Source organism: Euprymna scolopes, chromosome 1 (genome assembly GCF_053919585.1).
Source record: "Euprymna scolopes isolate OS-2025 chromosome 1, ASM5391958v1, whole genome shotgun sequence".
Taxonomy (NCBI): Eukaryota; Metazoa; Mollusca; class Cephalopoda; order Sepiida; family Sepiolidae; genus Euprymna; species Euprymna scolopes.
Genome location: NC_136482.1, coordinates 27,224,561 through 27,368,739, shown reverse-complemented (window position 1 = coordinate 27,368,739; position 144,179 = coordinate 27,224,561). Strand labels below are relative to the sequence as shown.

At 33.7% G+C, this 144,179-nt stretch overlaps 3 protein-coding genes across 3 annotated transcripts in view; 1 reads left to right on the top strand and 2 right to left on the bottom strand.

The window, feature by feature from the left end:
* Nucleotides 1–10,045: 10,045 nt before the first annotated feature.
* On the bottom strand, nt 10,046–31,943 carry LOC145289517 (complement component 1 Q subcomponent-binding protein, mitochondrial-like). The gene is made up of 6 exons (XM_080136421.1): nt 31,445–31,943; nt 23,899–24,049; nt 19,407–19,494; nt 16,248–16,374; nt 14,848–14,936; nt 10,046–10,361 (listed from the first exon to the last, which is right to left on the bottom strand). The coding sequence occupies exons 1-6, from the start codon at nt 31,845–31,847 to the stop codon at nt 10,212–10,214; spliced, it is 1,008 nt and encodes a 335-aa protein (XP_079992547.1). The 5' UTR covers nt 31,848–31,943; the 3' UTR covers nt 10,046–10,211.
* A 10,693-nt stretch (nt 31,944–42,636) lies between these two features.
* On the top strand, nt 42,637–101,751 carry LOC145289360 (chromatin assembly factor 1 subunit B-like). The gene is made up of 13 exons (XM_080136410.1): nt 42,637–42,774; nt 56,015–56,137; nt 58,622–58,727; nt 61,466–61,492; nt 65,916–66,033; nt 68,345–68,448; nt 70,813–70,909; nt 75,878–76,135; nt 80,235–80,341; nt 84,532–84,583; nt 89,463–89,588; nt 91,887–92,238; nt 101,357–101,751. Exons 2-13 carry the CDS (start codon nt 56,015–56,017, stop codon nt 101,657–101,659), a joined length of 1,773 nt encoding a protein of 590 aa, XP_079992536.1. The 5' UTR covers nt 42,637–42,774; the 3' UTR covers nt 101,660–101,751.
* A 37,021-nt stretch (nt 101,752–138,772) lies between these two features.
* LOC145289155 (uncharacterized) overlaps nt 138,773–144,179 on the bottom strand; it is a 76,530-nt gene continuing 71,123 nt past the window's right edge. The window contains exon 2 of the transcript XR_013869305.1: nt 138,773–138,920. The gene's annotated coding sequence lies outside the window, so the exon portion shown is untranslated. The remainder of the gene's footprint in view (nt 138,921–144,179) is intronic.

Here is a 144,179-nt window from a genome sequence, read left to right as displayed (position 1 = left end):
AAACCTTGACGGGATAGGAATGCTGAGTCTCTTAACTGTATCCTCAGTAATCTTAATTAGTAATACAGTTGTCATCTCATCACGTTTTGGCCAACTAAGCCTCTGACCGGTTTTGGATAGGATTGAAACTGCCATCTTCAGATTATGCTTACCCGGAACCATAGAGACTCAATGTCCCCATCCACTGCGCCACAGGCTCCGAAAAGTGATGAAGGTTGGATTTTTGGTCTTATATATCCAAGTTTTTTCGTTCTAATCTGGTCTTCCATCATTGTGTCCGTACCAAATGGTATATTATTTTTATTATTGGAATCCTTTTGAGATGAATCTATTCATTTCACACTTATTGTTGGCTGTTTTTTTTTTTTTGTTTTTTGACCCTGAAGTATAATTTTGTTCTTTTTAGCTTCTTACATCAAGAGGCTTCAAACATTCATATTTCACCGTTATCTTCAAGTGATTTTGACAAGCGCTGGCACCTTAGTTTAAAAAAAAAAAAAAAAAAAAAGATAAATAAGGCACATTTTTTATACAGACTAATGACTTGTCTCTCGTCTACAAACCAAGAAAAACATTTTAACTGTGTAAACTTACACACATAAAATGATCATTTCACACGTATAATCTTTCATGCATCATAAATATATAAATATGTAGTGTTTAGTTCTGTGTTTACACCTTTTTTCACATACTTTGTTTTTATCTTAACTTGTTAGCGTTAACCAGGTGAGAATGCCAAATAGGTGAGAATTTCCGATTCTGAAGGCTGATTAGTTAATCAGCTCAGGTAATACTGTTAACTAATCAATAAGAATCTCTTTAACTTTAATCAAATCAACCAGTCTGGAGCCGCCTGATAAATATATAAATTGATCAAGCCTGACTCGATGATCGACATTGTGGGTTGCGTTATCATAAAACAGAAAATGAGCATGAGATGTAAATCGATTAAGCTGTGTGTGCGCATGCATATATGTGTGCATGCGCATACGTGCGTGTGCATCACCATATAGCATGCTGCCACATCTGGGCAGGAACTGCTAAAAACAGCCTATCCTGCCTTGACAGAATACAAAATAGACTTCGTGGCTTAGTGGGGGATGCCCTTTTCTCTTCTCTGCAACCTTTCTCTCACAGAAGAGACTTTGTGAGCCTGTCTTTGTTTTATCGTTATTTCCATGGCAAGTGCTCGTCTGAGCTCCAATCTCTGGTCCCCCTCCCGCCAATCTTTCACGATATACACCCGTCTAGCTGAAACCACTGTTAAAAATTTTCCCCACTCTTTATCTGTGCCTAAATCAAAATGTAGATTCCATGAACAAAGCTTTCTTAGACATGCACGCCTGTGGAACTCTCTTTCGTTTGCCTGTTTCCCACCTAGCTACAACTTGGACATCTTCAAGTCCAACATAAACAAATTCCTGATGAACCGGCCCCTTAAAACACTTTATCAAATCTCCAATACTAACAATTACTACGATACTATCGCACTGATTACTGTACACGCAATAACCATTATCCCCGAGTGACTTCCAGGCCTTGATAAGTGCTGACTACCATGTAAAAAAAATAAAAAAGGGGAATTCCGAACATTGATCTGTCACTAGATATCTGGTTGCATTAGTCCCCAGTCATTTTCTTCTCAGCATGATCTATTCTCATCTGGCTTTCTCCAATCCTTCTTGGGAGGACCTTTGAGTCAGCAATTGTTCCAAACTAAAAACTGTCCTTAACTATCACAAACTCAAGACTGTCCGTAAATTATGAACTGGTGTAAAACTCACTCCCACCTTAAAAACTGTTCTTAAACCAATTCTAAACATACTGACTTTTCTGGTCTTTTGCCAGCACACCTTGATTAACCATCCTATTTCAGACGGTGTTTTGCATGCCTTCGTGAATAATTTCCTCTCCATTGTCTTTCTAATAAGCATGTAACGCCTCCGTGCAGCTCAGCCCAGGTGCATAGGCTCGTGATTGAAATGCACCCGTAGCCGATACATGTGGCGTTACCCGTGGTTTCGTCTAGTGGTCGAATTCGTCTTCGGGTTGTTGTCGGTCTCTCCTTCCGGTTCTGCTTTCAAATCAGCTTCCAAACGTCATCTGGGCTATCGGAGAATATATTGCATTCACAACGGCGTTCCAATCAAAGAAAAGAAAGTCAAAACTTAATTGGTTAACACAGAATTGATTATTGTCTTTGACTTTACAATATAATAGTTACACACTGCCTGGTCATGCAACTTAGGGGGCTGGCAGTTTTGTTTCTTTTACCAAGTTCTCCGTTCTTCATCTACCGTCTGTCCACAGGAAGAGATCAGCGAAAACAGACCCCAATTAGCTAAGTGTCTTGTTTTTATCAAAACAGTAATTCCTCCGTCCACCTTTTTGGAGTTATTCTTTCTTCCTTTCCTTTCCTCTCCCTCTCTTTTTTTATCGTATCAATTTGTACTCCCTTTTCCTTTTTCCTCTCCCTCTCTCTGTTTCCCTAATTTCTACTCCTTCTCTCGGCTTTTATCTATACCAATTTTTAACCCTCATTGCACTGAGGTGTTACTTATCATGTCACATCCAGGTCGACCATGTCACTCAACAGGGTTTTAAAACAACCTCTTCGTTGTTAACAGATTTTTAAAAGCCATTATATCGGAACATATTCTCGTTTGCCTTTCTCTTAAAGACCCCACCCCGGCCTTGATGTGATAAGCGACAACTATTTATCTCCATGAGTCAAACATTTTCGGCTGGCGACCCTGTATTGCTTTTTCTGCCAACTCGAGAATCTCGTTATCATTTATTTATTTATTTATTTCTCATCAAAATATTCACTATTTCTTCTCTCATAAACATCTGTTTTTCCTTGACCAAGTGTCAGTATGTCCCCCCCCATACCTCATCCTCTATTTGAAAAGCAAGATCATCTGGTGTCGCCAGGGATCTCGTCATATCCGCCCCCTCCTTTCACTTGTCAATTAGTCATAATTGGCATATATGCGACCTGCACCAGAAGCCTGATCCTAACCAGCAATTCTACAATCCCATTTACCATGCAAAAATGTTCTTGGATCAGTTGTCTCTGGTGTGAGGGGGAGGGTGACATAGCGAGAGAGAGAAAAAACAGTAATAAAACAACCAAAAATCACAATCTGCCAGCCAGCCCCCATACTCTAAAAGAAAAAAAAGAATCGAATGAGAATTAAAAAAAAAAACAAAAAAACAACAAAAAAGGATAATTGTTCACTCTAAAGTCCAAGAGTCTTCATATGGATGTCAACCAAACACGCACCCATGCAATTTCAAGCTTCAACAGCTCGCGAGTCAGAGATTTTATATTCGCCTACACATGCATCTATTTTTTTTCTTTTTTTTTTTTTTTTGATTCCCAAACTCCCATTTTTTTTCACTTTACTAGTCCTTTAAAGATGACTAAACCATGTACATGCAAACCAGTTTCTTTTTTTTTCTTTCTTTTTTTTCTTTCAGTCTTCTCTACCTTGTCTGTGTTTGTTGATGTGCAATGCATGTGTATTTTAGATCAGGTGACGGGAGAAATGACAATTCGATTTAGGGACTAATCATGCAATGAAAATGTCTTTCAGTTCCTACAAAAATGAGGTTCCTCCCACCTCTTACATTTACGCGTCATTCTCCTCGTCTCTCTGTTACGTCCCTTTTTCTTCTCTCTTTTTTTTTTTTGACAATGTCTAACCTTACAGCAGGTGCCATTGTTTCAGCTACCATCTCGGATATCTCTTTTGCAGGTGGCGTTCCAACCTAGGCCTCGGTCTCCTCTATCGGAGGCTGCAGCTCTTGTACTTTGTCTTGATCTAGACATGGTGCACTCATTGGCATCCCCTTTTCACTCAGGTGCTCGTATTGTCCGTGTCTTAGTTTTACCCCACCTTTTTCTATGTTTTATCCCAGGCCACTATGTTAACCATATCCTCACCCCCTCTTGGGTTCTGTTCACCTACAGTGTGACGCACCCCCAGTGCAACATAGCACTTCAGTACCTGTCTAGCGAGGTCCACAGGCAACCTTAAACCAACCTGTATTTTCAATAATATGTCTCTCAACCTTCCCGGGGCCACTATGCTGGGGTGACAGGTTTCCCAATGACAACACATCTAACTGCGCACATACATGTTCCGAGATTAATATCAGCGACTGTCCCGCCGGCCACAGCCATCAATTTAAAATATGTCTACACCAGATAGTCCAGTTCTTACAGTCCTGTCATTATGACGTCAATTATATTGGCCACTTCTCCTCTAAATATCTGCACCTGGAAAAATAATCCTCATCTGGCCCTGAACGCGGTCACCTCCACCCTGGTGACATTTGGCACAGACTCACTATTTTCGCCAACGGTGCCAGCACTTTCGGATCGCTCTCTATCGTTTCTAATTTCTCCGCTGAGGAGATTTCTCATCCTTAGTTATCTCCTCGCCTGCTCGGTCCAACCACATGTCACCAGACCAACTTGGCAGTTAACGCCTCGCTATCGCACGAGAAACTCTATCCTTTTCCTTCAATTAATCTCTCCAGGTGCGAACATCACGCACCTGATTTACTCGCAATGGAAAAATCCATCTAAAAAATAATACATCACCTTTTGTGCACAATTGAATGTACCACACTTCACTCAGTGATGCTAATAATTATTTCCATTTTCATTCAGTCTTGCGGTCTCTTTGGCCCTTATTTCGGAATCTCAACTCTCGGAAATTTATATCTCCATTTTTTCTCGCTGCATACACAAAACACAACTCTGCACAGTTTAATTCTCACAACAGCGTTCAACATCGCTACATAAAAATACAGCCGATATCCAGCTAAGATGTTTCGTCAAAGTTCACGAACTGCTCAATTACTTAAGCCTACTCTCAAAAGTAAGTGCCGATAACATCATGTGGTTCTCTTGACAGTCCAAAACTGCTTCCCCACGATTTAATTATTAGTTTTCTTTCAACTGGGAAAATCTCAGGTCAAGCCTTTTTTTTCGACAGTTTAAATTCCCCCAAGACACTCTCGCTCAATGCACGACTTCCTCGTGCTAAATTACTCTCTCCGTTTGCCAATTTAATCACTGCGAGATACTTCTAAATTACTTATTGCGCTTTTCTGCTATTCAAGGCCCCCCCCCCCTGGAGCTTTCCGTTTTAGTCCTTAGCTACCTCCATGGTCAGTCCGCGACACAATCTGCCAACAGTGCGAACACATGGGGGCCCTCCATGCATCCACAGAGAAAATAATTGCACCACATTTCAACCAGGGGATGTCACTCCAAGCTCCCGTCTCTGTCCTACTAACCCCCACTGGCCCTTGGTGGAAGGACGTCACACTACTCCTAGGACAGGGAGTACCTTGCTCCCCTCAATGGCAGCCTCGGTTCACCTCTCCCCATATTCTGGAGCCAGGAGATAGGTATTGGACACTCTTCATCCCATTCGCTCAACTCCTCAGCTGACTCTGCGGTGAACTGCCATTCAACTCTCTTTTCTTCACGAGTCGCGACTACTCTTCGTGACCTCCTATAGCTGGCGGAGTGGAACCCTGCAATTTCCCGTTCCAACTTTCCGCCCGTCTCTATATTTCTAGACTCTATAGAGGTCGTCTCTCTTGTCTTAAACCGTCGCTCGGTGTCGTCCCTATAGTCATCCGGAACTCTGTCCTCATCTCGCGTTTGACTACCCCCGGGATTCTTTATCTTTTTACTCGTCTCCTTCATCCAAACTTGGTCACCCTGTCTTAACTGTATAGTAAATGCTGCCTTTTTTTTCTTCTTGACCTTCCTGGTCCTATTCGTCCTATCGGCCGTCGCCTTAGGGACCGTCCCTGATTCTCGGATCACCGGATCTGTAAGAGTTACTCCCTCCTTATTTACCTTATACCTCACTACCCGGTTGATTTGGGACAATTTTCCTCCCTGTTCCTTGGTGCTATCCACCTTGCCCATACAGGACCCGACTGTTCTTGGGGGAAGCTTCCTGTTGTTGTCAGCTCCCACAGGAAGAGGGACAGACCTCGCATCACCTAGGGGTATCTCCACCCCTCTCACCGTTAGCATGTCTGGATTAAAACTCAGAGTGGCTCCTCTCGCTCGGAGCCAATCCTCTCCCAGAATCATTTCGTTGCATAGCCTGGATACCACATACAGGGGGAAATTCTCTTTCTTTCCGGCCGCTCGTACGGGTAGCTATACCTTCCCTGCCACCGACATCCAGCTACCGTCCGCCTGACTGAGCTTCACATCCGACGGGTATAACCTTCTCCTCCCTGCTACCGTCCGACAGACGTCCACGTCTATTAAGGATATTCGCGCTCCAGTGTCAACCAGCGACAACTATTTATCTCCATGAGTCAAACATTTTTGGCTGGCGACCCTGTATTGCTTTTTCTGCCAACTCGAGAATCTCATTATCATTTATTTATTTATTTCCCATCAAAATATTCACTATTTCTTCTCTCATAAACATCTGTTTTTCCTTGACCAAGTGTCAGTATGTCCCCCCCCCCCCACCTCATCCTCTATTTGAAAAGCAAGATCATCTGGTGTCGCCAGGGATCTCGTCATAAGCATAAACTTATTTCCTAACACTAGGGATAGGGGAACGTCAATAGTATCACAAAGCAATTTGGACAGAGAAGACAACCAATAAACACAAAGTAGTCACAAATAAGAATTTAAAAGATGACTTTATTTACAGGAAAATATACAAATGTAAACATATGCCAAGCAGCATGGTTTGCCGGTACATATCGATGACAGACGTACAGTTGTTGGATGCTTGAACAAAGGAAGAGGGGGGACACAGAGAACTGAAAACATCTCTGGATAGAGTCAGACCACCCAAGAGATATTCTCTTTGTTTGCAATCCCTCATTGAGTGAGAAGAGTGTTGTTGAGATCAGCTTTGTGAAAAGAACAATGCCCAGAATCATCTCCAGGTGAGCCAGGAATGGAGACTGTTTAGATGCCATTTTCAGGGGATATCTCCAGCTGCCAACCTCTGTTAGCGTGTGCATTTTTTCTATATGTCTGGCAAAGGCTTTTTTATGGGGCACGTACGGTGGGGTCACTCATTCTTAAAACTTTTTATATACTGTCTAAATTATAATATCTACAAGTTATGAAGGGAGATTGTGTCTATCTTTAATTTGGGCGACTTTTACACGCTATTTTCAAGATTTTTTTCACTCGCCACGTCTTTGTTTTGTTTTTCAGTATAAAAAAGCGAAACCGAATCCATAACTACCTGGCACTCGTGGCAGGGGCATCCAGAAAAGCAATAACGTTTGATCAATGCGGGAGAAACCACTTATATCAGACAATTGCTATTCATTGGGACTAGGGAGCTGAGCCCTTAAAACTATTTTAACTGGCTAAAGACCCATAAAAGAACAGTCCATAAAAAATCCAATCATTTGAGGCCCCTAATGCCACTCTGTGACTTCATAAGATGACATTGTGATCCATTATTATAAGAAGCAACGTCAGCACGACAATTTAAGCTGTGAAGTAATAGCATGTATTTTTTGGACCATGGTTCTCATCTTGAGTGTTAGTCTCACAATGTTTTGTTTGATATCTTCAGGTGCATCTTGTCAAACTCCGGAATTTTTCAAACTCCGGAATCTGAATGAAACCTCTTATTAAATCTTGAATGAAACCTCTTATTAAATCTATGGAAATAACATGCTCTCCTATCAGCCATGACTAGACTGAAGTCTAAAGTAATTTGTAGTCATATGCTTAGTATTGCCTGCACTAAGGATCGAATAATCAATCACCAGAAGAGTGTCCCTTAAATAAAGTACTAAGTAAAATTCCGTTCTATTATACCACAGGTCCTTGCGAACAATTCTAGTACACCTTTTATAACTCTGTCATGGCTGATGGAATGAGAACATGCTACTCCCATGGATTAGATAAAAGGCACTGTTCGAAATTCCTTATAGATTTTCAGATTCAACAGAAGATTCCCCGGGTTCAACAAGATACACCCGAAGAAGATTGAAGATTACAATCAACCAAAATATGAGAATAACACTTAAGATGAGAACAAATAACCCCAATTATTAATCCTTATCAAGAAAAGTGAGAAGAGTTAAATCAAGTAATTCACAATTTTATTACTAGTATTGCTCACACTGCTGATTGAACCACCAGAAGAATTTCATTTAGATCTAAAATGTTATCAAGTACTTTATCCATTACATCATGGGTCCTTGAGAATTGTGGCTGTCAGAATCATACGTTACCGACCACCACTTTAAAATGCCAGAAAACTGGTTCAAAGCTTCACCCGTGTATCTTTTCTTCTTTTTTAACATGGAAATCACTACTTATCAGGCCCGGAAGCCACTTGGGGATAAGGGTTATTGTGTGTACAGTAATCAATGGGACAATATCGTAGTAATCGTTAGTAATAGATGTCTGATAAAGTGTCTTACTTAAGGGGGCAGTTTATCAGGAACTTGTTTATGTTGGACTTGAAGACATTCAAGTTGTAGTCAGGTGGGAAACAGGCAAACAGAAGAGAGTTCCACAGGCGTGCACTTCTAAGAAAGAAGCTTTGTTCATAGAATCTACATTTTGATTTAGGCACAGATAAAGAGTGGGAAAAATTACTGACAGTGGTTTCAGCTTGGGAAACAGATATTTGTTTGGGGTTCGTTTTTAAAAAATGAACTTTAACATGTAAGCTTTCACATCGTGCCATGTTCATTTCAACAATGATAGCTGTGATTTTGAGAATGGTGACAACGAAATGCATTATTATTGCCTGTAAACACAGTAATAAAATCTAATAAAATAAAGAAACAAAACAAAGTTTACTGCACTTACATTGCTTCTTAGTCATTCTGTGTTGGTGTTAAAATAATCCATGAATGCATTGTGATCATTAGATTCTTCACTGACAACCACAGTTGCCTGTGAGGTTGAGTTAATTTCCATGTCTTGACAAAGAGCTTTTTCTTCATCTGTTGCCAAGGTCATTGAAAAATGATTGCATCATTTTATCATTCCGGATGCAATCCTCTCGCTGTATAAGAGTTAAATACATCCTAAAATAAGAGTACTATTGTCACATCTGAAGGGAAGCTGCTCAAAGCACTCTTTCCTGCCTTGACAAGGTACAAAACTGACTGAAATCTAATAGGTGATATCCTTTTCTCCTTACAACCTTTTTCATACAGAAGAGATGTTGCTAGTTTATCTTCGTTCTATTGGTATTTTCATGGCAAATATTTGACTGAGCGTCAATCTATGCTCCGACCAGCATTTTGTATAGAAAATAATTTGAGGAGTGGTATACATAACTCATTTTTGTGATACATGGCACTTAGAATTGTATGATTTTTTTTTTTTTGGTGGTGGTGGTGGTGGTGGTGGGGGGGGGGGTCAATTTTTTTAACCCAGTCACTGTTGATAGAATGAGAATGTTATTCTATAAAATAAAAATACAAATTATCAACCTTGATCAAAAAAAATTCAGAAATACAAAGTGATAGGTTTTTAAGTTTTGTGAATCATGAAATTCACTTAAATAATAAAGAACTTCTAAGCGAAAAATAAATACTTGTACAGTTTAATCAAGACATTAAAAAAAATGAAAATATCGAAAAAAAAGTTTATATTGTATGTATCCGTTATGGAATGAAGTTCTCCGAAAAAAATTTCACTTAATTTCATCAAGTAGTTTTTGTTTTACAGCTAAAAAACAATTTGTTACGCTACCAAACAAACGGTTTGATTTTTAGAAAAAGCTAGCATTAAAGATGGGGAGGGAGTGTCGGCACTTTAAACTGTTATCTCCCCGTGGCGTTTCTAAAATCCAAACAACCGCTGTAAAAAAAAACAAAAAAACCCCAAAAAACACTACTAGATCAAATTAAGTGAAATTTTTTTTTCTGGAGATCTTCAGCTCAAAACATACGTACAATATAACTTTTTTTTCGATATTTTCATTTTTTTAATGTCTTGATTAAACTGTACAAGTGCTGAAAAATAAACAAAAGAATAAGAAACAAGAATGCATTGATTTTATTTTATTTTATTGTTTTTGTGAGTATCGTTTGTTTTTTTGTTTTTTGTTTTGGTAAATGCCAATCGTATGGCTACATTTCGGAGAAACCGACAACACACGCAGAATTACAAGATGGAGGAAAAAAAAAAAAAAAAAAAAAATCCAAAATTTTCTGAATTATTTTTTATCCACAAATTTTTTTATACCATCCAAGAAGGTCAAATATCTTTTATGTTCATAAACTGTTGAGAAATCCATCAGCTGGTTGATGAACTCGTCGTTAATCCCTCGTTCGTCTAACATGTCCATCAATAAATCATAAAGATTCTGGAAAAAAAAAAAAAAAAAATTAAAGAATTATTGCATTTTGATGACATTTATCTCGGTTTTAAATATTAACAGAATTATCTTAACTTATTTATACTATTATGTTTCAAATTGAAAAGATTTACCAGGAATTAAACAATTTTAAACAAAACATTAACGTGCATTTAAATAAAATACTAGGTAAAAATTAATATGTAGTTTTCAGTTATTTTGGAATTCAGGTGAAGATATTGAAAGGTTGTGAGTTATGGAACTGTAGTCAGTAAATTTTAAAATAAACATCTGCAAATTAGTGTTTCAACAAAGACAGTGGGAAAAGACAATTTTTGATAAATACAGTCAAAAGTAAAAACAAGATTTAAATAATTAGGGGGCGGGGGATAGAATATTGTATACTAGCGTACCCGGCGTTGCCCGAGTGTTTGTTTTTCATGGGGGGGAGTTTTAAAAAATGTTATGGTAGGTAAGTAGGAAGGATCAAACCCGGAGTCATGAGTAAAAGTAGGAAAATAAAGTGTGAAAAAAACATCTGCAACGTTAACAGTTCGGCCACCAAGAAAAGTCCATTCCAGTTGTTTAGGAAAAAAAAAAAAAAAAAAAAAAAAAAAAAAAAAACGACTACGGTAGGTCGGCGCGAACGTGAAAATATAATGTGAATTGTCCAGCACGCTAACTACTACGCCACAGAGCACTGCAGCTTAGTTTAGTGATTTTAAATAACTTCACATGAAAGAACTACGAAGCCAAACCGGTGTTCTCTTCTTAACTGTTCCTTGTGAACGATCCCCAAACGGTGTTAAGTGGTGGCAGGGGGAGGAGGAATTTATTAGAGAGAAAATATTTTACCACTTCCATTGATCTTAACCGCTTTTGGCCGTGACTTCTCAGCAGAAAAAGTATAGAAATCTAAGATTATCGAGGAATTTGAGAAATAATAAGTCTATAACACACCTCAGATATTGTTCTGCCGTTTGTGCATATTATATTTGCATGAAATATCTTGATTTTTAATCCTATTAATGTCAAAATCAGACGGGAAAAAATGAGTTCATTTTATTTATATAGAGATGTAAGAAAATGAGAGTTAGATAATGCAGTAGTCTTTAAAAAATAACGGGACCTCATTCCAGTGTTTTCTATATAAATCCGTATTAATTTAACTAATAAAAATGTGTTAGGTTTGATACTATTTAAAAAGACTGTCGGTAAAAGTAATTTTCATCAACTAAATATTCTTTAAATAAAAAACGAATATATATGGTACTATCGCTTCCCCGGGAGGGTTACTTGATTGAGAAACGTTCTGGAAATGCAACCAGCTCCCCGGGTGTTAGACACAATATCCGACGATATCCAAACGATAGGCACATGTTGGAAACATCAACAAAAACGGGTCGATATGTCGTCGGCTATAACTCTCTGGCATGGGTTGCTTCTTGTGTGTTCATTGCGTCGTAACAGACAGCTTTCTGTCGTCGTATTAATGGGAGAAACCACAGGCTGAAATCGAACACTTGTACAAAAATAGCGAACAAATGCATTTTTATAAAAAAATATATAATTTATTTAACAGTTAAGTAAGAAGCATATTTAGTCGACCCATTGCGTGCACACCAAACTATATCCCGCACGTACAGGGTGCAAGCTTCAACTGTTTAAAACAATGAAATTATATTTAATTCTATCTTCATCTTCATTGAAAGAGCGAGGAGGGGGGAGTGAAAGAGCGAGGAGGGGGGAGTGAAAGAGCGAGGAGGGGGGAGTGAAAGAGCGAGGAGGGGGGAGTGAAAGAGCGAGGAGGGGGGAGTGAAAGAGCGAGGAGGGGGGAGTGAAAGAGCGAGGAGGGGGGAGTGAAAGAGCGAGGAGGGGGGAGTGAAAGAGCGAGGAGGGGGGAGTGAAAGAGCGAGGAGGGGGGAGTGAAAGAGCGAGGAGGGGGGAGTGAAAGAGCGAGGAGGGGGGAGTGAAAGAGCGAGGAGGGGGGAGTGAAAGAGCGAGGAGGGGGGAGTGAAAGAGCGAGGAGGGGGGAGTGAAAGAGCGAGGAGGGGGAGTGAAAGAGCGAGGAGGGGGAGTGAAAGAGCGAGGAGAGGAGTGAAAGAGCGAGGAGAGGAGTGAAAGAGAGAGGAGAGGAGTGAAAGAGAGAGGAGAGGAGTGAAAGAGAGAGGAGGCATTCATAGAAAACATTTAAACATGGTTTTGTTCTTTCTGGTTTGACCTTTCAAATTCTAAGGTCTTATATCGTTTTGCCTTGGTTCAATATTATAAACAAGCTGTCATTGTTGGCTTGAGTAATAGCAGAACGTTTTCAAAATCACAAACACCTGCTTACACATCTGCACTTCACAAGTACAGACCAAGTTAGGCACAAAGTTTATTAATGTAGAAGCCCCCAGCACCCTCAAAAGAGGCTATGCCATTGTGCCACATATATGTGACATAATCCTTTAATTAGATTATGTATTTAAAGAAAATTTCTAAATTTAGTTTTAAGCCAACGAAAAATGTATCTTTTTGTTTTTTTAATTTTGTCGTCGATGCAAAATGAATATGGAAGAAAAAGAGTATAGGACAAAGAGAGCGAGAGAGAGAGGGTATAGGACAGAGAGAGAGAGAGAGAGGGTATAGGACAGAGAGAGAGAGAGAGGGTATAGGACAGAGAGAGAGGGTATAGGACAGAGAGAGAGGGTATAGGGAAAAAAGAGAGGGTATAGGGAAAAAAGAGAGGGTATAGGGAAAAAAGAGAGGGTATAGGGAAAAAAGAGAGGGTATAGGGAAAAAAGAGAGGGTATAGGGAAAAAAGAGAGGGTATAGGGAAAAAAGAGAGGGTATAGGGAAAAAAGAGAGGGTATAGGGAAAAAAGAGAGGGTATAGGGAAAAAAGAGAGGGTATAGGGAAAAAAGAGAGGGTATAGGGAAAAAAGAGAGGGTATAGGGAAAAAAGAGAGGGTATAGGGAAAAAAGAGAGGGTATAGGGAAAAAAGAGAGGGTATAGGGAAAAAAGAGAGGGTATAGGGAAAAAAGAGAGGGTATAGGGAAAAAAGAGAGGGTATAGGGAAAAAAGAGAGGGTATAGGGAAAAAAGAGAGGGTATAGGGAAAAAAGAGAGGGTATAGGGAAAAAAGAGAGGGTATAGGGAAAAAAGAGAGGGTATAGGGAAAAAAGAGAGGGTATAGGGAAAAAAGAGAGGGTATAGGGAAAAAAGAGAGGGTATAGGGAAAAAAGAGAGGGTATAGGGAAAAAAGAGAAGGTATAGGGAAAAAAGAGAGGGTATAGGGAAAAAAGAGAGGGTATAGGGCAAAAAGAGAGGGTATAGGGCAAAAAGAGAGGGTATAGGGCAAAAAGAGAGGGTATAGGGCAAAGAGAGAGAGTATAGGACAAAGAGAGAGAGTATAGGACAAAGAGAGAGAGTATAGGACAAAGAGAGAGAGTATAGGACAAAGAGAGAGAGTATAGGACAAAGAGAGGTGAGAAAAATGTTCAGCAGATGAGAGCGAGTTGACAGGGTTACCTGGTTAGCGACACGCTTTCTAACCCCTGTTAGTTACTAAGCGAAAAAGAAAGAAAAGAGAAGGATAAAAAAACTACTGACAAGAGAGAGAGAGAGAGAGAGAAAAGGAGACATTTTGGGACAGACACCCCGCCGAGCCGGACAGATTGAAAGAATTCCCATCCTGACAAACCAGAGAAAGGAGAACGGACCAACATCGTTGAAATATAGAATGTCGACTCTACGAACACAAGGAACATGGCGCACCAAAAAGACACACAGCAAAGAATAACTGAAACCAAAGAGATAATGCCGACCATAAAATGACGAGGAAATGGCGAACTTTACAAATATGTTTTCAAATTATGGACTAACGGAGAGACAGATATCGAAAACATTTTAATCAACCGTCTGAAGAAGAAAAAAACAAAACAAAAAAAAACTAAGTCCTCTCTCTGCATACCTCTCTCGCATATTAAGGTAGCAAAGTTCATTTTGCCATTGTTTTGTTTGTATTTATGTATTTTTCTTGTATCGATATATTTCTTGTCTGCATTTTCAGATAGTAAATTAAGATACCCCTTCCACATCCTTGTAATTTGTTTTTATTTTATTTAATCCCCTCTACTGTAGTTTATTTCTATAATAAAATTAACTTGAAACTTTATCACTGGCATTCGTACTTCATCCTTTCTTGCATTCCATTGTGTTCGAACCCTTGTGTCTTATTTTTACTCTTGTCACATGTGTGATAAATATTTGCTTTTCGTAAATTTTGTTTTATCTACCCCCACCTTTTATCACGTGTTACAATATATATATATATTTGCCTTACACAAACTTATGAAATTTTTCTGAAACATACGAAAGAACGATAAACATTGTGTATTAAATACGATGATCTTCCAGCATTATATTTGAAAGAACGGATGCTACCTAGGAAATGTTTATTTAAAAGCTGTATGAGAATTAAGACAAAGAGGAGCAAAACAAAACCAACTTACTCCATCCATTGTTTCAGCTCCGAGGCTGTACATCTTTTCACTCCACTCTCCTTCATGAATTGTCACTTCATCGATTTGGAATAAATCCGCTGTAAAAAATTAAAAAATGCTCTTATAAGTTACTACCAAGAAAGCAATTTTAATTAAATTTTTTTTCATCTTCGCGTAAATCTAGTTCTACCTTAAAGAAAATTTGTATTCCAAGAAATTAATAGCTAAAAAGACTATTAAAAAAAAATTAATAGCTAAAAAGACTATTAAAAAAAAAATTAATAGCTAAAAAGACTATTAAAAAAAAAATTAATAGCTAAAAAGACTATTAAAAAAAAAATTAATAGCTAAAAAGACTATTAAAAAAAAAATTAATAGCTAAAAAGACTATAAAAAAAAAATTAATAGCTAAAAAGACTATAAAAAAGAAATTAATAGCTAAAAAGACTATAAAAAAGAAATTAATAGCTAAAAAGACTATAAAAAAGAAATTAATAGCTAAAAAGACTATAAAAAAGAAATTAATAGCTAAAAAGACTATAAAAAAGAAATTAATAGCTAAAAAGACTATAAAAAAAAAATTAATAGCTAAAAAGACTATAAAAAAAAAATAAATAAAAAAAAAACTTAAAATCATACATAAAAAAAGATTATGTTATAATCAAGATTGCTTTTTCTTTTTTTTGCTTCTGGTTTCTGCTTCACAGATGGGACAACGGTGACAAGCAAGATGTGGCACCTTCCGATTAATGATTCTCTTCCTCTCAGATACCCCCTTCCCCCCATGTTAAGAATGGCTTTCTTGTTCGCTTGACCATGTCCAATTATCCCGCCAACAGAAACTGGTTGTCAAAAAGAGCAGATAATCTCTTCCTGGAAAAAAACAATCCTGTCTCTCAGAGATCCCTATCAGATGGAGGGGGGGGGGATATTTCATGGATATCCTCTGTACTTAGTAACATAATGAAAAAGAATGGAAATCTGCTGAAGGAAAGCAAAGTAAAATCATGATAATGGAATTGGTTTTAGAGTTAGGATTTTGATAAAAAAAAAAAAAAAAAAAAAAAAAAAAAGAAAAGAAAAAATCATATTTGGCATTCAAAAGCAATTTTATCTTTTAATGCACAATTTACCACGATTAAATTTCTAATTAATATTGTCTGCGCTTTTTGACTTCAGGTTTCTGCTTGGCAGATGGGACAATAATGACAAGCAAGATATGGTCCCTTCTGATTAATCAGTATCTTCCTCTTAATATCGTGAAAGCTCCCCTCTGTTTTCATGTTAAGAATGACTTTCTTGTCCACCTGGCCATGTCTATCCAGCCAAATAGATGGCAGAAACCAGGAGTCAAAAAAGAGCAAACAATCTTGACCAATCAAGATTTATAAAAATAAAGTTTTCCTCACTCATATTTTCTTCTTCATGAGCCGATGGATCTTCATCGAATTCAGCCGATGGGAAGGAGCACTGAAGGGCAAACACTTCTTTCTCACCCTGGTTGATCTCGACTGTAAATGGCGGCCGAGAAACCATCTAAAAGAAAGTTAAAAAAAAAAAAAATAAATAAATAAATAAAAAGGTACAATTCAATGTGCACATCTATATAAATAAAAAAAAAGGTATAGGTGTCGTTGTGTAAATATTTAACTGAGAAACTACTTGTCACATAACACCGAAATTAACAGGAAATAATAATCATACACCAAGGATGGTTTATAAGAAATAAAATCTTTGTTTGGATGGATGAATAACATACAGACGTCAGCAAGGTGAAATGTAAAATGTCCATTTCAACTTGCCGACATTTTTTTTTTTTTCTTTCTTTCTTTCTTGGTTGTTATGTTTTGCATCGAACTGGGGAACCGTTTGTTAGGAGTCTCGAACCTAACCCTTTATTATTATTATTATTACTACGGGGGTACCGTGTTCGGACACCTGATTAAGGCTGGAGGGCAAAATGGCCGAAACGTTGTGACTATAAAAACCAAGATGAGGAAGTCAGTCTGACAATCTCAATAAATGAAAACACCTCATCTCAAAAATACAGACAATTACTGTTTTTTTTTTCAAGTAAAAATATTTTGTTAATATAAGCCTTAAATTTGGAAGTGATACTTTAAAACTAAGAAATGCTCTTAATGTTGTAATGCCTCATTGCACACATTTTGTAAGACTACAACAAAATCGGAGCGAAATTCCAACAGAGTTTTCAGATTCAATATATGCCATATATATGGTGCATTAAAATGTTTTCTATTTTAGCAGGAAATCCCAGTTTTAAGGGTTCGGTAAAAATATTACGAATAGTTTCGTAGAGGTAAAAATATGCCAATCTATAAGATTTCATTAAGAATCGATAGAATAGCATTTTCTTTGAGAAACAGGATTTGCAATTAATCTTTATTTTAGCTTTCGTGGGTCTGAAGCAATGTAATAGTTATTTTTATATAAAGTGCAACTTCAATCTTGATTTAAGAAAATATGCTGACGAAAAGACAAAGAAATAGTGGTGCGCATAAGTTTTGAATGAAAAAAAAAAATAGAATAGCCTTTAAAGGAATTCTTTTTAAGTCGTCATGAATTCATCTTGTGAACAGTTTAGGTGGTGCTGGTGACAGCTTTGGCTACAGTGGAGTAGCAGATTTGTCCATGGCGGCTTTCTTAGCAACTTCAAGTTTAGGACCTATTTTAAATTGCTACCACAAGAATTCACAATAGTCAATATAAAGATTGCCAAATTAAAGAATGTGCATTTGTTAAGGAAGGTTCCTTTCCAATAATTAACTTTGGATACCTCATAGTCAATGGTTCCTAGTTGTTTTTTTATTCTTTTGAAGGGGAGGAGGCTCGTTTTTTTTGTTGCTTCCTCGTTATTTAGCAGTTCAAACCAAATGATCAATGTCATTTTTTTGTTTGTTTTGTTTCAAATTTTTTTTTTGCTGTAAAATGACTTGTGTATGCTCTTTTTTTTTTTTTGTTGAACCGTTTTGGAAAATGTTAAAAATTTTCTTGAGTTAATTATTTCTAACACTTTTTTATAGAAAAAAAAAAAAAAACAATCTTTTGTAGCAGAATAAACTTATGTTTTTTTGAACCAATGCAATTAAGAACCAATAAGTTATTGCATTCAAAAAGAAATTATATTCAATTATAATTACAAATACAATAAAGGGTAATAGTCATGTTAGTTTGAAGTCTGGTAGTTTCCAAAACGGTTGTTCTGGAGAATGTTCGTTTTTGTTGAAAATAAGGTAACACAGGTAAGGAGAAGCATTTTCATTTCTTTCAGTAAATTATTTTCGAGCTCCTCGCATCCTTTTTGGTAATTTTTTTTTTTTTTTTTTTTTAAACTCTGCTTGTCGAAAGTTCTTTTTTTAGTGTTTATATATAGCCTCTCCTCAAGTAATAGTGGGTAATTTGCATAAAGTCACTTATGCAAATTGACCTAAAAGTTTTAATATTTATAACAGATGAAGCATATTAAAGAATTTTGATCGGCATGTTTAATAAAGAGGGACACAGTTCAAACTATAGATTAAAATTGGCTTTATAATAGACACCTATTAATAATAATAAAAAAAAATTTTCTTGGTTAAAAAAGTACTTGATCAATTTGTGATTTTTGGAATACAAAATCATTGTGATGAATATGTACATCATAAAAATATTTTTGTATTTATTTTTTTTTAAAAAGTGTAAGTCTGCCAAGCTTACACAGCAAAAAAACAAAAAAAAACACCAGCTACAACCACTATCAACAACTTCCCTTATTCTCTCTTTGTGCCTAAATCTAAACACAGATTCTATGAACTAAGCTTCTTTCTTAGAACTGCCTGCCTATGGAATTGTTCTGCTGGTCTGCTTTCCAGCTGACTACAATATCATTATCTTCAAGGCCAATGTAAACAAGTTCTTGCTGAACCAACCCCTTAAATAATCAAATCACACCAAATTTCTATGACTAACGATTACTACACTTATCCTGATAACTACTGTACACCCATTAACCCTTATCTTTAAATGGCCTTTGGCCTTGATAAGTGGTCACTTGCCTGCTTTTAAAAAAGCAACGGAATATGTTAGAAACTCAAAAAGGATTTGAGGAATAAACCCTTGATGCTTCAGATCAAACGTAGGTTGTACAATAATATTGTGGGGTCTGAATTTACATCAGATGTCTATAAAATGAAAATACTTTGAAGGACAGCAGCAATATACAGGAGATGAAGGATACAACTATGGAAACTTCATACTCGTTGACATAATCCTTCGGGCCAAGATCAAAGTGTAGTATCCATTCTTCAGATGCTACACTTCAATTTCATTTTCTCTCAGTGGAAGAGAAATCTTTCACGCCCGAGACAGTTATTTTTGTTCCTTTTCTCCACGTTAAAACTGACCCTGGTGCCTAACTGACCCGTGGGGAGGCATTGTAAATAGGAACATAATCCCTTGAAAATGGCTCATCAGAAGTTGTGATAAAAAAGAAAAAAGAAACTTATTACAGCAGATTTCAAAATAGTTAGACACAATTGTCAACTCCGTTTTGCCTTTCCATGACTCACCTGTGTAGCATCATCATCTTTTTGGTCACTTATCACTTCATTTTCATCAGCATCAACGGAATGATTAATATTCAAGTTGACAGTAATTCTGAAAAGAATCAGAAAAATATTAAAGACAACAAACTTAACAGAAAACAATTGAATTTTGTTTTTCTTTTAGATGAGAAAAAATGAATTCAAGAAAAAAAAAAAAAAAAAAAAAAAATCTAATTTAACAATTTAAGAAAATTTAGTTTCAATAAATATAAAATAGACCTGCCTTCAACAAAACGATTGATTGTAGGTCGTATAGTATGTTAAAAATGTGCATCTTGTAAACAGAAGTACTTTTGTTTTGTATATAGTCTTCAAATGATAGGAGGAACCTTGACAAGTCAGAATACTCCTGGGAGCAATATAGTAACTCAAAAGCAACTCTCGAACACTCCCAAAATGAGGAGTCATTAGGACCATCATCCAAAAGAATAATCTTTGGTGATTTTTCAAATTGGTAGACAAATAGCTCAAGCAAAGTATCTTGAGAAGGAATTTGAATTAACTGAAGATATTTAGAGTTTCAAAAAAACCAAGGATCAGTTGAGATTTATTTTTTGATTAAGATACACAAAATTTTGAAAAAAAAAAAAAAAAAAAAAAAAAAAATTATTAAAAATGTGGAGCATGTTATGTAAAAGGAGTTGGAATTCATCTTCTATTGGAATTAATTTGTATTGATCTTGTCTTTCATATATAAAATTGAATAATATTTAACAAAATGTAAAAAGTGTGTCCAAGTTATTTTTCCAAAATTTAGATTAACTTAAAAAAAAAAAAAAAAAAAAAAAGTTAGGATTGTGTGGTTATTTGAATAATACATCCAGAAACTATAACTTAAAATTTAAAGGGACTTTTTTTTTTTTTAAGATGTTCTAGCATTGATAACTTTCTATAAAAGTAAAGCACAAGCGTTTTTATTTATTTTTATATATATATATATATATATATATATATAAAAAACTATTTTAAATATTTTATCCAAATATAGACAAATATTTAATCCCACCCCCAAATGCTCTATCTAAAAATCCTAAGAATCTTAAATTTCCAAAGCTCAAAAGCATACAAAGGTTTCTACTTTTTTTTCTTTTTGCAAGGAGCTACAAGTTGGAGACCAATTGTTCTAAAATCTGGAAGACTTAGTGTAACGAGAGAAAATGTGGCTTGCTATTTTTAATACTTCTAAAACCAAACTTTGGTTTCAGGTTTAAGTGAATGGTTCTCCTTTTGAAGAAGCTCCTTGTTTTGATATACTGTTGAGGCAAGAAAGAGTCCTCTGGGATGAGGCCACAGTACTCCATCTCGAACCGAACGTGACTTGGGTATAGGATTGCATTGGCAGTAAAATGATCCAAACATTTTTCCAGCAATCTAACGGATTGGACATTCAATTCTAGGAGCCAGGGTCAGGATTTGAGAAAGTTTAAGAGACCTTGTATCTTCAAACTCCACAACCCTGTTCTCTATGGTCACAGAAGAAATGTTAGTTTTGTACACACTTTCAATATTTTCATAAGTTCTAGACTGAGTTGGATTCCTCCTCAAAAAATTTTGTTTTCCTACCACAACTGCAGAAAACTTTACTTCCTTCCGGTGTGGTAGATATCAAACTGAATTTCTTAAAACTGTTTGAGTAGATGGCATCATCCTTTTGTGATGTTATAAATAATCTTGCCTGGTTTCTTTCAACTTCATTTAGTGATAACATCCATTGTGCACGGAAACAAACACAAAAAACGTCCACAGTGTTAGTGGTCAAAAACCAAAAGATGGAATTAATTAATTCAAATATTTTAGATTTAATAATTTTTCTTTTATGCAAATGTCTGAATTTTCATTAAATTACATCTTGCACGCCTTTCGTTAAATACTGAAAGATTACTAAACAACTCTTCAAAAACAAATGGACGTTCCTCAGGTTTTTTAGGGAACATCCATTCATCTCTGAAGAGTTGGTTAGTGATCTTTCACTATTCAACAAAATAGGTGTAAGACATAATAAAATGGAAAAAAAAAAGAAAAAAAATCTAATAAAAATTTATAAGTGAATTAATTTGAATTTTGGGAATGATCAATAGTAAACATGCTCCCAAGGTGAAAATTCACTTTCATTAAGACACACACACACACACACACACACACACACACACACACACACACACACACACACACACACACACACACACACACAGGGTGTCAGAATGTGATGGAAAGAAATCAAATAAAGTGCTTGATCGCAAATGCGAGAGCTAAATACAAAAGGAGGAGGAAAAAAAGAAAAGAAAAAAGTCATTATTATTATCATTATTAATAGATTTCTGACATTACCCTTTCAAGGTCAGAATAAGCAGTCTCCATGTTTCAAATTTTCTGCATATTCTTCCTTTGTCAAGTCCCACTTTAATTACTGCTGTTTCTTGATCTTTCAAGCAACAATTACACTTCTATGATTCATTAGAAATTTTCAAAGCAAATTCTTAATATTCACCGTTCCTAACATTTGAATTCGCCCATAAAATTTTTAATGCCATAATCGTGATTGGTGTTCGACTCGATGTGTTTTGTAATTAGGATTTTATCAGAAAAACAAAATGGAGTGTCAATTTCAGAATGCAAAATTTGAATTTTTTTTCATTCTATGCAACATTTTGGTGCTTATTTAGAATTGCACTTATTTAAGAAAACAAAAATAAAGAAAACCCTTTATACAGTACCTACTTGTCATGGCATGAAGATGTTATATTTCAAAAGTCACAAAAAAAAAAAATTATAAATTTCTTTTTTTCTTTTCAAGAAAATCAAATTTTTTGATTACTGATTAAAGTATTTTAGTATTAGATTGTTAAGTGGGGGGCGGGGGGGGTAACAGTGATCAATTTTGAATTCAATCAAGTATGACGACTGATTTGCTGTATCAAGTCATAAAATTTGATTTTTTTTAAAGATAAAAATAAAGAAAACTACCTGATCAAATTATGATTTTTGGAATATATCAGGTTTGTTCCATGACAGGTATGTAGATTAAAGATTTTTCTACATATTTTTACTTAAATTTTTCATTATATAAGCAAATCTAAATAAACACCCCATTTATTTTTTATAGATGCCAATCCCACTTGCTGATGCAATTTCACATCTCAACATGCAATTATTGCATCATCTTAATGCTGCTGCAATTGTTGCATCATTACATTATTATTAAAACATTTTACATTCAATAGTCAGGCTGAATATTCCCAAATAAAGAAATTAGGACCTAAACCACAAAATAGAAATTATGAGTTTTTTCACGTAAATAATTAAATGATTCTAACACATATCCAACTAAGCCATTCCACAGTAATGTAACAATCTGAGTGTTAAAGTTTTAAACCAAATTATTAGCACACAGGGTTATAATTACAACATCTTTAGGATTTGAACTATTCAAACTATTGTCCGAATCTTGAGTATCATTTCTACATTTTCAGATGATGTAATCTCTGATCATCTTCACATGTATCTTGTCGAACTCTGGAATCTGCGTGGAATTTCGAATGGAGTCCTTTAATCCACAGGGATAGCACACTGTTGTTCCATGAGTCATGACTAGATAAAAGTCCGAAATAATTTGCAATTGAATTTTACTGTTGCCTTACAACTGAATTTTATAAGAACTCATGGCATAGTCGATAAAGTAGTTGGTAAAAAAATTCAGTTGTAAGTTACACTCTTCTAGAGATTAAAGGTTTAATTCCAGGTGTGGACAAGACTCAAAATACAATTACGAATTACTTCGAACTTTCACCCAGTCATGGCTGACAGAATGAAAGCGTGCTGCCCCATGAATTAAATAAAGGATTCCGTTCAAAATTCTGTGTTAATTACTTAGTTTGACAAAACACTTATGGTTGAAGGTTACATCGACTAAAACTTGAAAATAACACTCAAGATGAGAACGGTAGTCCAAATAATACAAAGATCTCAGCCAACTGAATTTTCTTTAAAAATGAAAGTGTCATGCAAGTCACAGTAATAAAGAAATAAGTGTGAAAAAAAGTTTTAAAAAACGTATCGAATGTAACTTGACTATTGTTTATTAAAAATTTGTATCATGGATGCAAAAATAGAAATTGCAGATTTATCTTCACTTACAGCATCGCACAAAAGAATGAACGTTAAACACATCGACTGAACTGTTTAACTGGAAAGTGAATGCACAAACCATTAAATCAGGACAATATTTGAGCAGATGTCAAGTTATATTTGCCCCATTGTTTTGTTAAAAGTAAAACAAAGCTAGGAAAAAGACAAAGCAGGCTCAAAACTAAGTCAACAATAATGATGTTACAGATGGATTATGCAAAAAATGTCATACGTAGAGCACAGGACAAACTTCAGTCTGTGCACTGGGATCAAACCTAAGTTACTAATGTCATCATCGTATATATTAAAAAATATAGTTATTCCTACTTACGTCTCATTACCCAAATTCTTAGTAAGGGTCACTTTGGCATGATCAGTAACAATGTCAAATCCGTGAATGACTGGCAACTTTGATGGATATTTCTTGGTATTTTCTCCAAGTTTTATTTCTTTATCCAAGAATCTAGAGAGCTCGGCATCAACTATGGAGAAAAATAAAGCACAATCAAATCTTAACATTTACAGGTATCAAGTTTTTTCAAAAGTGCTAAGAAAAAGAAAATAGAGAGGAGGTGTAGGGGGGGTAATGAAACTTGGAGTTTTCTTTTTTACAATAGCCAACAAAAACAAAAAGGGTGAAAAAAAAAAAAAAAAATGTTAAAAGATAAGTTAATTTTCTTAGATAAGTTTTGTTTCAACTTATTTTAACGCATATATTTACTTTGAAAGAAAAGCAGTATCAAGTCTTGAGTTAGAAAAAAAAGATTAAAAAAATGGCAGTTTTTGTTATAGCCATTTGGATCCTTGATAATCGCTCAAAAATCAAAAAACAACACGACTAGAATATTACATTTTCTCAAGATTGGTGACATTTATTGGATGGGTTTGTCTCTCTCATAATATATATTTCATGTAGCTGCATAAAATTTTATATATCAATTTTCAGTACTTCAAGAGTGCTTAATACGCAAGTAGAGCTAGGTAGTAAGTTATGAATATATGCATGGCAATTAAGCTTACACAAAATTTTCTACATTTCATCCTCCTGACGCATTAGTCTTACGAATTCCCATGAGGGTGAAATTCGGAAAATTCTATATAATTTAATTGCCATATAACAATTATACCAAATTTTCTACTATTAACGATTACTACATTGTTGTCTCGATGACAATAAAGATGAAGATAAAAGTTAATGGATGTACAGTAGTACATCCATTAACTTTTATCTTCAAGTGGCCTTCAGGCTTTGATAAATGGTCACTCTCCTGTTAAAAAAAAAAGTAACGGAATATGTTAAAAACTCAAAAAAAGATGTGAAGCCACTTAATATAAGGAGCAGTTAAGCATGAAAGACAAGAGGAGCCTACTTTCCTTAGTCTGAAGACCAAGGTTTGGTAAGAAGAAAACAATCAGCAGAAGAGTTCCACAACCGTGCAGTTCTTAGAAAGAATACAGAGATGTATTACAATCAGGTGTCAACAACGAATTGATGAAGACCACTAGACCGAGTTAAACAAGCTGAACAAAAGCAGAATAGATCAGACAATTCTGAAGGACACTTGCCATAATAGTATGTATAGAAAAGACTGAGACTAGCAACATCATATCCGTGAGAGAGAGAGGTTGTAGTGAAGAAGAAATAGGTCAACCAAATTACAGAAACTTTTCTGCAATTTCTCAATAACCCGCAAATGGAACAGAGATCACCATCCCAAATATGACAACAGTACTCCATATACAGTTTGATAGATTTGTAGAGATAGAGAATAGCCTTAAGTGCGAGAAAGTTTGGAGTGATAGAGAACAGAATTTACAAGAAGCAGAAAAAGCAAGGGATCGAGTATATAAACTTCAGCAAAGATTTGATGAGAAAGAAAGACCAAGAAGTTTTAGAGTCGATTTCTCATCAAGAACAAAGCTATCCATGAAAATCTCAGGAAGAAAAGGGTAACACCTATGATCGAAAGACATAAGGATCAAACTTAACCATTTCGTATCCTAATCTACAACTGAATCCAGGTCAACTTCTAGATTAGCTGCACATTTCTAATTCGAAGGAGATGAGTGAGAAACATCAAAATAAAGTATTGTTAACATAGATGTTCAGTGTTATGGGGAAATAAGGTAAAGTTTTTTTTTCCTTGAGTACAAGTCTAACTTTCTCAGACTAACTGCTAATATATTGAATCTGTGAAAGTGACTATTATAAAACGTCTCATTCCAATGACAACCATTTTGAACACTAGTTGTCCAGTTGCAAAGCTTTCTGTACTTATCCAATTTATGATCCACAATCCGACAACTACATGTCACCAGTAGGTTACGCAAGTAGTCAGAAGATCCTAAGCGAAGACTGTCAGATGATTAATTTACAATGTGGCACCTCGTCTTCACGTTAAGAATGGCTTTCTATTTAGAAAGACTCTTAACATGGAGGAGGGGGGGATTTTCAATGACATGGTGTTAAAATTCATTTTTAAAAAAATATTTTCGATTTAATGAATTTCACGCTTTCATTAAAACTTGTATTCTGACAGCTGATTGGATAATCACTTCGACATCTAACGGTTTAATCTGCTGGAAGATGCTGATGCAAAATTGCTGGAGATTGGGTTTTGAACTGGATAAATACCCAACTTTCATAATAAATGTAGGTTTTCACTTAAGTTGTTAAATTCATAAATTTTACTTTTATTTTTACATCTTTGGAGGTATGCACTCTACTGGATGCTGATAGTATAAGACAAAATAGAATCGATAGGTTGGTAGTTGGATTTTATGGCACCTAAACCCTTAGATCGTTTTATGATGGAACCGCCAAACTGTAACTTTATCTTGGCAGTGGTATTGAAAAGAAAAAAAAAAGTCTGCAAACAATTTTTTATTTTATTTTATTTTACGTAGGTTTTGCCATTTTATTTTAGAAATTAATATTTCTGGAGTCTTTTTTTCTTTTTGCAGTTGTTTTTTTTTTTGTAAGTTAGGAATTCTGTATTCTCATAATATGTGCATTGTTGCAAGCTGAATATTAATTTAATGTCAATTTAGTTTAATATCAGTTGCATAGAGGGAAATGATAGGAGAATGATATGATCAAAGTTTTGCGGTGTGGTCCCTGGCCTTGGTAGTCTGGTCTTATTTCGGCATTCACTTTAGAGCGGTTAGACCGACTCCGTTCAGAGAATTTACTGAATCCCGAACGACAGCTGATCAAGGTAAGACAGTCCATGGCAGAAGCAGATACGAGAGTTAGTCAATTGTAGTTCCAGTGGCGAACTCTATAAGGGCGAGGTCCATTGATCAGCTCAGTATCCCATTTCACCATCCTAAGCTACATTTTCAGTTGGCCTCTGCAATGTTTTTTCCAACTGATGAGGAGCTAGATCGATTTATGGATGAATAACAATGAAAAGTGTGACCAAACCAACAAAGATGTCTTGTGAGAAGAGTTTGTTGTAGAAAGGATACATTACAGCAACAATAAACAGCAGCATTTGAGATGAACTGTTGCCAGCAAACAAAGGATGTTGCATAAAGAGCAGTGATCGAACACTTCAAATTTTCATCAGTAGGTTGATCTTATCGGCCAGGTTTCAGAGCCGTGAGAGCTGGATAGATGCAGATTCAGTACCAAGTTTGATTTCAGGTCTGGACCACAGCCAAGATTGACGACGGCAAAAAGCGAAACAAGCACTACTGATGCAGTTGTTAAAAAAAACAGCAAACGAAAACTGGTATACCTAGGCATAGTCGTGGGGTGGCACCTACTGACCTACAAAATAGTCCATCTGAACATGGGCAACCATGATTACAAAAAATCCTTCCACATCAATTACCACCTTCTTTGGGAACCTTAACAAGATCACCACTGATAGTCAAACCTCCAATTCCCCGGGTTCTCCCCCCCAATACTGATTTTTCAAAGTGGGTGGGTGTGAAAATGAATGCTCAGTGCTTTCAAACAGAGTCAGCCATTTCTCCTGCCACGAGATATACATGCAGGTTCAGGAACAACTTGTGAATGACATTCCGTCGTTATTCCAAACATGCCAAATACAAATCACTGGCCTTTTCATCTAGCATTTTTGACAATAGCGTCTTTAGGTATTGCCAAGAACCACATCAACAAACAATATAAATTAGGCATAAATATTTTAGTAAAAGAAAATAAAGTATATTAAACAGGCATGCATATGAAAATAAAAATATGTAAAAGGTAGCTGTGTGTTTGTAAGGCAAGGGTTGCGCAATCTCCAACCACAACTCTTCTGGATCAGCACTACTCGAGTCCAGTGGCAAGAAGTCCAAGACAACTAGAAACAATGCTGAGATAAGTGGAGGGCACATACAGCACCTGGAAGCCCCAAATGGTCACCCATTTTAGACTTAATGTTGCTTAACTTCAGTGATCTAACCGAACCCGGTGTGTCAACGTGACTATACGTAAGTCATATACTTATGTGAGCATGTGGCATTGTATATAAGTGTGTGTTGGTTTATCTTGTTTTTGTTAGTGCATAGGAGTGGGTAGCAATTTTTTCTGTTTGTCTGATTCTTACTAGTGTATAAGAATGTAGGTGCGAAGAGTCTTCTTTTTTTACAACTTGCCTCCGTCGGTCCAAAAGCATGAGGGAATGTTGAGTGGACGTTCTAGAGTCGTTCCTTATTTTACGACTTTGCCAGTCGGACTTAATTTCAATAGTGTATAAAAAAAAGAAGAAAAAAAAGAAAAAAAAAAGCCAAGTTGAAATTCTGTAGAAGTACCAAAAATTTAGTAACTATCCCTAAAACAGTAGAATGGCTTAAGAAGGACGAATTAATTTACGTTAAATTATGTACGAAACTCATCTGACACTATAAATTCCAATATTTTCCCTTCTTTCCGACAAGTTTTTCAGGGTATTTCCACGTAAAAAGATAGAATCTTATCGTTTTTTTTAAGGGAGGGGGTAGCTGAAATCGTTAATCTACAAATTTACCCAAAATTCCATATCTCTAAAGTTTACGGATCGTACTGAAATAACATTTAGAAATCCATTTTTAACGCGGAGAGAGGGGAGGGGTTTGTGAATTATTCTGTACTTTTACCAAACAACTTAAGATACTGTAAAATTGAATTTAACTTAAAAATCCTGCATAAGTACCCAACAATTCTTACATAGTAAACTGAACGTACATGCTGCAAAAAAATTCAAATAAGGAAATTAATTTTTTTTTTAAATTTTATTTGATACGTAATCGATATTCACGATAGAAAAATCAAAGTTCCAGATGAAGAGGGCGTAAATTAATTCGCCAAAGTTCAAACCTTACCCCCCCCCCAAGAAAACGATTTTTTATTTTTTAATGATGGTAAGTTTATAAACCAGATATCAGTAGATAGGTTCCAGATGTATATTATTTCACATTTTTTTTTAAAATTTTGATCATGATCGACTATATAAAAAAATTAATTTTATTCTTACCCACGCTCGATCATTTTCTAACCTTCAATCCGACCCTCCGAAAAGGGGAAGGTCATGAAATTCGAGGTCACACATAACACTAGTTTCTGTACACTGAGAATAAAACGTTTTTTTTTTATTAGAAGACCCGCCCCGCGCCCCTCCTAGCACACGCAAATAACCAAACACTTATTTAAAAGAGTTTCATTTAATAAGTTTCTCAAACATTTTTTTTTTCTAAATAATCTACTCCAACTTATAATGATGAAACAAATTGGTCATTTCCTTTTCAGGTTGAGATCAACATTCGAACCGGATTTTTTTGACGATTTTAAAAAAATTTTCATTTAATTTTCAATTTCGGCTTACTACAAAAAAAAAAAAAAAAAAAAAAAGTTGGCCAGGACAACGTAAAGATGCATAAGTTAAACGAAAAATAAAAACTTGATTTTCTTGTTAATTATTTAAAACAAGAATTTTGGTCAATTTTTACGACGTGCCCCCACTGCCCCAGCGTATTATAAGCACCCCAACCTCCCCATGTTAAGAACGGCTTTCGGAATACTCCCCAACCTCGAAAGCCGTTCTTGGTACTAGTGCAAAGAGTGATCCGGACGTAAATAATAACGTTATTTAAAAAGCCATTCTTAACATGGGGAGGCGAGGGCGTTTTGTACATACTTCAACCTTACAATTGAATAAAAAAACAAAAAACAAAAAAAAAAACTTTAATTAAACTTGGAAATACGATTTAAAAAATAGCGCGGATCAGTAAGTGCACTAGCACCCCGTTCTTAACATGGGGGAGGTTAGGGTGTTTATAATACACTGGGCACGTCGTAAAAATCGACCCAAATCTGAATTAAAACTGAAATCTTAAAACTTTTCAAGCACAACAATTTCGCCTTTATTTTCGTGTCCGCGTTTTCAAAAACTACCTGGCAAATATACTTGGTGAACCAAGTGCAAGAGATTAAAATAATTGCATTTAAAAAGACGATTAGAATCTAAAAAGATCTCTCGGTTGGAATATGTGAGATAGCGGGTGAATGTCTAGCATCCGGTAGGATGGCCTATTCGCATCTTGAAGAAAAAAAAAAAATCTTAAGAATTTTGGCGATAATCGGAAGGAATTCAGTTTATAGTTCTTTATCCGGGATTCTACTTTTATCTGCCTCCCTTCCCGACCCGAAATCTTCCAAGTTAAATTTAATATCATTTGATCATCGAATCATTAATTGAAACAAATTTTTATGACTAATTTTGGTTGAAACAATACTGTTTGAACCTTGATTTATAAATTGTATGTAAAAAAGGAAAAAGAAAAAAAAAGCACGAAAACTTTCAATTTGCTAAGAAATTTAAAGATACTTAAAATGACTAATTCTTTCCAAATTTCGAAGGGTCACTAAATTTGTCATTCTTTTTTCCTCGATTATTAAAACATTAAAATGAAAACATCGAAACGGCGTTTCGACGAAACGCATTCTGGTAAAATTAATTTCGTAATATTTGTTTTTAATGTTTTCATAATTCACTTTTGCAATTTTGATCTCAATATTTAATAATAAAAACAATTCAATGCGTACTTTAAACGCGCGAAATTGCTTTGGTACTTATGCACTTATGTATTGTGCTAAAATAATATTTAGAAAGCCGTTCTTAATATGGGGAGGGTGTTTTGTAACTATTCTGTACTTTCACATAATTTAATTAAAGATATTGTAAAACTTGAAAATACTATAAAAAAAACTCGAGCAGTACAAAACATGCATCGGTATTTTTAGAGACTCCATTTAGTATATATATTTGTAGTTCCGGGGGGGGGGCAAACTTTTGCACAATATTATATTTAGTACTTATGTATTTTTGGTACCGTGCTGAAATAAATATTTTGAAAGCCATTCTTAACATGGGGAGGGTGTTTTGTAACTTTTGTGCTTCAGCCTTACAATTAAAAAAAAAAAAAGCGTAAAACTTGACTTTAACCAGAAAAATATATTTACAAATAGCGCGATACCAAAAATGCATAAAATATAATCTTCCTTAAAAATAAAAACTGACCACGTGATGAGTTTTTTTTTTAAAAACATTTCCCGTCCTTTAATAAATCCTTGTTACGTTTAATAGACGTTTAAAATGTAAAACAAAGTTTAGAAAGGTAAAGTCAATTTAATCATTTTAATTTAATAATTACATAATCCAAACTTACAAGGTTTTAAAATATTAAAAATAAGACAAATGAAAAGAGAACGAGGACTTGTTTAAAATACGAAAACAAAGGTGAAAATTATATTAACAAATCTGAAATATCTTGAAGGTGAATTAGGGTTAGGTTTTGGGTTTGAAATTTAAAAAAAGAAAATAGGGGGAAAGGAAATACATTTTTAAAAATCGAAATGGGATAACGAGAGAAAGTTTTTAACTTACCCTCTGTGTGTAAAGAACTGCTGAAAGGGGTGACATTGAAAAGTCGGGATGATTGTTTATTCGAGGTATTCGTCCAGAGTTGCAATGTAGACGTCCAAGATGAAAACCTGGCACAACTGGGGGCAAAGAAAAGGCCACGGGATGAGAGATTCGCCTTAGAAAAGAGTGAAGAAGCCAAACGAGGTTTTGATGAAATGATGGAAGAAGGCGTAGTAGTCACCGAAAACTCGGCAGAATTATGTAAAAGGGTCGGTCTTGTTTTGGTTGTAAAATAACGTCCACCGCCGGCATATTGGACGCTCAACCGGTTTATAGGGCTATTTGTGCCTTGTAGAAGAATTGAGCTTGTCAAATGTCGCAATCGGGGCATCATTTTACTGGAAGTTAACGAGAAGGAAGTCATCTTGAAGGAGAGAAGCGATTATTCTCGAAGAGAACAACGTGGTTGCCTTCTACGCATGTGCTTACCTCACCAAGGCCGGTAACTCTTCTATCTTTTTCTCTAATCTCTTGAGTCTTTCTCCAAAAATAACCTGAAATTTCCTCTTTACTATCCATATTTTTTTTGTTGAAATAAATCTATTACTAATAGAGATTTAGTATCCGTCTGTATAAAGTCGAGACTATACTATTAATTCTATTAACTTAATATTATAAATATGTTTTAATGTTCAATTTAGTTTTAAAGCATTTATTAAAATAGCCAAGAAAAAAAAAAGGGGGGAGGAGTGTGAAAAAAATAAATATACAACAAATAAATATTACCAAAGGCAAGCTAAGCTCCCCCTCCTTTACCTACCTAGGTACAGTCATAATGGTGTTTTAACTTATTTTAAAGTATTTTTTTTTTACTTTAAAATTAAAGTAGTGTAAAACCTGTCAAGTTAGAATTAAAAAAAAAAAAAAATGGTGGTCTTGTTAAAGCCTTAAAAATTGCTTAAAATTCGCAAATTAAACAAAATATTGTTAGAACATTACATTTTCGCATGATTGGTGACATTTATTGGATGTGTTTCTACCAGTATTTTGTCTAATTTTCGATTTGTTTTGTTGGTTATTACAATAAATGCCCAATTTTATTATTTTAGACTAATACTCTACCTTTTATACCTTATTCAGTGTGATGGATAGTGTAGTATCTGTTGTGCTGTCATAGGATTATCCTCCCAGGATAATTATTTTCTCTTTTGGGAAGAGGTAGTGTAATATCTATTCTGTGGTCATGTTACCACCCTTGCAAATGTTACCTCCTTTTTTGTGTGTGGAGAGGGTGGCAGTATAGTATTTGATGATTATTATACCATTGTCCTGGGTATTACCTATATATAGTAACATTTGGTTGGTGTACAGGGTAGAATAATAAATTTGTCACCCTAAAGAAAACACAACTACAGCTTCACTTTAAAACTTTTATTGAAAAAATCAATACAGGTAACTTGATTATGTAACAGAGCTATCTATTCAATGTAGCTGCCTTCAGCCTCAATCACTGCCTTGATACTCGAAGCATGCCTTTTCCACAAGCACTGGTGGTAGCTCAGCAGATGGTGGCAATCAGGTTGGCTTTGGTGTTGTGGAAGGTGATATTCTTGACGTATGACCAAACGAAGTAGTCCAGCAAGTTCAGGCCAGGAAAGGAAGGGTCTAGTGAGGAAAGGGTACAAAATCATAGCACTCTTTCTGAAGCCAAGCCTGGGTGTCTTTGGACTTGTGGGCTGACACCAAGTCCTGCTGCCACACCCAAAGTCTGCCAGCAGCCACCTGATTGCACCAGAGGATCACCATACTCTTCAGCACATCCAGGTACACTTTAGTGTTATTGTTACATAGAGTTATCATTGAAGTTATCACTAGGGTTATCATAGAGGGGCACCAAATTGTCGTTTGGTGTATAACATAAAAGGGGAGGACCATAATTGTATTTGTTGTCATGGAATGATTATTATTAGAATGAAAGGAGATTATGCATGTCATAAAAGAATTCCGTGTGTGTATGATCGTCTAGTTTCATATGCGGTTGTGTGTGTTCATATCTAATTGTTCATATGCTTTTGTGGGTGTGTGTTACATGCATTTTCTTCGACATACCTTACTTCATGTGTCGTCGATGTTGATCCATCTGGAATTTATCTTCTCTTGGAGGGAGACTGGTACCTGTTAGACGAAGATTTATCACTCCAAGACGATGAATTGGTTTTATAGTTTTTTATTTTCCTTCCAGATGTCGACACAGAATATGGAAGTGAATCTTGCTTGCTTTGAACACGTCAGCGTCCCCCACCCCCAGTGAAGGGGAGAGAACAGCTATTAAGCCGTCCGTCTTCTTCAAAGCCCAAATCCAGTCTCACTGATCTAGCCAACCTGACCACGTCACTCATACGTAATCTGGTCAGCTGACCCTCGGTTCTGGTAAACGTGTCTACACTCCACGTTTACTCACCTCTCTCTCTCTCTCTCTCTCTCTCTCTCTCTCTCAATCCATTCTGTAACATTATTAACTTTCACGCCAACTTCAAAGATATGAGGTGGCATGATGTGGCCCTCATCTGAAACCACACCAAAGATCATAACTGTGACCAGAAACTTCATTGAGCTATGTCTTCAAGCTTTGAACCATCTGGATTTGCATTTTGAGGGTGCTGGCAATGGTCCTGTTGTCATAACTTGAATTGATAGAGAGCGTGAGTTGTACAGCAGCACATCTCCGATCTCACTTGTTGAACATTATGTCACTTTGAGACATGTTAGAAGGCTCCTATCAGTCTTGGATTTGTACCCAACTGGCCAACTAGTAGAAAACCGTTTTTCATCAAATGAAAATAGCACTATGTCGTCTTTTCTAGGGAGGCAATTTTCTCATTCCACCCTGTATGTAGGGGAAATATTGGGCTTGTTATTTTAGAGATGTGAGATGTATTAATAGTAAATGAAAATGTAGCATGGAAGGAAAAATAAAAACTCTTTTAAAACAACAAAAGGGCTTATTTCAGTGTGAGAAAGTTGGACAATGTTCAAGTGAGGAAAAGAAAGAAGTAAAAGTTATTGCGCTGTTGAAGATCAGCCAGCAGTTATCTTTAGGCAAAGATAGCCAATGTTAGAGCATCCAGTGGACAGGGATAATACTAGAATTTTTGCCCCCTCTCACTTCTTTGTCACAGTTTCAACCAACAAAAAAACACTCATCAAAAAAAGAGTACAATTCCCACTCGGATACATCCATGACTTTATCAGCTTCAATTTGATACAAACAAGTAAACATAACTCCAGACAGATGACTCCCTACAGCATGTTAAAACATGAAAACAAACACAAATCAAAAATGAAAATGACGATTAATGCCAGGAGCCACTTGTTTACAGCTATGTCTGCCAGATGAGTATAAATACAGCGGGCTTTTCAACAAGCATCAGAAATGGTTTGATTGCTGAGTGGTGAGGTTCATCTCATCAGCAGTTTAACCCAATGCAGCAGCAGCAGTAGCCATGCCACCACAGAATGGGTAAGACCACCCCCCTCCTCCGACAGCAACCTAACCCAGTAGCAGTAGCAGCCACCTACTGCCAACTCACTTGATACTAGAGTTTGGAGAGAACTGGAGCTACTTCGGCTGATCACTTTTTTAATAGTACAGCTGGGATGAGATCGGGTCCACATGCTTTTGAAGTGTCAAGGTTTTTATGATAGCATGCACCTGAGCAGGGGTGATTTTTAGATCGTTTAGCATGGCGTCTGTCCACAAAGGAAAGTCAGGCAGGGGGTGGTTGGAAGGGTCCAGTGTGGAGTTTGAGGCAAACCGACTGGCAAGCATATTAGCCTTGTCGGTTGCTGAGCAAGCAACCTCAGGATTGTTGGTTAGTGGGGGAATTGTTGATTGCCCATTATTTACTACACTGTTGTAGATTTTCCAGAAGTCACGAGTTCCTAATTTTTGTGCTTTGATGCGTTTTTTAGTGGTTTCAGTAAATTCTCTCTTAGCTGTCACTATTTCCTTCTTAACGTTACTTCTAGCTTCTATATACTTCTGTCTGTTTGAACTGGACTTATGTCAGCTAAATCTGCGGTATGCATGCTGCCTTTGAGCAATGGCAGTTGCGCAAGTAGAAGTAAACCATTGGGGATAGTAGGGCTTGCTATAAAATTTCCGCATGGGAACATGTGCTTCAATTGCTGTTTTGAACCATTCAGTGGTCTCATTTGCGCACTGTTCAGCAGGAAGAGAAAAAATATTTCCCCATGGGGCATCTCTGATAAGATCTCTGATGGCTTCCCAGTCAGCCTTTTTATAATATCTTGTTGTTTTGAGCACTGGCTCTTCAGTTTTGGGTTTAGAGTTAAGGGCGATTTTGACCATTATCACTGCATGATCAGCGTTCCCGAGTGGTCTGTTAGCATTTGTTATTCCTTGGCCTTCGGGACAAGATCAAAGTGTAGTATCTGTTCCGGCAGATGCTGCACTTAAGATAATTTGTACCAGTCAATGGAGGGGAAACCCTCTATACTGGGACAATTATTATTTTTGGTAACCAGAGTGCCCCCTTTTTGCCTACTTTTAGGGGAGCTGGTTTTTACCTCACATTAAAAACGGCCTTGTGCCTAATTTGCTCAGTGGGGGAGCAAATAAATACCATCTGTTCTTCAGATGCTGCACTTCAATGTCTTGTTCTCTTTCAGTGGAGGAGAAATCCTTCACGACTGAGCCAATTTTTATTTTTGTACCTTTTCTCCACGTTAAAAAACGACCCTGGTGTCTAACTCTGTCCCGTGGGGAGGCATAGTAAATAGGTACAATCATCAGGAACTGTGGTCAGAAACAGATCTAGAAGTGATGCGTGTTGTTCTTGCTGGTCAGGGAAACGGGGTGGAAACATAACAATTTGTGTGATAGGGAGTAAGATATAGCAAAGCTATGAGTTGTGCTGCCCACTGCATCTGTGTGAGTAGAGAATCCAAGCCAGTTTTTGTGGTGGACATTAAAGTCACCAAATACATGTACTTGTGCGCTAGTGTCGAGGGAGAGTGCTGTGTCTATGCTGTCAGAGACTTTGTTAATTATGGTGCAGTCTTGGGTCGAGAGAGAGCGGTAGAGAAAATAAAAGTAGCTAATGTTATGTTGTATGTTTAGTCTAAAGCACATAAAGGTTTGATTGTCTGATTCTAGGTTTGTTTCTCTAGTCAAGTGGAGGGTGTTACGAATGTAGACTCCAAGTCCGTGCATATGTCTACCAGAGTCCTTATGGCAGAGTGGGAGATAGCCAGTAGTTTCTTCCCCAGCACCGCTAGACTCTGGAATTCCATTCCAGGTCCCTGCTTCCTCAACTGTACTGGCATGCAGAAGTTCAAGTATAACATGAACCGACATCTTGCTGCCCAAATCCCAACATAGTACCCCAGTAGTTGTTGCCCCTGATAGGAGCTCCCTACACAAAAGTGGCAATGTGCCTTGTTTGGGGTGAAAATGTAATAAAAATTTTTTTTTTAAATACTAGCAGCTCAACATCGCAGCAGCTGCCAACTACCTTTCTCCACTGAAAAGCCATTATCTATCTTTGCAAATCGACTCTTCCTCCTGCCATTCCCAGTACCTTCTTGCAACTTGTATGGCACCTTTCTGCAGTTTCAAGCCCCATTCTATAACAAGCCCACACCTTTCTGCAGTTTCCAGCAATGACTGTTCGAACACAAGCAACAACCTAAGATTTTCGACTTCCTTTATTTGTTTTTCAGAAAATAAACGGGTGGATTTATGTTGGTTCATGATTGTATCAACTGCATTTGACATCTCTTTTTCTTGCCTGCATCATCTTTTAGTTGTAGGATTGATTGCCACTAACATTCGGCCCTGTAACAAGTGGTGACCCCGATGTGATTTTAGATACAGGCAAGCAGCTGGCAGAGAAGATGGCAGAAACCTCAACTGAAAAGGAGATCAATACATCAGCTCTCCTCATTCAGTTGCCCTTGTTCAACATGACAAACACCCGGATCTGGTTCATACAACTGGAGGCTATATTCGCTTCCAGGAAAATTAGTCGACAAGCTGCCAAATACACATCAGTAGTACAAACCCTGCTAGCATTCATCATGGAAGAGATAGAAGATGTACTCCTGTACACTCTGAACATACAACCATACAACTGCCTTAAGGAAGTTATCCTTAAGCAAACTGGACATTCCGATGAGGACCTCATAATAGGGACCTGTTCAACAATGTGGCCCTTGGTGAGAGAACTCAGCTCCTTTGCTTGATGAAGAGCCATTTGGGAAGTAATATAATGGGGAAACCCATACTCTGAGATCTATGGATTTACTGCTTACCCCTGAACATAGCGCAAATCCTTGCAGCAACACCAGCAAACACACTCCTGGATGATTTGGCAGACTTGGCTGAAAAGATAAACTCTCGGTTGGATCAACAGACCTATCAAGTTGAGGATCATGGAGGAAAGCACTTACGACACCTGGAAGATGAAATGACACGGATGCAACAAGAATTGAGAGAATTTACTCACCCTGCATAAGAGACAAAAAAGCTATACAACGCATGGATGCAATTGGAGCCCTACTCGCAGCCCTGGTCGTGATCGGAAAGATGACCCAGACGAGTGTTGGTACCACCAGTTTTGGCAAATGGGCTCATAAATGCAGACCGCTTTGCAAACATAACACGGCTCTGGGAAATGAATAAACTGGCAGCAATGATAAGCCCAATCAGTCATGGTTCCTAAAATGCAAAGAGGACTGAGACCACGATAAAGCTTATTGCTACCTGAATTCTAATGAAAATCCATGGTCGCTGCCAGCAAGAAATCAATGGTAAACGGCTGTTGTAATAACACAGATTAACTTGCAAAGGTTATTGTATTGGGTGGTGAGTACTGAAAATCTGGGGAGACTTGATGTCACTCAAACTCCAGGGAACACCACAGGTTGTTCTCAAAGAGAAATCTTTGATGGCCTGTGTGAAAACTCCTAGTGAATCAATAATAAAAAACTTATGCTAATCTGACTGGCAATCACTTTAGACTTCGGTTTATGGTTTTGCTACCCCACTTTTTTTTTAAATATTTTTTAAAGCTACAAGAAACCTTCTCAACCACTGATGGCCATAGCTAATGATAAATTATTTGAAAGTACTTCTTTCAAGCTCCTCGGCTTAATGTTCACAGGGAACATGTTATATTGAGGGCAGTGACAAAGCTGCTGCAAAGAAGGTGGGCTCTCTCTCTACCATGCTAGAAAATTACTTATGCCTGAGAGTATCCTGTACAGAGGTACAGGATACTCTCAGGCATAAGTAATTTTCTCTACAAAGAGTAATTTTTCTCTACAAAGCCACCATTCACCCATGTATGGAGTATTGTTGCCACATTTGGGCTGGTGCATCTGCCGCTAGTCTCTCACTCTTAGACAGGGTTCAAAAGAGAGTTGCTAACCTAATAGGTCATGCCCTATCAGCTAGGCTTCTACCGTTGTCCCATCGATGAAATGTTGCATCCCTCTACCTGTTTTACAGGTATTGTAATGGTGGATACTCCGACGAACTACAAGCCCTTGTACCCCCTCGACGTAAATACCTTCAACAAACCTGACAAGCAGCAAAATCTCCAGATGTAAGAAAGCCCTTTTTTTCTTTTTTTTTTTACATAGGCATCACCACATTATAAAGGCCCAGAGGCCACTCAAGGATAAGGGTTAAAGAGTGTACAGTAGAAATTGGACAATATAGTAATCATTAGTAATGAAAATTTGGTAAATTTGATAACTTATATGGAACGGCTCATCAAGAACTTATTTACTTTAGACTTGAACACAACCATATTGTAGTCAGCCGGAAAGCAGGAAAACGGAAGACAATTCCACAGGCGTGCAGTTCTAAGAAAGAAGCTTTGTTCATGGAATCTACGTTTAGGTTTAGGCACAGATAAAGAGTGGGGGAAATTATTGATAGTGTTTACAGCTAGACGAGTGTTTCTTGTGAAAGTTTGGCGAGGGGGGACCATAGATTGAAGCTCAGTCGAACACTTTCCATGAAAATAACGATACATCAGAGACAAACTCGCAACATCTCTTCTGTGAGATAGAGGTTGCAAGGAGGAGAAAAGGACATCTCCTACGAGGCTACGAAGTCTATTTTGAATTCTATCAAGGCAGGACAAGTCCTTTCTAGCAGCTCCTGCCCAGATGTGGCAACAGTATTCCATCCTTGGACGTACCTGGCTCTTATATAGATAGAGAATAGCATCAGCAGTGAGATATCTACCGGATCGATAGAAAGATCCCACCATTTTTCCAGCAGCCTTGGCAACAGATTTGATGTACGTGTTCCATTTAAGATCAGGAGTAATGGTCAAGCCCAGAAGCTTGTCAAAACTTGAGGCCTCCTGAAGACGAGAGCCATTCATTTGAATTGATGCCAAATGTGGATTAGAATGTTGATGATGTAAAGAGAGAAGGTTTTAGATGCATTAAAAGTAACCAGCCACTCCTTTCCCCATTGTACTACGTGCTCAAGATCAGAGGAGAGAGAATTGGAGAGAACTTGGTCGTTTACTGTCTTAGATGTGGTACCATAAATGGTAGTGTCGTCAGCATAAATGTCTACAAATGATGTAAGGATGTGATTTGGAAGATCATTAATGTAGATCAGGAAAAGAGTTGGGCCCAGGATGGATCCCTGAGGGACACCGGCCTTAATACTGTGAGCTTCTGATTTTTGCCCCTCAACTACTACTCTTATGAACCTATCAGAAAGAAATGATTTAATAATTGAGAAGACTTTTCCATAGCTAGCGATCTTATGAAGTAAACCTTTATGCCATACCCTATCAAAGGCTTTAGATATGTCAAGAGCAATTGCCCTAGAAAGATTGCCACCGTCGAGAGATTTGCTAATCCTATGCGATATAACTGTAAGCACATCTGCTGTAGATCTAGCAGAACGGAAACCATATTGAGTGTCACTAAGAAGGTTATTTTTGTTGAGATGGTTGATTACTTCTGTATTTAACACAGATTCTAGCAACTTACTCATGACGCACAGGAGACTTATTGGCCTGTACTGAGAGGGGGATGAGCGATCACCTGAATTCTTAAATTCTTCTACTCTAATAGTTTTTTCCCTATGACTGCTAGACTTTGGAATTCCTTTCCAGGTTCCTGCTTCCCTGACTGTATTGACATGTGTAAGTTCAAGTGTAATGTAAACAGACATCTTGCTGCTCAACTCCCTACATAGTATCCCTGCAATTTATGTCCCAGGTAGTAGCTCTCTACATCAAAGTGTGCCTTGTTTGGGGTGAAAATGTAATAATAAAAAAAAACTATCTTGTAAGCCTAATATTAACAAACAATTTTGTGGTTTGAAAATCATTAATTTGAATATAAATAAATGAGCTGCGTTAAGAAGAACGAATTTGGGAAACGAAAGTGTTGAATGTTTGGCAGCAGAGGGAACAAGCCAAATTCAAGAAGTTGTGTGAGTGCTGTCAATTCTTGTATTTTCTTATTAGATTTTATTAGATTACAAACATTTTTTTTTTCAACACACACCTCCAAACACCTGGGCAATTCCGGGCACCCAGGCTAATCTTGGAATATGAGTTAAATGGCAGAATAAAAGTAACGACCATAAATTTTAAGATAATAAATCTTACAATGATTATCCACATATGAAACTTATAAAGGTAAAGAAAAAAGTAAATTTTCTTGCATTTGGTAAAAGTTATATGTTGTCTATTTGTTTTTTTATTCAACACCTTTTTTTTTGTTGACTATGCGGCACTTTTTGACTGGGGCAGTTATTTTTATGATAGTTTCTGTTTGTGGAGGAGTTGAATATCCGTTACATTGAAAATTGACTTTGTATCTAATTGTGACCTCACAGGAGGCAAATAAATAGGGACAATTTCTTTAAAATATATACGCCCACAAAAAGAAAAATTATGAATCTACAAACCAAACGTATATAAGATTTCGAGTTCAACATAAAATAACTCAACATGCCATAAAATCAACTTTTTTAAAATCTATATATAAATAAAACAGTAGATGAGTCTATGTGAAAATATTTAATTGATAAACTTTTAAAGTGTTTAATTGATAAACTCTTAAAATATTAAATTGATAAACTTTTATAATGTTTAATTGATAAACTCTTAAAATATTAAATTTATAAACTCTTAAAATATTTAATTGATAAACTCTTAAAATATTTAATTGATAAAATCTTAAAATATTTAATTGATAAACTCTTAAAATATTTAATTAATAAACTCTTAAAATATTTAATTGATAAAATCTTAAAATGTTTAATTAATAAACTCTTAAAATATTTAATTGATAAACTCTTAAAACATTTATTGATAAACTCTTAAAATATTTAATTAATAAACTCTTAAAATGTTTAATTGATAAAATCTTAAAATGTTTAATTAATAAACTCTTAAAATATTTAATTGATAAGTCCTTAAGATGTTTAATTGATGAAGTCTTAAAACATTTAATTGATAAACTCTTAAAATGTTTAATTGATAAAATCTTAAAATGTTTAATTGATAAAATCTTAAAATTGATAAACTCTTAAAATATTTAATTGATAAAGTCTTAAAATATTTAATTGATAAGCTCTTAAATTGTTTAATGGATAAACTCTTAAATGTTTAATTGATAAACCCTTAAGCTACTGATCACATAACACTGAAATTAACAGGAAATAGTAATCATACACCAAGGATGGTTTTTAACAAGTTAAATATTTTTTTTGGATGGATGAATATTATGTACAAAAATATGTCAGCAAGTTGGAATGCAAAATGTTCATTTCATCTTGCTGACATATTTCTATTGCTTTTGCTCATTGCTGTAAGTGGTTTCATTTTAAATCTTTCTTATCTATCTTTCGATAGCTCAAACGGTAGGGTTGAGCGTAAACGTTTTAGTTTCGATTCTAGCTGATGGCACCTACGTCATTTAAAAAAAAAAATTTTTGATATAATATACAATTTAGGTACAATATAATATTCAATAAAAAATTTCCTCTGTAATAATAAATACGAAATCTGCATGAATTAAAATGTATTAAAACATATTTTACGACTAGGCAAGGCTAGACGAGTTCGCTTGTAATAAAATACTGTTTCGTTTACGTTCCGTTTTTTCCATTCCTTTTTTTCGAGGCCAGAAACACTAATGCATTATGGGCAATTTTGCGCGCCAAATCTCAGTTCGTCTTCTTCTTTTCTCCGATACCGCATTTTACTTTAATTTCCACGACTTCATCTGTTTTTATTTCCGTATTGAATAAATACCAAAAACCTCGCCGTCCAATTAAGGTGAGAATATCGTTTCATTTATTATTTCGCTTCTACCATTTAACAAATGACCGACTTTTCAAAGTTTATTTGAACTTTCTTTCGTAGAAATTGTTTTAATGTTTACTTTTATTAGAGAGAGAGATAGTTTTAGTTAAAACTTTTGATGTTTAATTTTACTGAACTCTATCAACAAACTCCAAATGGACTAATTATTATCTTTGTATTAATAAAATCGTTTTTTTTTCTTTTATGAGAGTATCCACCGTAGTATAAACACCCTCAACCCCCATGTTAAGAACTGCTTTCCAATTTTCGTGTTTATTCCGAAAGCCGTTCGTAACACCTGGAGGTAGGACGTGTTTATACTACGCTGTGTACTCTCATTAAAAAAAAAAAAAATACTGTGCTTGTGCACTTTTACAACCGTGCTTTTTAAAATATTTTTTCAGTTTAAATTCAAGTTCCACGATATATATTTTTTGTAATGAAATTGTTAGTTGAAAGCACAGATTAGTTACAAAACACCCTCCCAATGTTATGAATGGCTTTCAAAATATTTCAGCACGGTGGCAAAAGTGCGCAAGTACCAAAAATACCAATAAAATGGTTTTAACATGTGTCTGTGTTTACCGTTTCTCGTCTCTGTATTTATATTTTAAATTTTCATTTACTTTTAATCGAACAGGGGTGTGGGAATTAGTACGAAATTAAATCCACTAGAATTTCATTTTTTTTCTGGTGAGGGAACAAACATTGGTTAACGTGTACAAGCCGTCCTCCTTATCTTTGTTTTGTCTTTTTTTGGGTTTGTATTACTGTACACATAGATTCGAAAAAGTTGTCAAAAAACAAATATATAACAAATGTTATCAAAGGCAAGATAAATTACTTTTCTACCAAACTGGATATAATTTTCGTGTTTTTTCAATTTAACATGTTCATTCAGCTCAAAAAGCATACAGTGTTTATGTATTGGAAAATTCAAAATGGTGGCCGACTCTCTTTAACACGGTAAGTTCGGGAAAAGGTGTTATAAATAATAAACTAGACAAAATACTATTAAAAAAACACCGAATATATGTCAAGTTATGTCACGGTAACATATACTGAGCAAATTTCTAACAGTATTTTGTCTAGTTTATTATTTATTACACCTTTTTCCGAACTTACCGTGTTAAAGAGAGAGTCGGCCGCCATTTTAAATTTTCCAATACATCGGTAAACACTGTATGCTTTTCGAGCTGAATAAACATGTTAAATTGAATAAAAACACGAAAATGATATCCAGTTTGGTAGAAAAGTAATTTATATAACAAATAAATGTTATCAAAGGCAAGATAAGTTACTTTTCTACCAAACTGGATATATTTTTCGTGTTTTTATTCAATGTAACATGTTTATTCAGCTCGAAAAACATAGTGTTTAACGAGGTATAGGAAAATTCAAAATGGCGCCCGAACACGGTAAGTTTGGGAAAAGGTGTTATAAATAATAAACTAAACAAAATACTGTTAGAAATTCACTCAATATATGTTACCATGACACAAGTGGACATATTCGGTGTTTTATTAATAGTATTTTATCTAGTTTATTATTTATAACACCTTTTTCCAAACTTACCATATTAAAGAGAATGTCGGGCGCGGGCGCCATTTGGAATTTTCCAATACATCGGTAAACACTGCATGTTTTTCGAGCTGAATAAACATGTTACATTGAATAAAAACACAAAAAATGTATCCTGTTTGGTAGAAAAGTAACTTATCTTGCCTTTGATAATATTTATTTGTTATATTGTTTTTTGACAACTTTTTCGAATCTATGTGTACAGTAATACAAACCCCTTTTTCGAAACTGTATAGTAATACAAACCCTTTATTTAAAATGACGACTTTCATAGGTTTTCGACTATACTGAATAAGAAAATCTCAGTTAAATTTTGCGGAGCAAGTTGTTTTCGAGATATAAATACCTACATTATACACTAATTCACTGGCGGCCATGTTGTATGCGCGCGATAAACAAATATGTCCACCTCCACAATTTTCTTTAAAAATGTTAAGAACAACTTTCAAAATAAATACCTCCAAAATTTTGGAGGTGGAACTAATGTAAAAATTTACCAAAAAAAAAAAAAAAAAAAGAAAATGAAAAAAATACTTAATTTGTAGAGGTGCTCAGTTGGGTTTGTGTTACTATACAAAAGTGGTCAAAAAACAAATGTATAACAAATAAATGTTATCAAAGACAAGATAAGTTACTCCTCTACCTATCTGCAAAAGTTTTAATTGTTTAACTCAATTTAGAACATGTAATCTTTCGAAAATCATACAATGTTTATCAATATATTTGAAAAAGAAAAATGGCGGCGTGCTTGCTGTTGAATAGGGTACAAAACACTGTTAGAAATCCATCAAATATATGTCTGCCTGTGTCACGGTAACATATTTATCGACCTGTGATTTCCACAAAGTCACTTGGTATGCCCAACAGATGGCGGGAATAACCGAAACAGCTGAGTGAGCCTTATTACATAAAACCCACACACGAATTGTTACACTCTCTCCCCATGTTAAGAATGGTGACGACCATTGAAATTCATTAAGTAATGCATTGGAAAAAAAAATGTCTTAATATCTAGAAAACTACTTAGTGACCGTTTCCTGTCTCTTCCTGTCATCTGCTTGGCACACCCGAATAACTTCATGGAAATAAATGGCATTTATCATTATGCATTCAAATGCAAAAGTACCAAGAATTTTTCATTTATTAATCTAAGGTCAATGTGCGCTAGTGTACCAACTAAAGACTTACTGATACTTAAGATACTATCGACAGATCGATTTTTTTGGTACTAAATGCAGAGAGTGATCCGGACGTAAATAATAACGTTATTATTTAAAAAGCCATTTTTAACATGGGGAGGGAAGGGTGTTTTGTGCCTATTCTATACTTCAACCTTACAATTGAATAAAAAACAAAACTTTAAACTTGGAAATACGATTTAAAAAATAGCGCGGATCACTCTCTGCACTAGCACCGATTTTTTTAATTTTTTTTATTTTTTTTAATATATCGTTTCAAGCAAAAACAATAGTATGTACTTGATTGTCATAGTAATATATCCAAAAATTACGAAAAATCGAGTAGAAAATTATTTATAGTTAAAAGTACTTTTTACGGAAAATTGGGTAAGATATCATTTTTCTTATAGTGTGAGATATTTTATCTCCCCTGCTTTTTGCTCCATGACAGTAGCAAAATAAGACAAACACAACAAGGCTTATCTTAAAATTCAATACAAATGTTATTAGATCCTCTGCTGCAAAAAGGAATGCCCGTTGTGCCTCTGAAAAGAGCTGTCAACAACCTCAAAGTGATAGTTTTTCATCTTCAACAGGAACTGGAAGCAGGTTCATCTGTCTTGAGAAAATCTGAGTTTACAGCCATTTGAAGGGGGTCGATATGATGCCTTCTGGTGTAAAAAGATTCAATTCTCGCATTGAGATGATATTACAGAAGTTCATAATTAATGTTCATAGAAGGAAAGGTCCTTAATAATAGGTCGACAATTCAGACCTAAAAGTTTCAGTGAGACTCGAAATAATTATTGAGCCTAATTATTTAGGCTTAAAATAAGTTTCAAGTTGACACACAATGTAATAACTTTGCCTATTCATTTAGGCTTAAATAAAAGTCTCAAATGAACAAACAGGAAGAGGTGTGCAATGTTCCTCATTCAGTTGGAGTTTGTCTTTCATCGTTCGCTGCATCTGTGGAACTAAAAAAGGAGAGGCACATATGCGAAAAGCCTGCCAAGGTGAACCACGCAGCAAATATAATCAACTGATTGGTCCAAAACAAATACAATGGGAGGCATGATGTAATTGTCAAATTTCTAACAATAATAGATAGTAGGAGTATTCATGCAGGGGATATAAGTCAGAAACAAATATTTTAGATTACTTGTTCATGGCTGTAATATTTGTCTATAGCAATAAACTTTTTTCTTTTTTACTAAAAACACAAAATAGCAGTTATGCTACTCGATGAATTTTCATAATCTTTGGATATATTACTATTTTCAACATGACAATTAAGTATGTAAGATTGTTTTTGCATAAAACGATATATTTAAGAAAAAAAAAATTGATTTGTCGACTATATCTTAACAAGTACTGACTTCCTTTTAAGAAGTTGATTTTTAGGGATATTCAAGTCTGTATTCCGTATTGTTTTGACTTGTCGCCATGTTTTTGCATGTGCAACTTCACCCCTAAAATCAACTTTTTAAATCAAAATTCCCAAAAGGCCAAACTGCTTAAAAAAAGTCTAAATTCATGTAATTTGGCCTGAAAATGTTTAGTGCTTCTAAAATCGATTTAGTAGAACATTGCCTTAGAAATTGAACCCTTCTAATCAAATGGAGATTGATGAATGGCTAAAGGCTAGTCAATTGCTGAAAAAGAATGAACAAAAAAATAAAAAGAAAGCAGAGCATATTGTTCAACTTCTTTCTCCCACTCCAGAACAGTCCATGTGGATTCATTCAAATCGTTCATTTTTTCAAACCGGGGTTGTGGAAACGGTAGGAAGTTTCTCAATGTTTGGCTCATCTTCTTCCCCACATATAATAGTATCCGTGATGGAGTTGGGCAAAGGATGTTGGCCAAGTAGATCAGGCTGAGATATATAATCAAGTGCCGAATCATCGGACACTGTGGTATCATTATTAAGTATGTTAGAAGGGGAAGCATCAACAGGTATAGGAGCATGAGTGAGTGGAGAAACAAGCAGTACTGGGGTTGTCAGCTGATGGCATGATTTGATGACCAGTAACTGCATTTAGTGACATCAACCTCAGAAAATGCCTGTTGTGGAGTGTGACTTGGCCAGAGTGGAACATTTTTGCTCTGTACTGACAATTGGGTAATACTTCCACAATGCGACCACCAAGAATCACTTTTGGTCTTTATCTTGTAAAAGAACATTTGACCATAACAAGTAATGGCTGAAGCTCGTGCACTTTTGAATTATACCGCTTCAACAACTCTTCATTGCGCTTTCCAAAGGATGCCTCCCTATCCTCTGCAGAATTAACCCTCTTTGTGCAACTGATAGTATTTGGGATGAGACGGAATTCCATCACGAATCTGCTCATATAATAGAATTTGAGCAATTAACTTCAAATAAGGCATAGGTGTGTTTTGGTGTTGGAATATAGCACAAGCAACATTGATACCAATGGCAGTTCAAACTGCCATTGGTATCAACACTTGTGTACAATCCTTTTGGCTGTCTTGACTCCTAACTTAGCTCTGCCATTGGACTGAGAATATGCCACTGATGAGTCGGTGCATTACACCGCAAACAAAAGTTTGGAACTCTGCGCTCATATATTTTGAATCACCATCAGAGCTCAATTCTTCAGAAACACCTTATGAAACAAATAAGTTCTGAAAGATTTTAACAAGGATGTTTCTATTGACCTCATGAACCCTCAAGGCATAGATGAAGATCCACCCACTAAATCTGTCAACAATGGTTGGCTATGCATGTGAGCCAATTTCAAAATAGTCACTGCAAATCTGCTAGAATGGGTATTCTGGAGATTTAGTCAAGATTAATGGCTGAGGTGGATATGATGGTGAATGTTTTGCACAATCAAGACAATTGTCTTTGTAGTTGCATTGATCAAGACTGGGCGAATAAACACAGTGATTTGCTTGGAATTTTGTGCCTGAGACACCCTGATTGACAGCTTGGAGGTTATCCAGAACAACCTTCCTCAAGACCTGTGGGATAACCAGCCTCTTATCTAAGAATACAATTCCATTGAATGTGGAGAGACGGTGCTGCACTGCCCAATACGATAGGATGACCTGTTATACCATTACGCTTATTAGGAAAGCCAGTTTGGATGATTGAGATTAGATTTTGGCATTTGGGATCCTCCCGTACTGCTTTAGAGATATTATCAAGGGTGATACTGCTTAGCTTGCTCATGGCTGAGACAATTGCCATCATCAATGCATCTCTAAAGATGTCAGTCTGATCAAGTGTGTCATGGTCACTGAGAGGCAATAAAATTGCTGTGATTGAATCTGGATTACGTGACAAAGTATCTGCCCAAGCAATGGACTGGTAAACTTCCATGGTAGGGTTAATTCTTTGAGATTTTGTATTCTCGGATTGCTTATTCTTGGTCATTGAAGATGCCCAACAATGGTTTCTGGTCTGATGTAACAATGAGGTCCTCACAGCCAAGGGAGAGACAAGAATGTTACAATACTCACGATACTGCTAAGACTTCGCCTTCTGTGGGTGAGTAGTTTTGCTCAGCCTCTTTCGTGAAGCGTGACCCTACAAATATCAATTTCCAGCCTTCAGAACAGCACAAGGGGTTTATATCCGTGCATTCACAGTTCTTTTGCAGTAAGAAGTACCCGACTCCTTCTTTACACCAATCAGACTAAACACAAGTACTCCTTTTCAAATTAAACGACTTAAAACCTTTCTTGACCAGTTCTACGATTGCGACTGAATTTTTTGAAGGCAATAGCAAGAAGTTCATCCCAGTACAATTTATGGATTGGTTTTATTAGATCACAGAATGGAGCCATAACTGGATCAAGAGCATACACCCAAGCAACTCTGATGAATTTCTCAAGTTTAACCACATTTTCAGGAATTGGTGCCAATGGTAGGTATGCTGATTTGGCTGGTGGTGGTTTAGGGTTAGTGATGGGAGACGATCTAGCTGGACTGCTTGAGCAACAGGATGAATGCATTTGATGAGGATAACTATTTGGTAGTATGTTAACTCTTATAAATCTTTTCCTGCTAAAGTAGAGGCGATCAACTTTGTCACAGAAGAGAGGCTGTGTAGTGAGATGACCCTCAACATTGAACTCGGCATTGATCCAACCTTTGCATATGAGAGTGGAGCTACCAACTGCTAATACCTTTTTGAAGCAAGGAAGCAACTGAGTCATTCAGTCCTAACTGCCTCAGCTGCTTGGGTTCTGCCAAACAGATATTTGCTCCACTATCAGGGAAAATGTCCAAGATAAGTTGCTGCCACATTTGTGTTTATCATCCTTCTTTGCTATTGCGGTTACCTCTTTGCCTTATATTTACTTTATTACGGTCAAGTGGCACCTTCACACTGCCTTTCGCAACCCCCTCTTCGCTATTAGCATCAAAATCTTATCTTTTAACCAAATTCTAGTTGTATAACAATTTGGTTTAATTAATAATTTAATGACAAAACAATATCCTAATAATATAACCATAATTATTACAATATTATTTGACTATTATCTAAACCAAATTGTTATAAAACTAGAATTAATTTGGGTTTGAATTTTTGAGATGACAATGAGTATTTGGATTATTCGAAATACTTTTGAATGTCTGCAAGACCCGTGGTGTAATGGATAAAGTATTAAGTTCAGTTCTAATTGACTCTTTTCAGAGATAAGGTAAAATTTCAATTCTTAATGCAAGTGATAATAATACAATTGCGAATTACTTAAGACATGGCTAACGAAATGAGAAGATGCTAACATATAACCCAGGAACCGCAAGTTCCTTTGCCCTTGTACCCAAAAGTTCCAGTCGCAGCTGCAGAATCCCCAAATGAATCAGAAGCCACTACTGTTACCAATCCTACAGACTCAGCAGAAAACATTCCAGCCCCAATGAGCCAGTTGTTGATCCATTCGACCAACTACCTTAATAAAAGATGTCCCAACGAGAAGTAATCTATCCGGAGCACTAAAGAGGTTGGAATAACACAGGTCTCAATGAAATTTAACTGCCTCGTACATGGAATCTTCTTTGGCAGGAGAGATGTAACAAAACAGTTTTAACCAACATGCCTGAACGGTTTCATTCTGAATGCTTACTCCTGTTGGCAGGAGAGATTCACCCAGGATCAGTTGAGCTGACTCCTCTTGTAGAATACAGTGTCCTGGATAAATTCAGACCATGCACTATGGTTTGTATCAGACAAGATAGTGATGAGAGCCAATCTTGAGACCAGCGCTGAAACTATGGATTGCCACTAGGTTTGACATCTGTTTTAATGTTGTGTAAACACATCTTTAGCTGACCACTGGGGCGCCATCAACTACTGCTTTGTGAATAAACTTTCTTGGGTTCCGGTGACTGAACCATCAAAGTTTACTCTTTAAAAGAGATTGATTGTGGCGGATGATCTTGCAGCATGTTCCAACTTAGGTATTGGAGAAAAAATTGTACCAGCAAATCCAGAATTCAGCAGATGTATTGATTGAACACTTCTAGCCTTTTGTTTAGGTTTCATAGCTGTAGAAAAACATTGTCCGAACAAGCGCTTGATAGATTTGGACTTTCGTGTCTTGTGATCTCATGTTAAGACCACAGGCAGAATTGTAGGTGACTGAAAGCTTAAATGAATTCTCCAAGCTGTACTATCCTAGATGCGTCACTAATACTTCTTTAGTAATGTGATGATTCCAAAATTTTTGCCGAATCTGATACAATTACCAATTCCAATTCTTTAAAAATTTCTAAACATTAGGGATTTTATACTTTTTAAAATCTTCACATGACAGTAAACTGTTATGTAAAGTCTGCATATATTTTGCAAAACATTAAAAATACACTAGGGAAGGGGGGGGGACTATATTACAAGAGTAGATCTTAAATACTTTTTCTTGTGTTTTTCTTGTAGTTGATTTTCATAAACAAAAAGTTTGATTTGTGTCTAAAATAAAAAAAAAATGAAAAAAAGTGTAGGAACAGAATTGTAAACAAAGTCGGTACCCGTGTCAAGAATGAGTTTCTACATAAAAATGTTAAGTAGAAAACCATTCTTTAAATTGGGAGGGGTCTCTGTTAACAATTCTCCACTTTCCCTTTATGGAAGAATTTTTATATTTTTTCCTAATTATAAAGATTTGGTTGTTATTAATTTATTTTACTATAAAAAGAAAAGCAAAATAATAGCAATTTTGGAGATTAACATCTTTGGCTAAGCCATTCCTCTAAAATGAGATTGCATCTGTTTTTTTAGGCGCAAAAAAAAAAAAAGAAAAAAATGAGAATTTTCAGTAAGAAATCAGTTTTGCATATAAATTTAACTTAAAATGATCTTCATTTTCAGCCCATTCTAACTTTTTATGGATATTTACGAATTTTTTACCACTAATCTAATCCAATTGCTCAAAAATTGAAAATCAAACAAATTACTGATAGAAAGTTCCATTTTTGAAGGGTTATTGACATTTATTTGATGTATCAGCATTTTTAATTTTCGGTTTTGAGTAGTTATCAAGGATCCTCATGCAGGACTTATGGACAGCCATTTTTTGTTCTAACTTTTTTTTTTTTTTTTTTTTTACAAAGGCATCACCACATTATCAGGGCCCAGAGGCCACTCAAGGATAAGGGTTAAGAGTGTACAGTAGAAGTTGGTCAATATAGTAATCATTAGTAATGAAAATTTGGTAAATTTAATAACTTATATGGAACGGCTCATCAAGAACTTATTTACCTTAGACTTGAACACAACCATATTGTAGTCAGCCGGAAAGCAGGAAAACGGAAGACAATTCCACAGGCGTGCAGTTCTAAGAAAGAAGCTTTGTTCATGGAATCTATGTTTAGGTTTAGGCACAGATAAAGAGTGGGGGAAATTATTGATAGTGTTTACAGCTAGACGAGTGTTTCTTGTGAAAGTTTGGCGAGGGGGGACCATAGATTGAAGCTCAGTTGAACACTTTCCATGAAAATAACGATACATCAGAGACAAACTCGCAACATCTCTTCTGTGAGATAGAGGTAGTAAGGAGGAGAAAAGGACATCTCCTACGAGGCTACGAAGTCTATTTTGAACTCTATCAAGGCAGGACAAGTCCTTTCTAGCAGCTCCTGCCCAGATGTGGCAACAGTATTCCATCCTTGGACGTACCTGGCTCTTATATAGATAGAGAATAGCATCAGCAGTGAGATATCTACTGGATCGATAGAAAGATCCCACCATTTTTCCAGCGGCCTTGGCAACAGATTTGATATACGTGCTCCATTTAAGATCAGGAGTAATGGTCAAGCCCAGAAGCTTGTCAAAACTTGAGGCCTCCTGAAGACGAGAGCCATTCATTTCAATTGATGACGAATGTGGATTAAAATGTTGATGATGTAAAGAGAGAAGCTTGGTTTTAGATGCATTAAAAGTAACCAGCCACTCCTTTCCCCATTGTACTACATGCTCAAGATCAGAGGAGAGAGAATTGGAGAGTACTTGCTCGTTTACTGTCTTAGATGTGGTACCATAAATGGTAGTGTCGTCAGCATAAATGTCTACAAATGATGTAAGGATATGATTTGGAAGATCATTAATGTAGATCAGGAAAAGAGTTGGGCCCAGGATGGATCCCTGAGGGACACCGGCATTAATACTGTGAGCTTCTGATTTTTGCCCCTCAACTACTACTCTTATGAACCTATCAGAAAGAAATGATTTAATAATTGAGAAGACTTTTCCAGCTATACCATAGCTAGCGATCTTATGAAGTAAACCTTTATGCCATACCCTATCAAAGGCTTTAGATATGTCAAGAGCAATTGCCCTAGAAAGATTGCCACCGTCGAGAGATTTGCTAATCCTATGCGATATAACTGTAAGGACATCTGCTGTAGATCTAGCAGAACGGAAACCATATTGAGTGTCACTAAGAAGGTTATTTTTGTTGAGATGTTTAATTACTTCTGTATTTAACACAGATTCTAGCAACTTACTCATGACGCACAGGAGACTTATTGGCCTGTACTGAGAGGGGGATGAGCGATCACCTGAATTCTTAAATACAGGGCATACTGATGAGATTTTCCAGGGAGATGGGAAACTATTCTCCTTAAGACAACGTTTAAACAGTTTTGTAAGTATGGGCGCTAGTTCAGGTTGAAGTTTTTTGAGTACTATAATTGGAATACCATCAGGGCCAGTTGCTTTACTGGAATCAAGGTTTTTGATTAGCTTGGCAACATCACGTACAGATATACGTATATCACATAGCGTGTTTTCTGATACAGGAGGAAATATTGGGGGTTGGCGGTCTTGGTCGCAAAGGGTAGAATTAGCTGCAAAGTTCTTGACAAAGAGTTTGGCTTTGTCTGATGCTGACGAGATTACCTCAGGTCCATTGATAATAGTTGGGATGGAGCACACGCTTCTGTTCAGGATTCTGTTTGCTATTTGCCAAAACTGGTGGGAACCAAGCCGCTGCTCAGCTACTTTGGACTTAACAGATTGAGCATACAACTCTCTGTGCTCCTTATTACTTTCTTACAATGGTTGCTGGCAGTCCTGAAAACGGCTTTAGTTTCCATACATCTATTACGTTTGAAGCAGTGGAAAAAGTGATTTCTGTGCGCAATGGCAGCAGCACATTCTGGAGAGAACCATGGCTGGCTGTTAGGTTTTTGCTGAAACTTTTTAGAGGGTATGAAATGGTCAATACCTACAATTAACCATTCAGTTAGGTCTAATACTATAGAGGACACATCCTTTTTAAACATAATTTAAACAAATAAAATTAAACATAATTAAAAATAAAAAAAAATTCAAAAGGAATTCCTGTACTTGTACAGGATTCAACCTAATTAAAAAAGCAAAAATATAGAAAAATCTCTCTCTATATATATAGCCATCATGGACTAAGGTCATATTCCAAAAATCATGTAAACTGATCAAGTAGTTTTTATATACTTGTACAGGATTCAACCTAATTAAAAAAGCAAAAATATAGAAAAATCTCTCTCTATATATATAGCCATCATGGACTAAGGTCATATTCCAAAAATCATGTAAACTGATCAAGTAGTTTTTATATAGGAAATCATTTTTTATGAGTATTCATAGTATACTTGTAGACATTATAAAGCTGATTTTAAAACCTCGATAATTTGAATTGCGTTTCCTCCCTTTATTAAACACGGCAGACCTTAACACAATCTCTTACTTTCTCATAAAATTTGATTCTTTGTTAGTTCCTTTTTTTTTTTTTTTTTTTTAACTATTTGATTAATTTCTATGATTATGACTTAACAAAGTGGACACTGTTTTGAACTAAAAAAAAAAAAAAGCTTTTAAACACAAATAAACCAAAGATAGGTAGAAGAGTAACTTATCTTGGATTTAGTAACATATTTGGTTTTCATTCCTTGAAGTTTTAGTCGTTACAGGAACAAATATTCACATCTCATTCTTCTTTTTGGGAGAAAGGAGCAAATTTAAATTTGATTCAACAAATTTTCCCTTTAGACTTCAGACTATCTTTTGTAAGATTATTGACAGATTAAAAAACATTTTTTGATCTATCCCCCCCCCCCCCCAAGCTATCACAAGTTGAAATTAAAAGGAATTCCTGTACTTGTACAGGATTCAACCTAATTAAAAAAGCAAAAATATAGAAAAATCTCTCTCTATATATATAGCCATCATGGACTAAGGTCATATTCCAAAAATCATGTAAACTGATCAAGTAGTTTTTATATAGGAAATCATTTTTTATGAGTATTCATAGTATACTTGTAGACATTATAAAGCTGATTTTAAAACCTCGATAATTTGAATTGCGTTTCCTCCCTTTATTAAACACGGCAGACCTTAACACAATCTCTTACTTTCTCATAAAATTTGATTCTTTGTTAGTTCCTTTTTTTTTTTTTTTTTTTAACTATTTGATTAATTTCTATGATTTTTGGAATAAGACATTCGTTCCGAGATAAGTACGTAAATCATATAGATTTTTTTCTGTACTTTTGTATTTTTTTCTGGACAAGAACCGGAATTTCATTCATTTTTGCTCACTAACCCACCTGGTTTGTGGTACGTACATCTTGTAGAGGATGCTCCCATGATTGAAGCCATATTTAGTCTAAAAACTGAGTTATGTCTCATGTACACTTTCCCATCCAGAAATTTTCACTTTAGATATTGTGAATACACAATTGAAGAGATATAAAAAAAAATAGGTGCCATGTCAATTTAAACTATTTTGAATCCATTTGTAATCAAAAAAATGGCTGACTTTTACTATCGTGACACTTTGAAATTAAAAAGTAATTTTGAAACCATTGAACTTTTGATTAGATGTTAAATCTTGTGATTTTTCATATTAATCTACTTTGCATGTAAAATAATAAAACGAAAGGACTGGATTTTATTTTAATTTACTTTTTTTTTTTTTTTTTTTTTTTGTTTTTTCAGATGAAAGTTGTTACACCTGAAATCTCCTGGCATGAACGTGATCCGATTTATGCTGTTGACTTCCAGCCTGGAAATAGGCCAATCCAACGGCTAGCCACATCTGGAGTTGACAAATTTGTCAGAGTATGTTTTTCTTTGCTGTCAATTTTCTGTTATATAAATCTCAATTGTCTAGTGTGTGTGTGTCCAACTAAAAGTCAAAAACTACAAAACGGACTACTATGAGTATGGTATTTCAGATCCTTCAGACGTGTAATATCGAAAATTCAGAAAAAAAAAAAAAAAATTTTCTGCCTTAACGACCGCAGAATCTGATGGGGAGGGGCATGTAAAATCATCTCTTTTTCTAAACGATTCAACGTGTTCGCATGTGTGAACTGTTCATATCTCAGATACCTTAAATACATAAATTTGCAACATCACGTTATGACCATCACTGTAGCTGAGTGGGTTAGAGGGTTCTCTCATCACTATTAGTTTTTGCGTTTGCGTCCGCCATAAGGCGGATGTTTTGTTTTTTATTTTTAATATTTTTGAAAATGTTTATTTTGGTAAGCTTTTGCATTAAAATAGGTTTAAAAGACTTTTTTATATATTTTTTGTTTTGTACTTTGTAGTATTTACTTGGCATTTTTTTTATCGGCGGTTGATTTAACTGAGGGTTGATTTAAAGATCAGATTACTATTAAATGCATGATCATTACGTACCTAAATCACAAATATTTTCCGAATTCGTAGCAGTGGGCCGACATCAGTCGATTCTTTTTCAAACAGATATAGATTATTGCATAGTAAAACTAATTAAATTAAAACCAAAATCATTTAACAAATGTATGCATATGTGAATGCTGTTCATTTAAAAACAAATTTGCAACGTCATAATGTTATTGTGATGTTGGCCTAATTGGCATAATGCCGTTGCGATGTTGACCTAATTTCTGCTTATGGGGGTTGGGTTTTTAGTCATTTTTGTTTTTCTTTTTATAACAATATATTTTATTTTTAAAATTGAATTTCAGTTTGCTTTATTTTTAAGTTTTTTTTTCCTATCTTTAAAAAAGACAAAAAAATTTTGAAGTTTACGGAATGTGCTGAGATAACCACCCACAAAGTAACCTGGTCATTGCAATGGACCGTAAAGAGAAATCTTTCTAGACGGGGGCAGCATTTAAGAAATTCGCTTAAAGTGGTATATAGTCATGGGAGGTGGTCAGGTACTTTCTTTTTTTTTTTTTTTTTTTTTTTTAAGAGAAATTGCATTTTTGTGTTTTTATAAAATTTGAATTTTTTAAAGCTTTTATAGTTTCAATTATTTGACTTTGCTCATTTATTAAAAAAAAATAAAGGTTGAAAAGACATTTTTCACTCAGTAATGAACTTTGGAAGATTATTGGCGAAAAAAAAAACAATCGAAAGTTTTATTATTTCTAGTCGCGACTGGGAAAAATCACTCACAAATTCAACTGTTTCGCTCACAACTTTCCTATACATTTCAGATTGACAGAATAACATTACATTGGATTAACACAATGACCCGACTCTTTGTTAAAAGTAGATTTGATGACTTAATTTTTAATGTTTATTTTATTTTTTATGCATTTCATGTTAGCCTTCTCAAAACCTTAAGATTTATGTTAACATAAATTAAAAAAAATGTTGGTTCTTATCAATAATTATTCTTAACTTAAGATAAAGAATAATCTCTATGGTTGTATACACCTGTGACAAAATGAAAATATCATATTCCAAAAATCATGTAAATTGATTAATTAGTTTTATTTTTATAAAGAAAATAAGTTATTGATTGATTAAAATTCATTGAAATTACAACAAACATCTTGCAAGTATAAACCATTCTTAAGTTATCTCCCTTTCTTGAGATTATTTTTAAGATAGCGCGGTGAGAGTTTACTCATAATTTTTTATTTTCTTATTTAAAAATCTGTTTAATTTAGTGATTTTTGGAATATGATATTTTCATTTCTTCATGGGCATGTAATATTATTTCAATCAATTTTTATTTTTTTCATTTACCACTTGCAGGAAGTCCTTGTGACCACTGCATAAATACAATTTCATTCACAAATTTCATAAAACAGATTAGTATTACTGACATTGTTTTAAAACAAATACACTTCATCAGATTTGTGATCTGTTTAACACTATTTTCAATCCATTACAATTTTTTTTTTTTTTTTTGCAATCTTCTGTATTCAATAATCCATAATAATGTGATTCACTTTTAGTGTTTATTTACCCTCTGGCATGTAGTTTGTGTGGCAAAAAATTTGTGACTTATTTGTTTTCCTTTTCTCTTTTTTCTTTTTTGTATTTCTTTTTACTTTTCTTTTTCTTTTTCAGTTTTCATTTTTTTTTGTACTGAAACTTTTTAAACAACGCGTTTTTTTCAACTATTTTCCACCACCTGATATATTTTTTGACTTGAGAAATGTTTTGAAACTTGAAAAATGCACATCATTGACATTTTATGTCTGTTATCATGATTAATAACCAAATTCCATTTTTCTTATTTCAGTGATATGTTATTAAAAAGAAAAAAGAAACTCAAAATTGTGAATGAATCTTTTTTTTTCTTTTTTACTTAAGATTTGGCAGTTCAAAGTGGATGAATCTGGAAAAGGCACGGTTGAATTTTTATCCAATTTAAAAAGACACACAAAAGCTGTGAATGTTGTTCGATTTTCTCCTGATGGTTAGTCGAGTTTTATTTCATTTTTTCTAACACTCTCTTATCTGTTTATATTAATATTATAATTCAATTTATAAATCAATCTTGGCTCTGTACTAACTTTATTCATTGTCCTAAAAAGTAAATTTTCAATGAAATAAAAAATATAATTTATGGTACTTCTCTAATTTACAACCCAATCTCTGGCAACTTTGTGTCAGCATCTTCCGACACTTTACGTAAGAAGCCAGATTTTAAAATGCAGTGTGTCCTCCTCCCCATGTTTCTGTTTAGAAAGCCATTCTTAACATAGGGGAAGGTGGGGACTTAAACATATAGTGTTGAAAATCATTTTTTGTTTAAAAAAAAACTTTTCTCGATTTAATGAATTTCATGCTTTTGTCTTCTGGCAGCAGATTGGTTAATTACTTCAGTGTTTTTCAACTGCTTCGGTAACCTGTCAGAAGATGCTGATGCGAAGTTGCATGTTATTAGGTTGTAAATTGGATAAGCACTATTTTTTGTGTTCTCGTTTATGATATAAAGCAGAGTTATAGATTGTGTACATGGGTGAGTCAAGTTTAATCATAAACTAAATAAAAATACACTTACAAAATTTATATTTTCTCATTTAGTTTGAATGAGTGACTTAATAAATTAAAAAAAAAATTAGAATTTAAAAATATAATCAAGCCATTTTTGCATCATCACCATATTTGGGTTAATGTCCATTTTATATGCTGGCATGTGTTTTTTTTTTTTTTTTGCTAGTTTGATGTAGAGGGCTACTATCACGGACATAAGCTACAGGGGTACTATGTGGTGAGTTGGGCAGTAAGATGTCGGTTCACGTTACACTTGAACTTCTGCATGTCAGTACAGTTGGAGAAGCAGGAACCTGGAAGGGAATTCCAAAGTCTAGCGGTTCTGGGAAGAAACAACTGGAGTAGAATGCTCTCTTACATCTAGGTATCTCAACTGTGAAGGGGTGGGATTTTGTTGCTCATCGGGTTTGTTGGGGGTATTTACGTCGAGGGGGGGGGTACAAGTGCTTGCAGTTCGTCAGAGTATTCACCGTTAAAGTACTTGTAGAACAGGCAGAGGGATGCTACATTTCGTCGATGGGACAGAGGCTGAAGCTTAGATGACAGTTCAGGACCTATCAAGTTGGCGACTCTCTTTTGAACCTTGTCTAGGAGTGAGAGACTAGTAGCAGATGCACCAACCCAAATATGACAACAATACTCCATACATGGGCGAATGGTGGCCTTATAGAGGTACAGGATACTTTCAAGCGTTAGTAGCTTTCTAGTACGGTAGAGAGAACCTACCTTTTTCGCGGCGGTTCTGGCAATGCTCTCAATGTAATTTTTCCAACTCCTGTTTTCTGTGAACGTTAGGCCGAGGAGTTTAAAAGATGTACTTTCAGATAGTCTTTGGCCATTGCTATTGGTGGTAGAGAAGGTTTCTTGTAGTTAGTGAAGGAAACAAGTTTGATGGCTTTAATAATCTGACTTTGAAACTAACCTATTTCTAGTTAGGTCTTATAACAATAAATGATTGTTCATTTTAAAATGGTTTCATTGTTTAAATTTCTATATGCACACAATGGTTCATTTCTTAATACTTTTAGATGATGATAATAGCAATGACATTTTTATAAATCAATTTGATGATGATAAAGCGTGTTAACTCAGTCTTAATACAATTTAATTACATGAAACATGACTTCAAACCTAATATTTTTCTTTTATATGAGTTTTTATTAAAAAAGTTCTAGGATAAATAACTGAGTTTTAAGAGAATATTTTAAAATTCAACTTTATAAATTTTAATATTAAAAATTTGGGAAAAATTGATTAATAAAAATGCCATTACTATTATAAAAACTTAACCAGAGATAGACTAGTTTGGAAGTTAATTTATAAAAGCCATGAAACGCATGTCAGCACATAAAATGAATGTTATACCGAATATATGTATATGATGATAAATAGCATGTAAAAGTGATTAAAGATAAATAAAATTAAGGTTCTTATGTAGAATATGGATTGTGCTGAAATGACATTATTTAGATAACCATTCTTAACATGGGGAGGGTAGGGCGTTTTGTAACTATTCACCTAACAATTTAATAAACAAAAGATATAGTCAAAATTCAATTTAACTTAAAAATCCTATCTAAAAATAGCGCGATACTTATTCTGGATAAGTACCAAAATTATTTTTTTTTAATATTTTATTTCTTAGATTTGTATGTTTTAATGAGACATTTTTTGTTTTGTATTTAAGATTTTATATCTTTCCTTTTATTTCAGAATTCCCCCTATATTAAAAAAAATATAAAGAAAAATCTACCTGCGACAAAATGAAAATATACTCCAAAAATCATGTAAATTGATCAAGTGGTTTTATTTTTATAAAGAAAATCAAATTTTATGAGTATCGGAGGAGTGACTGCCTTGCCTGCCATATTGAAAAAAAATTTCTCAAACAGTCAACAATAATTCAAACTTGCATAGTTTATGTTGTCATGCCTATGGATTCCCATTAATTGCTTAAAAATGATTTTCTTTATAAAAATAAAACTACTTGATCAATAAAAGTGATTTTTGGAATGACATTGTCGTTTCATCACACAGATTTTTCTTGATGTTTTTTTTTAATAGAGAAATTCTTGACAATCTTTTCTTTCAAATGTTTTTTTTTTTTAATTTTTGTCTTGTGTTATTTTTTTAATCTTTTTTTTTTCTTTTTTTTAGGAGAAACGATGGCATCTGCTGGTGATGGTAAGTTTGCCCTTATTTTCATAAAATTAAAAATTTTATTGTCAAAATTTCCACTAACTCCCATTCCAATTTGATTTGTTTCATTTATTTTTGTGTGTAATATCTTTGCTGCTACCAGATCAGACAGTCTGAAGAAATCAGCTTCTTGACCTAAAATGCACTAAACATTGATGTTATTGTTTTTTTTCTTTCTCTTTGTAAAACTCAATCATGTTCTGCAAAACCATAGATAACAATTTTCCTCTATAAAACAATCAAATCAAACAGCATAAAGATTTAAAGGAGTTGAAGTATGAACATTTTTACTAAAATGACTGGATTTTGCATTAAAAAACTGAAATTGCTTAATAGATTGTAAAGTAAAACAACCAAACTATTTGTCATGTCTTGTTTTAGTTGATATGCCTGTTTTCACCATCTTTACATTTGAAAGGAGTCATTTTTTTTTTTGTTTTTGTATTAGTGAATCAAACAAGAATTTTAACCAAGAAAAATATAGTTGATGAACGATGGATGGAGAGGTGGGAGTTATGAAAAAAGGAAAACAAAATTGCTGAAGAGGACAGAAACTTGTCAAAAAGCCACTGAAATACTCGTTTATACAAGAATTTTTAACCTATTTTTTATTTTTATCCACAAGATTAAAAGTTAAAAACGCCCATTAAATATCTTTGCATCCATCTTTGCGAAGCGATGGAAATGCTGAGTCTTTCAACTGTATCTCCAGTAATTACTGCCTTCCATAATTGTTGTTTCACCATGTTTTGGTTTACTAAACCTCTGGCTTGCTTGCATAGGATTGAAACCGCTAGCTTCTGACAATGTTCACCTGGAACCATAGAGACTGAACACCTCTATCCACTCTATCTATGGTTCCAAATGAGCATTGTCAAGAGAAGCGGTTTTAATCCTACACAAGCAAGCCAGAGATTTAGTTGGCCAAAACTTGGTGCGACAACAACTATGGAAGGCAGTAATTACTGGGGATACAGTTAAGAAACTCAGCATTCCTATCCTGTAGCAGTTAATTACCTGAAGAAGGCCAGAGGAGGAGCCGAAACGTGGTGAAACAACCATGAAGATGAGGATAACAATCCGCAAAAAAAATGAATATAGATATTCTCTTTGTTTGGAAAATAAGTATCTCAGTGAATGGGAAGAGGGCCAGAGGATGTTAGCCAAAATGTGGTGAAACCACAACTATGAAGATGAGGATAACAGCCTACAAAAGGAATGAATACACAAATTCTGAAACCTCATCTCACAGGATTAAAAAAAAAAAAAAAATAAATAAAAAAAATAAAAAAAAATAAAGTGAATATCTCTAGGGCTGGTCAAGGATTTTTTCAGCTCATCATACCCTCCACCCCCTTTTCTAGCCAAGCATTTATTGTTACGTTTGCCATTCACATTTTTTTTTTTTTTTTTTTTTTTTTTACACAGTGATCACCACTTATCAAGGCCCGGAAGCCACTCAGGGATAAGGGTTATTGCAAGTACATCACGTTAGTGAGGAGATTTTATGAAGTGTTTAATTAGGGGGGGCGGTTCATTAGGAATTTGTTAACATTAGACTTGAAGACATCCAAGTTGTAGTCCGGAGGGAAGCAGGCAGACGGAACAGAGTTCCACAGGCGTGCAGTTCTAACAAAGAAGCTTTGCTCATGAAATCCGCGTTTTGATTTAGGCACAGATATAGAGTGGGGGAAATTTTTCACAGTGGATTCAGCTAGACGGGTGTTTTTCGTGAAAGATTGGCGAGGGGGGACCAGGGATTGGAGTTCAGACGAGCACCTGCCATGAAAATAACGATAAAACAAGGATAGGCTCGCAAGTCTCTTCTGTGGGAGAGGGGTTGCAGGGTGGAGAAAAGGGCATCCCCCACTAAACCACGAAGTCTATTTTGTACTCTGTCAAGGCATGATAGGCTGTTTTTGGCAGCTCCTGCCCAGATATGGCAACAGTATTCCATCCTTGGCTGTACTTGGCTTTTATATAGATAGAGAATTGCATCAGTAGTGAGATATCTTCTGGAGCGGTAGAAGGATCCCACCATCTTTCCTGCGACCTTGGCAACAGACTTGATGTACGTGTTCCATTTCAGATCAGGAGTAAAGGTCAAACCCAGAAGCTTGTCAAAACACGGGGCCTCACCCAGACGAGAGCCATCCATCACAATTGATGCCAGCTGGGGATCAGAGCGTTGATGATGTAAGGATAGGAGTTTGGTTTTAGATGCATTAAAGGTAACTAGCCACATCTTCCCCCACTGAACCACGCGCTCGAGATCAGAGGAGAGAGAATCCGAGAGAACTTCGTCATTTACAGCCTTTGATGTGTTGCCGTAGATGGTCGTGTCATCAGCATAGATGTCAACGAATGATTTAAGTATGTGTTTAGGGAGGTCATTGATGTAGATCAGGAAGAGAGTTGGGCCCAGGATTGACCCCTGAGGGACTCCAGCATTTATATTGCAAGCCTCCGATTTTTGTCCATCTACCACTACTCTTATGAGCCTATCGGAGAGAAATGATTTTATGATTGAGAAAACATTTCCAGTTATACCGTAGCTGGAAATCTTGTGAAGTAGACCCTTATGCCATACTTTGTCAAAGGCCTTTGATATGTCAAGAGCAATTGCCCTAGAAAGGAAGCCTTTGTCAAGAGATTCACTAATCCTGTGGGATATAACCGTCAGCACATCTGCGGTAGATCTTGCGGAGCGGAAACCATATTGTGTGTCACTAAGAAGGTTATTCCTGCTGAGGTGGTTGACTATTTCTCTATTTAATATTGATTCCAGTAACTTACTCATAACACAGAGAAGACTTATTGGTCTGTATTGAGAGAGAGATGACTTATCACCTGAATTCTTAAATATAGGGCAAACTGATGAGGTCTTCCAGGGGGTCGGAAAGCACTTCTCCTTAAGGCAGCGCTTAAATAGTTTCGTAAGTATGGGAGCAAGTTCTGGTTGAAGCTTTTTTAACACTATAATTGGGATGCCATCAGGGCCAGTTGCTTTACTGGAATCTAGGTTTTTTATTAGCTTGACGACCTCCTGCACGGATATTTGTATGTTACCTAGCTTGTTCTGTGTTATAGGAGGAAATATGGGGAGTTGATGGCCTTCGTCGCATAGGGTAGAATTAGCTGCAAAGTTCTTTGCAAATAGTTTGGCCTTGTCTGACACTGACGAGATAACCTCTGGTCCATTGATAATGGTTGGCATAGTACGCACACTTCTGTTCAGGATCCTATTTGTTATTTGCCAAAACTGGTGGGAACCAAGCCGCTGATCAGCTACCTTGGATTTAACATGCACTGGCAAAAGTGATTATTACAGAATTAAAAAAACAAACAACTGTGTGAGATTTGAATTCAAGATAGCATAAAATATTGGACTTAGAGAGACCACCTATCCACTGGCTCAGTGATAATTTATCTCTTTAACCTACTTAAACGAGTTTTATCTTTCTATAGATCTAAAATAGTTTGTTTAAAATAAACACATAAATATGAAATTAAAAAAATTCTAATAGCAGTAAAAATATATTGGACATTTCTCAAATACTTTTTATCTAATTTATAAAATTAAAACAAAAAAGGTTTTCTCTTTAAAATAAACTACATTAAATATGATTCGATAAAAAGTATTTAATTTTGAATGAATTTTAAAACAGTTCAAGAACTTTTCACATTGATAATGTCATCAGATAGAAGGTGCTAATTCCAAATTTATGGTTGTTTTTGACTCTTAGATCAATTATGTAACTGATGCTTCAACACATAGACATACGGACAAGTTTGCTTTATACTGTGTGTGTGTGTGTATATATATATATATATATATATATATGTTATTGTTAAATATTTAATTTACTTCGTGCAAGTTTCAGGATAGTCTAGACATGGGTTTTCAAAGATTCAGAGTGTAGTGTTAAGATGATTAATTGGAATTGGGAATTGAAAAATATTGGAACTTTTTGGGGTATTGGAATCGCAAACATTACTTTTTTTAATGTAAAATCTAATATTTTACTACTGGTATTGACGAAAAAAATAAAGCTACTAATGAACCTAGAATTTATTGATAATAACGAATTTAGCTTAAAAATGGCACTGGAAAAATGGCGCGACTGGATGAATAGGAAAAAAAATGGCACAAATGAAAAATATAAATGAAAATTTCAGAATGTCTTTATCAAAAATTATATCTGCTAAACACCTCACAACCTCCAAAATTTAGAATCAAAATCAGTAATTGTATCGGAATTGGGGGGGGGGGATATTGAAATCGTGCCATCATTGCTATAAAGTTAGGTGTTTGGTTGGATACACTAATTCCTTAGTTTCTGTTTGTATCCATTTGCTGATGTGGAACCAATCTTGTGAAATGTTTCTTTTTACCCTTTATTTACAGACGCATTTATAATTCTCTGGAAGATGAGTGACGATAGCATAACGAGTCCAACTAGCAACATGTTTCAAGAGGATGAAGAAGACAACAAAGAGTGTTGGTATCTTCACAAAGTTCTCAGGTCAGTTAGACTTGAAAATTTTCTACTCTCTCTTTCTCCGAAAGAAAACGGAACTTGGGTTTACTTTTTACAGCTTTGTAATTCTTGCTTCCCTTATTTTATCCTTCGTTCCTCATATTCTATGAGCAATGTTTCTGACAAAGGAGGAAGAATTGCTGTTTCCTGGTTCAGAATTTATCCATCTAACTTATTGTAGTTTTTTTAAGCTTTCATACATTAGCTTCATGCTTTGTCTGAAGCGATTTCCATATAAAAAAAATAATAAATTTCTATTTATCAAATTAGAATTATGGTTGCATCTATTTATCTTTATTATCATTATTGGTGTAACATTTGTTTTAGATGATTTGTGTGTTGGATTGCATCCATATACAGTCATGTTGGCTAACATCTGTATAGTCATATTTGTAATTGATTCTATAAATCTGTTTCAGTATTTGAAATAACCTGAAAAATTTGTTGATAAAATCAAGCAAATTGGTCCTTCTTCAGATATCATCATCATATTATTATTAAACCTTATAAATATATTTATGGACAAGATGAAGAAAGAAGTTAGTGCCTCCAATGATGCTGGATTATATAGAACTGAGAGGGAAAAGATAATTAAATACCAAGGTCTTGTGTACAACATCAAAAGAAACTGGAATCTTAGGAAGATTTCCATAATTTCAATAATTACAGGAGCAATGTGACTCATGAAAAAGAATTTTAAAAATTATCTTGCAAATATACCCGATAAACCAAGTGCAAGAGAGATTCAAACAATTGCACTTACAGGAACAGATCTCTCTGCTGGAATGTATCAGATAGCTGGTGAATGTCTGGCATCTTAGCTCGTACAAAATAAGAAAATTATGAAATAAAAGTTAAACATTAAAAGAAAAAAAACATTCAAATATTGTAACCAATTTTATGAAAGCTGTTTAAATAAAGCATCTATAAGAATATAAAAACTGCATGTTTTTTTTTTTTTTGCATAGGGAACATTTTAATAGAAAGGTGAATGAAATAAGTGGAGAAGAATAACAGGAATAGTAGTTGTGGACACAGTGTAAAAAATGTAAATACTAAATTTATACACTGATGTATCAATGTCTACCCAATGGGCCGCAGGTTGTCTTCTTGAACCTAAAAGTAAACATCCTTAGATCCTCATGATCACCTAGCTAGTGAAAATAGGGTAGAGACGTTAACATAGTTACATTTCTTTGCAGAAAACCAGATCTATTTTATTTTTTTTTTTGATACTAAAATCATCTTTCGTATCTGTACATACTACGAACATGTATTTTAATTAGTACTAGCTCCAATCACCAAGATGATAAACTCTGACTCCATTAAAAACTTTGTCATCCAAATATACTTTCTCTACATTTGAGTTCTCGTGTTCATTCTTACATTTCTTGCATTTAAACTGATTGTCCTTTCTCAACCTGTAATTCCACTGCACTTTTTGTGTACACAATACTTGCAAGTACCACAAAAGATTTAATTCACAAATTGAGTGAATTTTTCTCCTTCAGGGATCTTTCAAACACTAATCGCTAATAATCATTTTTGGCTTGGTAGCATTCACTCTTTAACTAACTTTTGAGTTTTTAACTTAACAACAACCAAGTCTTCCATAGTCTCACAAGTAAGTAGTAAATTATCATCATACATCATCTCTTCTAGACAATCCATATGACACACCCTGGACAATGCTTCTAAGATCCAAATGAAGGTAACAAACTTGGCACAGAGTCCTGGTTTAATATTAAAGCTGTCACTATATGTGCTGTGGTCCTGGATATGACCTTAAACTATATCCGATGGTGAGGCCTCAGCTTGCAGGCCTTAGGGAGTGTGGAGCCACCCTTTAATTGCCATTGCTCCCAGGTCCACTTTGACCCGGAGTGGTAGCACCTGTTAGGGTCCCAACTATGGGTTAAATAGAATATGACTTAAAAAGCAAATATATTATATTAAAAAATTGTTCTTCAAAATCACCAGATTCGGCATTAAATAACCTGAAAAGGGTTGATATGCCATAAAACAAAACAATCAACCAACCAACCAACTATATGTGCTGTTAATTCTGACACGACTGGAACAACTATCACTAATCACTATTTGCTCCTAACTCATCAAACAACATCTCCTGAGTCTTTTTGTGGCTTAGGTGTCACCTTCACATTTGTTGAAAAATTTGTTGTTGCAAGCCTGTTAATAAACAAATGTCATGTAATTAATTTGACTTTGCCAAATAAGGTAACAACATATTGCAATGAATTTTTTCATCAAGTGTTTGAATTGTTTTTTATTACAGAGGTCATTTAGAGGATATTTATGATTTATGTTGGTCAGCTGATGGGCGGCATATTATTTCTGGATCTGTGGACAACAGTGCTATCATTTGGGATGTGACAAAAGGTGAGACCGGGTTTTGTGTTTATTTTTGTTTTATAATCTTTGGGTTTAAATCACTCCAATCTTTATTCTTTATTATGAATTGTAGATTAAAAATAACAAACTCCAACCTTCTTCAGGTGTATATCTTGTCGAACTTGAGAATCTGTAAAAATTTAGTTGTGACACTCTTCTGGAGATGAAAGATTCATTCCTCAGTGCAAGTGATACTAAGAATATAATTGCAAATTACTTGAGATGTCTATCCAATCATGGCTGACAAAATTAGAGCGTAAATTAAATAAGAGTTCAAAATTTTGTGCAGACTTCCAAGTCCAACAGAAAGATTTCCCGAGTTTAACACAAAACTCGTTTAAGAAAAAAGTCATAACTGAAAACAAGAATGTATGATTTAGAATTTTTCTGATAAGACCTGATAATTTGAATTGTTCAAACCATTTTTTATCTGCCTACCCTATCCATAGATTTTTTTTGTAATAAGGTACTTAAAATATATTGAGACTTTAAAAAGTTCTGATTTGCTATGACCATATCTTCACCTCCATGAAAAAACAAAAGTATAAAAAATAAAGAAAAATCTTCATGGTTTACATACCTGTGATGGAAAGAAAATATCATAGACCAAAAATCACATAAATTGAGTTAACAAAAAAAAAAAAAAAAAAAAAAAATGAAAAACAAATGACTAAACAATGATTAAACTCTCGACGACATTTTGGAGGACAAGAGAGATAATTTTGAATAATTCAAACTTCTGTAAGATGAAACTAATTTATCAATTTACATTTTTTTTTTTTTTTTTTTTTGTGTATGGAATTTTTTCCACCACAAGCATGTACAACATAAGGAGACCCTCTGATTATCTTCAACACTCCAGTTTTATTGAGCCACTAGCAGGGGTGCTTGGGTGTTTGAAAAACAAAAAAATGTTAGTAGGCAGGGAGGCTCGAATCTGAACACGTGACGTGAAGGCGAAAAAGAAAGTGAAAGAAAACATGACATCTAATTGCTACACCAAGACGGGAGTGGAAATGTAAAGCGTTGAAATTTAGCAATGTCAACCATATGACTGAAAGCTAAACTGGCCTACAGCCGGTTAAGCTTTCAGCTTTGCCATATTTGCTTCACCACGCTGTTGGGGAAAATCAGCTCCCCCAAGTGGGGAACTTTGGCAGTTTCTTAATGAATAGCAATTGTCTGATATGAAGGGTATTCCCCACAGTAATCAAAGTTGATTGCCTTCAAGGCGTGCCGACCACGAAGGCCAGCGAATCACTTTGTTTCGATTTAGGTTTGTTTTATTTATACGAGAAAGACAAACACACACTGGAAACCAGGTTTTTTTAAAAAAAACTCCCTCAAAATAAATGTAGAGACAACTTCCGTTAGCAAATCATAGATATTATAATCTAGGGAGTATATAAAAAGTTCTTCAAAATAGACCCCCCCCCCCCCCCGAAAAAGCCTTTCCTGGACATACAAAGATGTGTGCGCCCATTTTGCCTTTTATATATATAGATTATTCACTCCCCTCTCTCGTTGAGACTAATTTAGTAACTTTCCTTTCTTCTGGTCCTGGATATGACCTTAAACTATATCCGATGGTGAGGCCCCAGCTTGTGGGCTATGGGGAGTGTGGAGTCACCTTTTAATTGCTATTGCTCCCAGGTCCACTCTGACCCTGAGAGGTAATACCTGTTACGGTCCCAACTATGGGTTAAATAAAAACCGACTTGCAAAAAACAAATATATTCTATTAAAAAAATTTTCTTCAAAATCACCAAATTCGGCATTAAATAACCTGGAAAGGGTTGATATGCCGTAAAACAAAAACAACCAACCTTTCCTTTCTTTTCCCTGTTTCTCTGAAACAGAGAGAGAGTGGCAAATCAATTTCCTTTCTCTTTTTTTTTCTCCCCTCTGGAAATCAACATTTCCCATAAAATGATAAATTCATTGAAAATTTATTGTCAATAACACCTCATAAGCTCCTTAGTTGATCTTGCGATCCACATTTTTTTTTTTTTTTACCAGCTAATCTTTTCAAGCTAGACAGGAGAAAATTCGTAAGTGCCTACCAACAAGATCTTGCTGGTAGATTCTTTTTTTTTTTTTTTTTTTAAATTTTAGATATTTTACATCCGAGTTATGATGATCTTAAAAAACAAAACAAACAAAAAAAAAGCCAACTTTGTGAGTGTTTGTTGCATATTTTTTGAGTTTTAGCTGCACATAGACATTTGCCTTGTATATAATAAATTCTTTCAATCAATGTTAGTTAATACCACAACAAAAGAAATCATGTAAAAACTTTTCATTTCAAATTCTTTATTTCAACAGAGGATTTATTTTTGTTTTAAATTTCAGATCAGAAGTTATGTATATTTAATGAACACAAAAGCTTTGTACAAGGTGTATCATGGGATCCTTTGAACGAATACATTGCTACAATGAGCACTGACCGGTGAGTGGTGGTTTCTCTTTTACTGCTAGAATGCGGCTTTTCTCTTACATAAAATTACGAATTATTTTACCAACTATTAGGGAGTAACCAAAAGTCACAGGGAGCAAGGCCTATACTAAAGAGAGGGTGAGGAACTGTCTTGATGCCCATCTTAGTCAAATAGTTTGTGACAAGAATGGAGTTGTGGACTGGTGCATTGTCCTGGTGGAAATGCCACTGACCCGATTTGAAGAGTGCTGGCCTTTTCTAACAGAATCTCTTTCTGAACTCCCTTAAAATCTCAACTTGTTCACTGTCTGCTCAGTGGGAACCCAATGCATGTAGATTATACCTGTGCTGTCAAAAAAAAGGATCATCATAAGTTTATAGGTGGATTTGCTCTGTCTGGCCTTCTTGTCAGCATGTTTCCGCTGGAAACTGTCTCTTGGTCTATGGGTCATAGCAGTAGATCCAGCTTTCATTGCAGGTCACCAGAGCATCACTTTCTGCTGTCATGATGTCTTTTTGATCTTCTCTGAGGACCCGTAGGGCAAACTTCATGCAAATCTTCCGCATCTTGCGAGTAATTGTGTGTACAGTTCCCATACTGACATTAAACTGTACATTTATTGTCTCTATAAACACACTACGGTCCTTATCCATGAAATTCTTTATTTAGCCAATCAACTCTGGTGTTCTGACTTGCTTACTCCTCCCACACCTCTCATAATACCTTACAGACTCCCTGCCTTCCTTGAAGTTCGTATGCCACTTAAAAACTTGATTCATGCAAGATGGTTCAAAAGCAGTCTGAGGCATTCCATGTTTCTGTGGCAAGTTTAAAACAGAATTTTATTGCATATTGTTCTTCTAAAGTGTCCTCATGTCCAGATTACATTTTTGAAATTCAGTAACTGTGACAATCAGGTTTTTGTTTGGTATTTTCTAATTTCTGCTGTAGCTGTTCATTTGAACCTGAAATCATAAAAATTGGTCAGTCATTTCATAAGATGTATAGCAATAATGGATTTTCAAGAGTCTACAACAATTTTATATGCCTGCGCAAAAAAAGTCCGGAAACTTATTGAAGTCACCCCATACCATAATCCAAAAAGCAAATCAATTGATAAAGTAGTTTTATTTTTGAATAAGAAAACAAAAATTTTATGAATAACTGAAGAGCATATATTATTTAATTGGAATTCATCATTGAGATGAGTATTATTAATTTATTAATTTGCGGACTATTATCCTCATCTTTTAATAGTTGTGAAACAACTAAGAAAAGATGAGGATAATAGTCTGCAATAAATAAAAATTAACTGAAGAGCAGTTGCTCTATCCAACATTTGGAAAACAATCTAAAAAAACAAAGGGAGATAACTTGACAATTCAAACTTGCAAGATTTGTGTTATAATGCCTATGAATTCCCATTAATTACTTAAAAAATGATTTTCATTTTCAAAATAAAACTACTTGATTAATTTACATAATTTTTGGAATATGATATTTTTGTTTCGTCATTGGTATGCACATATAGATTTTTCTGTTTTTGAATATAAAGAGAATTCTGGATGAGAACATTTATTTTCATTATTTAATCATTAAATAGATTTGAAAATGGTAGTAGAAATGTTTCTGATTTTTCTAAACAATTTGAGCAATCATAGAAAACAATTTTATACGAGAATGCAAAATGGTGAATTGGTTTGTGATTTTAAGTACTTTTGTAGCAAAAATTTCAAGACTTTAAATCCCGATGAAGTTTTGATCCAAAATGTTGAATTTCATTATCAGAACTTACATTGAATGGGATTAAATGAAAAAACTAATTTGAAATTGTATTCAAAATGTTAAGTTTTTATATTTAAAAAATAGCTATTTTCTATAAGGGATATATATTTAAAGAAAAAAAGTACTTAATGAATATGGATTATTAGGATTATTCAAACTATTCTCATCTTGAATGATATTTTCACATTTTGGTTGATGTAACTTCCGACCGTCTTCAGGTGTATCTTGTTAAACTTGGGAATCTGTATCAAATTTTGAATGGAATCCTTTAATCCATGAGATTAGTATGCTTTAGTTCCGTCAACCATGACTGAGAAGTTTTAAATAATTTGCATATATATATATATATATATATATATATATATATATAGAGAGAGAGAGATAGAGCCAAATATTTATATTAATTTTGGAGTTTACATTTTTCTTTCTGTAAACCAAATATTACTCTTTCTGTGTGTGTGTATATATATAATATATATATAATAAATGGTAGTTTGCTTGAAGCATTGCTGGTAAAGGAATATATGGAAGTTTTAAAAGCCACGGAATCACAAGAGTAAAGTAAAGAAAAACAAACAAACAAATAGATAGGTATGTTCGAGTAATGTCTAACTGTTCATTCATTTATCACTCCTCCTTGCTTTTGGCTTTTAAAATATATATATATATATATATATATATATATATATATATATATATAAGAGCAAACAGTTAATAAAACATGTTGAAGACACTTCGAAAAAGAGTTAAAAACATATTTAGTCTGAAAAGGAAACACTTGACAAGTGGATAGTCCTTAATCCGCAGAGTTTCGAAGAAATACTTTTCTTCTCATCAAAGGGTAGGAATTAGCAAAATGCGGGATCAGATTTTGCATACAAAAGTATTTGATGAAACTACAAGTAAGTCAAAGATCTTACCTGATAACAAAAAGTGAAGCAGAGGGAATATGGTGAAGAAAACATTATATATATATATATATATATATATATATATATATATATATATATATATATATATTAGTGATCTATAAGGATAAATAATAAGATCGTACATCTAAGACCAGAATAGTTTTAAGTCTCAAAATTCAATTGTCTGCAAGTAAAAGTACAAGAAAAAATTCTATTCTGAGTGACATTCTTCTGGAGGTTAAAGTTTCAGTCCTCAGTGCAAGCAATACTAAACATACAATTGCAAATTAAAACGTTTACTCAGTTATGGCTGATGGAATGAGATCATGCTATCCTCATGGATTAAATACACAGCTTCCATTTAATATACCGTGCAGATTCCCAAATTTGTCAAGATATACCCAAAGAAGGTTGGAGGTTACATTGGCCAAAACGTAACAATTAAACTCAAGATGAGAACAGTTATCTGAATAATCCAAATAATTCATCTTATCAATCCTCATCTAAAAACATTCAAAAACATAAAACAATCTTAGGTTTATTGTATTTTTGATGTTATAATTAAGAACTGTTTTTATCAATACAAACGTGTCATTTATTTTAATATTTTAAATTCTTCAAGAACTTAGGAATGCAAATATTTTCAATAAAATAGTTTTATGGAAATTTATTTAGGCTGTAACAGACTTAGAAATATGAAATTATTAAATAGAAAAACATGGTAATCTTAATCAGTTATGCTATTTGCATTGTTGTTTCAAATGGCATAATAAACATGTGGCTATCATTGTGTAACCTATAGACAGTATAGTGAGATATATGCTGGAGAGTTGATATCAATTGTACATTTGTGAATTTTTTAGATGAAGATTGGTTATTTGTATTATTTGGATTCATCGGACTTCTGTTCTCATCTTGAATGTCATTTTCACAATGTTTCGGTAGATGTAACCTCCGGCCTTCTTTAAGTGTATCATGTCAAACTCGGAATGTTCCTGTGGAACTTGGGAGTTTGAATGGAATTTTGAACAGAACCCTTTATTTATGGGGGTAGCATGCTCTTGTTCCGTCAGCCATGACTGGGTAGAGGTTCTAAGTAATTCGCAATTGTATTTTCAGTTGCCCGTACTGAGAATTGAATCTTCAACTTTCAGGAGAATATCACTTTTAAAATTGTATTTTTCGAAGACTCATTACACAGTGGTTAGAGTACTTGGAAAAATACAATTGCAAATTACTTAGGACCTCTATCCAGTCATAGCTGATGGAACAAGAACATGCTACTCTCGTGAAGTAAATAAAGGGTTTTGTTTAAAATTCTGTCCAAATTCCTAAGTTCGACAGGTGATAAAGAAAATGAGTGACTTCTATTTAGAAATGAACATAAGAAAAAAAACTGGTACTCGAGACATAGAAAATTATTGGTGGATGACTTTCTCTCAAACTAATAAATTTAATTTCATTGATAGAACACAAATAGTTGACATTGTAATAATGTGTTTACAATGTCTATTCTATGAATTCCTTGGAACAGTTATTTATTTCTCTCCTATGGCAGCTTGATGTGACACAAGGGTAGAGAAAGTAGGATTGAAAAGTCAATGCTCTAGAGCAGGGGTCTCCAAAGTTTTCGAACAGAAGGCCATATTGCTAACTTTTTAGAGCTACATGGGCAAAAACAGAAACAAAAAAAACCCTCTGTTTTATACTGTTTTGCCCATTAACTTTACGGGCCGGATTAAAGACTTTGGCGGTCTGGATCTAGCTTGGGGGCTGTAGTTTAAAGATCCCTGCTCTATAGTAAAATTGTTCTGGCAATCAAAAAAATGCAAAACAACTATGTTGACATTCCTGATAGGGGCACCTCAGGTGATTAGTAATAAACTAACCCCTTCTTAAAGGGATAAGGTACAGCCTGAGAGAATGGATCTCTTCTACCGTAGAGCCAGAAAAATACCTCACATCTATCTCAACAAAAGACTATACTCTGTTGGCTTTGGTGCCCAAAAAATACTTGGGAAGACATTAAAGGTAGAATAACTAATTAAAATGGAATTTGAACAAAGTTTTATAATTTGAAAAATATTTTAAGAAATTTATGAACTTAATTGTTTAGTGCTTTCATAGATTCTAAAGATTACAAAGGTAGGTCAATGGAATTGATCTTCAGTGGCATTTGTTCATTCTGTAGATGAATTTTATCCATTCTCTGTTTTCTTGCATTTTTTGCCCTCTCCCCCTCCTCTTAATTACCAGTTAATATTTCTCTTCTTGAAATTTCAGATCTTGCCGTATCTTCAATTTTGCCAAGCAAAATCTCACATATGAAATCAGCAAAGTAAATTTTCAACCCGCCTCATCCGATCCAGATGCCAAAGTAAAATCTAGCAGAATCTTTCATGATGACACAATGAGATCATTTTTCCGTCGTCTCACATTTAGTCCTGATGGTGAACTACTCATAATTCCTGCTGGTTGTGTGGAACAAGACACTAAAGTTATCAATGCGACTTTTATTTGTTCGCGTTACAAACTTAACAAGTGAGTCTTTTCTTTATTTGGAAATAAAAAAAAAGAAAACTTTTATATTATTCACTAAAATGCACATCAAATTAGGTTCCTAATATGTTGCTAACACTGGGGTACTATTGAAAGTTAACTGGATTTCTCTTATTTAAATCATTGATTAATTATCTATAATATAAATCTTACCTGTCTATTTAATGTATGTATGTACGTCTGCCTAAAACTTTTGATAAAGACGACGGATTTTCACGAGATAGAGTGGAATTCAGAAGTCGTAAAAATTAATTTTCATTAACCAACACTATTTACTTTTTATGTTATTAAATAAAACAAGAATTTTCAAATTTATAAAAAAAAAAAACCTTTGCCATATTTGTTAGGGACATTTTTTTTTTTTTTTTTTTTTTTACAAAGGCATCACCACATTATCAAGGCCCAGAGGCCACTCAAGGATAAGGGTTAAAGAGTGTACAGTAGAAGTTGGTCAATATAGTAATCATTAGTAATGAAAATTTGGTAAATTTAATAACTTATATGGAACGGCTCATCAAGAACTTATTTACCTTAGACTTGAACACAACCATATTGTAGTCAGCCGGAAAGCAGGAAAACGGAAGACAATTCCACAGGCGTGCAGTTCTAAGAAAGAAGCTTTGTTCATGGAATCTATGTTTAGGTTTAGGCACAGATAAAGAGTGGGGGAAATTATTGATAGTGTTTACAGCTAGACGAGTGTTTCTTGTGAAAGTTTGGCGAGGGGGGACCATAGATTGAAGCTCAGTTGAACACTTTCCATGAAAATAACGATACATCAGAGACAAACTCGCAACATCTCTTCTGTGAGATAGAGGTTGTAAGGAGGAGAAAAGGACATCTCCTACGAGGCTACGAAGTCTATTTTGAACTCTATCAAGGCAGGACAAGTCCTTTCTAGCAGCTCCTGCCCAGATGTGGCAACAGTATTCCATCCTTGGACGTACCTGGCTCTTATATAGATAGAGAATAGCATCAGCAGTGAGATATCTACTGGATCGATAGAAAGATCCCACCATTTTTCCAGCGGCCTTGGCAACAGATTTGATATACGTGTTCCATTTAAGATCAGGAGTAATGGTCAAGCCCAGAAGCTTGTCAAAACTTGAGGCCTCCTGAAGACGAGAGCCATTCATTTCAATTGATGACAAATGTGGATTAAAATGTTGATGATGTAAAGAGAGAAGCTTGGTTTTAGATGCATTAAAAGTAACCAGCCACTCCTTTCCCCATTGTACTACATGCTCAAGATCAGAGGAGAGAGAATTGGAGAGTACTTGCTCGTTTACTGTCTTAGATGTGGTACCATAAATGGTAGTGTCGTCAGCATAAATGTCTACAAATGATGTAAGGATATGATTTGGAAGATCATTAATGTAGATCAGGAAAAGAGTTGGGCCCAGGATGGATCCCTGAGGGACACCGGCATTAATACTGAGAGCTTCTGATTTTTGCCCCTCAACTACTACTCTTATGAACCTATCAGAAAGAAATGATTTAATAATTGAGAAGACTTTTCCAGCTATACCATAGCTAGCGATCTTATGAAGTAAACCTTTATGCCATACCCTAACATGTAATATAAAAAAAAAACAAGAGATTTCTTCTGTTTTATTTTGTAGCAAAACTTATAATTTTCACTAATTTTCTTCAAAAACTTTTCATTAATAATAAATTTTCTACCTCATTGTTTTTCATGATTTTTGGATATGTTCATTACTGTGACATGATAATTAAGTAGATATCATTGGTTTTACTTGAAATTCAATACTTCGAATTCTGCTCTAATAATAATTCTGCACTAGTATTTTTAACAAAGCCTTCTCCTCCCCGTGTTAAGAATTGCTTTCTAAATGTTATTATTTAGAAAGCTATTCGTGGGAATGATATAAAAATTTTTTTTTTTCCAAAAATAAAAATAATTAACAACGCCTCTAGCAAGAACGTAATATAGTGGGGCCATATTTTCACATTTTACAGTTGATTACTGAAGACTTGCGGTCGTTATCACACTTGATTAGTATTTTCGTTTAACTTTCTGTCCTTAAAAATATGTTGCTAGCAAGTGTTTTTATTTCCACTTCATCAAACTCACCAATTTTTAATACACCTAAGATTTAACTGGATTTTATCTCATATTCATACATTCTATATTTAATAGACTGTTTACATATTTTCCTTTAACCTTTGATTTTTATAATATAGGCTAACATAAAAAGGTACATTTGGTTGACTTTGTACATATTTGTAATTTATGACATATTTATGGATGTGTATACTTAAATATTTAAATCATTTCATAAATTGGGGCTTAACTCTTGGGTATTTTTGCAACACATTTTATTTAAAAAAAGATACATTGTTTTACAAATTGTGAGAGAGGTCATCTTTAACTATAGACAATTTCCTTGCATTAAATGAATATATGAACATAACAGATGCATTTAAATGACACTTTTATAATTTACATTGAAGATGATTAATATGAATAATTTTGCGGATTCAGTAAGAAGTGCTAGACAACATGTGTTATCCATGTCACCCAGCTTCATATGCATATTGCATTCCTTAACCTGACAAAAATCAGTCACTAGAAACAGAAATATCCATAAAGCAGGGGGAGATAAGTCAGTCATTTCACCAATTGATGAGTGAAAATTTGCCAAATACAAAAACTGAATTTTATTTTTAATTAAAGTTCTACTTGATAATTTTTCCTAATCTTTGATGATACTTACTGTTGCATGATATGGAAGTATAGTGAAGAATTTCTACTTGAAATGCGATTTTCACATATACCACATACTGTATAAGCACTATTTCTTATATTATTAAATATTTGAACTTTTTAGAATTTTTAAATATTTAAATTCAAATAAGAATTTTGGAAATAGAATAATCAACACAAATGAAACTATACTAAATATATTGAAATTAGAAAATTGGAAGAGAAGTTATTAAGGCTTTTGGTTCCTCGTTATTCTAGAAAAATTTGAAAATTAAAATATTGAATTTCAGGTGAAACAAATGGTATCTACTAAATTTTCATGTCACAGTAATGAAAATATCCAAAAATTACCCCAAAACGATAAGATAGAAAATTAATTATTAATTAAAAAAACAGATTTCGAAGACAATGAAAATAAGTTGGCCAAAGATTTCCGTTTTCAGAAAAGATTTACCTCCCTTTTTTTACAATTCGAACTTTCCGTTTTTTTTTTTTTTTTTTTTTTTTTTTTTTCTTCAAAACTCAAATTGTCTTAAAAACTATTTGCATTAATAATTAATTTTCCACTTTTGAATATATTCATTACTGTGACATAATTTATTAGATACCATTCGTTTCACTTGAGATTCGGTATTTCAATTTTTGAATTTTACTACAATAACAAAGAATAACAATTTTTTCTTTCTCAAATCCAAATTTCTTTTTTTTTTTATTATTATGCATGTGTGTCTTGTATAGTGGGAGTGACGGTTCTTGTTCCAAATTTCTCCTTTCTTAAAAAAAAAAGAAAGATCAGTATGATGTACGTATCCATGACAAAATGAAAATATATTCCAAAAAATCACCTAAATTTATCAAGTTTATTTTTAAATAAGAAAATCAAATTTTATGAGTATTCTAGGTCACCATTACCCCCCCCCCCCTACAAAAAACAAGATAATTCAAGAATCATTCATACTACTAGATTTATGTTGTAATGCCTGCAAATCCCTATTAATCACTTAAAAATGATTTTGTTTAAGATAAAACTACTTGATCAATTTACATAAATTTTGGCATACGATGCTTTCGTTTTGCCACAGGTACGTACATCTTACAGATTTTTCTATAGTTTTGTTTTTTAATATGGGGCAATTCTGAACAAGAATTGGAGTGAGTTTTATTGATAAAGTATATTTGGGTACCAAAGAATCAAAAACAGGAAAGTACCGAAACATTCAACTTTAGAGAAGAGGAATGATGTAATTCCTTGCCCACATATCTTCTGCCAACACATAAAATATTTCTCTTTTAAATCTTCATCTTTTCAATTAATTTTGTGATAAACATTTTTTCTGCGTCTGCCTTTTCTAGGCCATCAGTTTACCTTCCAAGTGGGCCAAAAGTCACCATTGCTGTGCGATGCAGTCCAGTATTGTATAATCTTCGTAAAATTCCTCGTCAAGATTTAGGAATGACAGGTATTTTTGAATTTTTTTTTTCTTATACTTCCAAAATATTTTAAACTAGCAGACCACCTGACGTTGCCTGGTTGTAAAATATGCTTAAATTATATTTTACTTTATGTGAATTTCATGTTTATTATTATAGAGCCAATACTCTATTGATTATTATATTGTACCCAATGTATAGTAGTGATTTCCAAAGTTTTAAAATATGACTTTGGTGCCATCAGCTAGAATCTAAACCAAAAATGTAGTTCTCCAGCATTATTTGTTATCATGTGAACTAAGTCCATATGTGTATGAAAACCTAAAAAATCAACATAAATCAATGTATATTTGTGCATATGGAGAAGTAACAAGTTTAATCAACTTCAGCCTGCCAAGTTCCAATTTTTCAATTTTGACCCCTTAACAGCTATTTTTATCAGCTAAAAACCAAATCGAATTTGTTCCGCAGGTCTGAATCATCTATATATCAAGATCCTAGTCTGTAGATCCATTATTGACAAAGTAGTTTGGTAGAGACTGTTTTGTGCGCGCACACACACGCTCTGTCAAGGTCACTTTTATATATATATATATATATATATATATATATAATAGCAGACCACCCGGCGTTGCCCGGTCGTAAAATGTGCATAAATATATTTTAATGCAGAGTTCTTATTTATTATAAACAGAAATACTGTAGGTATTAAATGTAATGTTAAATTCCTTTAAAAAAAAATGAAATAAAAAAACAAACAGAAAGAAACTGGGATATGTGCAAGCGAGTATTGTTTTTTCTAAACAACTCATTTCTGGCAAGGAAAAAAAAATATTCAAGCTGAGATCGAAACCAAAACCTAAAGACAGACAGTCAAGTACAATAACCATTAAGCCAGCTTAACACGATCTTTAAAACGGGTTTTCAAACTGACTGACATTCTTAACATAAGAAGCCTGTCATGTGAACGATTCATGCATGCACATTTGTGAAACACTTGACAAACAGATAAGTATCTGATGACCCCCCCCCATACCAATTTTTCAAATTTGTCCCCATAGCAGCCCTTTTTTCCGGATGAAAACCGATTTCCACATGTCTGAATTGTAAAACCTAATCATATTCGGTTTAACAGATATTTTACAACCTTTCCATCTGAATATACTTTTTCCACATCCGAGTTCTCATTTGTCTCCATTATCTTACACGCAAACTGGTGATTTGCTTCAGAATTTTTGAGATGAGAATTGATATATATTATTTGGATTGCTTGGACTATTGTTCTCATCTTAGATGTTTTTCTCACGTTTCAGCCCATGTAACCTCCGACTGTTTTCAGGTGTATTTTAATGGCTCCAAATATTCTTTCGTCCATTTACCATTAAGAGCCATTGTCAAATACACCTTAAAAAGGCTGGAGGTTATATCGGTCAAAACATTGTGAAAATAACACCCAAAAATAAGAACAGTAGTTGAATAATTCAAATAATACAAACTATTTATCACTTAACCTACCTGCAATTCCACTGGACTGCTTATTATCCAATGTTTCCAAGTATATCAATAAATTGAGTTGCTCTGAACACTTTTTCCACAAACTTTCCTCTTTTTGAGAGCTTTCCAACACTGCAACGACTAATGCCATTTTAGTCTCAGACCTTTACTTTCCACAGCAAATCCTTATTTACATCCTCTCTGAAGGCAAAATTATACACACAGTTAATTTTTAATATGGATAAAATTCAGCTCCACAAAAGCTGCACTCTGAATTTGGACAAAAATAAAAATTGCTTCAGTCTAGAAGGATTTCTCTTCACTCACTGAGGACAGAAAAGATTAAGTGTAGTATCAGAATAGATACTACACTTTGTTCCTAACTAAAAGTTGAAGCAAATGGCAATCACCATGTTTTTAATTCACAAGTTGTAATTTAAAATGTTTTTCTTTAAAAAAAAAAAAATAACAAATTTCTTATAGACCGTGGAGAATAGATGACTCAAAGAACCAATACGTACATGATGATCACCTACTAAACAGACCTAGTATAGCACTTAATACAATCTGGGAACATTAATTATGAAGAATAGATAAGGTTACCATTAAAAAATATGTAGTAGTGATAACTAGTAAGACTACACATCTCAAAAAATACAATAGATTTAAGATTCCTACAATTCATACTAGAATTGTTTACAAGCACATATGGCATAACAGATAAAGTATGAAATAAAATTCATTTCTAAATAACTCTTCTAGAGGTTGAAGGTTCAATCATCAGTATGTGTGATATTAAGAATATAATTGCAAATTAAAACTTCTACCCACTTCCTGCCTGACGCATTGAGAGCATGCAGATTCCTGAGTTCAATATTACTTTTTTTTTCTTTTTACAAATGAATCACCACTTATTAAGGCCTGGGGGCCACTCGAGGATAAGGGTTAATAAGTGTACAGTAGTCAATGGCACAATATTGTACTTATTTACTATGCCTCCCCACGGGACAGAGTTAGACACCAGGGTCGTTTTTTAACGTGGAGAAAAGGTACAAAAATAAAAATTGTCTCAGTCGTGAAGGATTTCTCCTCCACCGAAAGAGAACAAGAAATAGAAGTGCAGCATCTGAAGAACAGATACTACACTTTGATCTTGTCCCGAGTAATCGTTAGTAGTAGAAATCTGGTAAATTGGATTACTTAGGGGAACGGCTCAAGAACTTGTTTACGTTGGACTTGAAGACGACCAAATTGTAGTCAGCTGGAAAGCAGGCAAACAGAAAAGAGTTCCACAGGCGTGCAGTTCTAAGGAAGAAGCTTTGTTCATGGAGTCTACGTTTTAGGTTTAGGCACAGATAAAGAGTGGGGGAAATTATTGATATTACTCCTCTCTATCTACTACTCTTCTCTCTCCTCCTCCTCTACTCCTCCTCCCCGTATCACTTCTATCCTCCTCTGTATCTACTCTACCCCACACTCCTCTATCTCCTTTACTTCTCCCCTGTACCTCTTCTAATCTTCTCTATATCTTACCCCCCCCTCCATTTCCTCTACCGCTATTTAAATCACCCCATCTCTCATTGGGGAAAAAATCATTCACAGATTACTAGATAATAAAACATTTCTCTATATGCACCCACTCCTGATTCTGGTAGCCCCTAAACGAATGGATATTATAAGTATATGTGTGCATATATTTTTTACAATGGATATTAAAAAACATGTGCCTATATATTTTTTACACACCATGTTAAGAAACAATATATCAACTTTGTGGGTGTCTTAAGTAATTGTTGACATAATTTTTAGTTTTATATAATAGAAGAAAATGGAGAAAAATGAATTTAATTTTTAGTTGTCCTTTGCCTTGTAAAAGTTAAGTTTCGATTATCTCCCTTAGATTGCAAAACCTTAAAAACAAAACTGATAAAATGTTGCAAAATTTAAAATAAATTTTATATTGTCTCCAGGAAAGAAGAAAAAAAAAAAAACTTCACATGTTGGCATTTATTAATGCACATTTTTTTCTTTTAATACACATTTTTTTTCTTTTAATGTACATTTTTTTTTTTTTTTTTTTTTAAATTTTTTTTTTAATTAACATTTTTCATTTCACTTTCTTTCCATTTAACAAAAGCAAAATCAATAATAAAAAAAACTAATTATGAAAATTTGGCACTTGGTACAGTTTAATCAAAACATTAAAAAATGAAAATATCGACAAAACCTTATATTGTACGTATTCGTTATGGAACGAAGTTCTCTGAAAAAAATTTCACTTAATTTCATCAAGTTTTTTTTTTTTTTTTTTTTTACAACGAAAAAAACATTTTTTTGATACCGAGTAGAGCAAAAGGTTGTATTTTTAGGAAGAAAAGCTAGTATTAAAGATGGGGAGGGAGTGTTAGCACTTTACTTGAGTTATCTCACCATGGCATGTTAAAAAAATTCCATAATAACTGACTTCAACACGCTCTTATAAAAACGTGTTTTTCTGCTGTAAAAACAAAAAAACTACTCTATCAAATTAAATGAAATTTTTTTTGAGATCTTCAGTACAAAACCGATACATACAATATAACCTTTTTTTTTTTTTCGATATTTTCATTTTTGAATGTCTTGATTAAACTGTACAAGTGCTGAGAATGTTATAATAGATGAAATAATTTTGATAATTTATACTCTGTTTATGTGATGTCTAAATTTCTTTTATTTTTGTTTTCAGTTATTGAAGATTGCAATTTAAAAGAATGGGAAAAATATCAAACAATGTTTTGGTAAGTCTGGAAGAATAAAAAAAATATTCTTATTCTAACAATTATTTATACATCTGAAATTTTGTAGATGATTGTTTGTATAACTTGGAGTATTGCTCTCATCTTTAGTGTTATTTGGACAATGTTTTGGTTGATGTAATATTCCTAATGTCAAACGTAGCGGCTTGTACACCTGGAAAAGGTCAAAGGTTACATTGATCGAAACGTTGAGCAGAAGAGTCCGATTAACTCAAATGATACAATTTTTTATAGATTCAAATTTTAAAAATATTTAATACTTTTGATAGCAAAACAAAAGGTCAAATATAGATTTTTAGAATTTGTTTATGGATGAGGGCTTGTTAGCTGATTATTATTGGATGTTATCTGAAAATAGAAATTTCTCTTAACTTTATTTTCATTGCTACTTTTTTATGGAAATCACTCAAGACATGAAGCTACTGGATGTAAAGAGCTAAAAAAAAAAAAAATATCACTTTCTAGTAAATAAAGTTAGGGTGCTTGTCCAGAATTCACCCATATTATATATATATATATATATATATATAGAGAGAGAGAGAGAGAGAGAGTCGGTTTATTATACAAACATTATTAGTTACATATGTGCATACATGTTTCAGTGGAATTCCAATTCAAGGATACCACTTCATCAGACAAAAAAAGGAGCGGCATTGAAATGAGTCAAAATTACTTTTGTTTTTATAAGATATTTAGGTGAGGTTTATGCTCTGGAAGAAATTGGGGTGTATACTTGTGAATGTGAATGCATGTTGTGTATGTATCTGAGAAAAAAAGTATCTTATTCCAAAAATCACATAAACTGATCAAGTAGATTTATTTTTAAAAAAGAAAATCAAATTTTGTGGCTAACTGAGGAGCGACTGTTTCGTGATGCCATTTGATCAGCTTGCATGATTTTGAAATGCAATATTTTCTTTCCGTCACATTGTATATACATAATACAGGTGATTGGGAACCACCTGGTAATTCATTATTCCCTTGATGTATTGGAGGAAGCTAGTTTAACCTACCTAAAGTGAATGCCATACAACATTGAATCCAGGCCATTGGCTCCGAGACTATGCTGGGGCGCAGTATTCTGCAGCACTAGCAGAGTGCAACTGCTGTTGCTCTGAGGACTCTTTGTTCTGGCTACTTTCTTTAGGACGTTTTTTTTTTTTTTTTTTTTTTTTGCAATCTTATTTGTACATTCTCTAAGGTGCACCTGATAGGGCAGCATTCTATCAAGGGTGATTCCAAAGTACTTGGGGGATTGATCAGCAGTGAGGAGGGCTGCTTTACCAGCTTTAACCTGGAGGGTTCATCTGGCCTCATGGTTGTTGAGATGGAAAACTGATGTAACTGTCTTTTTGGTGTTCATCCTTAAGTACCACTTGTCAAAGAAGGCTTTCATAAGGGTGGTGTCTTCAATAAGCGTCTTTTCTAGTTCCTCCCAGCTGTTTGAGTGATGAGCCAACATCCAGTCATCTGTCTATATCAACTTTACTGAGGTAGTTGTGGGTATGTTGCTGATGTAGATGTTAAAGAGTGTTGGCACAAGTACTAAGCCTTATGGGACTCCATTTTTATTTTCCTGATTTCCATTCAGGTGATCAAATGGAATTTAGAAACTTTCTGACTTTCGTCCTGGTCAATTCTTTTACACCGCCACAACAGGAATGCAAATCCAACCCTGACGATTATTTATGGCAAAGAAAATGCTAGCATACCCCACCCCTCCCTATACACACAATTCATGATAAGAATTGATATTAGAAAAAAAAACTGCCTATATTTCCAAGACAATGCCAATAAAAGAATGTATCAGCTTTGTTGGTGTTTTATCTTGTTCAGTTTTAACTGGACAGAAAACTTGTTTTCTTTATACAAGTTTAGATTCTCTCCTTTGGATTACATTTTAACCTAACAATTCCCTCCAGAGACGAATTGCAGAAGTCTGTGTAGCTTAATTAAAATAAATGATTTTCATAACTTACTACCTAATTCTATTCACGTAGTTAGTACTCTTTAAATAAATACTGAAAATCTCTATTTTTATATAAAACTCACTGTGTGTGTGTGTGTCTGTTCCTTTGTCGGAGGTTCTGAAACGGCTGAACCTATCTTTTGCAAATTTCACACAAAGGTATGTCTGGTAGTGTTCTTACACCGGTTCTCGTCAGATTACCGAAGTTAAGCAGCATTAAACCGGGTTAGTACCAGATGGGTGACCATTTGGGAATTCTAGGTGCTGTATGTGCTCTCCGTTTATCACAGCATTTGTTTCCAGTCGTCCTGTGCTTCACTTGCCACTGGTATTTAACAATGTCGTCAAAGGAGAGGTGTGCTTGGAGATTGCACACCTCCTGCCACAAAAATTTCATGCGCAGGCAACGCTTTGTGGGTATCCTTAGTCAGTCCAAGACTGAAGGAGGCTGTTTTAGTGTTCTTAGATGTGTTTTGTACAGACATTCATCCGGTAAGTATTGAAATCGAAAAAATCCGATCTTAAAGATAGCTTTTCTGTCTTATAGATAAAAAGAATAATTTTTTACAAGAGAATATTTTACGATACACCTGCCAAGGGGAGATAATAAAATTTCAGACAATTATTTCTTAAAAAACAGATTTATAATCTGTAGAGATAGCTTAGTGGTAAGGCATTTGACTACAGATCAAACGATCCCCTGTTCAAGCCCGGTGTACCTCACCATTTTATTTTAATTTTTTCTTGTAAATGAGTTCAATTTACAATAAAAGAAAAGGTACCATTTAAAATCACTGCAAATTATTTCTTTGTTTTTATATTTTTAAATTAAACATTAATCAGAAGTGACTTTTCAGTGCATTCATTGTCAAGCCCAAATATCAGCTGACGTGATATTTTAAACAGACAGAATTTGATGAATAACATTATCATTATTATTTTTTATTTTTATTTTTTTTTTAAATTATTCCTCGTAATATATAATAATCAATAGAGGATTGATTCTATAATAATACATATGCAATCTGCAAAATTAAAATATCATGTTTAAGCGTATTGTATGACTGGGCAATACCAGACTGCCAACTAGTTGATACATAAAATATATATCTACATAACATTTTATATGGATACATGAAATAATTATACACACGCACACACATATTTCCACAATCAATTTCGCAGACCACACAAACCATGAAAGCAACAGATTGCTAGCGCTAGACTAAGTTTTACCCTGTTTTGGTGTCATCAGTAGGGTAATATTTTTAAAAATAAATATTATTTTGATACCTACAGATGTTAGTGTTTCATACATGATTATCAGTGTAGAAAGTGAGATTTTCTGCTAGTTGGGAGATTTGAACCCAGTTGCAAAGTCACTGTTGACTTCATAGACTGGTAGGGAAAAAACAAGGATCATCGATATATTCATCAACATCTCATCTTTTATTTCAAAACTTTTTCATGATGTCTGATTTGAAGGAAAACATAGAAATCAATATTTGAAAATATGTGGTGTATCTTATGATGTGAAAAGAATGTTTTCATTTATTTTTTTTTTTAACAAAACGGATGTTAAAATTCAGAATATCTGGTACATTTATGAATTGAAACAAATGTGTTATTTGTTATGAATATTCGTGAAAAAAGCTGAAACGTTGATGAATATATCAACAATTTTCTATTTTTCCTTTTTTTCATTTTCTATTATGTTAGACTATAAGCAGGGCTATCCGGTTTTGTACGGGACAAAAGTGTAACATATTTCTGTGAAAACTTCTATCTCTATCTTTCTCTCTTTCTTTGTTTTATCCCCTCTCTCTCCCCAATGCCCTTTCTTCGCTACCCAGCCCATTCCTCTGTAGCTGGACACACACACACACAGCTTTTCTTTATATAATAGATTCCTTGATTTTCTTTTCAAATTAGTAAATAACCTTTCTTGTATACAACAGTATGAAAAAAAAAAACATAATGAAGTTCTTTCTGCTGAGTCATGTGGTGCATAAACACTCCTCTTCCATCAAGAGTATTGAGCACTTTCGATTGACTAAGTTATATTACTTACAAGATATAATACTCTGTTATTAGTGGGAGACGCCCAGCTTTGCCCAGTCGTAAAATATGCTTAAATATGATATTTTAATTTGTTCAGATGTCGTATGTATTATAGTTGTGATTTCAAAGTCAAAAAAAAGTATTTGGGTGCCATCAGCTAAACTGTAACGTTCAAAGCTGATGACGTTACCACTGTACCAACGTGACACGCATATGAACCGATTAAAAATTAAAAATATACTAAGATGAATGTACAAAAGGTGTAACGATTTTTTTCAATTCAAAGAACCCGGGGCGCATGCGTAGAACCGGCTGTCGTCACGAGAAGACCGTTATTACGGCTCCCGGGCAACACCATATTCCTTATTTAGTATATACATCATCATAGCAAAAGCCAGAAAATCTTGGGCAACTTCATAAAAATACATATTGATCACTTTTGGATTACTATATACCAATTACCAAATGTAATACTGTAATATTACTATTATGACTGCTAAAACAATGCTGAGTACTTTTTCTTGTATAAAAAACAATAAAGTGGTGTTATTTTTCTCGGGTGGATGGATCATGAGTGGAAAATATGTAGGTGGGTATAACTTATAATGTCTATATAATAATAATAATAATAATAATAATGTATATAAATAAATAAAATGTATATAAATGTATATAAATATATTGGAACCTTTGTAACTTAGCTGACTAGAAAACTTACAATTTATCAAAAATGCATTTTTGAATTGGTGTATTGTGTGTGTCTGTGTGTGGAGGTAATTTCATTTCCATGAAATCATTTCTTGTTAATAATCTTTACTAATTTTTTTCCAGCCTTCCTTACCGAATGGTATTTGCAGTTGCCACAGAAGATTCTGTTCTGTTTTATGACACCCAACAGACTCATCCGTTTGCAATGGTCAACAATATCCACTATCATCAACTCAGTGACTTGACTTGGTAAAGCCTTTCTTTTTGTTGGGGGATAGGGAAAAAGCAAAAGTCAAAAAAGGTACTTGTACAGTTTAGTCAAGATATTAAAAAATGAAAATATCGAAAAAAGGTTATATTGCAAGTATCCGTTATGGAACAAAGTTCTCCGAAAAAAAAAAATAATTCACATAATTTCATCAAGTTTTTTTTTTATTTAAAAAAAAATTTTTTTTTTTTTTTACAAGGAAAAAAACAATGTTATGATACCAAGCAAAAGGTTCAGTTTTTAGGAAGAAAAGCTAGAATTAAAGATGGGGAGGGAGTATCGGCGCTTTACATGGAGTTATCTCCCCGTGGTATATTCAGCAAATTTCACAATGGCGGACTTCAACACGCTCTCATAAGAACGTGTTTTTCCGCTGTAAAAAAAAAAAATACTCAATCAAATTAAATGAAATTTTTTTTGAGATCTTCAGTCCAAAACAGATACGTACAATATAACCTTTTTTTTTTTTTCTCGATATTTTCATTTTTTAATGTCTTGACTAAACTGTATAAGTACCAAAAAGAAAAATTTCATTGAATGCAAACTTTTATTCTTTATATTATTTAAACTACTGAGTTCATTTTGAGTTATTCTCATAATGGTTCGGTCGATGTAACCTTTGGCCTTCTTCAGATCTTGTTGAACTCAAGAATTTTTCTGTTGATCTCTGGGATCTACACAAAATTTGGAACATAACTCTAATAATACAAATTCTCAATCCTCATCTAAAAAATATAACTTTATTCTTGTCAGGAAATAACGTTAAATTTTTTTGATTGTAAAAATTTTAACTTTTGCTTCTTTGATACAACACAGATAAACCATAATACTTGGCCTGTGTTGTACGTTAACTAAAACCAGAAATTACTTTGTAAACTATAATTTTAAAGCCTTTACGAATTTTTAAGAGCGATGATAGTGTATACACCATCACCATCATATCCAGTGTAATGTCTGTTTTACATGCTAGCGTTTTAGAAATTGACTTCCAAAGTAGCCTATCTCTAGCTAGGTCTTTATCCCACATTTTATCAAGTCCATTCTTACCACTTCCTTTGCTTCCCCCTGCAAACTGAACCTGCTACTTTATCACATATGAAAGAAACTTATGGTGATAATGCACAATCATATGACCTTGTAAAACGCTGGCATTGTGAATTCAAACATGGCCGGAAGTCTGTGAAACACCCCCCCCCCCCTCCTCCCTTCTGCCATTGATGAGGCATCTGTCCGTCAAGTTGAGGCTGCCATTTTGGAAGATCGGTGCATTAGTATCCGCCAAATAGCCCAAGATGTCAAGATTAGTACAGGGTCTGTGGAAACTATCATTCATGACCATTTGCATATGCATAAGGTGTCTGCCAGATGGATTCCCAGGTTGCTCACACCATTCCAGAAGCGAGAACGTGTCGAGTGCTCGAGGATGAATTTGGAGATGTGCCAAAAAAATGAGTCAAATTTTTTGAAAAGACTGATTACACAGGATGAAATCTGGGTCCATCACTGTGATCCAGAGACCAAAGCCCAGTAAATGCAGTGGAAGCACTTGGACTCACCACCTCCAAAGGAGGTAAGGGTGCAGCCTTCCGCTGGCAAGGTCATGCTCACAGTCTTCTGAGACCAAGACGGAGTAGTGATGACAGATTTCCTGGCAATAGGTACCACAATTACAGGAGCCTATTATGCTTAACTTTTGAGGAAATTAAGGGAAGCTATCAAAATCAAGACGCGGGGCAAAATCAGCAAAGGTACCCTCCTCCTGCAGGACAACGCTCCGGTCCACAACTCGCATGTCGCCAGATCAGAAGCACAGGCATGTGGTTATGAAATCTTCCCCATCCTCCCTAATCTCCTGACCTTTGCACCCTCTGACTTTCACCTCTTCCCAACAATGAAGTTGTTTTTGAAAGGAAAGCGTTTCCCAGATGACGCAGCCTTGATTTCTGAAGCCTCATCGTGGTTGGAGAACCAACCTGGGGTGTTCTACAAAAATGGTCTCCAGAGCTGCATCAAACGATGGGAGAAATGCATAACTCTGGATGGTCCCTATGTAGAGAAAGACTAATAACTGTGCCAAGTTTCATTGCTCTACTGCTATGGAAAGTGGATCAGTGGCATTACTATTGCACGCCCCTCGTATATTGAAGAATTTTCCTGTTCATTTATTTAGAGAACTGTGATTTTTCACTTGTGTACTTTATGGACAAATACCAAAGTTTGTTTTTTTACCCCCCCCCCAAAAAAAAAAGTTTTAATTTAACGCAAATTATTTATTTCAGGTCTAGCAATGGCAACGTTCTTGTTGTGGCATCAACTGATGGCTTCTGTTCTATTGTCACTTTTGCTGAAGGAGAAATTGGAGAGATTTATAAAAAACCTGAGCCTTCCCAGTCTTCACAATCAGTCGATGTTGAAATGACCCCAGAAGGGGAAAAGACTGATCCTCAGCCAAAGCAACAAGCAGACTCTAATAATAAAATGCTATCACCTCCAACCCCTACAGAGAAGCCAGTGGTAAAAGATAAACAATCGACTGTTACTACCCCTGATGCCACTAAAGAAGAACCAATGGACACGGCCAATATGTTTTCTTCTCCAAAATCCTTTGCTCCATTAAAACCAAAAATGAAGGTACATTTCTTCTTTTTAGAATTTTTTTCATTTCTAAATCCTATGTTACCATCATTACTGTTTAAATCAAAAATACATTTTGAAATAGTGTTTGTGATACAAATGAAAGATCCGAAGACATCTATTTTAATGCCTAATGAGCATAACGCTTTTAAACAATTCATACTAACTTAATATTTAATGTTATTTATTTGTAATTATATACACTAGCGAGACCTGTGGAAATTCCACAAGGGACTCATTCATATGTAATATATTGATGTTGGCATTCTGTAGATGTTCAGTGTAAATGGAGACGCTCTCATTATTTAAGATTTTTTGTTAAAATTCCAGAAGTATTTATCTAAGTGAGCACGAACGCCCGGCAAAGCCCATTTGTAAAGTACACTTAAATATGATATTTTAATTCTTGCAGATTTCGTATATATTATTATAGAGTTAGTGTTTTATTGATTTTTATCGAAGTTGTGATTTCAAAAATAAAAAAAATATATCCATATATGACTTGGGTGCATTAGCTTGAATCAAAACTGACATAAAAACTTATGAAAATATATATATATATATATATAACTTTAGTTCCTTCAACCATAATCTAAACCAAAACTTATGAAGAATGCTTGCTGAAATTATTTTAAAAAAAAATAGATGACTTAAGTCCCATCAGCTATAGGCGAAACCGAAACCAAAACTTATGAAGAATTCTTGGTAAAATTATTTATGACAAGAAATAGAAGAACATAACAATTAAACGACCCAGATATAAGCGTGACACACAAAAGAACACACACGCTATCATATTAATAAATAGATATGTGTGTAGCAGTTTTGTAGATATTAACAATGTTTTCTCAATCGGGATCTCTGAACCTTAGAATAGATTTCCAACTGATGTAATAAATGCACCAGCACTTCTGCATGAATTTCTACCACTGTTTCTCTCTTCATGGCAGTTGAAGCAGGATTGTTTTGTCAAGTTACCAGTAATGAAATTGACTTAAAAAATGGATAAATTGCTAAAACTGTTCTTAAAACATTTTCAAGGAAGGTAACGTACGTACAAAAAACCCAAAGATCTATTTAAATGCCTAATTTGAATATCAATTTTTTAAAAGTCCATGCTAATTTAATATTCAGTGTTAATCATTTATAATTATATTTTTCCTCTCTCATATATATATATATATATATATACGAGCAAACAGTTAATAAAACATGTTAAAAAACATTTTGAAAAAGAGTTAAAAACATGTTTAATCTGAAAAGGAAACACTAGATAAGTGGATAGTCCTTAATCCACGGAGTTTTGAAGAAATACTTTCCCTCTCATCAGAGGGTAGGAATTAGCAAAATGCGGGATCCGATCCCATGTTTTATTAACTGTTTGCTCGTATTATAAGCTCTATCTCCTATTTGGTTTTATCGCGCTTTTACATCTGGCTGAGATAACTTTATAAAAATTCTTTAATATTTATAATATACTTTAATTTTATCATCTTGGATCATTTTGGTAAATTTAATTGTAATTTTATTTTATTTATATATATATATATATATATATATATATATATATATATATATATGCAGTAGATTTGTCAATATTAACAGTAATATGTCAGGTAGAAAGATTTTGAGTTAGCAGTTATTAAAGTGATTAAAAAAAAAAAAGAGAAATTGCTAAAGTCGTTCTTAAAATATTTTGGTTTTCAAGAAAAGTCATTTAAACTAATATATAGCCATACAATTAACTAGAAAGAAAGATATACATATGAGGAATAAGAAGACTTTATAGAGAAAGGAGATTGGTGACCGCTACATTATAACAGCTCAGCTTAGCAAATTGGAAAATTGATTGTGCCAAACTTATTGTTGATGTCATTCTGGTCCAAGATAAAATTGATTTTCTTACCTCAAGCCTTTTTAAATCAAACAATGTAACATAACTCGATATATTCATATTTGGATTTTTCAGGTCCTCATCTTGAGTTTTATTTTCGCATTTCAGTCAATGTAACCTCCGACTTTCTTAAGGTGTATTTTGCCAAACTTGAATCTTCCTGTCAAACTCTGGAATCTGAATTGAATTTCAAACGGAACCCTTTATTTAATCCACAGAGGTAGCATGCTCTTATTTCGTCAGCTATAACTAACTATAATTAGAAGTTCTAAGTAATATTTAATTGTACTTTGAGTGTTACCTACATTGAGAATTGAACCTTAAACCTCAAGAAGAGTGATTTAAAACAGAATTTTATCAACCACTTATGTGCAAGGACCAATGGTATGGTTGATAAAGTACTTGATGCCCAGTCATGAGAATATGCTACCCCCATGGATTAAATAAAGAGTTCTGTTAGAAATTCTGTGCAGATTCCTGAGTTCGACAAGATACATCTGATGAAGAATACAACATTCAAGATGAGAACAGCAGTCTGAAGAATCTAAATAATGCAAATAATCGATCCTTATCTAAAAAATTTAGAAGTATAAACATAATCAATATTTGAAAGTAATTTTTAAGCCTTTAAACTGAACAATAAAGGTATTTCTGGATTGAATTTAAGTGTGAATGCAGAAGTCAAGTATCATTTTTTTTCATGTCTGAAGGGAAATTTTTCATGTCTGAAGCCAAATTTTTTAACTCCATGGAATAAAGAAAACAATTTATGTCCAGTTTTTTTGAACAACAAATTTTATAAATTTCAATTTCCATCATTTAATTCCCTGTGTGTGTATGTGTATATATATATATATATATATATATATATATATATATATAATGTATATAATAGCTGTTAAAAAAGGAAGACTGAGTTTTTTTTGTATCCATGGTAAATGAAAGGACGGAGGGAAAACATTTAATGGAGGTTGGAAAAAAAATTAAATAAGGGGGTAGAGTAAGCTGACTAGGTTTCGCTCTCAATTTTCAAAGCCAAATCAGAGTTTTTTTTTTTTTTTTATATAGCGAAAACGACTAAAATAAAATCAAACTATTGGAAAGAAAAAAAAATGGGGAAACAACTAAAATAAATCTATTGTTATGATAGTCATCTCCCCATTTGAATTCGTTTCCCTATACAAAAATTAAAAGCAAAAAAAGAAAAAATCCCTTGATTCGGTTTTGAAACGTGGGAGCAAAACCTGGTCAGCTGACTCTACCCACTTATTTAATTTTTTTTTTTCAACTTCCATTAAATGTTTCCATCCGTCCTTTTTACCATGGATACAAAAAAAAAAAAAACTCAGTCTTTCTTTTTTAACAGCTATAATAAAGTTTTGTACCTCTAAAATATGGTTGTATTTTCAAACAGTTATGTATTCTAGAAATATAAATAGTTATTCTATCTATAGAATAAATATATATATTTAGTATTAAATAGCTGTTAGATGGTTGATATACCATTAAAAAACAGAATAGAATTTAGATATGGAAGAGTATAAGAAGGCTATAGCAATGCAGGAAACCGTCTTATTTGTTATGTTATTTAAAAAAATTTTTTATATCCATTTATTTTTTCAAATAATCGCAATACAAATTCGTAAATATGAACTCACTGTTTTATGTGATTGGGATGGTGGAAGTCTAAATATTTTGAGAATATCATCTCTTTTTCAAAAGTAAAGGATCAAAGAATGTCCCCAAAAAAGAAATATTGTAAAGCAGAAATGGATGTAGGAACGAGTCAGCTTTCTTTATTGATTATCATTGTTATTACTGGAGACATTTTCATTTTTTATTTATTCGTCTATTTAATCTTTTTTTTTTTTTTTTTTTTTAATGATATATATTATCTCTTTTATATATTTGTTGAATTGTTTAATTTTAGCAAATAAAGCCTTCTATTCTAATAGCTATTTTCTCAGAACTGCTAGACTTTAGAATTCCCTTCCGGGTTCCTGCTTCCCCAACTGTACTGACATGCAGAAGTTCAATTGTAATGTGAACAGACATCTTGCTGCTAAACTTCCCACATAGTACCCCTGCAACTTAGGTCCCTGATAGTAGCCCCTACATCAAAGTGGCAATGTGCCTTGTTTGGGGTGAAAATGTAATTTAAAAAAATAAATAAATAAGAGATATAAGTTATTTAAAATCTGAAGGGAAGCAAGTGGTGCTGTGAATCTATAATGGAGACAACGTTTAATGTTAAACTTATTAAGTTTTTATATTAGGCTGCGTGTATCGATAAACAACGCTGATCTAATTTTATATATATATATATATATCAGTTAAATTTATTAACATTTATTTATTTGTTTTTAATCAGTTAAAATCTTTTATGTTTTATTTCATTTTGTTTATTAATATCCTTTTTTAAATTTTTATATAATTGTATTATGCTACTCCATGTTTAAACAGCACGGGCGTTATGGGAATGCGTAATGAAATTTATTTGTTCTAATAAATTGTAAAGCAGAAAAGGGTTTACATGTAAGGTTTCTTTTTTAAATCGCTGTTACTATAGACATTTTATTTTTTTTACATGGGGGTCACCACTTATCAAGGCCCGAAGGCCACTCAGGGATCAGGGTTATTGCGTGTACAGTAATAAATTAGATAGTATTGTAGTAATCATTAGTATTGAGGTTTGATAGAGTGTCTTACTTAAGGGGGCGGTTTGTCAGGAGTTTGTTTATGTTGGACTTGAAGACATCCAAGTTGTAGTCAGGTGGGAAACAGACAAGCGGCAGAGAGTTCCATTGGCGTGCAGTTCTAAGAAAGAAGCTTTGCTCAGGGAATCTACGTTTGGATTTAGGCACAAATAAAGAGTGGGAAAAATTATTGACAGTAGTTTCAGCCAGACGAGTGTTTCTCGTGAAAGATTGGTGAGAGGGGACGAGAGATTGGAGTTAAGACGAGCACCTGCCATGGAAATAACGATAAACAAAGACCGGCTCGCAACGTCTTTTCTGTGGGAAAGAGGTTGCAGGGAAGAGAAAAAGGCATCCCCCACTAAACCACGAAGTCTATTTCGTACTCTGTCAAGGCAGGATAGGCTGTTTTTAGCAGCTCCTGCCCAGATATGGCAGCAGTACTCTATCCTTGGACATATTTGGCTTTTATACAGATAGAGAATTGCATCAGTAGTGAGATATCTTCTGTAGTGGTAGAAGGATCCCACCATTTTCCCAGCGTCCTTGGCAACAAACATGATGTATGTGTTCCATTTCAGATCATAAGTAAAGGTCAAACCCACAAGCTTGTCAAAACATGGAGCCTCCCCAAGATGAGAGCCATCCATTTCAATTGATGCCAGATTGGGATCAGAGCATTGATAATGTAAATATAGAAGCTTGGTTTTAGATGCATTAAAAGTGACCAGCCACCTCTTCCCCCATTGTTACACGTGCTCAAGATCAGAGGAGAGAGAATCTGAGAGAACTTAGTCATTTACGGCCTTTGATGTGTTGCCATAGATAGTCGTGTCATCAGCATAGATGTCAACGAATGATTTAAGTATGTGTTTTGGGAGATCATTGATGTATATCAGGAAGAGAGTTGGGCCAAGTATGGACCCCTGAAGGACTCCAACATTAATACTGCAGGCTTCTGATTTCTGCCTATCAACCACTACTCTTATGAACCTATCAGAGAGAAATGATTTAATGAGAAAACATTTCCAGTTATACCGTAGCTGGAAATCTTGTGAAGTAGGCCCTTATGCCTACCTTATCGAAGGCCTTCGATATGTCAAGAGCAATTGCCCTGGAAAGGAAACCTTTGTCAAGAGATTCACTAATCCTATGAGATATAACCGTTAGCACATCTGCTGTAGATCTTGCAGAGCGGAAACCATATTGCATGTCACTAAGAAGGTTGTTTCTGTTGAGGTGGTTGACTACTTCTTTATTTAATATGGATTCCAACAACTTACTCATGACACACAGGAGACTTATTAGTCTGTACTGAGAGGGAGATGACTTTTCACCTGAATTCTTAAATACAGGGCATACTGATAAGGTTTTCCAGGCTGTTGGAAAGCACTTCTCCTTAAGGCAACACTTAAACAATTTTGTAAGTATGGGGGCAAGTTCTAGTTGGAGCTTTTTCAGCACTATAACTGGAATGCCATCAGGGCTAGTTACTGGAATCAAGGTTCTTGATTAGCTTGGCGACCTCCCGCACAGATATTTTTATTTGTTTGTTATAGGGGGAAATATGGGGAGTTGATGGCCTTCGTCGCATAGGGTAGAATTGACTGCAAAGTTCTTGGCAAATAGTCTGACCTTGTCTGATGCTGACGAGATGACCTCAGGTCCATTGATGATGGTTGGGATAGAACGCACACTTCTGTTCAGGATCCTGTTTGCTATTTGCCAAAACTGGTGGGAACCAAGCCGTTGCTCAGCTACTTTGGATTCAACGGACTGAGCATATAGCTCTCTTGCATGTTTTATTACTCTTTTACAGTGGTTGCTGGCATTCCAGAAAGCAGCTTTAGTCTCAGTACATCTATTACGTTGGTAGCTATGGAAAAAGTGATTTCTGTGCGTGATGGCAGCAGCACATTCTGAGCAGAACCATGGCTGGCTGTTAGGTTTTTGTTGAAATTTTTTAGATGGTATGAATCGGTCTATGCCTACAATTAACCATTCGGTCAGGTCTGATACTATAGAGGACACGTCCTTTTTAAACATGGAATGCAGAGGTAGATCAGATATTAATGTACGAAAACTATCCCAGTCAGCCATAGAGTATCGATATACAGTACGGTGGAGAGGTACGTCTGGAGACTTATTACATTTCATTTTTATCTTAACTACTACAACAGAGTGGTCGGAGGATCCCAGAGGAGATAGAACGGAACATGAACATAGCTCAGGGGAAGTTGTGAGGAAAAGGTCTAGAAGGCTTGCATACTGACCAGTAGTATCGGACACATGGGTGGGTTCGTGAACAATCTGAGTAAGGTCATAGGCAGTGGCAAAATCATGACAGAACCTCCCCTCATCATCGGTTTTATTTGAGTGGGTCAACCATTCCCCATTATGGACATTGAAGTCACCGCAAATGTGAATGTTAGCCTGCTATATAGTTTCATTTTAAAGAGAGAGAGATGCTTCGAAAGAGTCTTATTACAGTGAAGGATATTGTAAGACTCAGAGAGAGAGAGAAGTTGTATAAGTTGTTGTACGAGAGACTTAGAGAGATTTTCATGTTATGAGAGATTCCTATATTTTAAATGTTCATTCCTTAATTGTGTTGAATGGAAGAAGAAGAAAGCTCTTTGAGTGAAGGGATATTGTTCAGACTGTTCAGACATGATGATGTTGAGACGTGTATGTAAAGTCATATAACACAAATATATAATACAATTGGACTTTACCTTTTTGGTAAGAATCATAAGACACAAGACGAGCTTTACAAAAAACACTGCCGTGATTCCATCATCAAGAATTCAAAGTCTCACATTTTTCCTTGAAGTGACGTCTCGCTTCCTAGACCTGACTCCCTCCGAGTTTCTTCACTGACTCTTAACTCTAAAGTTTTTTCTCTATTCCTAGAACTTTCTATTTTTCTGTGACGTCATACACATGTTAAAACATGTGCCTTCTTTCACGTGTCCTGGACATACGTGTCCAAAACTTTTCCTATTTCTCAGTAACCTATTTATCCAATATGTTAAAAACATTATCTTATAGCTGCATTCTTTCAATTTAAAATTTCATAACAAACTTGATAGTTAACATTCTTTCCTTAAAATATTTATCTATATCCTAAACAAATGTTTGTTTTACATTTTTAAATTCTCACACGTAATCTATTTCTAAACCCAGATTACGAGGTTCGAATTTAAACTAAATTCTCCATTTTTATACTTACATGAAAAGGGGACAGCCCTTATCATGTAACAAGCCGAAGGATGAGCAGACAGGATGTGGTCAATTTTCTCATATGCTCTTAAAGATAGTAATCCCACTATTGTGGGGGCGATAGATGGCAAATATAAATGCAGTGGTGTAAGCAAGTGCAACCCGGAAGCACATATAAGGTAAATTAGGGTCTTCTCTGGAGATATCCCTACCACATGGAAAGCCATCTTTGATGTAGGCACATATTCCATGCTCATTTGTTTATCTATATATATATATATATATATATAAAATGTCTTTATCTACTTATTGATTTATTTGGGTTAAATTTTTTTTGTTTAATTTTAGTTTTAGCGAATGAGATATCAGTTATTTAAATCCTGACAGGAAGTAAGTGGCGCTCTGAATGGAGGATTTCTGTTAGGCTGTGTGTACCTATGAATCTGCTAATCTTAAGTTTTAATTATATATTTATATATATATATATATATTGACACATAATTTGTTTTCAAAGAATCCAACTTGAATTACCATTAAATGACCTGAAAAAGGTTGATATACCATAAAATAAACCAACCAGTTTTGCCCTGTATATGTGGATATTGCTGTAGACAATGATTTATCTAAGTTTCCTTCCCACTTGTTTAAATGCAGCTTTAAGGAAGAAAAGAAAATCAACAAGACAATAATCTATTTTGCACCACACCCCACCTGTTTTGCCGAACATGCTACACAGTATGCTGCCATTCCTACTCAACTTTTGTCTGGATTATAAAATAAATTAAAAAATAAATAAAACATATGACATTCATCTTTGGTGCATTAAATAATTAAAAAATATAATTCGTTTTCCTGTAATCCGATGACAATTTTCTCATTAACTTATTAAAGCAATCAATTGGATCTTTTTCTTAAAAAATGAAAAAAAAAAGAAGTTTTTTTATTTTATTCCCCCCCCAACAAACCATATTACCACCTGTTCATAAGTTGCTACTATTAGGAATCAAGCCTACAAACACTACATAGGGAGATGAGCAGTGAGACGTCTGCTCACATTTCATTTAAATTTCTGCATGTTAATACAGTCAGAGGAGCAGGAAATTGGGAAGGAATTCCAAAGTCTTGAGGAAAGAAAATATTAAAGTAGAAGGTATCTACAATGCAAAAGTACCATTTCATGTTTTGGAGTTCAAGTTTAAATACAAGAGTTAAGTATTATGGTTAATAGATTTTTTTTTGTTTCAGCAACATTTTTATCTAGCAAAGGGGAAGTTGTATCTCATGCCTTTTTTTATTTTTTCAGTCTCCCAATCCTTCTGACATAGATTCTTGCAGTACCGACTTCAGTCTGATTCTGGAAACATCATGTGACACACCTGTAGAGACGTCTCCCAGCAACAATAATAATCTCTTCCAGATGCCAGTCTCCATCACAAGTTCTCTGTCTTCCGTACCCAAAATACCTCCGGTACCTGCAACCAGTCTCAGAAGTTCTCCTCAGAGCAGCAGTAGTCAACCAAAGCCACCACCTGCATCTCCAAATCAAGCAGACAAGCCGAAACGCCGCGTCCAGTTAACAACTTTGTCACTTTTGAAACCTAAATAATTTTTTACAAAAACAAAAAAAAAAATTAAGATCTTAAATTGTTTTTTTTTTAATTTTTTTTATTTTAAATAAATCTTTTTTTTCAAAAAGTCTGACCTTTGCCTTCGTTGTCATATCTGCATGCAAACAGTTCATCATTTGATGGCAGACCCTCTCAACACTAGGGTAGGAGAGAGGCTCTCCATTAATATTTCTTGCATCTTTGATTACATGAAAAGATAAAAATGAAGAAAAATTGGTTCTTCATTATAATAGCAAATTTCGAAATTCAAAAATTAAATTTCAAATAAAACCAATGATATCTATTTGTCATGTCACAGTAATGAACATATCCAAAAATTACGAAAAACAATAAGATAGAAAATTAATAATGAAAATAATTTTTTTAGTGAAAATTGAGTTTTACAAAAAAAGAGACCAGTTTTTAATTGTAACAAAAGGGAGGTAAAAATTTTCTGAAAACTGAGAATCTTTGAACAATTTAGTAAAACTTAATTTTTGCTAATTATCTTCAAAAACTTTTTATTAATAATTAATTTTCTACCTGATTGGTTTTTGTAATTTTTTGATATTTTCATTATTGTTACATGACAAATAGATACCATTGGTTTTAATTGTAATACGATATTAAAATTTTCAAATTTTGTTATAACAAAGAAGAATTGAACAGAAAGAAAATATCATACACCAAAAATCACGTAAATTGATTAAATAGTTTTATTTTTATAAAGAAAACCATTTTTTAAGTGAATTTGAGTTTTTCCAATGTTCCCTTCTTTTCCACATGGTGAGAATGGTTTTCTAAAATTTCAATACAGAGTTATTTCCCTTATTTCTCAGACTTTTTAAGGTGATGTCATGAGATCATTGCTGCGAGTTTAGCCACAAAATTTAATTTTCTTATTTAAAAATAAAACTAATCGATCCATTTTTCACGAGAGAGACTTCTAAACAAGCACCCCTTTTTTTTCTGCTGCTTACTTATATAGCCTCCTATTTAACAATCCTTTACTCTGACTTGTATTGGCCTGTCATGGGAAATAGATTTCATTAGATGGTTGCTCTTGTAAAAGATTATGCTTAAAAAGTTTTGATTTTAAGTATAGATAAAAAGTATTCCCCAAATTAAATGTGTTACAGCCGTTTGTGGCACGTAATTGTAGCCATAACCCATTCTCTTAAATAAAAATTTAACTTTGAGTTTGCAGGAATGAAAGGACAATTATCGTTATCAGCTTACCTGAGATTCGAAGATCTATTTGATGAAAGATATATTAAGTATTAGGGATTGAAAACCATTTGTTTTTACTCTTGTCTTAAAAGGGGTTATCAAAATTGTAAGGTGAAGGAAGCAAGCCATCATCTTCAAAAAGATGAAGTAAAAATCTCCAAATTAGAAAGAAATGATAGAATGAAAGATTTGACCAGTCGGGTTAGATGGAGTCCACTATTGTTTTAAGGCGAAAGGAAAGTTTGAGATTTAATTAGGGGAATTTCTAAAGTGATTTTTGGAATAGGATATATTTTTTTTTCTCTCACAGGTTCGTACATCATACAGATTTTTTGTTACTTTTGTTTTTTAATTCTGGACAAGCTCTGAATTTTCAATGCCAACTTTATATTATTTGGAGAAGGTTTTATTAAATATTAGTAGAGAAACTCTATGTTGCCTGGGATTGAATGACGATTAATGAATGTTTCATACTTCCAATATTTTTACTGTCATCGAAATTAGTGAATCCTGGGATGTACTTGGCTTTTATACAGGTAGAGAATTGCATCAGCAGTGAGATATCTACTGGAGCGGTAGAATGATCCCACCATTTTTCCAGCGACCTGGGCAACATATTTGATGTACGTGTTCTATTTAAGATCAAGAGTAAAGGTCAGACCCAGAAGCTTGTCAAAACATGGACCCCCCCTCCCTCAAGACGAGAGCCATTCATTTCAATTGATGACAGATGAGGATCAGAGCATCGATGATGTAAAGATAGAAGTTTGGTTTTTAGATGTATTAAAAGTAACCAGACACTCCTTTCCCCATTGTACCACATACTCAAGATCAGAGGAGAGAGAATCAGAGAGAACTTGGTCATTTACAACCTTGGAAGTGTTGCCATAGATGGAAGTGTCGTCAGCATAAATGTCTGCAAATGATCTAAGAATGTGATTTGGGAGATCATTGAACCTCTGAGGAACTCCAGCATTAATACTGTGAGCTTCTGATTTCTGCCTATCAACCACTACTATGAATCTATCAGAGAGAAATGATTTAATAATTGAAAAGACATTTCCAACTATACCGTAACTGGAGATTTTGTGGATTATCTGAAAATCACCCCTTCTCAGGTGCATGATATCATAAAAAATGTAAACACTTCAAAAGCATGTGGATCCGATCTTATGCCAGCTGTACTATTAAAAAAAAAATCCTCCGCTGAGGTTGCACCAGTCCTCTCCAAACTTTTCAACAAAAGTCTTAACGAATCTTGCTCTCCTGACTGCTGAAAAACTGTTTCTGTCGTACCAAAAAGAATTCTGGTGAAATCATTAAATTATCGCCCCATTAGCCTCCTCTCTCTTTTCGCCAAAATATTTGAGTCCATAATTAATCAAGCTCTAGTCCATCACCTTACAATTGCTAAACTTCTGACCGACCAGCAATATGGATTTAGGCAAGCCCGTTCTTCAGCAGATATCCTAACTGTAATCTCTGAATGTATAAACCATATACTGGACAAAGCAAGGGAGAGTAAGGCAGTAGCCCTAGCTATATCTAAGGCTTTTGACAGAGTATGATATGATGGTCTTAGGAAAATCAGATCATACGATATCACTGGACGAATACAAGCCAGTGACAAGTTAGTTGGACAGATAAATAAATAAAATTGAACCTAGGGAGAGATATGGTCACGAAAGAGGAAGAAGACGTTCACAAAAAAAAAAGAGAAAATGAAAAGAATATAAAATAAGGGGATAGAGAGACGAGTTTACGAGAGAAGAAAAAGAATAAGATAATGGGAAAGAGAAAGAATAACTCCAAAAAGGTAGAGGGAGGAATTTCTGATTTGATAAAGAACGATTGTTTTTTTTTTTTTTTTGAGTTGGGGTCTTTTTACTGGCTGGCATCAAGGCTGGCATAATTAAATCCTTCTTAAATAAGAGAAGAATCCAGATTGTCCTCGACGGTCATACATCTAAAAAATATTGTGTAAATGCAAGTGTACCTCAGGGGTCGATCCTTAAACCTCTATTATTCCTGATATTCATAAATGATCTCCCTGAAAAAAATTGTCTGAGATGGGTATATTTGCTGATGAAAGCACACTCTATAACAGTCACGAGGGGAAAACGAATGAACACATATCTAAGGCAGTGGCAGAAACCCTAGATGAGGATCTCCCGTCTGTAGTAGAATGGGAACAAAAATGGATGGTCACATTCAATACTGCCAAGACTAAGCTCGTTTCCTTTAATAATTACAAGAAACTTTCTTAACCACCAATAGATGATACATTACCTGAAAGTACTTCGTTCAAACTCCTCGGCCTAATGTTCACAGGGAACATGAGTTGGAGTGGATACATCAAGAGCATTGCCAAGGCTGCGAAGAAGGTAGGCTCTCTTTATTGTGCTAGAAAGTATCCTCTACATTCGCTCATATATGGACTATTGTTGTCACATTTGAGCTTGTGCATCTGCTACTAGTCTCTCACTCCTAGACAGGGTACAAAAGAGAGTCACCAACCTGATAGGTCCTGAACTGTCATCTAAGCTTTAACCTCTGTCCCATCGATGAAATGTTGCATCCCTCTGCCTGTTCTACAAGTATTTTAATCGTGGATGTTCCAACGAACTACTATCCATGTATTCCCTTGACGTAAATACCCTCAACAAACTCGAAAAGCAGCAAAATCTTTTCCGGTTTTCTGCTTTCCAAACTGCACTGACATGCGTAAGTTCAAGTGTAATGTGAACAGACGTCTTACTGCTCAACTCCCTACATAGTATCCCTGCAATTCATGTCCCTGATAGTAGCCCCTACATTAAAGTGGCACTATGCCTTGTTTGAGGTGAAAAAAAAAAATATAACACAGGTGAAAAACTAAACAATCAAATTTGTTGACAACAGACAGAAGAAAGAAGTAGTGTAGTGGACTGGTGGATATATCATACATATCGCCAGTCGTACAAAATAGGAAAAATGAATTGTTTTGAGGAAGAAACGAACAACGTGTTAAATTAGAATAAACAAACTAGAATTTATCTCGTGAAGAAACAAATTAAATGAAAGGATACATCACATGTTTAGTTTGGCGTGCGTCTCTGTTAGCTGGTGAGAGGGAAAGTCTAATGTTGTAGAGAGAGAGAGAGAGAGAGAGAGAGAGAGAGAGAGAGAGAGAGAGAGAGAGAGCTCTCTACAACATATAGAGATAACCCTAACGCCCTCTGTTGTCCAAGGGCCGGGCCGCATCCGTCGCTAACCTGGTTCACGGGAGCATACTTGTGGTGTACTTATGGCCGTGTTCATCGCTCCCGGCTTGCAAGACCATAGATGCAACCCAGCAGGGCTACATTCTTACTTATCTAGTGCCGGACCCCTCAAGGCTGATCAGACTTTCACTGGTCACTGGAAAATATCTTTCTGCTGCTCAGGGCACGGAAAATGTGCATGAGCCTAAGTCTGTGTGGCAACATTGTCGATTTCGGCCGTCACTCTGGCTTCGTGCTGGATCCATTCTATCTCTTTCATCATCTGGCGTCAGGGCATACCTGAAATAAACTGCATCTTCATTCAGGCCGGCAATCGAGAATCAAAGAAAAACTCTGGTTCATTTTCGTAAAAACCAAACAAAATAATTATTTATAAATCATTTTACACTTGTTTAAAGTCGAGTTCTTTGATCCGAGCTTCATGATGCAGGTTGTATAACTTAAGTTCCTCTAATTAATTTCCCAGCTAAGAACAATAAGCGCTTTTCAACTTAGCTCTTATGAGGGTCCCCCTCCAGGTGGGGTGAGAGCGATGTGGACGTCTTGATGCCAGCCAGTAAAAAGACCCCAACTAAAAAAAAAAACAAAAAAAAAAACAATCGTTCTTTATCAAATCAGAAATTCCTCCTTCTACCTTTTTGGAGTTATTCTTTCTCTTTCCCATTATCTTATTCTTTTTCTTCTCTCGTAAACTCCTCTCTCTATCCCCTTATTTTATATTCTTTTGATTTCCTCTTTTCTTGTGAACGTCTTCTTCCTCTTTCGTGACCATATCTCTCCCTAGGTTCAATTTTATTTATTTATCTGTCCAACTAACTTGTCACTGGCTTGGTGACCTGGTAGTTAAATACAACAGGTGGACCCAAATAACAACATCCCCCAGACACCAAAGCAGACATTTTGAACCCAAGTCATTGTACCCGTCCCACTCAATTAGTTATTTAAAATTCATTTTTTACCAAATCCAACTAGAAAAACAATAGCTTGTTCCAACGAATCCTATTATCAGATTTTATATTTTCCTTTCATCAACACAGATACTATTTCTCCTCTGGTGGGCAGAAATCTCATAAACATCTGTTTTCCTTGACCAAGTGTCAGCATCCCTCCCAACCATACCTCATCTTCTCCCATCTTCATCTAGCTGAACAGGATACCTGGCACTGCCTGGGATCCCGTTACAGAGAGAGAGAGAGAGAGAGAGAGAGAGAGAGAGAGTCAATCTAGGCCATGGAGAGAGAAAGTGTGTAAGGTGTATGTACTATCTGTTAGCTCTTGCCCCCACACATAGTAGCAGGTGACGCGCGTGGACATGCGCCCCGAAAGGGAGCGGGTTGTCCGTCAACCGCTCAGCTCGGGAGCCGAATCGAAAAAAGGAAACAACTCAGGTCTCTTGCTTTTGTAGTTGTTTCCGGTGGTCTTTTGCACATGTGTGGATTTCCTTTAAAAGGAAGTGACGTTGCCCATGTGTGCGTACGTGTGCGCGTATGTGTGCGTACATGTGTGTACGTTAGCGTGTGTGTGTATGTACATGAATGTGAGTGTATTTACGTGAACGTGAATATATGTACATGTGTGTACATGCGCGCGTTTGTTTGTGTGCGCGTATGTGTATGACAGGAAAAGTGGCTTGAGATGTGAACGCGTGTTTTGTGTGAGACTAGAACAGGCTTGCACAATAGAGAAGAGATTAACAAAATGACAAAAACAAAAATATGACTTGCAAAAATAAGTCAGCATGTACATTGGTCTCGATAAAAGAACGTGTTGTCAAAAGGACTGCTTTCGTCAAATGATGTTTGACTGGTGAATTTGAAAAGCGATATTCGTCGAAGGAGATGAGAGCGACAATGTGTCCAGAGTTGTGAACGTGTTTGTGAACACGATAAAGCAAGGCTAACCAATATGCCAAGGGCAAAAAAATAATAATAATGAAACTCGTTGACGCAAAAACTACGAGTGAATTGAACACAGAGAACCGCGAGATATGAACAGTGAAAATCCCACATCAAATAAGAATCTCTCTCTCTCTCTCTCTCTCTCTCTCTCTCTCTCTCTCTCTCTCTCTCTCTCTCTCTTTCTCTCCTCGTCCGACGAATTGATGTTTCGTTTTGTTTTGCATTTTTGTTTATCGACATGTTTTTGCTCAACATTTTTAGACATCATCATCATCATCATCATCATCATCATAGTAGCATCAGATTTCCCATCTCCACAATTCGTGTTTTCCTGTAATCTTTTTTTTTTCTTATCCCTCCCATAGTATTTTATAAATAAAATTACTATTTGTGTTTCTTCGACTGTTTTTTATGGGCTTGAAAGAGTTTACGCAGTCCCTTTTGTTCGACGTGATAAAACTCAGGGATCTTTTTTCTTTTCAGTTTTTTCTTATACTTTTTATGTAACACTGCTTCCTTCATCGTATCCTAATGGAGTAGTGTTCATAACAAAATGTACATGCGACACCACCACGTGTCCCTCGTTTCACAACTCGTCGACTCCAACGTGTCATGTCATCTTTTGTAGTTCTAGTTCTGGCCATGTCCTAGTCTTTTATGCATGGTCGACTGTCAATGGAGTGCGCATGGGTTCACAAATGTAAAAATAAAACAACATTGAAATAACAAAAGAAAACACAAACTCTGACACTTTACATATATATTGGTTGAATTCTGGGTGCGTGTGTGACACCGTCGACCCTCTACATGCTACACGTTTACATCGACTGTTGAGGCTGTTTGTTAGAAGGTTGATCAGTTCATGGCCCCACCTGCCCCAAGTCAAAATCTGTTTTCAACTGCGTCCATCTGGCAACTGTTGTCAACTGCCCAACTGTCGTCCCTTGGACTCTGTTGCCCATGTCGTTAACTCATCGCCCCCTCCCCAAATGACCGCAAACCAAATCGAAATATATCTACATCCATTGTTCCGTACTTTCGTTACCGCCATTGCCACACACTGACCAACAATCGCATATTGACCTTATTTTGTCTACCCCAGTGAACAGCTATTGTTTTTCACCAACCCTATTTCTTATTCTTTTGGTATATTTTCTTTTTCTTTTCTCTCTCTACTTCCTAACACTTGGGCGGGGGTGTGGAACATCGATAGTAATACATGCAAATATAAAGTAAACAAAGCAAGTTTTTGTTAACACAGTTTGACACCAGCTATTGTATGAGATTCTCCTTTGATCATCTGCGTAATATGTACGTGCTTAATTGACGGCACGGTTTATTTTCTTCTAATGTTATGGTGATTCATTATTGAGTGAACCAAATCTGAAAACATGATTATCTCTGCGTTAATCCAAATAGATCAAACATTTTAAAGACTATTTAAAATATTTTTTTAACCTTGAAATTGAAGCGTGAATGAATTGATTGATTTTATTAAATTTTCAAGTGATATTTTTATGTGTGGTTATCTTGGAGAATTTCTACACTTAATTAAAGGCAATAAGTTTATCTAATATGCTTCTTTTATTGATTTAACAAAACTTCTATGGATTTAACGCAACAGCTATTCATTTAACTTTTTTTTTACATGGGGGTCACCACTTATCAAGGCCCAGGAGCCACTCGGGGATAAGGGTTATTGTGTGTACACTAATCAGTGGGATAGTATCGTAGTAATAGTTAGTATTGGGGATTTGATAAGGTGTCATTACTTAAGCGGCAATTCATCAGGAATTTGTTTGTGTTGGACTTGAAGACATCCAAGTTGAATTCGGGGGAGGGGGGGAGACAAGCAAGCGGCGTGCAATTCTAAGAAAGAAGCTTTGTTCATGGAATCTACGTTTTGATTTAAGCACGGATAAAGAGTGGGGAAAATTATTGACATTAGTTTCAGCTAGTCGGGTATTTTTCGTGAAAGATTGGCGGGGGGGGGGGGGGGACCAGAGAATGGACCACTTTCCATGGAAATAACGATAAAACAAAGACAGGCTCGCAACGTCTTTTCTGTGGGAGAGAGGTTGCAGGGAAGAGAAAAGGTCATCCCCCACCAAGCCATGAAGTCTATTTTGTACTCTGTCAAGGCAGGATAGGCTATTTTTAGAAGCTCCTGCCCAGATATGGCAGCAGTACTCCATCTTTGGACGTACTTGGCTTTTATACAGATAGAGAATTGCATCAGTAGTGAGATATCTTCTGGAGCGGTAGAAGGATACCACCATTTTCCCAGCGACCTTGGCCACAGACTTGATTTATGTATTCCATTTAAGATCAGTAGTAAAGGTCAAACCCAGAAGCTTATCAAAACATGGGGCCTCCCCTAGACGAGAGCTATTCATTTCAATCGATGCCAGATGGAGATCAGAGTGTTTATGATGTAATGATAGGAGCTTTGTCTTAGATGCATTAAAGGTAACCAGCCACCTCTTCCCCCACTGAACCACGCGCTCAAGATCAGAGGAGAGAGAATCAGAGAGAACTTTGTCATTTACGGCCTTTGATGTGTTGCCGTAGATAGTCGTGTCATCAGCATAGATGTCAACGAAAGATTTTAGTATGTGTTTTGGGAGATCATTGATATAAATCAAGAAGAGAGTTGGGCCCAGTATGGACCCCTAAGGGACTCCAGTGGCCCTCTGATTTCTGCGCATCAACCACTACTCTTATGAGCCTATCAGAGAGAAATGATTTAATGATCGAGAAAACATTTCCAGTTATACCGTAGCTGGAAATCTTGTGAAGTAGGCCTTTATGCCATACCTTATTGAAGGCCTTTGATATGTCAAGAGCAATTGCCCTAGAAATGAAGCCTTTGTCGAGAGATTTACTAATTATATGTGATATAACTGTTAGCACGTCAGCTGTAGATCTAGCAGAACAGAAGCCATATTGCTTGAATTGAAGGTTATTTCTGCTGAGGTGGTTGACTACTTCTCTATTTAATATTGATTCCAGCAACTTACTCATGACACTCAGGAGACTTATTGGTCTGTATTGAGAGGGAGATGACTTATCACCTGAATTCTTAAATACAGGGCATACTGATGAGGTTTTCCGGGGTGTTGGAAAGCACTTCTCCTTAAGGCAACGCTTAAACAGTTTAGTAAGTATAGGGGCAATTTCTGGTTGTAGCTTTTTTAATACTATAATTGGAATAACGTCAGGGCCAGTTGCTTTACTGGAATGAAGGTTCTTGATTAGCTTGGTGACCTCACGCACAGATATTTGTATGTTACTTAGTGTGTTTGTTTGGCCTTGTCGGATGCTGACGAGGAGGATGAGGGGAGGTTGTCATGATTTTGCCATTGCCTATAACCTCACTCAGATTGTTCGCGAGCCCACACGTGTGCCCGATACTATCGGTCAGTATGCAAGCCTTCTAGACCTTTTTCTCTCCACTTCCCCGGAGCTATGCTCATGTGCCGTTCTATCTGCTCTGGGATCCTCCGACCACTCTGGCGTATCAGTTAAGATAAAATGAAATATAATAAGTCTACAGATGTACCTCTCAACCGTACTGTATACCGATACTCTATGGCTGACTGGGATAGCTAATTTAACCTAATTTATTTAGCTTTAATGCAAAATTTGATTATTTAATAGCACGTTTCTTCATTTAACGTCAGTTTCCTTCATTTAATGTGTTTACATTTAATGTGTTTTCATTTAATGTTATTTAATTTAAAGTATTTTCATTTAATGTGTTTTCATTTAATGTATTTTCATTTAATGTGTTTTCATTTAATATGTTTTCATTTAATGTGTTTTCATTTAGTGTATTTCTATTTAATGTATTTAATTTAATGTATTTTCATTTAATGTGTTTTCATTTAATGTATTTTCATTTAATGTATTTTCATTTAATGTATTTTCATTTAATGTATTTTCATTTAATGTATTTTCATTTAATGTGTTTTCATTTAATGTATTTTCATTTAATGTGTTTTCATTTAATGTATTTTCATTTAATGTATTTTCATTTAATGTATTTTCATTTAATGTGTTTTCATTTAATGTATTTTCATTTAATGTATTTTCATTTAATGTATTTTCATTTAATGTATTTCTATTTAATGTATTTTAATTTAATGTGTTTTAATTTAATGTGTTTTCATTTAGTGTATTTCCATTTAATGTATTTTCATTTAATGTGTTTTCATTTAATGTGTTTATATTTAATGTTATTTAATTTAATGTATTTTCATTTAATGTATTTTCATTTACTGTATTTTCATTTAATGTATTTTCATTTAATGTATTTCTATTTAATGTATTTTCATTTAATGTGTTTTCATTTAATGTATTTTCATTTATTGTGTTTTCATTTAATGTATTTTCATTTTATGTGTTTTTTCATTTAATGTATTTTCATTTAATGTATTTTCATTTAATGTATTTCTATTTAATGTATTTTCATTTAACGTATTTTAATTTAATGTGTTTTCATTTAATGTATTTCTATTTAATGTATTTTCATTTAACGTATTTTCATTTAATGTATTTTCATTTAATGTGTTTTCATGTAATGTGTTTTCATTTAATGTGTTTTCATTTAATATATTTTCATTTATTGTATTTTCATTTAATGTATTTCTATTTAATGTATTTTAATTTAATGTGTTTTAATTTAATGTGTTTTCATTTAGTGTATTTCCATTTAATGTATTTTCATTTAATCTGTTTTCATTTAATGTGTTTATATTTAATGTTATTTAATTTAATGTATTTTCATTTAATGTATTTTCATTTAATATTTTTTCATTTAATTTATTTCTATTTAATGTATTTTCATTTAATGTGTTTTCATTTAATGTATTTTCATTTATTGTGTTTTCATTTAATGTATTTTCATTTAATGTATTTTCATTTACTGTATTTTCATTTAATGTATTTTCATTTAATGTATTTCTATTTAATGTATTTTCATTTAATGTGTTTTCATTTAATGTATTTTCATTTATTGTGTTTTCATTTAATGTATTTTAATTTAATGTGTTTTCATTTAATGTATTTTCATTTAATGTATTTTCATTTAATGTATTTCTATTTAATGTATTTTCATTTAATGTATTTTCATTTAATGTATTTTCATTTAATGTGTTTTCATTTAATGTATTTTCATTTAATGTATTTCTATTTAATGTATTTTCATTTAATGTGTTTTCATTTAATGTGTTTTCATTTAATATATTTTCATTTATTGTATTTTCATTTAATGTATTTTCATTTAATGTATTTTCATTTAATGTATTTTCATTTAATGTATTTTCATTTAATGTATTTTCATTTAATGTGTTTTCATTTAATGTGTTTTCATTTAATGTGTTTTCATTTAATATATTTTCATTTATTGTATTTTCATTTAATGTGTTTGATATTTAATGTATTTTCATTTAATGTATTTTCATTTAATGTATTTTCATTTAATATATTTTCATTTATTGTATTTTCATTTAATGTATTTTTATTTAATGTATTTTCATTTAATGTGTTTTCATTTAATGTATTTTCATTTAATTTATTTTCATTTAATGTATTTTCATTTAATGTGTTTACATTTAATGTGTTTTCATTTAATGTGTTTTCATTTAATGTATTTTCATTTAATGTATTTTCACTTAATGTATTTCTATTTAATGTATTTTCATTTAATGTATTTTCATTTAATGTGTTTTCATTTAATGTATTTTCATTTAATGTATTTTCATTTAATGTATTTTCATTTATTGTATTTTCATTTAATGTATTTTCATTTAATGTATTTTTATTTAATATGTTTTCATTTAATGTATTTTCATTTAATGTATTTTCATTTAATGTGTTTTCATTTAATGTATTTTCATTTAATGTATTTTTATTTAATGTATTTTCATTTATTGTATTTTCATTTAATGTATTTTCATTTAATGTATTTTTATTTAATATTTTTTCATTTAATGTATTTTCATTTAATGTATTTTCATTTATTGTGTTTTCATTTAATGTATTTTCATTTAATGTATTTTCATTTAATGTATTTTCATTTCTTGTATTTTCATTTAATGTATTTTCATTTAATGTATTTTTATTTAATATGTTTTCATTTAATGTATTTTCATTTAATGTATTTTCATTTAATGTGTTTTAATTTAATGTATTTTCATTTAATGTATTTTCATTTAATGTATTTCTATTTAATGTATTTTCATTTAATGTATTTTCATTTAATGTATTTTCATTTATTGTGTTTTCATTTAATGTGTTTTCATTTAATGTATTTTCATTTAATGTATTTTCATTTAATGTGTTTTCATTTAATGTGTTTTCATTTATTGTGTTTTCATTTAATGTATTTTCATTTATTGTGTTTTCATTTAATGTATTTTCATTTAATGTGTTTTCATTTAATGTATTTTCATTTAATGTATTTTCATTTAATGTATTTTCATTTAATGTATTTTCATTTAATGTGTTTTCATTTAATATATTTTAATTTAATGTATTTTCATTTAATGTATTTCTATTTAATGTATTTTCATTTAATGTGTTTTCATTTAATGTGTTTTCATTTAATGTATTTTCATTTAATGTATTTTCATTTAATGTGTTTACATTTAATGTGTTTTCATTTAATGTATTTTCATTTAATGTATTTTCATTTAATGTATTTTCTATTTAATGTATTTTCATTTAATGTGTTTTCATTTAATGTGTTTTCATTTAATGTATTTTCTATTTAATGTATTTTCATTTAATGTGTTTTCATTCAATCTGTTTTCATTTAATGTATTTTCATTTAATGTATTTTCATTTATTGTATTTTCATTTAATGTGTTTTCATTTAATTTATTTTCATTTAATGTGTTTTCATTTAATGTATTTTCTATTTAATGTATTTTCATTTAATGTATTTTCATGTAATGTATTTTCATTTAATGTATTTTCATTTAATGTATTTTCATTTAATGTGTTTTCATTTAATGTATTTTCATTTAATGTATTTTTATTTAATGTATTTTCATTTAATGTGTTTACATTTAATGTATTTTCATTTTATGTATTTGATATTTAATGTATTTTCATTTATTGTATTTTCATTTAATGTATTTTCATTTAATGTATTTTCATTTAATATATTTTCATTTTATGTATTTTCATTTAATGTATTTTCATTTAATGTATTTTCATTTAATGTATTTTTATTTAATGTATTTTCATTTAATATATTTTCATTTAATATATTTTCATTTAATGTATTTTCATTTAATGTATTTTCATATAATGTATTTTCATTTAATGTGTTTGATATTTAATGTATTTTCATTTAATGTATTTTCATTTAATGTGTTTGATATTTAATGTATTTTTATTTAATGTATTTTCATTTAATATATTTTCATTTAATGTGTTTTCATTTAATGTATTTTCATTTAATGTATTTTCACTTAATGTATTTCTATTTAATGTATTTTCATTTAATGTATTTTCATTTAATGTGTTTTCATTTAATGTATTTTCATTTAATGTATTTTCATTTAATGTATTTTCATTTATTGTATTTTCATTTAATGTATTTTCATTTAATGTATTTTTATTTAATATGTTTTCATTTAATGTGTTTTCATTTAATGTATTTTCATTTAATGTGTTTTCATTTAATGTATTTTCATTTAATGTATTTTCATTTAATGTATTTTCATTTATTGTATTTTCATTTAATGTATTTTCATTTAATGTATTTTTATTTAATATTTTTTCATTTAATGTATTTTCATTTAATGTATTTTCATTTATTGTGTTTTCATTTAATGTATTTTCATTTAATGTATTTTCATTTAATGTATTTTCATTTATTGTATTTTCATTTAATGTATTTTCATTTAATGTATTTTTATTTAATATGTTTTCATTTAATGTATTTTCATTTAATGTATTTTCATTTAATGTATTTTCATTTAATGTATTTTCATTTAATGTGTTTTCATTTAATATATTTTAATTTAATGTATTTTCATTTAATGTATTTCTATTTAATGTATTTTCATTTAATGTGTTTTCATTTAATGTGTTTTCATTTAATGTATTTTCATTTAATGTATTTTCATTTAATGTGTTTACATTTAATGTATTTTCATTTAATGTATTTTCATTTAATGTATTTTAATTTAATGTATTTTCTATTTAATGTATTTTCATTTAATGTGTTTTCATTTAATGTATTTTCATTTAATGTATTTTCTATTTAATGTATTTTCATTTAATGTGTTTTCATTCAATCTGTTTTCATTTAATGTATTTTCATTTAATGTATTTTCATTTAATGTATTTTCATTTAATGTGTTTTCATTTAATTTATTTTCATTTAATGTGTTTTCATTTAATGTATTTTCTATTTAATGTATTTTCATTTAATGTATTTTCATGTAATGTATTTTCATTTAATGTATTTTCATTTAATGTATTTTCATTTAATGTGTTTTCATTTAATGTATTTTCATTTAATGTATTTTTATTTAATGTATTTTCATTTAATGTGTTTACATTTAATGTATTTTCATTTTATGTATTTGATATTTAATGTATTTTCATTTATTGTATTTTCATTTAATGTATTTTCATTTAATATATTTTCATTTAATATATTTTCATTTTATGTATTTTCATTTAATGTATTTTCATTTAATGTATTTTCATTTAATGTATTTTTATTTAATGTATTTTCATTTAATATATTTTCATTTAATATATTTTCATTTAATGTATTTTCATTTAATGTATTTTCATATAATGTATTTTCATTTAATGTGTTTGATATTTAATGTATTTTCATTTAATGTATTTTCATTTAATGTGTTTGATATTTAATGTATTTTTATTTAATGTATTTTCATTTAATATATTTTCATTTTATATATTTTTATTTAATGTATTTTCATTTAATGTATTTTCATTTAATGTATTTGATATTTAATGTATTTTCATTTAATGCCACTTTTGTTCATTTAATGTAATTTTTGTGTAATTTAACGTCAGTTTTTTTCAGTTAACATTATTTCTGTTGATTTAATGCAATTTTTATTCAATTCCATTTTTGTTCATTATTGGTAATTCTGTTCATTTACTGTTAAGCATGTTTATTTAATGTTTATTTTATCTATTTATCTCACTCTTGTTAATTTAACTCATTTTTGTTTATTTAAGGTAAGTTTTGTTCGTTTAATATCATTTTTGTTTATTTAATGTTAATTTTTTTATTTAATGCCACTTTTGTTTATTTAAGTCCTTTTTGTTTAATAACGTTATTCGTTTATTTAATGTAATCTTTGTTTATTAAATATCGATTTCGTTTATTTAATTAAACTTTTGTTCTTTTAATATCATTTTTGTTTATTTAATATCATTTTCGTTTATTTAATATCATTTTTGTTTATTTAATATCATTTTTGTCTATTTAATATCATTTTCGTTTATGTAATAAAAGTTTTGTTCATTTAATATCATTTTTGTTTATTTAATATCATTTTCTTTTATTCGATTAAACTTTTGTTCATTTAATATCATTTTTGGTCATTTAATATCATTTTTGTGTATTTGATATCATTTTCGTTTATTTAATTAAACTTTTGTTCATTTAATATCAGTTTTGTTTATTTAATTAAACTTTTTTCATTTAATATCATTTTTGTTTATTTAATATCATTTTCGTTTATTTAATAAATTTTTGGTCAATTAATATCATTTTTGTTTATTTAATATCATTTTCGTTTATTTAATTAAACTTTTTTCATTTAATATCATTTTTGTTTATTTAATATCATTTTTGTTTATTTAATAAAAGTTTTGTTCATTTAATATCAGTTGTATTTATTTAATATCATTTACGTTTATTACACTTTTATTCATTTAATATTTTGTTTATTTAATATCATTTTTGTTTATTTAATATCATTTTTGTTCATTTAATATAATTTTTGTTTATTTAATTAAACTTTTGTTCATTTAATATCATTTTTGTTAATGTTATATAGGAGTTTCATTGAGAGAGTCTTATTATAAGCGCAGTCTTAGAAGAGAGATGTGTTGTAAGAGCTCTAAAGAGGGATATTGTGAGAGATATTGTTCGTTCCGTGTTCGTGTTATGAAGGGATTCATATTTATATTAAAATGTTCATTACTTAGAAGTGTTGCTATGGAAACTCTTCGAGTGAGGAGACAGTGTTCAGACATTGTGTAGACAGTCTTCAGACAATCTTAGTGTAGATATGAGATGTAAATTCACATTGTGGATATGAGATGTGTATGTCAGATGTGTATGTTAAAACATTTTATAACACAGACATATAGACATATAATAACAATTCACTTTACCTTTTGCTGAAATCACAACACAAAGACGACGTTTACAAAAACACCTGATGGTTTATTTCTTCTCACGACCGGCCGTGGTTTTCATCATCAAGAATTCAAAGCTTCACATATTAAGTTTCAAAAGTGACCGTCTCGCTTCTAGACGTTCGAATTCCCAGACCCTCTCTGACTTTCCCCGCTTCTGTCTGTTTAACTCTAAAGTTTTTCTATCTATTTCTAGAACTTTCTATTTTCCATGACGTCATACACATGTTAAAACACGTGCCTTCTTTCACGTGTTCTGGACATACGTGTCCAAAACTTTTCCTTATTTTACAAAAGGAATTTTAACCTATACTCAGTAACCTATTTTTCCAATATGTTAAAAACATTATCTTATAGCTGCATTCTTTCAATTGAATTTTCATAACAAAATTGACAGTGCACATTCTTTTCTTGAAATATTTTATCTCTATTCTAAACAATCGTTTGCTTTACATTCCATTCTCTAATTCTCACACGTAATCTATTTCTAAACCTAAATTACAAGGTTCGAATTTCGCCTATGCTATTTCATTTTCATTTTAACAAAATCTCTCTATTTTTATATTTACATGAAAAGGGGACAACCCTTATCATGTAACATTTATGTAGTATTATTTTTGTTCATTTAATTAAATTTATGTTCATTTAATATCATTTTCGTTTATTTAATTAAACTTTTATTTATTTAATATCATTTTTGTGTATTTAATATTATTTTTGTTTATTTAATTAAACTTTTGTTCATTCAATATCATTTTTGTTTATTTAATATCATTTTGGTTTATTTAATTACACTTTTGTTCATTTAATATCATTTTTGTTTATTTAATTACACTTTTGTTCATTTAATATCATTTTTGTTTATTTAATATCATTTTCGTTTATTTAATTAAAATTTTGTTCATTTAATATCATTTTTGTTTATTTAATATCATTTTCGTTTATTTAATGAAGATTTTTTTCATTTAATATCAGTTTTGTTTATTTAATATCATTTTCGTTTATTTAATTAAACTTTTGTTCATTTAATATCATTTTTGTTTATTTAATACCATTTTTGTTTATTTAATATCACTTTTGTTTATTTAATTAAACTTTTGTTCATTTAATATCATTTTTGTTTATTTAATATCATTTTTGTTCATTTAATTAAATTTTTGTTCATTTAATATCATTTTCGTTTATTTAATTAAAATTTTGTTTATTAAATATCATTTTCGTTTATTTAATTAAAGTTTTGTTCATTTAATATCATTTTTGTTTATTTAATATCATTTTCGTTTATTTAATAAAAGTTTTGTTCAATTAATATCATTTTTGTTTATTTAATATTATTTTCGTTTATTTAATTATTGTTCATTTAATATCGATTTTTTTTATTTAATATCATTTTTGTTTATTTAATATTATTTTCGTTTATTTAATATAATTTTTGTTCATTTAACATAATTTTTGTTTATTTAATTAAACTTTTATTTATTAATACCATTTTTATTTATTTAATATCATTTTCGTTTATTTAATATCATTTTGGTGTATGTAATATCATTTTTGTTTATTTAATATCATTTTTGTTTATTTAATATCATTTTGGTTTACTTAATGAAAGTTTTGTTCATTTAATATCATTTTGGCTTATTTAACGTTAGTTGTTTTATTTAATGTCATTTTTGTTTATTCAATGACACTTTTGTTCATGTAATACCATTTTTATTTATTTAATATCATTTTCGTGAATTTAACGTCAGTTTTGTTAATTTAATGTCAGTGCTATGTATTTAATGTCACTTTTGTGAATTTAACGTTGGTTTTGTTTATTTCATGTCACTTTTGTTTATTAAATGTTATTTTTGTTCATTTAATGTTAATTCTGTTCATTTAATATAATCTTTGTTTATTTAATATCATTTTTAGTTTATTTGAATTCATTTTCGTTCATTCAATACCACTTTTGTTAATTTCACGTCAGTTTTGTATATTTAATGTTACTTTTTTATTTGATTTCACTTTTGTCCATTTAATGTCACTTTTGTCCATTTAATGTTTATTTTGTTTATTTAACTTCACGTTTGTTCATTCAACGCCAGTTTTCTTCATTTAATGCCACTTTTATTTATTTAATTTCATTTTTGTTCATTAAATGGCACTTTTGTAAATTTAACGTCAGTAGTTACCGCAACTTCTAGTAAAACAACACTATTTTTCACAGGATTGTATACATCTGATTGAACGGTTTCAGATTTGAATGCAATATCATTAATATTCAAAACAACAAATTCTTTATTCACAGGATCGTATACATCTAACACAAAGTCATTAATTGTAATGTAATATTTCCATATATAATAACGAAATTCACCTCTAGGCCAAAGTCCCATAGATTTTCAACAACAGATACCTTATACAAATTCAATACATTTAGGCCAATAGCCGTATGTAGCTGTCAAACATTATTTTAGGCACATTCAGTCGTGATAATAAAATACTACAATGCATCCTACGAGCAACACCATCACAATCGCAACATCTTTAAAGGAGGGAGCCCCTAGTTTTCTCACTAAATATTTAGTCCTACCACTGTTACTGGGACGAATTCTACACGTCCCACAGATTCTGTGATTACACTGACCTGGCTCATACATACTTAAACTTAACATGATCTTTCCAATTTCCAATTCATAAATAATAAAGGCTCCATCGCCAAAGTACGTCCATTCTGATTGGCAGAGCTCTGAAAATTCTCATATTCCGAAATCTAGTTCTTCGCTTTATAAACGAACGCTTACTAAAATTAAAATGTGGTTTCATTAGGAGACATATTATTTCGTCCGGCGTCAAGTTTATTTAAAATCATTAAACACACTATGTGTAGAGTTGGTGATGTTTGAAACCTACGTATTTCATATATATTTATATATCAAAGAGTTTAGCTCCCAAATATTTGTGTCTTAAAAACAAACAAACAATACAAATTAAAAAATACGGAAGTGTATTTGTTACTTATTTTACCTTTTTTCCATGCGATTTGACGACATTTATGTTTTTTCCGCTATTATGATACTAAATCTCGTATGTAAAAGTAAATCTTCTGTAATAACGTTATGATTTCCGACGGCCATCTAAACAACGCACGTGCGCGCATTGTTTTCCTTATGACAAGACAATTTTGCATGTTATTCGTTTATTGATTACCCGAAATCCTATAAATGTCGTCAAATTAAGGTGAATGTGAAAAGCAGTGAAAACAACTAATTTAACTTTTTTGAAACTTGAACATTACTCTTATTAATGCTATATAGATAATATGGCTATTGAAAGTATTAAGTCTGGACTATATTGAAGAGGTTAGCTCTCAAATATTTGCGTTTTTTTCATTACTAGCCTGGGTGCCCGGATGTTTGTAGGTGTGTGTTGAGCAAAAAAAAAAGTTGTAGTAAGCAGGCAGGCTCGAATCCGTGATGCGAAGGCGGGAAAGAAAGTAAGAAAAAAAAACGTGACGCGTTAGGTGTTGTGCCAATTGCTAAACCGGAAGTGACTTAGGTTTTAATTAAGGCTAGACAATCGACAAGAGGCGACGATTTCGAAAATATCGGTAAAAAAGCGACCCCTCCCTGTAGAAAAGTGTCCAGCTGCGGGCGAAGGAATTAATATTTTTTGCCAATTTTTCAATATTTGTTGTCCGAAAGGTCGAGCTTCAAAATGATACGAATCTCATGAAAATTTATCGCCTCTGTCGAAAGTTTTTGCGAGACATACATACATACATACAATTAAACAGACAGATGAGATTTATATTATAGATTATTATACCGAAATAAAATACGAAAGTTTATTGGACGAAACGACCTTATTTTTTACCAACAATTTTATTTCAGCAACATATTACTTTTCGTAAATAATATTTTAATAAAATTCCGTAATTTTTTTCGGAACAAATTGTAATAAAAAAGACGCGATTATTTGGAGGTAAAATTCTTCAATATATAAGTATATATGAAAAGCGTGGGCTTAAAACATCACCAATCTACACAAGTACACAAAAATAACAATAATGGCGTGTAAAAAATATAAATATTCATATATTTACGCATACACTCTTTGTTTTTTCTACTTGGCTTTTTTGTTTGTGAAAATCTGGCTTTTTGGACCTTTTTCCTGAAAGATATTTAGTAGTCTGGCAACCCAATTAAGGTCAGCTATTGGACACGTTTACCCGTTTAAAACATTTAAAAGACACTTCCGACCTTCTCTGTTGTATCTTCCGACCACTCTGTTGTATCAATTAAGATAAAAATGAAATGTAATAAATCCTCAGATATACCTCTCCATCGTAAAGTATATCGATACACTAAGGCTGACAGGGATAGCTTCCGTACATTTATATGAGATCTACCTCTGCGTTCGATTTTTAAAAAGGATGTGTCCTCTATAGTATCAGACCTGACGGAATGGTTAATTGTAGGTATTGACCGTTTCATACCCTCGAAAAAATTCCAGCAAAAACCTAACAACCAGCCGTGGTTCTTTCCAGAATGTGATGCTACCATTGCACACAGAAATCACTTTTTCCACTGCTTCCAACGTAATAGATGTATGGAAACTAAAGCTGCTTTCAGGACTGCCAGCAACCACTGTAAAAAAGTTATAAAGAACGCAAGAGAGTTATATGCTCAGTCCGTTAACTCCAAAGTAGCTGATCAGCGGCTTGGTTCCCACCAGTTTTGGCAAATAGCAAACAAAATCTTGAACAGAAACGTGTGCTCTATCCCAACTATCATCAATGGACCTGAGGTAATCTCGTCATCATCAGACAAAAGGGTTACAATCAGGATTCAATTCTGGGGTTCGGGAAGGAGTGAGTCACTCTCTTGACAACAGCTCGTTTCTGTCCTCTTCTTTTCCAATCGACCACACCTGGCCTCTCGCCACCAATGTCACACCGCACAATCTGAACGTCAGCAATACGAAATTCTTTTCAAGAGATGTTCACAACTCTTTTCTCTCTGCTCCCCAGGGAATTTTTCCCAACTTTTATATCCTCCTATCTAGAAAAAAAAGGAAGAGACAGGAAAAACAAAAGCTTTTCCCATCATGCACTGCCTTCTCAAGATGCCCTTCGCGTATACAAATGCGCTGGCCATCCTTTCCTTCTTCTTTCCCAAAGAGCGATGCAGATACGCCCGGTACGTTTTTTCTTCTTTTCTAACCATATACCCCACACGACCCCCTGATCTTTGAGATCAATAAGACACTTGATAATCCTTCATCCAAGCAGGCCTCCTCCTCTTACGTTGAGGCCTCTGGGGGACAACATTTTTTTTGGGGGGGGGGTTGACGTTTTCAGGTTCACTACAGACATTCTCGTCCCGTTGTAAAGAACCACAATGTGGGGTTAAGTCGAATTGGGGTGCATCATTAGTTTCTTGGTGGATATCGACTTCATCCTCTTCACTGCCATCACTGCGCACCGGCAGGGTTACACGGCGCAAGTCTAGGATATGCCGGAGAACGCCATTGACCATTACGTTGTTCTTTGACTGCGTTCCCGTTACGACCCCCTCCCCCAGGGAGTGGTACATTTTGCATTGGGGGGCTTTACCCACACCTCCTCGCCCACTTTAATGGTAGCTTCTTCACCCTCAATTCCTACCATTTTGTGGCACGGATGCCGCCACTTATATGCAAAGATGGCTCTATGAGGCACAGTTGTCTTATCTTGTCTGGTTTTTTGTGAGATGTTGTACCAAAACACAACCTCCATGGGTGAAATGTTGCTTTTTTACACAGCAGCCTTGATGGTACGATGATTCCTCTCCACTATCCCATTGCCACTCGGCCGATACGCTGCCCTAAAAAATTGCCTTACTCCCCACCTATCACACACCTCTTTAAAGGCTTCTGATCGGAAAGCGGGGCCATTGTCCATTAACAGTTCCTCAACCGGCCCTCTCTCCAAAAATATTTCTTTGATGACCCTTCTGATTGCCCATGCAGCTTCTGCCCTGACCTCTCTCCATATGGCAAACTTCCCCGGTCCACAGTCGACCATCGACAGATACAGCTAATGGGTCACATCAATGGCCAATCGCTTTCAGTCCTCTGCAATGTGTAACTCTCCTGCTTCGTGTCTGGATGGTTCGGGGTCTATCGATTGGCACTCCTGACAGTGCTCCACTACTTCCCTGACCTCCTTCTCGGTGGTTTCCGGGTAAACCTCTCTTGCCAGGAATAACGTCCGTTCTCGACCAAAGTGGTGCATTTCATGTAACTTTTTAACTTCCCCTGCACAGCATACTGAGGAAGCCTCCTTTCTCTCTTGCAACCAGGCCTTCTTTACCCGTGTCATCGAATCCGCCTTGTTCTTTTCTGATGGGATCAGCACTACAGATACCCTCAACTGGAATTCCGCTATCAAATCTGCAAGTGCTCCAAGCCTGCGCTTGATCAGCATTTCTGCAGCACCTCTGGTCCTAACTCTCTTATCGCCAGTCACTGCTGACCTGATCCATGAAACTACCGTTGCCGAATCAGATTTGATTTCAATCGTTTTCAATCCCCACTTCAGGGCCAGATTGATTCCTTTCATAGCGGCCTCCAGTTCGGCTACGTTGATATGGGAATAGTCGTTTTTCTTTCTTAACCACACCGCATCTTCCACAGTTATGCCTCCCATCTCTAATACGACGCCCAATGCCAGACTGCTGACATCACACCAAATCACCCCCGCGTCTCCACCGCTGACGTACCATTCCCCCTTTACTGTGTCTTCTTTTGTCACTCTCGCGATGATTTCTTGTAGCATGTCCGTGACCTCCTTCGTCAGACGGCCCTCCAAGCCATCAGTGCCCGTTTGTCGTTTAATAAAGCTGCACGCTATCCTGAGCCAGCCGGCGATTGGATAGTGTCCCACCAGTCTCCCACAGACCGAGAAGAGATCGTTTTGTCGGTCGGTTCCGATTTCGGGTATTGTATTCCCTCGTCTAAAGACAAGGCTTCCTTTGCCATCTCGGCATAGTTTCAACCGAAACGGACTCCGCCGGTTTTGCAGTCAACCCATACCTCGCAACATGGCCTCTCACTTTCTCTGCTGTCACCTCTGCTTCCTCCACGAGAATGTCGTCAATGTACGAACTAGTGGCCTTGTCCACTGTACAATCTTTACTCAGCACCGTCTTCAGCACGGCAGTCATAATTTTTGGGGCTGAGCTCAGCCCAAAGCCTAACCTCGTCAGGCAATACAACTTCCCCTTGTACCGGACCAATTGATGTTTCCAGAGTTTTTTATCTACATGGATCTGGACATAAGCCGACTTCAAGTCGACAATCTTAATGGCCTGCTTCATCCTCCTCCATTTCCTCATCACCTCTTCGCATACATTAATCCCTTTCCAGTGTGGCAGGCTACGTATCTGTTTAATTCTCTAAAATCCAGTACCGGTCTAACTTTATTCTTTGTGGGCTGAACAACCACCAGTAATGGTAGCACTCCTTTTTCTTCCCCTGTCCACGGTTTCAGAATTCCCTCCTCTTTCCACCTCTCCACTTCTTCCTCGAATCCTTTTCTTATTTCTCCTCGCAGTATTTTCTCGTAGCAGCTTACTTTGTTTCGTAGTTCCTGAGGCCCGGAGATCCATCTCCATTCCACCGTCCACCTTTCACCATCGAACCTCGCCAGGAAATCCTCGTCCTCGATGCAGCAAGCCTCTGGTTTTTGTGTTCTGATATTTCTATCACCTTCCACTCCTGCCATTCCTACTGCGCCGAGGCATCCAAAAGTTACTTGTCCCCCTCTCAACGTAGTGCTCCCTCCCAGTTGGTTGATCGCACTTTCACCTAAAACCACATCAACATCACCAACCATCCTTTCCTTCTTCTTTCTCAAAGAGCGATGCGGATACGCCCGATACATTTTTTTTTCTTTTCTAACCATATACCACACAAAACTCTTTGCCAAGAACTTTGCAGCTAATTCTACCCTTTGCGACCAAGGCCGCCAACCTTCAATATTTCCTCCTGTATCAGAAAACACGCTATGTGATATGCAAATATCTGTACGTGATGTTGCCAAGGTAATTAAAAACCTTGATTCCAGTAAAGCAACCGGCCCTGATGGTATTCCAATTATAGTACTCAAAAGACTTCAACCAGAACTAGCGCCCATACTTACAAAATTGTTTAAACCTTGCCTTAAGAAGAATTGCTTTCCATCACCCTGGAAAATCTCATCAGTATACTCTGTATTTAAGAATTCAGGTGATCGCTCATCTCTCTCTCAGTACAAGACAATAAGTCTCCTGTGCGTCATGCGTAAGTTGCTGGAATCTGTGTTAAATAGAGAAGTAATCAACCATCTCAGCAAAAATAACCTTCTTAGTGACACGCAATATGGTTTCCGTGCTGCTAGATCTACAGCAGATGTGCTTACAGTTATATCTCATAGGATTAGCGAATCTCGACGGAGGCTTCCTTTCTAGGGCAATTGCTCTTGACATATCAAAGACCTTTGATAGAGTATGGCAAAAGGTTTACTTCACAAGATCTCCAGCTACGGTATAACTGGAAATATCTTCTCAATTATTAAATCATTTCTCTCTGATAGGTTCATAAGAGTAGTGGTTGATGGGCAGAAATCAGAAGCTCTCAGTATTAATGCTGGAGTCATCCTGGGCCCAACTCTCTTCCTGATTTACATTAATGATTTTCCAAATCACATCCTTACATCATTCGTAGACAGTTATGCTGATGACACTACTATCTATGGTAGCACATCTAAGACAGTAAACAACCAAGTTCTTTCTGATACTCTCTCCTCTGATCTTGAACATGTGGTACAATGAGGAAAGAAGTGGCTGGTTACTTTTAATGCATCTAAAACCAAGCTTTTATCTTTACATCATCAACGCTCTGATCCTCACCTAGCATCAATTGAAATGAATGGCTCCCGTCTTGGGGAGACCTCATCTTTTGACAAGTTTCTGAGTTTGACTTTTACTCCTGATCTTAAGGTGAACATATATATATTAAATCCGTTGCTAAGGCCGCTGGAAAAATGAGGGGATCCTTCTATCGATCCAGTAGATATCTCACTGCTGATGCAATTCTCTATCTATATAAGATCCAGGTACGTTCAAGGATAGAGTACTGTTGCCACATCTGGACAGGAGCTGCTAGAAAGGACTTATCCTGCCTTGATAGAGTTCGAAATAGACTTCGTAACCTCGTAGGGGACGTCTTTTTCTCTTCCCTGCAAGCTCTTTCTCAGAGAAGAAATGTTGCGAGTTTGCCTCTTCTTTATCGTTATTTTCATGGCAAGTGCTCGACTGAGCTCCAATCTATGGTCTCCCCTCACCAAACATTCACAAGAAACACCCGTCTAGCAGAAATCACTATCAATAATTCCCCCCACTCTTTATCTGTACCTAAACCTAAACGTAGATTCCATGGGCAAAGGTTCTTTATTAGAACTACACGCCTATGGAATTGTCTTCCGTTCTCTTGCTTTCATTTGATTACAATATGGCTGTCTTCAAGTCTAATGTAAACAAGTTTTTGATGAGCCGTTCCATATAATTTAACAAATTCACCAAATTTCCATTACTAACGATTACTATATTGTCCAATTTCTACTGTACACTCTTTAACCCTCATCCTCGAGTGGCCTCAACGCCTTGATAAGTGGTGATGCCCATGTAAAAAAAACAAACTTTTAGATGCTAAAATAATAAAAAAACAAAAAACAAGGAAACAAACAAAAGAATTAGTGGATCTGAACAATGCTGCATCTACCATTTACTGTTTTATTTTTCACTTATTCGTAAATTTTTCAGACGATTATTACAGGCTTAAATTTGGAATTATAACGTTCTACTACAGTGAACACCCACTTTTTGGTCACTCTCGTTGTTAATGGTGTCACTAGCATTTCGATTTTTCATTTTCAATTTTTCGCAAATTTCTACGACGCTTATCAGATTACACGCTTAGCTTTCGCATTACCAAAAATACCCTGGAAAAAATTGTATACACCTTACCAACAGAAAAGGGAAACATTTAACGGCTAGGGGTAGCATTAATAACTAACTAAATGTCAAATAATGAAGTAAATATGTAGTTATAATATAGTATATCTATGTAATAGATTAGAACACGAAATATGAGATGTATTTTACATTATTTAGAATTTAATTTAAATTGTATAACTATGAGTTAACAATATTAGTTCAAGATGTAATTAAAAATAGATATTAAATTATTAAATTAACATATGGAATAGAGGGTGTGGAGCTTGAAAAATTAAGTTAATATGATCTAAAAATTAGTGTAAATATAATAATAGAAAAATGGGAATTGAATGTTTATTGTAACAAAATGAACATATTTAATAAATTGGTATATAACATATATGGTTAATGAGAAATTTATTTCAAAATAAATATGAGGAAAAGACTCGTAAACACATATATGTTTGAAGCTAACTATTGGTCTGATTGCAATATTCAAAACTTTTAACTATTAGTTGAAAATAATAAAACAGAAGAATGGGAGAAGATGAAATATTAAGTTATGATAACCATATAAATAATCCTAACATAATAATAGCATAGAATTAAATCTTTAATTTTGATTTATATATTCATTTAAATAATTAAAATAAGACATTATTATATGATTAGTGTATTTAAAAAATAAATACAAGTAAGAATGTAATTTATTCAAGAGATGTAATACTGACTAACCAATTTACACTAGTTTATAGATAATTATAAAAGTTGACTAAAATATTTGTAAATGATAATTACAGGTTAAAATAATAAATTTTGGAGTAAGATTTAAAAATAATTATAGAAAAAATTAATAATTAATAAATAAAAGAAAACATTAATAAAACAAGGTTATTAATATGTAATAGCTCACGTTGAATTAAAATTAGGTTCCTTTTTAGAATAACAAGAAAGTGAATTAAAAACAAATTAAGAAAAATAAAATTAAATAAAATTTATAAATTAATAAATGGATATATGATGGATGGAATTGAAATATACGTTAGAACTGAATAATCCTAATGCAAAAATATAACTTAAAGGATATTAAATACTTAGTTATAACGGTATACTTTCGGAAGAATTAAAATAAATAAATTATTAGATATAATTTTAAGATATTTAGAATGCATTTAAAAAAATTGGGTATATCTGAATTCAATGAATTATATTAGAGAAAATATAATTATTTGAAATAAATCTAATAAACATAACAGGTAATCATTGAAGTTAATATAACAGAAATGATAACAAGCATATATAAATTTATATTAAAAATTCTTTTATTATATTAAGATGTAAATAAAACATATAATCAATAAAAAATAAAAATTAAATAAATAAATAAATAATATAAATAAAATAAATCAATTAAATTTGATAATTATAAAATTCATTAGTATAGTTAAAACCCATAAAATCTAAATAATGATATTTGATTAGGTAATGGGAGATAACTGACTTTAATTATAAAATTGGGTTATCTCCTTTGGACGGATAATAAACAAATGATTGGAAAAATTAAGAAATCTCCCAGACTAATAATAACAATAGTTAATTAAATCTAATTACATGGCAATAAAAGAAATCTGTTTAAACATATAAATAAACTTGATAAAATATTTATACATGTAATAAAAGAAGATTTATGGCTAGGCAAAGTTTAAAACTAAATAATCAACGATTATTATCGTAGATAAATCAATAAATTTGATAATTAGCTTAGTATAAAAATAAGTATACACACATACATTAGAGAGTTAATCGTTATCAATATTATCTAAGTAAATAAATATAGACTACAGGGTGAAACGATAAAACTGTCGCATTAGAAAAGACGACATAATTCCATTTCCGTTTGAAGAAAACCGGTTTTCTTCTTTGTTCCAGACCATCTACTAGTTGGCCAGTTGAGTATAAATCCTAACAGCGATAAGAGCTTTCTATCATGTTTGAAAGTGAAACAATGTTTAACGAGCGAGATAGGAGATGCGCCGCTGTACAATTCATGCTTTCTAACGACCCAATTTATGACAACAGGGCCATTGCCAGCACCCTCAAAATGTGAATCCGGATGGTTCAATGCTTGAGGGCATATATAAACGACATTTCCGGCCAAAATAACTGCAACTTCTTTTCCAACTTTCGGATTTTGTAATCATGCCCATATTCCTTTATTTTATTTTAAAGTTGAAAAGTTTCTTTTCTTCTGATGAGTTCAGGGCGGAATAAATTTAAAAGAAAATGACATAATAATTACATTAATTATTCTGCCCTACAAGACTGCGGTCCTCTCGCCCAGGTCAGCAGATGACTTTTGACCCCGGCTGAACTGGTCTGGCCGTTGATCTTCTATCTTCCTCCGATAGGACTTCACATAAATTCTCAGCGTCTCGGCTTCATGTCGATTCTGCTGAAAATCAATTAGCTTCGCATGTACGCCAGAAAAAGAAAAAAAACAGACTCGGGAGTTCTAACTACGAAAAGTTAATTTCACAAAAATTACAAGTTTTTACATATGTACATCGTTCAGTTCGATTACACCAGAAACATCAAGATTCTCCAAAATCTTATTTTTCGTTCTCCACGATTGTGGTCAGGATGGATGGAGGGAGGTTGGTGGCGTTCTTGGAGCGTGTGTTTTTCTCGATATTATGCTTCAATCTGCTAAAATCGGCCTGGGCATTTGCTTACATATTAAGGTAAAAGGGTTGATCGGGGCAATCCGCCAGACCAGCCAGAATCCAACACGTCAAACGAGAAATTCCCAACTCTTTTGTGTGTGTGCATCTCAAAAGGTCGCCGGCGAATCTGGGACCAAAACTCAGTCCTCATTCACACGCCCCAAAAGGTCAATCTTGTCACTCAGAATGTCAGAACATCTGAGCAGGTGTTCCTCAGACCAAACGAATGTATGATTTCATTCCACCTTATAATGACATTTCCTGTCATTTTTTAAACAATAAAATATGTGTTTGTTTTTACCAAGCACAATAAATTCATTCCTTTTGATAGGTTACCAGCTACTGATGTAGTTACATTGAGCTTCATAAATTAAAGGACTGGTATAAATAAAAGGTGAAATATAATTGAATAAACATGTCCCCCCAATATATATATATATATATATATATATATATATATATATATATATATATATATATATATATATATATATATATATATATATAAATGGATAGTCCTTAATCCGCGGAGTTTACTTATTTGTAGTTTCATTTAATACCTTTGCAAGCCAAATCCGATCCTGCATTTTGCTAAATCCTACCCTCTGATGAGAAGGAAAGTATTTCTTCGAAACTCCGCGGATTAAGGACTATCCATTTATTTAGTATTTCCTTTTTAAAATTAAATACGTTTTTAACTCTTTTTCAAAGTGTTTTTTAACATGTTTTATTAACTACTTGTTCTTATTATAAGCTCTATCCCCTATTTGGTTTTATCGAGCTTTTACATCTGGTTGAGATTACTTTATAAATATTAATTCTTTAATATTTATAATTTACTTTAGTTTTGCCATCCTGGATCATTTTGGTAAACTTAACTGTAATTCTTATTATATATATATATATATATATATATATATATATATATATATATATATATATATATATATATATATATATATATATACTTATTTATTGTTATATAAACATGCTCACATCCCGCTGCTACAAATAGCCACTTGTTTCAATCAAACAACAGATATCATCAGGCAACGACTTGACTATTCAAAAGTTCAATGAATAACCTATTTATTCATTGAACTTTTGAATAGTCAAGTCGCTGCCTGATGATATCTGTTGTTTGATTGAAACAAGTGGCTATTTGTAGCAGCGGGATGTGAGCATGTTTATATAACAATAAATAAGTATTATCAGCTCTTTTTATTGAGCACTATCTAACAACCTCGTTGAATTCATTAGTCCATTACTTTTGAATATAAAAAACCCGAGTGTATATATATATATATATATATATATATATATATATATATATATATATATATATATATATATACGGCTCATTGTATATGTGTTTATATTTTTACTTTAGCACGGAACGCATCCGTGCTAAATTCTACACAAAAAAAAAATACAAATACAAAAAGTCACCTTTACCTTGCAAACCTCCCGTTCATTTCGCCTTAGAAAACCTTTTTATGAGTCATAGCACCCTATCATCAAATGCCACGTACAAGTCATATCATCAAGATTCACCAGTACAAATTACTTGTTAGTTTTGCAGCAAAATTATTTATTCACACCTTAAATATTGATTTTTGCAGTCTTTATTTTCACATTTTTACTGGCATAGTACCTTTTTTTTTTTTTAATTCTTTGTACGGGTATGAAGAGTATTTAGGACTCTGCTCTTGCACTATTGAGCTATTTCAAAGAACTTTGTGTCGTTAAAAATTTTATTTCAATATAAAATTTTATTTGAAACACACACACACACACACACACACACACACACATATACACATATGTGATAAGTATTTAAGACAGCAATAACTTAGGAAATTATCGAGTATCTTATTCTTTGTTGTGAGCAAACTAGTGAACAGCGTTCGTTATTTTCGTTCTTTGTTTAAATAGTGACTTTTAATTTACTCTCCTCCTCCAATCCATCGTTTTCACACACGGTTCGATTTCAATCGATCCGATTTTTTTAAACCCCCGCTTGAAGGCATTAACTTGAGTTTTCGCCACACCCAACGCCAGATAATCCGCTTTAAGGATTGCCTAATTCATTCACTGGCATTCAGTGGATGAGGGTGAGGGTGAGAGGTGAGAAAGCACTCACCACTCTTCTCTTCTCCTCCATTAACTAATGCATATTAATACATACATATGTATGAAACGCACGCAAATTCATATTCCACAGTCTCGTCATCTTATTTGCCTTTCATAGTTAACTTACATACGCATGCGCAGAAAGCAGACTCGTTATGCGTCCATTCGAATAATACTCACTGTGCAAAATATTTTTAGATTTTGGGCGGAAATTAAATGACACCCCCACCCCTTCTAAACTGTTTAGTTTTGTCTGAAAAAAAAAAAAATCCCTCCAGATTACTATTGATTGATTACTAAATTTTTAAATCATTAAAACGATTTTTTTGTTTAAATTTTAGTGAGGAAAAGGAGGTGGTTAGTTTAATGTATATCTCCCCCCTCCTCTTATACTTTCCCCAGTCTTTAAATCTTTTGTTATTTCTTTATGTTTTAATTAGAAAAATAACTTTGTATTGTTATATCAATGAAAAACACCATATTGTCAGATTAGAAATTATATATTAAAAAAGAAAATGGTTACCTGTTCAGTCCTTAGAATCGTTCAGTTTAACTTAAAATTAAAAGGAGGATTTATTTCTAATCATATAAATTTGTGTCATTAAGTTATTTATTTTTAATTTAAATAGATTCGGATTACTATTTTGGTTAAAAATCAAATTCTCAGCGTTATATAAAAAAGGTTTTTGCAAAACTTATGTGTTCAATTTTAATAAAATTTAATTGATAAAATATATCGTTAAAATAATTGACTGACAAATAACAGATCATCTTTTCCGATTTGATAATGTTTTAGCACCATAAAACAAGATAAGCAGACAAACCAGTAATTTTCTAGGGCTATTCATACCAACAAATAAATTGTAGATATTTATGAACAAGTAAAACAGTAAAAAAATGAACATTACGTTTACTTTGGCAGCCTCAGAAATCTGATTTCCCTTAATTTGTCCTTTAGTCCCCACGCTCCATGAGCGATGTTTCGGTCAAGGAAGGGTTCTAAGTCGGAATCTGTCCATCTAACACTGATCGTTAGATTGTTTTTGACCTTGAAGTAGTATTTTTAGCTTTCAAGCGGCTTCATGCCTTGTCTGGAGCTAGTTCGATAAAAAAGTTTTTGCTTGTCAATTTTGAGGGCCATTTTAAGTTCTAACGGATAGATATGAGTTTTTCTGGATCATAAGTACTAGATTTATCTAAAAACGATTAATCATAATATCGTAGAAAATTTTGAGAAAAATGAATAATGAAGAGCATTTTAGTTATGACCAAAGTTTTGCCTGTTTTGCAGATATTTTCCTAAAATATTCATATATTTTGTCTTTCGGTACCTATGGCCATATAACGAAAAAAAACAAAAAAACAAAAAAAACAAAAAAAAAAACAAAAACACACACACACACACACACACACACACACACACACACACACACACACACACACACACACACACACACACACACACACACACACACACACACACACACACACACACACACACACACACACACACAAAAAACAAAAAACAAAAACAAAATATAAATTGCTTAAACTCTCCAAGGAGTTTCACCATATTGGGTACAGAACTTTCGCTCAGGAATGATGGGAAATTATTCAGTTGTGTTAGCACACGTGTTGTTTTGCAAGTTATACTGAAGTAAATGCTAAAGACACTTCAGAGCTGTTTTCGTTTTGCAAAGATGTTTCCCCTTCATTCCATATACAGCGCCTAATATTCACAAATGGTTACCCAAATGACTCAATCTCGCTTAATTTCTATGATTTCACAAGAATCAGTCTATCAACGCAATTATGCCGTACGTCAAGTGGAATTTCGTGGGAAAATAATTTTGAGAAAAAGAAAAATTTTAAAAATGTCAAAAATGTAAATTCTTTCATTTTATTATCGTGAACTGAAAAAGTGAGAAAATTTGAAACGTCGGAAAACAAAATATAAAAACAAACTTGTTTAAGAATTAGAGACGTGGATTAAATCTGGAGGAATCAGTATATTTCCATTTTCCAACAAATGTGAAAAATAAGAAAAATTTTATTCTAAAATTTGGCCACTGAAAAAAAAAAAACATTAACGGCATTTTGGGAGAAAATTAGAAAAAAAAAATACGAAGGACAAATATATCACGTTTTAGAAAAAAAAATGTGGAACAAAAATATTGCTTAATTTTGTCATTTTCTCTAGTATTTTAGAACATATTATACGTATACATACAAAATTGCATTATATTATATAGGTGTGCGTATAACTGACGAATATATATAAATATATACATTATTATATTATATTATATTATATATGTGTGTGTATATATATGTGTGTGTGCATATATCTGTGTGCATATATATATATATATATATATATATATATATATATGCACATACATATTGTCAGGTCATATCATATGCTACTGGTACCATGTAACCCAGTACTACCTGCCTCATGGTCGGGTCACCGTCGACTAAACTGGTCCCCCCACCAGACTTGTTTGGTGAGGAGGGTGGCTAGTCTCCCTGAAGGATTAAAAACAAGACCTTCCAAAGGGCGAATGAACCCTTTTTCGGGGTCAACGGCCAACTAGCACCGTGTATATTTGTGTGTATGCATGTGTATATTGGGGTGGAGAGGGCTCCGGTAAGCCGTGGTGAAGGCAACCTTTCTAGGAGAAGCAAATCACTGATGTAAAAAACCATAAAGTGGGAGACCAGTACCCGCATTAAGCTGGTCTGCAGTTTAACTTGTTGCTGGCTATCTTGCTCTTGCTTGTTGCTGGATCTCAACATTTTGAATGGAGAGAGAGACTTAGCTGTCGTACAAAGCTAAGACTCTGTAAGATCATCTGTGTATAGATACTCCCTCAGGCATTTGTCTATAAAAATGGTCCTGTGACGATGGAAAAGTTGTGACGCATGGAGGCTTGAGATGCTGGAAGTATGTAATAATTGATCTCAATGACCGTCTTCAGTATCATGCCTACTTGAGCGTGTGAATTCACCAGTAAGACTAAAAAAATAAAAAAGAAGTCATTTTTGGGCTCATAGACATTAAGTGTCTGAGGGAGTGGCACTCGTCTGACAAGACGTTGCAATCATCATATATATATATATATATATATATATATATATATATATATATATATATATATATATATATTCAATACAACGACGTAAGATGTTTTCCTACGTGTGTTTTCAATTCAATTATTTTGGCGAGTGTATTGGTGCCTATAAACATGGCAATACGTAAATGTTTTTTTTTTTAAAATTTGTTTTTTGCAGATTTTACATATTTCCATTTTATTTTATCCTTTCTAAATCCTTTTTCATTTTCCAACAAGTTTTTGAAGAACATACATTTGTCTTTGAGGAGGTGCCTAGTGGTCTTCCGCTATTCAACGAAACACGTACGTAAAATAATAATAAATAAAACTTGAGTGTGAATTAACTACATCGTTTGATTGTGGCATGATAACTAATATATATATATATATATATATATATATATATATATATATATATATATATATATATATATATATACATTTATGTAAATGTATATATATTTATGTATATATATATATATATACATTTAAATAAATATATATACATTTACATAAATATATACATACACTTACATATATATCATATAGTGTATAGCTCAGAAACAAACACAAATTTATGACATATTCATTGATATCCGTTCCAAGAATTCATCATTAAGAGCAACTAGGCGTACGGTCGTTTCTGAGACGTTAATACACTTGACAACATTCTTCTTTATTGATGAACGAAAACGTTTGTTTACTTTTAACAATATTTTTCAATCGAGATATAAGTCGTTAAAAATGGTGCACGAAATTATTTTTCTTCTGTCATATTTTTGGGACTTTTATATTTTGCTGATTTTTGTTAAGACTTTTGTGACAATTTAATTATTTCTCGTGAATTTTTAACATTTTAGACTGTCTGATATTTTGCTTCAATAAAGCATTTTTTTTAAGAATAGGGTCGTATATTACATTTCAGAAAAATGGTGGTAACTGTAAAATTTCAATGTCATTTCTCAGCATGTAGACAACGCATATTATTCACAAAGCTATATAAGCATCGAAATGATTCGTGTGTTGATTCTGGCAGACAAAATGCGATGAATTCTTTGAAATAACTGTTATGAAGTAAAGGGTATCTTTCTGATGTTTTTTTGCCGTATCTACGTTTTGAATCGTTTTGAAAAAAAAAATCTTTAACATTGTTCCTTTATTGAATTGAAAAAAAAAAAAAAAATAAAAAAAACATCATCCGTTATTTAGTAACCCCAATTTTATTTTGATAAAAATAATTAAGAACTATATTCTTAACATTTTTTTTATCACTTTTTATTTCTTTTATGATTTTGTTGCTTTTATTTGTATTTCTTTTTCTAATTTTGTAATGATTTTTATATAAAAGTAGCAATGCTACCCGGCATTGCCCGGAACAAGAGTGTAACATATTTCTATCAAAACTCCTATCTCCCTCTCTTTCCCCTTCGCGTTTATCTCTTCGTCTCTTGATACTCCTCTTTCTTCTCCGCCCAGCTCATTCCTCACTCATGACATGCATACATATACACACATACAACTGTCATTCATTTTAAAATGCTTCGTCAAAAAACATTATTTTTATGACTCCTTGGCTTTTTGGCTAAGATCAAAGTGTAGTATCTATTATCTTAACATCAATGTCATTTAATGATGGAAGTTTTCATTTGATTATCTTCCTTGAAAAAATTCAAATTACGGACAAACATACAGATAGAGACAGTATCGTTTGTATTATTATTATTATTATTATTATTATTATTATTATATTATTATTATTATTGTTATTATTATTATTATTGTTGTTGTTGTTATTATTATTATTATTATTATTGTTGTTGTTATTATTATTATTATTATTATTGTTGTTGTTGTTGTTATTATTATTATTATTATTATTATTATTATTATTGTTATTATTATTATTATTATTATTGTTGTTATTATTATTATTGTTGTTGTTGTTGTTATTATTATTATTATTATTATTGTTGTTATTATTATTATTATTATTGTTGTTGTTGTTATTATTATTATTATTATTATTATTGTTATTATTATTATTATTATTATTATTGTTGTTGTTGTTGTTGTTGTTGTTATTGTTGTTGTTGTTGTTGTTTTTGTATAAAACTCTATCTTAAGTGTTTCAGTAGAGTCCCTCAAAAATTTTCCCATATCATCTTTTTGTAATTGATATTAAATCATTAAATCCGTTATTGTAATTTGATAAGAATTGCTTTAATTTAAGCGCAAATCGATTAACGTCTGTCAACATGCTAACGCAAAAAAGACAATCAAAAGAAAAAATAAACAACAGAAAACGAGGATCAAAATCCAATTTTTGTTAATCTGAGAATATTTTTTTAAATTCTTATAAAAAACGTGGTTTTCAAAAAAAAAGTACAATAAGAATAGTTCGCCATAAAGTTTGATAAATATCATGAATTCGATGAATTTAATCCCAAATTATCCTAATTGTGTTCATGCTGCAAATAAAAATTGATATTTTGTTTTATTTTTTCAAACGTCAATCGAGAAGAAACTAAAACTAATCAAAGAATGGAACTGATTTGTAAAACGAACGCAGATTAAAAAAATCATTTTTTTAAAAAAAGCAAAATACAAACTACAGAGCGGAACGTAAAATTATAGCCCTAGAAAAAACGACATGATTCCATTCCCGTTTGATGAAAACCGTTTTTTTTTTTTTAGGCCATCTACTAGTTGGCCAGTTATGTACAAATCCCAAGAGTGATAGGAGCCTTCTATCATGTTTGAAAGTGACACAATGTTCAACGAGCGAGATCGGAAATGCGCCGCTGTACAACTCATGCCTTCTACCGATTTAAGTTATGACAACAGGACCATTGCCAGCACCCTCAAAATGTATTGCTGGATTGCCACGAATAACAAGGACGTGCCCAGGGTGATAAAAACCAAGTTCCCGTCCACGGTTATGATCTTTGGTGTGGTTTCAAGCGAGGAAATATAATGCCACCTCACATATTTGATGTCGGCTTAAAAGTCAACACCAAAGTATTCCTGGATGTGCTGAAGAGTGTAGTCACGCCTTGGTGCAATCAGATGGCCGCTGACAGACCCTGGGTGTGACAGCAGGACTCGACGCCGGTTCACAAGTTCAAAGAGACTCAAGCTTGGCTTTAGAAGGAGTTCTACGACTTTGTACCCTTCTCTCTTTGCCCCCCCCCCCCAACCTGCACCCGCCGAACTACTTCGTTTGGTTAGACGTCGAGAACATCATCAACATGACCTCCCACAAAACCAAATCCAGCCTGATCCCTGCTATCCGCCGAGTATTCGACGGCGCTTGTGGAAAAGGCATGCTCCCAGTTCCGGATTCGTATCGAGGCGGTAATTGAGGCTGAAGGCGGCTACATTGAATAGATGTCAGCTTTACTATATAATTAAATTTTCTGAATTAATTTTTTTTCAATAAAAGTTTTAAAATAAATATGTAGTGTTGTTTTTCTTAGGACGACAATTTTATCGTTCCACCCCGTATGTTTTTTGAGTAATGGAAGTTTTTAAGAAACCAATAATATCGGATGATGGTTCTTGGCCAGATTAGAATTTGTGCAATTTTATCGTGAATCTCCGGCGAAGTTATTTCCAGCAGCTCATGCTAATGTTTATTAGGTGTAATATTAAAACATATATTTGGATTGCAGGTTTATATACGAATATAATCACATTGATACACCGGTCCACGTAAGATCACCAATTGGTATTTTAGATTTTACCATCTAACCAGTTGTGTTTCGAAAATGTCACTTGTATTTAAAACCTGGACATTAGTGACCTTGTTAGGCGAGTGTCAACTGCAAATTTGCTAATACAACAAACACAACAGACAGTCCTTGGTCGTTGCAAGCTGAGGATCTACAACTACAAGTGGCTGCATGCTTAACGACAGAGACTGACAACCTAGGTGTTCCAAGTTCGAATCCAGTTCGTTCCACAGAAACACTTTCATTTAAGGATGTTTGTTGGCAACCTTCACATAGTCTCTCCTGTAAGTATCCGATGTCTTCGTAGAAAAAATTCTAATAACAATAATCACCTGATTTATTTGAGATAAATAAATGAATGATGCTCAATAAAAGCAACGAACACAGCAGCAGCAACAGCAGCAGCAACAACAAACAAACAAACAGTCCTGGGCCATCCTTTGCAATCGATAACACCCAGACACTACCCGGCGATAACAAATCGATTTAAAATTTCATACGGATTGCAGAGTTAATGTCCAAAAAGCAAAACTTAAAAACAGATTCATTTTTTCGAATACTCTTATGGAAATAACGATGAAGTAGAAAAAGTCTAGCAACCTCCCCTACCGACCGAAGCGACACTCACCGTAAGCAAATTGAACCGCCCTCCGCCAAAGGAGGAAGTTTCATGGGAATATCAAATTCATAGGCGGCTCTCAGTCGCTTGTATATCACCGTCATGAGAGATGACGTTATTTTTTTTTATTTATTTTTCCAGTTATTGCAAGGAAGTGTCCACATCTTCCTATATACAGCGCCTAGTATTCCCAAATGGTCATTCATCTGATACTGACCAGACTCAATGTTGCTAATTTCGATGATCGATTTAGTCTTTTCTCTGGATTGCAGGATTATATAGAATTATAAACACATTAACGCACCGGTTGGATCACTGATCAGTACCATTTGGGAATAACAGGTAGTGTGGAATACCATGTCGTCGTAACTTTGCTAGGCGAGGGCCGGTTATTTATTTCTAGATGTTTGTTGGCAACCTTCACATAGTTATTTTCTTTCTTAGAACTGCACACCTATGGAATTATCCTCCGTTTTCCTGCTTTCCAGCTGCCTACAATATGAGTGTCTTCAAGTCTAACGTAAACAAGTTTTTGATAAGCCGTTCCATATAAGTTAACAAATTTACCGAATCTCCATTAATAAAGATTACTTTATTGTCCAGTTGTCTACTGTACACTCTTTAACTCTTATCCTTGAGTGACCTCTTGGCCTTGATAAGTGGTGATGCCTTTGTAAGGAAAAAAATTGCCAATACAACGAACACAACAGAGTCTTTCATCGTTTGTTATGATTTGCGCCGACCAGACACTTGCCGGCGACGACAAATCGATTTTAAATTTAAAAAAAGATTGCAAGTGTTAGCGTTTAAAAGTATAACTTCAAAACAGATTTATTATTTTAAGTTCGTTTTAAGTTCGTTTAATTGTCGAGTTGGTATCAGAGTTAGTGTATTATTTTGTAATTGTAGGTTGAGGAGTTAGCGTTCAGTTTATTACAACATTATGGGTTTCTGAAAGAACGCTGGAAAATGTATTAAAATATTTAGTAGTTAACGCCACTAATAATATAGATTTAAAATACGTACTCGTTTCGTCTCGTGTCGTGCCTGGCGCACCGATGTCGTTGGCCGAAGATTCCCGATCATTGATTCGTATTTCCAATCTGGACAAGAAACTCTAAAATTACTCAAGCATGAAATTAAAAGACCAAAAACTGATCATTTATATAAGGAAGTCAACGTCGACTGGATTTTGTGTTTTCACGTGGATCATTGGAAGATCGTGGACACAGAAATGGTGAAAGGGAAGGAATTGGAAACATTTTGTTGTGCGTGCAAGAGTTTATCAACAAAGATGAGGAAGGTTTGGAATATTTTCAAACTAGACGAATCACCGTCTATTGAACGGTGATTCATAAACTAGGTTGAGGGGCAAATCTGTGTTTCTAAATTTATATTTTTTTACATTTATTCTTCTATGTCTGTTTCTTCCTATCTATCTATCTATCTATCTATCTATCTATCTATCTATCTAATTTCAAATCATGTTTCAAATAAAATGTATGCACAAAATTTTTTACAGCTGTTTCAAAGCTTTATTTATTTTAAGTTTTATTTACTTTTAAGTTAATGACGCATCATTTTTTTTTCAAAACATTGAATCTCTTTGGAACAGAATCTATCTATCTATCTATCTATCTATCTATCTATCTATCTATCTATCTATCTATCTATCTATCTCGAGATTGGTCAATTAAAGAATATGCCCCATTTACTATCCATCCATACACCCCCGCTGTCTTCATTGGTTCTCACAAAGTTGTCAGTGGTTTTTGCCGGCAAAAAAAAAAAGAAAAAAAAAATAGAACATAAAAATATGCCAAAAAGTGAATGGAAGAAAAATGACAAAACAGCGAATGAGTGTGTATGGAGGTATAAGTTCTTTGCATCAGAAAAGAAATAAAGAAAACAAAACTTGTCAAAAAAGCAAAAGAAAAATAGCTGAGAAGGATTCAAATGTCGATATTATGGTAAAGATTTTCAGTGAAAGAAATAAAAATGTAGAAGATAAACAATTTGCATTCTTTGGATTAGTCGGACTATTATTCTTAAATTGGTTCTTATTTTCACTTTTTTTTTCGGTGGTGTAATATTCGACCTTCTTCAAGTAAAACTTGTCCATCTCGAGAAATTTTATGCCGAACTCTTGAATTTGTACGCTATTTCGAATTGAACTCTATTTGTTCACAAGGATAGTTTGATCACCCCCTATCATCCAAGAGAGGGCAGAATTCTAAAGTAATTCGTAATTGTATTTTAGTATCACCGTAAAACTATCACTTAGAACTGGTTATTATTTATCACTTATATCTATGGGAGGTGGCGGTGGTTCAGTGGTTAACGACACGGACTGATGACCTTGGTGCTACAAGTTCGAATCCAGTTCGTTCCACTAAAATCACTTTCAATTAGGATGTTGGCAACCTTCACGTGTAAGTACCCGATGTTCTTCTGGAAAGAATTCTGACTAGAAAAAACATCGGGGAAACAAATGACAGCAATAGAATCTTAGGATTCATACGAGATGATGATGATGATGATGATGATGATGATGACGACGACCTATATTCGTTGCATCACGGACGATTCTAATATGAAATTGGGGAGCCTTAAACCGATTCATAGATGCATAGTTTTACAACTTACTGCTATATATATATATATATATATATATATATATATATATATATATATATATATGATGAAAATGATGGAAATATATATATAGTAAATTGTCATTCACACTGAGAAGACCGAAGGATCGGTCGAAAAATATGTGTTTTTGAAAGAAACATTCTTGTTTTTTTCAAAAGACTTTTTGTATTCCTACACGTCAACACATAGGAAATAAATACAGAAAAGATATAAACAATTTATATATTTTTCGTATTGATTTTTTATTTATACACACACATACACAAACATGCACACACATACACATATATGTATATATATATGTGTGTGTGTGTGTGTGTGTGTATTTATGTGTGTGTATATATACATTTTTGAAGTGTTCGACAGTAGGTACCTCCAATCTGTTGCGTAGAACATCATCATTATACACATTAAGTAGTGACGTCATCATTTTGTGTGTTTACTATAATTTGGGTCAATTTCTATGGAAGATCACAATGCAGAAATTTATGAATAAATAAAATGTACAATAAAAAATGGATAAAAGCAATATAAGACTTACCTTTTATAAAACAAATAGATTTTTAATAACGAACTACACAAACGATAAAATTATTTTTAACCTGTTCTGTTGATGCATGTATCTAAAGATGATGTTGCTACAGACCTCCGTAGTTTTTTTTTTAATAAAAAAGGGCAAATTTTAATTATCACCTCTGTCATTTTAAATAATCAAATCCAAA

Bases quoted from the DNA above. Each gene is read 5' to 3' on its own strand.
- LOC145289517 (XM_080136421.1), bottom strand. From the start codon at position 31,847: ATGACTTCCTTCTCGTTAACTTCCAGTAAAATGATGCCCCGATTGCGA. The intron at 19,495-23,898 runs GTAAGTAGGAAT...GATTCTTTTCAG, and splicing joins AAGAATTTGGGTAATGAGAC to AATTACTGTCAACTTGAATA. The intron at 16,375-19,406 runs GTGAGTCATGGA...ACTTTCTTTTAG, and splicing joins AAGATGATGATGCTACACAG to ATGGTTTCTCGGCCGCCATT.
- LOC145289360 (XM_080136410.1), top strand. From the start codon at position 56,015: ATGAAAGTTGTTACACCTGAAATCTCCTGGCATGAACGTGATCCGATT. The intron at 61,493-65,915 runs GTAAGTTTGCCC...CTTTATTTACAG, and splicing joins GATGGCATCTGCTGGTGATG to ACGCATTTATAATTCTCTGG. The intron at 66,034-68,344 runs GTCAGTTAGACT...TTTTTATTACAG, and splicing joins TATCTTCACAAAGTTCTCAG to AGGTCATTTAGAGGATATTT.